A 144,179-nucleotide genomic window follows, 5' to 3' on the forward strand; every position below is an offset into this window, starting at 1 on the left:
ATTCAGGGTTTATTCCTAGCTCCGCATTCAGGATTTCTGGTGGTGGTTGGGGAACCATATAAATGCTGAGGATTGAACTGGGTAAGCCACATGCAAGGCAGGTGCCCTACCCACTGTACTCTCTCTCCAGTGCCTTAGCACATGTTAAACTGTATCATGATAGCACAATAGCACGGTCCTTCTATTGTTCATCAATTTGCTCGAGCGGGCCCAGTAACGTTTCCATCATGAGACTTGTTACTGTTTGGCATATTGAACATGTCATGGATACCTTGCCAGGCTTTCCCGCACAGGTGAGATACTCTTGGTAGCTTGCTGGGCTCTCCAAGAGGGGTGGAGGAATTGAACCCAGCTTGGCCAGGCTGGCTGTGCGCAAGGCAAACACCCTACTGCTGTGCTATCGCTCCAGTCCAAACTGTATCGTAACTGTATAAGTCATAGGTATGTTAATAATGGGATCTGACTAGATCTGATTCCTAATTAACTTTGTTGACACCTGGTTTTGATCTTAGCATCTGTCTTTTGTATTATGTTTGGCCTTTTACCTTGTGTTGCTCAGGAGCTGTTCCTAGCTCTGTGTTCAAGGATTGCTCCTGGCAATGCACAGTAGACCATGTGGTGCTGGGGATTGAATTGGGTCTCCTCTGTGCAAAATAAGCTCTCAACTCATTGTACCATGCCTCTGGCCCAAATACTTTGTTTTTTTTTTTTTTGGTGAGGGTCACACCTGGTAATGCAAAATTTTCAAGATTTTGGCCAATACCCAGTGGTTCTCAGAGCTTATTCCTAGCTTTGCACTCAGCAATCAGATCATTCCTGGCAGGGCTCAGTGGACCCTTTGGCATTCCGGGGATTGAACCCAGATCAGCTGTGTGCAAGGTAAGTGCCCTTCCTGCTGTACTCTCTCTGCCCACAACTCATCTTTCAACCCTCTGAAGTTAGGGAGAAAAACAAACAAATACACTATACTGATCTAATTTTATTAATTGTGGGAACATAATATACTGGTCTTTCATCCTAAACAATCCAACAAGCAATCATAATTTTAGTTTATATACACTTTTAGCTAACAAATGAGGTACATGTAAAATACAAATAAAAAAAACATTTTGCAGACTTGGAAAGATGTAGCTATGTGTCTTGATTATAAAGAGGGGAAGATAGGTTATATGAGGATTTTTCCCTATTTTACAAAGGGCATTTCAAATTTACAATCAATTAAGTTCTTGCTGAGATAATTGCATTTTAATTTCATTCATCTGAAGTCTTAAGTACAGCAGCTTTCTTCTTATACTTGTCTCCTATCTCTGTTATATTTTCTAAGAGATCTTCAGACATGCTTTCTTCATATTCTCCATCATTTTTAGCAATATGCTCTTCAAAATATTTCTAGAGAAAATGAGAAATCATTAATGCAAAGCCATAATTCAAAGTTACAAAATTTACAAAAACAATACATGATTTATAAGAATCAAAAACAAAGGAATATTATAGTATCAACTATAGACCTTGATTTTGTCTTTTTCAAATCATATTCCTTCCTCTACTCCCCTAGAGATAGCTACATTTCTACATGGTTGTTTAACTTTTACCAGTGTCTTATACATAGACACACACACACACACACACACACACACACGCACACGCACAGATATGTATGTAAGTCTTAACAAAATATATTAGTGGTGGGGCTGGACAGCTAGTATAGTGGGCCTGGTTTGCATGCAAAGCAAGAGTTTAGTCTGTTGAGCTACTCTCAGGCCCACCAACATGTATCGTTAGCATATTAAATGTTCATGTGAAAAGATTAATTTATAAAAGGCACAACTGTCTGCCATACCATTAAATAGGATTCTTCTGATAAATCTGTACTGTATGGGGGTAGGTCCTTTGAACACTGCTGAAACAACTTATGACTACCAAGCTAGGAGTAGCTGCTGAGTACTGCTGAGTTTGGTATAAAAACAAACCTTTTCTGGATAATATTTCCCACAGAAACAAAAGTTATCAGTTAATTTCTGTATAAACAAAACAAAAACATATCATTTTAAAAAATCTTTTTTAGAATGTAGGAACGATCTTCACACACTCACCTCCACAGACCCAACATGTGTGGCAACCACCTCTAAAAGACGTTGCAAGTTATTTCCCACTTTTCGTCTTTCTTCAGTTGTGGTCTGCACAACTAGTTGGTGTCTATAGAAAAAAACTCTTGTTTTAACTTGTCCAGGTGGGAAAAATCCCGAATAAATAAATCTCATCAGCTCACTTTTTTTCATTTTCTAAAACCAGTCTGCAATATGTAAATGTTCTGTTGCTGTACATACAATACAGTACTACATCTCTGTCTTGTTCTCAATTATCAATTTAGATTAAAAACATTTCCAAAGATTCTTTGCAAATAATAAAACAAAAAAGCACAAATTCATACTTTAGCATAGAAACTTTTAGGAGCAAATACTCTTATCCAAGTCTTTAAATGTCTTTAATGCCTTTAGGCATTAAAATTCAAAACAAGTCCTGAGAGATAGTTCAGCAGGCTGGAGCTCTTGCCTTGATTGCAATAGGCCTGGGGTAGATTCCCAGTATCACAGGTCTCTGAATTAAATCACAGGAGCAACCAGCCTGGAGGAGTCCATGAGAATTGCCAGGTATGGCCCAGAAACCAAAATTAAAAACAAAAACAAAAACTTTAAAAACCGCATGTCTAGAAAGAAGCCTTCAATGGAGTGCCTATCCCTAGGCTACAAATAAGGAAAAAACAAAAATAAAAAAAAAACCCAACAACAATTTTCTTAACTCCTAAATGATAAAATTTTTATAACTATTTGAGGGTCATTTAATTGAAACCTGAATTTTTTTACTGTAAATCTACATAAAAATTATACCATTAAAAAAATTGATTTTAAGTTTCAGGGCCTTCTCTTTAAATGGTTTTCACTATTTGCAGTAAGTTACTACCTAGTGGGGCTGAATTTTTTCATATGCAAGTAAAAAACTTCTAAGGAAAACTAATGGGTATTTCGCCCGCACAGCAAAGTCTGGCAAGCTACCTGTGACGTGTTCAATATGCCAAACACAGTAACAGCAAGTCTCAAAATAAATAAATAAATAAAAATTAAAAAAAAAGAGACATTACTGGGCCCGCTCAAGCAAAATCAATGAACAATGGGAGGACAGTGTGTGTGTGTGTGATGTATAATTTGATAATGATGAACTTCCAAGAAATATAAAATAGGACAAAGAAGCTAGCTCAGAGGGCTGAAGTGCATGCTTTGCATCCAGGAAGCCCAGGTTTGAGACCTGGCTTAAACCCTGGCACCATCTAGGTTTCCTGAGTACTGCTGGGAGTGACCCTTGAGGAACTCACTGAAAACAGTACCTGAGCACCACCAGATGCAGTCCCCAAACAACCAAAAAAAGAAACAGGCAATTCTTCAATAATGCTTTCTATACATTAGAGTGATATATTGGACAGTAATTAGGTGAATGCAGAAAACAGTTCTCATTTATATTTGATGCAAAAAATTCTAAAAAAACAAAGCACCTCAAATATCCCCCAACTTTCTCAATTCTTGACATGTGAATAGTCATATGTATCCATATCGTCGAGAACAACTTCCTGTGATTTCAGATAAAACCTTTGTTCACCTCTTTTTATTAAACTCACAAGTTGGAATTGGAATCTTGGAATATACATTTCTCCAGGCAAACCTCAGGTCTTTTTAGGGTGTGCTGTCTTAGCATAACATTATGCATTTAAAAAAAAATCTATTGTGCTAACAGTTTTTATTAGGCTCCACTCAGTAAGTTTATATGTCACTTATGGAGTTCAAAAATTAATGACTGAGGGGCTGGAGAGATAGCACAGTGCGTAGGGCATTGGTCTTGCATGCAGCTGACCTGGGTTTGATCCCCAGCATCCCATACGGTTCCCAAGCACCGGCAGGAGTTATTCCTGAGTGCAGAGCCAGGAGTAACCCCTGTGCATTGCCGGGTGTGACCCAAAAAGAAAAGAAAAGAAAAAAAAAAAGAATGACATGCAAAAATCTTATACAAGTTTAAAGTGAGAATGAATTTGTATTTGTAAACGCAAACTGTTATTCAACTCCAAGACAAATGACAGGCCAAAACATTTCAAGAAAACACCAGGTAAGAAAGGAAACTGGATTTACAGAACTCATCAGACATAAATGAATTCTTGCCAGGGTTAGAGAGATAGCAAAGCAGGCAAGGTACTTGTATGCAACTGATTTAGGATCGATCCCTGGTACCCAATATGGCTGCTGAGCACAGTGATCCTGGAGTGGTCCTGAGCACAGAGGCAGGAGTAAGCGCTGAGCACTCCTCGGTGTGGCACAAAGTCAAAACAAAAGGTCTTGCCAGCCTCAAAAAAAAATCCTGGCAAGATCAGCTCTTCCACACTCATACCACACAAATCAAGAATTGGTGGTTCTGGATCCAGAGCAAAAGTATAGTAATTAGGGTGCTTGCCTTGGAATGACTGATTATTTACGTAATACTGAGGACTGAACCAGTGCTTCATGCATGCAAAGCAACTGCACTACCATTGAGTAACATTCTTGGTCTGTGCTTAGATTTTTTTGTTGTTTGTTGTTGAGCCACACCTAGATGTGCTCAAGGGACTACTTGGTACCAGAGACTGAATTTGGACCTCCTATATCTCTAGCACCTCTGCCAGGAGTTTTCTTTTTCTTTTTGGGTCATACCTGGCGATGCACAGGGGTCATTCCTGGTTCTGCACTCAGGAATTACTCCTGGCGGTGCTCAGGGGACCATATGGAATGCTGGGAATCGAACCCGGGTTGGCTGTGTGCATGGCAAATGCCCTACCCACCGTGCTATCGCTCCAGCCCCTCTGCCAGGAGTTTTAAGTCTTGTGCCTCAATCCAATTTCCAAAAAATCTTAATTTTATTGCATAGTTTTATAGTTTGATTGCTCTAGCAACTTTTATCTTTATAGCAGTACAAATTACTTGTGTAATATATGGACTGACTTATTAATTGGTTAATGAATATAGTGCCGAGGATCAAAGAGAGGCCTTCATACTCTATACAAGACTACATCCCTGGCTCTTCTGAGAGTAATGTTTTAACTTACTACATAATTTTGGCCACACCTATTGTGTTTAGAGGCTATTCCTACCTCTGGGCTCAGGAGTGATCCTAGTGGTTCTCACAGAACCACATGCAGGGCCAGGAATTGAACTAGGATTGGGTGACAAGCAAGGCAAGCACCTTATCCTCTATACTCTCTGGCCCTAGAAGTCATTTATTAATTAAATCTAAAAATGATTCCTTAGGAAAATAACACATTGGGAAAAAAACAGAAGGATTTGTCAGGGAAAGAATCTCAAATGATACTTAAGATCTATTCACCATTCCTCTTTCCCAAATAGTTAATATGAGCTAAAGAGATTAAACACTGAAAACAAACGTAATTTTAGTGGGACGCAGGATGAACTTACTCTCGCTGAATAACCTCTAATTCATTCATAGCTTCACTGAGGCCCTCATTAACAGCATTCTCCAGCAGATGCTTATGTTTCTCTAAGGACTCCAGTTCATTAGCACATTTTTGGTCCTCTTCTTCAAATTCCTGTCAGGATAAAATCATGCCATGATCTTTTTGGTAATCAGTCACATCCTATATACTCTTAGGTGGATTAAAACATTTTATGTAAAGTATTAAATTCAATTAAGGTACATCACCATCTGTATTCTCAAGGTACTATTTAATACTGTAAACATATATGTGACCTTTTCAACAGGTCTGGAGAGAATTCATTCAGCAGTATTTTCAAGTATGTGATAGATGAAATTTTATGACATTTTATCCTTTCCCCTGAGAATTGGAGAAATATTAAATAGGACAAAATGTGTTAACTCTTATAACGCTGTATTTACATATGATATATTAATAGGCAAAGTAGCACAAATCTATCGATTCTTAGGTTACTAAAGATGAAAAATGATGAAGTGAAAAGTGCTCCAGAATCATCATGGAAGACATTTGAAGAAACAAACTATAAAGGACTGGGGATGTGTGAGGCCCAAGCTCAATTCCTAGTACCACCAAACAAAACAAAAAACATTGTCAAAAGCCTCTTATTTGACATGTGGATCACAGTACGATAGTATATCTTCTAAAAATTCTAGTCCTAGAGCCAGAGACGTAGCTCAACAGTTGAGAACATGCTTTGCATGGAGGAGCTTGGGTTTGCGCTGACACCACCAGTGTTCAAGTCTCTGAACACTGAGTCAGAATAGCCTCTGAGAATCACTGGGTCTGCTCCCAGCCCCAATTTTTAAAAACGTGTACATTATATAAGTAACAACGAACAGAGTCAGTATCTGAAAGCTTTCCTAAAGAAAATACTAGTTAGAAGGTGCCCAGTCTTTGGAATCTGGGCAAAAAACGCAGTCTGCAGTAACTAGTAAATCACATATCAAAAGGTCTCACTGGGGTTCAAGTTTTAGTAATTAACACTAAATACCTATTAAAAATGGACAAAGAAATTATGGTTAAAACATATCTTCTCAGGGTCAGAGTAATATAGTAGAGCAGGTAGGGTATATAGTATAATAACATAGTAGGTACACTATATGCACATGGCTGACTGGGGTTCGACCCCTGGCACCATATACGGTCCCTTAAATACCACTAGTACTGATTCCTGTGTGTGGACAGGAGTAAACCCTGATCACTGCCAGGTGTGTGCCTCCTCGCCACCCCCCCACCCCCCCCCAGTCTTCTCCTGCAAGAATACTGAATCTCATACAAAGTATAATTATTAACAGAACAGTAAATTCTTCTGTTTAATGGCTCTAATTGAGAACAGTCATTCAAAAAATAAAACAAGGGCCTGGGAGTCAGCTCAAAGGACTGGGCACACACTTGTATTCTGAAGATTCCCCCTGGCACTGCAGAGTCCCCCTGAGCACCCCTAAGATTGCAGTATCTTGAGCACTGAGCTGGATGTAGCTACTGAGTATCTCTGGGTGTGGCCTAAAAATTAAAACCAAAACAAACAAAAAAGAATGAAATAAAATAACCCCTTACAATGAATTTTGAGGACTAAAACATAAACTGGGGTATATAGTTTAAAGAGATATAGCTTAAAGAGTTATGTTTGATGTCAGACAGGTACCTAAATCAACCCCATCTATATAAACTGTGGCAAAATTTTTACCTTTACTTTTTGTTGGTAGAGATCATCCAGTTTTTGTACTTCTTCTTTCTGAGTTCTTACACTTCTGTTGCTGTCTGTTATCATTGTATTTAACTTGAGGAATAAAACTTTGGTTGAGAAATCATAACTATAATACATCAGGGACATTTAAAGTTATACAGTTTTTCAACTGCTAATCAAGAAACTGAATCATGCTGCTTGTTCTAAACCTCTTCTTTTAATTTTTTTTTATTGAATCACCGTGAGATGGTTACAAAATTGTTCATGATTGAGTTTCAGTCATACAATATTCCATCACCCATCCCTTCACCTGTATACATTTCGACCACCAATGTTTCCAGTTTCCTTCCCGCCTGCCTTCCCCAGCTCCAACACCATCCCATAGCCTGCCTCTAGGCAGGCATCTCTCTCTCTCTCTCTCTCTCTCTCTCTCTCTCTCATTTTCCTTTTAGGCACTGTGGTTTGCAATACTTTATTGAAAGAATATCAAGCATACCACTTTAGTTCCTTTCAGTACTCAGTTTTTGTCCAGAGCGATCATTTCCAACAATCACTGTCACGGTGGTCCCTTCTCTGTCCTAACTGCAGACCTCCTTCCGCTTTGTGGCAGGCTTCCTACCATGGACCAGACCTCCTAGCCCTTGTTTCAGCATGTCTGGGTGTTATTCACATACTAGACTTTTTTCTTTTTCTTTTTTTTCATATCTCACAAATAAATGCAATCATTCTTTTTGTTCCTCTCCCTCTGACTGATTTCACTCAAACCTTTTGAACTTTCTCCTATAATTTAAAATTCATTATTCTTCCCTCCCCCAGGAGTTAATTTCAAGGAAATAAGTTTTTGAATGTGTAATATTTTACAGCAGTCAGGTGTGGCTCCCCTGAAACCAAACCAAAACAAACAAAAAAAAGAATGCCATCTCTTCAGGATCATGAAGCTAGCATAACCCCAGAACTCAAAATTAGGTGTTCTAACTCCAAAGACATGTTCTCTTCCCCATACCATTAAAATTAGTTTGAAGAACAATTTCTGAAGCTATACATTTTGCTTATAGTTTAAAAGTAGGTGCTGGAGCGATAGCACAGCGGTAGGGCGTTTGCCTTACAAGCGGCCAACATGGCCGACCCGAGTTCGATTCCTCCACCCCTCTCGGAGAGCCCGGCAAGCTACCGAGAGTATTCGATATGCCAAACATAGTAACAACAAAGTCTCCAATGGAGATGTTACTGGGCCCGCTCGAGCAAATCGGCGAACAACGGGAGGGCCTTTACCTTTACCTTTTAAAAGTACGTTACCTCTGAATAACCAGTAAATTGTTTTGATAAATTAATCTTCAACAATAACAATGGACGCAAGTAACCAGAAGTTTCACTATACTCTCCATGGTCAGACACAATCATATTTTCTTATCTCTCTGAGTTGTATCTATATTCCATGTCCACTCCACTAAATTTCATCAATTAATTAAGGATTGCCCCAATTCCCCATTTTATAAAAACATATATTTTCACTATGGCAAATTGAGAAAATAAAAAATAACAATTACAATGAATCTGCTACTGAAAGAATCACTATCAATAAATGGTTTACTATCTCAGTATTTCATTCATCCATCCATTAGTTGTCACTTAAGTAGATAACTTTTAAAATCTATTAAAACAGGAGCTACTTGAGTAAAACTCTACTTCTTATCTCTAACCTACACAATTCTAGGTAACTTCCTGCCTCACTAAAGGATACACAAGACTCCTTTCATATTAAAAATATATTTCTTGATTATTGTATAATCGAAACCCAAGCACAAAAAATTGTAAATCTACAACTGTACCTCATGGTGTTTCACTAATAAAAAGAAAAAATGTGAAAAAAAATACATATATATTTCTTAGTAATCAAAACCCACAAATCATATTCTAAGTAATCAAAATCTCATTTTTTCCCTTGTAATAAATGGTTCATTACTTACTTGTTCTAATGTTTCCTCTAACCCCATTTTTTTATTTTGAGCTTTATTAATTTCTTCTTCAGTTTGGTTCAAGAGTTCCTTGAGGGGTACCTGTAAAATACAGAAGAATGGAGTTACATATGAACCATTACAAGATTTCTTTCTTGAGGCATCTCTATATTGTGATAGGAGAAATGATTTAAGAAGAGAAAAAAGTGAAACCAAGATATATATATATATATATATATAATATATATAAATTAAAAAAAAATATATTGTTTTCTGGGTCACATCTGACGATGCTCAGGGGTTATTCTATTTTTTTTTTTTTTTTTGCTTTTTGAGTCACACCTGGCCATGCACAGGGGTTACTCCTGGCTCTGCACTCAGGAATTATCCCTGGCGGTGCTCAGGGGACCATATGGGATGCTGGGAATTGAACCAGGGTCGGCTGCATGCAAGGCAGACACCCTACCCGCTGTGCTATTGCTCCAGCCCCTCAGGGGTTATTCTAGCTCTGCACTCAGGTATTACTCCTGGTGGTGCTTGGTGGACCATATGGGATACCAAGGACTGAACTCAGCTGACCACGTGCAAGGCAAATGACCTACCCACTGTACTATCACTCCGGATCCAGAAGCCAAGATATTTTTTTAATATAAACTAATATACCATCAAAAAGTACATAAACCTATTTTAATGTTATTTCTAAAACTAGGAAAAGTGATTTGCTTTTGGTTTGAAAACTTGCAAAGTTCTAGATTTGCTTCTCTTGAAAACTTAACACTCTAAATGATGCTTTTTTGGGTATGCTCTGTATATGAGTTTCCTTTAGTCTTTTCTTTCGTTCTGATTCTCTCTCTGGAGTGCTTCTATTCCTCTCTCTGGAGCTCTTCGCTCTGGATTCTGACTCTGCCCCCCTCCGCTCTTACAGTCTTAGTTTATATAGCAATCACATAGGGCGGTGACACAAAGGTGGGCTGAACATTAACAAATCAACAAAGAGGGGTAAGACTACTCCTCCAGGAGATTAACTCAAAGATAAAATCTCATCTAAAGAGATTACTCTGGTTTACTAGGTGATACGCTTAAGGGTGGACCCCATTCAGGGTGTGTTGCTTTCTTTCCTCAGCTAGTAATCCACTTCAACAGTTGTAGTAAATCTACTTCTAATATTTCTAGCAATGTCATTCTGTATGAGACAGTAATAGACATATCAACTTAAAATTTGGTTCTTCCTGGGAATGTCTTACTGTATATTCCAGACCACAGTCCCCAGGTTAGGTTAGTCTTCCTAACCCCAGCAGGGTCCTAGTCTCATCATTACTTTTGAATCGTGACAGCATTTATCCATGATCATGCTCTCAACTTAGAGTTGAGTATTGTGGCGCTTTGGCTTGGCCCATTTCGATGCCAGAGTAGCTCACAGCTTGCCCTGGGTCCATTCAGTCCCTCATTGGGACCCTGCTTTTGGGGTGCTAGAAACTAAGCGTAACTGAGTTGAGAGAGCAGATGCCCAGGAGTAAATATTATTGGAATCAATCAATTCCCAAGTTATAAAGCATAGTATTAACTGTCTTCCTGTGTCTATACAGAAAGGACATTGCTTCAGAGTAAACTAAGTTCCTTGTGGCAAGGCTGAAAGGACAAACCCAATGTTATCCTATGGTGGTGAACAACCTTTTCTACGCGCTTTGGTTCAGGCAACTGTTTTTTAGCCCCAGGTTTGTGAAACCAGTCAAGTAGTAGAAGGTAAGCTCTATCTGCTTATCTGCCTGTTAAGATACTTAAAACTGAGCTATTGCCAGAGAAATGATTTAATGAAACACTCCTTAATGACATTCTTTGCAAAGACTAAACATTTTGAAAACTGACATTTTGAGTGTGGGGGCACCAAAAATCTGTGAATCACTGAGAAGTCAGAAAAGAGCAAAATATTTTCTTTCTCCAATTACATCCTTTGTCATACTTCAAAATGAGGTTCTTGCCTCACTGACTGATTATTCTACTACGCTGCTCACTGGTGATCTCAAATCATGCCTTCATGTGCATCTTTCTGTGTGAGACTTTCCCATGGACTACCCCCATAAATTTTACACCTCTTAAGATTTGGTGGCAGGTTAACCATCTCTCTAGACTTTTCTGTTACATGGGAAGTGTGATCTTGGTATCACATCTTCAAACATGATACATATACCATTAATGTTTTTTTGTGTTTTTCCTCTAAGGGGACTAACCTGAGAAAATAAATCAGGTCATTTCATCATTATGATCCTGGTATTTTACGTGTAATAAAATTTCTAATTGGATAGTTGAAAAAATAAGTAGAGCAGAAGATTTTATAATCCAGAGTAAAAAATATAATAGAGAGATTTCTATCAACAAGGAGATGAACACTTCAGTGTTTTTTCTGTTTAGTCCTGAGTAAAATATAAAGCTTAAAAGTCTTATATGAATCAGTCATCAATTTAAACACATTTTGAAGTACTCGTAACTACTTACATAAATTTGTGCTCTATATTTCACAAGGCAGTTGGCACCAGCTTCAGGATTAAACTTAATTTCAAAGTCATAACCTTTGGAATTTTCAGCACCCTTAGGTATGAGTTTTAATTTTCTAGCCAGTTTGTGATACTCTGCTAAGAGGGTTTCAATCTGTAAGAAAAAAAACACAGTAAGAAACATTAAAAAGCAAACAACACCATTCCATATGGCTTGTAATGGGTTATTCTGTAAGTTTACATAAACTATAGCTATCCTTTAGTAGTTCTTTAAGTTGGTATTTTTTTTTTTGGAACAAGTATAGTTCTAAAATATACAAAGTACTAAAGATTTTATTCCCACCATATCTGTAGAAAAAAAAGACAATAATTGATCATAAATTATTACACTACTGATCGTGCATATGACTAAAAAATAGCAACAATATACTTTGGTAACTAAGATTCACACTTTGGAATGATGGAGAAATTAGCAACAAAAAGTTTTGTCAATGTAAATAATAAAACATGCTGGGTAAAAGAGATACCTCAACAGGCTGGGAGTAATCCCATGAGCACAGATTTGGAAGCAGTCCCTGAGTATTACTGGGAGTGGTCCCCAAATGAAAACAAAACACATTTTGGGTCAGAGAGTTTTCAATGAGCAGAAGCTCATACTTTCTAAGTAGGAGGTTCAGGCTTGATTCCCAGTACTGTGATCCTCTGAGTACTACAGAGTTATGCTACAGATATTCTACAGAGATACTTTACATTAGAGCATTAATGTAGCAAATTTCATCGTCTTATTTTATAAAATCATCCAAGCTACTTCAATTTAAGCCACTGTGATCAGTCAGCTTCTATCAACATCAAGGCAAGACTTTTCACCAGCAGAAAGATTATAACTTGATAAAGGCTCTGCTGATTAGCTATATTAAAAAATAAAGTGTGCACCTTATCTTTTTTTTTTTTTAAATATTTTTGGGTTGGGCTGGAGGAACAGCACAGCAGGTAGGGCTTTTGCCTTGCATGCGGCAGACACGGTGGACCGGCGTTCGATAGCTCTGCGCCTCTCGGAGAGCCCGGCAAGCTACCGAGAGTCTCTCGCCTGCACGTCAAAGCCTGGCAAGCTATCCATGACGTATTCGATATCCCGAACAGAGTAACAAGTCTCACAATGTTACTGGGCCTGCTCAAGCAAATTGATGAACAATAGGAGGACAGTGTCAGTGACAGTGACTTTTGGGTCACATCTAGTGATGCTCAGGGGTTACTCCTAGTTATGCAATCAAGAATTATTCCTGGCAGTGCTAGGGGGTCCATGTGGAATGCCAAGGACTGAACATGGGTTGGCTGATTTCAAGAGAAATGCCTGACCCACTGCACTACTGCTTCAGCCCTGCACATTCTTTTTAAGACAAATGCACACTGAATAGACTATGGTGGTATAATATAAACTTCTATATAGTTTCTATAATATAAACTTTTCTATAATATAAACTTCTATAACTAGAACCCTTATCCCTCAAAAAAAAAAACTGACTCATTATTGTAGTATTCATATTATTGTGATGGTCTGGAATAGCACCAACATATACAAGATTGCTTGCATGTGAAAAATATTGTACTAAGGAAAGTGTTGAAAGTCAGAGAATTAACAAAACTCATTACTTTTGGAGCAAAAGAGATAAAATTTTTCTCAGTATTCTGTGCAAACATTATTTAGAGGTCTGATCCTAGAGTAGAAATATCTTTTAATTCTTATTTTATTTCATCTATGCTCAACATGACAAACAGTATATAGCAATGTCTGAGTATTAAAATGGAAAATTAAGAGGTGACTCATATATTCTCCTAGAATACAAAATAGGGCTTTAATGAAAATATTTTCATGGTCTTAAGAGACTTATTTGCTTTTTTTTTTTCCTTTTTGGGTCACACCTGGTGATGCATAGGGGTTATTCCTGGCTCTGCACTCAGGAGTTATCCTTGGCAGTGCTCAGGGGACCATATGGGATGCTGGGAATCAAACCCGGGTTGGCTGCGTGCAAGGCAAACGCCCTACCCGCTGTGTTATCTCTCCAGCCCCATTATTTGCTTATTTATTGGTTTACTAATTAGGCAGTATAGGCCACTGTAAATCTGACTGAGAGAAACTTGAATTAAAAGATGAATATATTTATTTTTATTATTATTTTAAGATTCTAATTTATTTTGGGGGGGAGTTCTGGGACCATGTGTGATGCTGGGGATTCAAATCAGAGTCACTTGCATGGTAGACAAGTTCTTTACCTCTTATGCTAGATCTCTGACCCAAGATAAGTAAGCTTTAACAAAATACCAATGCTAAAATGTTAAAAATGCTTTATCTCTTCAGCAAATTAATTTTACACGGAGTTTTTCTTAAGTTTGAAAAATCTTTATAAATGTGGGCTATGATTTGCAGCCACTCTGTAAATGGTAGGACTTACTGCCTCTTTGCCTCTGGCATATTTTAGTTCCTCATTCCACAACTGCTGTTGTTCGGCTTCTAGGTCCTTGGTTAATTTATTGATGGTCTGCTGCAATTCATTTCTTTCATGATTTATTCTCTCAATGTCTGCAACTGAATACTTCTGGTTGTCAATAATATTCTGTAGTCGAGTATTCTCCTGTTTTATTGTTTCATATTCTAGTTCTGCATAGGAAAAAAATTAAATTTGAAATTTCAGTGATTAATAGTATTGGTCAAGATATTTAACTTCCAAGTTATATACCTGGATTTTATTTTGGGGAAAAAATTGGATCCCATTTTTAATAAATGCTTGAAAGATGATAAAGTTTTATTGGCTTGTTATGGTTTACAGAAAGCTTTATATGAAAAAAATAAATGGTACTACATTTAATGATTAAAATAGACTTAAAAGCAAGTCTGTCAATAATCCAAATTATTTTAACATTCTAGCATGATATCTGTAATAAGTCAGAAAACCTATAGATTTCTCACAAACATAAAAATATGGTTTATTCTTTTGACAAATCCCCTCCCCAACCTTTCTCTTTGTTTTTGCAATGACAGAGAACTGCACTCCTACCTGGCTGTGGCATATACCTATTTTCAGTGGTGGTGTTTGCATACCAGGTTGTGTTGTGTGCAGAATTTGCCATACCACCAAGGTACTTGCATGCTCATCATGATTTGAACTCTTAGTCAAGGCAAACAAATTTTGGTTTTATTGTTTGCAAGGGGTCATTTAGGTTCTCACATTTATATTTGACAGGGGCTGTACTTCTGGGTCACTGCTCCCACACGTTTTCAGTGCAGCATTCACCAGTCCTTTTTGTGGTGCTTAAGCTTACCTGACTGTGGTGTGTTCAGAAACTGATTATGGGACCAAGTCGCAGACAATAGAGCCACCAGGATTGTGCTTGGCATATACAGACTTTTTTTGCTTTTTTGAGCCACGATACTACTCCTGACTCATTGCTCAGGGGTTGCTCTTGGTAGTGCTTGGAGACCAGCTGATCCCAGGTATTGAACCTGGACCACACAAACTACACATAGGCTTAGCCTATTAACTATTCCTCTAGTCTCCCAATTTATTCTTACTTCGCTTACACTTCAAAGGTGATATTAGGTACTAAACAACCACAGCTTTGTCTCTTTGTTAAAATACGCAATCAAGAATATTGTATATTGTATACCAAGAAAAGAAAAATAAGATACACACAAATAGCATGTACCATGTAAATCTGCAGAGATGAAGAAAAGTAATCAAATTAAAACATTTGGGGTAAAGGGATTAGTCTTTTCTCACATCTTGTGACTCATGCTTTTCACATAAAGAATGTGACAAGTTGTAGCAGGTCACAGAAAAAGAATGAGGATGCTTATGGTCAAAGAGGACAGTAAAATTATTCTGAGGGCTATAGGGATTAAAATCTTGGCTTTGTTATAACTGATATGGGGCACTGTTTGGGAAGCTCTATCCCTAAATCAAAATAAAGTGATGGCTGGATTAAATAAAATTTCATACATAATAGGAATCAGCACAAAACATCCATAATATACACTATCTAGAGTTTAAATGTCTCTTTTACTTGTGACCATAAATGACCATGATATAATATACAACATACATATATAAGTACACACATATATATTTTGGAGCTTCTATAAACTAATATAGCGTTAAAAACAGCACCCTTTTACCATTAAAGAAAAAAAATACAAATAAGCTGTTTCTAGAATAAATCTCATAGAAAGTCTGAGTGACTTCTTTTTTTTTTCCTTTGGGTCACACCGGTGATGCACAGGGGTAACTCCTGGCTCTGCACCCATGAATTACTCCTGGTGGTACTCAGAGGACCACATAGGATACTGGGAATCGAACCTGGGTCCACCACGTGCAAGGCAAATGCCCTACCCACTGTGTTATCGCTCCAGCCCCCTGAGCGACTTCTTTAGCATGAGTCGTACTTACCTATTCTAGAAATTTCTTCGTCAAGACCATTCACTTTCTGGTCAAGAATAGCTGAATGAGATTCCAAATTGCTTATGTATGCCAGATATTTTTGAACATCTGCTTCTAAGGAAGCTTTTAACTTTCTTAATGACTCTAGACGATTCTTAAAAAGAAAAAAAGACATTAGTTATTTTCATTAAGCATTCTGTACTTTATTTGAAAGTGAAGCATTATTTAATTTCAGAGAAAGGCAAGTTAGTTTTTCTTTTTTTATTAAAAACATTTTTGTTTTTGTTTCTTTGGCACCATATTCAGTGGCCCAAATTCAGGGGTACTCTTGGCAGTGCTCAGGGGACCATATGTGGTGCTATGAATCAAATCAGGTTTGGCTGTATGTAACACAAAGTGCCTTAATTCCTGTACTATCTTTCTGTCCCTTCCTTTCAATTTAATTTTATTTTTCCAGTGATGTAAATACTGTTAATGACATTTTCAAGCATATATTGTTCCAACACCACATCCACCTCCAATATCCTGAGGTCCCCACCCATCCACCTCTTTCCCTCTCCAGGTAAGGCCATTTTGGTCTATCAACTTTCCAGTTCTGCTGCCTTTGGCCATCTGTTGTTCCTTTACTATGTTATCTCCTTTTACTTTTAAAGGGAGTCAATTAAACAAAAAGGGGACTTTACTGCTATTATCTACTTAAGATGCACTTTTCCTTTTTCAACACATTTCTCAAGTAATGCTGAGGGAGGACCTGGGTGACAACTAAATGGTGTGGTACCTAGACAGCTGAGACGGATGGTTCAATATTTGGCCTGGTGACATGACATTGCTTGGGCCCAGGGGTACTGCACACCAGCCAGGCGAACCTGAGGATGCTCAGGAGCCAAGAGAGTTACACCCTGAGGTGCTGGGTGGTAGGAGCATGAGACTTTTAGGAATGAACATGGGGTCTCAAGAATGCCTCCAGCCTTTTGAGCTGTCTCCCTGGCCCCTTAAAATCTATTTTTCAAGGAGTCATTTTGGGACAGAAAAAGTCAAAGGTCAAATTGAAAAAGGGTCAAAACATCACAAATACTTAAATTGTGTCAATTTACAGAGAACCTAGGCACTTCAGTTAGAACACATGAAATGAAATAAAATATTCTTGATATTATCATTTAACTTCTGGTAAGCTCTAAATATACTCTGTATTATAAATCATTTATTATCATCATCTTTCCACTAATTACAAAATTCAGGTCTTTAATAGTGTTGCCTTGAGGGAAGTAACATGAGACCTTGCTCTAAAGATTCTTTGGTCTTATGTAAATAGGTAAGATTCTTTCATCATATTCTCAGCACCATTAGTCCAAGGTCACAGGGGAAAACAAACCTTCAGAGAAATCATATGTAAAATGAGTTTAACATTTAAGAATATATATTTTAAAATCTATTTTTACATTTTTGGTAAAGAAATAATTGGTATTTGAGTTCCAAGACTAAAATGGAACCAGGTAAGTATGTTTACTAACCGGCTCTTTTTCTCTCTCTTGTTCCAGTCTTGCAATTTGTTCATTCAAAGCTTTGTTTTTTGCTGCTAAGGATTCCAGCTTGGAAGCATCTACATTAAATAAATCCTCTGGAGACAAAAGCCAAAAACACAGTAAGATCTCAAATCTGCCTAGAACATTCTTCCTCAGGGTTTCACTTTTGATTTCTGTTCAAAAAAGTATTAGTGAAGGGGATCCTACACTCTGTAAAACAGTAAACCTATCCTGCTTTATTATTTTCACTAGCGTTTATCACCATTTGACTTGAGTTGTTCAATTCGATTACTCTAATACAACATAAGCTCATAAAAGAATAGGGCTTTGTTTTCTGCTTTTTGGGCCACACCTGGAGTACTCTGACTCTACTTAGGAATCAGTCATGGGATCAAACGCAGGCCTGGGGATCAAACCCAGGTCAGCTTGAGGGCTCAAGGCAAGTGCCTTACCCACTGTACTATCACTTCAGCTAAAGGAAGCAATTTTTATTTCTTATTAAATACTAACTGTGGTCATTTAGCAGTGGCTTACACCTTGAAGTGGCTTTCTCCATTGTCTTTGTAGAAAGAGCTTTATGTATCTTAGATTCTTAAATATTCCCTACTACTTATGTATTTTATTTATTCAGGACTATTTCACAGAAGGAACAACATTATAAAATACTTCAAGCATTTTAGAGTTAGCCAGTAAATAGAGTAACTAGATTACAGCCCACTGAAATAATAAATAACAATTCTTTGGAAATATTATGCACATTAATTTTCTACCACAGCATTTGAAAATAATCTTACAACATTTTTAGAATAACTAATACTCGCTTGCACGGCAGAGCCTGGCAAGCTCCCCGTGAGGTATTCGATATGCCAAACACAGTAACAACAAAGTCTCCAATGGAGACGTTACTGGGCCCGCTCGAGCAAATAGGCGAACAACGGGAGGGCCTTTACCTTTACCTTTTACCAAATCACATAATAGTACCCAAGTGGGTACTATAATACCCAATATTTGCTCATGAAATGCTATGTTTTAGCCAGAGTGTTTGGTACTCCAAGTACTCTGCATCTATTCTTGCAAAAGTATTAGAGTAAGTATTTTGTTAAAGGTCACATAGTATCTAAGAAGTTATGCCTCAATGCTGATTCTAATATGAATATTCTTCCTGCTTAGTGTTTAGTACTATCAAAGAAATGATGAGCATAATATGAATAGCATCTACATCCTTTTTTTTTTTTTAAATTTCTTTTTCTTTTTTTGTTTTTCTTTTTGGCTCATACCCGGCGATGCACAGGGGTTACTCCTGGCTCTACACCCAGGAATTACTCCTGGTGGTGCTTGGGGACCATATGGGATGTGGGAATCAAACTTGTGTCAGCCGCGTGCAAGGCAAATGCCCTACATCCTTTTGATGTAGTAGTTCACATATATACAGGGAAGCAAAATATTCTACAATTCCATGAACAATGTTAACTAAGTACCCAAAGAAACCACACATGGAAAAAAACACAACAAAAACAAAACAAAATAAAGAAACCACACAAAGAATCGGAGTACTTACTCAGTTTTGACTGCAATTCTGCATTCATCTCTTCAAAGCTGTCAGCACCGGTCATGAAACTCTCATAGCATTTTATGGTGTAATCCAAAAATATCTGATTAGGTTAAACAGATTTAGAAGCAAAGTATTTTGTTAAAGGTCACACAGCATCTAAGAAGTTATGCCTCAATGCTGATTTAGTTTGCTTCATTCTACACAACAACCTCAACTGATACCTCTAAGGTTAAGGATGAAAAGAGCTACTGGGCAAATGTACTGAGCAAATTATAGCAAAACCATACTTTCAGAATGTTGAGGTTGATCAAGAAAAGCCGCTTTTTTTTTTGGGTTTTGTTGTTTTTATTGTCTACATCTGGTGGTGTTCAGAGATCACTCCTGGTGGGCTCAGGGGACTAGACAGGGTGCTGGAAATCAAAACCCAAGTCAGACACTTGTAAGGCAAGCATCCTACTCATTGTACTATTGCCCCAGCCCCCAAATAAGGAAGCTTTTTAGAAAATAATTCAACATTGGGCTGGAGCGATAGCCCAGTGGATAAGGTGTTTGCCTTGCATGCGACTGACCCGGCCGACTCGGGTTCGATTCCTCTGCCCCTCTTGGAGAGCCTGGCAAGCTACCGAGGGTATCTTGCCCGCACAGCAAAGCCTGACAGCTACCCGTGAAGTATTCGATATGCCAAACACAGTAATAAGTCTCACAATGGAGACCTTACTGGGCCCGTTTGAGCAAATCGATGAATAATGGGAGGACAGTGCTACAGTGCAATTCAACATTAAATTACAAAAACAAATTATCTTCAGAGACATAGATGTTATGAAAAATTTAAATGAACTCCTGATTATCTAGGTCTAATTAAACTGGCAAAGTCTAGAGACGCAGCAATGAATCCAGGAAGACAACAGCCTGCCAGATATTTCTCCGGACCCATTCCTAGCCAATTTCACCAGGGCAGCTCAGCTGGAGCAGGTGCTCCTTCTCTGCCTACTCCAAATAAATCCTTGGTGTCCACAAACTTCCAGAAGAAAAACCCAGGTACACAGGACCAGGAACTGAAGACTCCAGACCACATGGCAGCAAGGATGGCCATTCCTTCCAGTCTCCCCACCCCTTCCGGGTCCTGGTTGCCATGCCCACAAACTGCCTCTGGATGCCTTACAAGCGTGTCAACGGCCTTGGTCTAGAGAACCACAAATGAATCTCAGAATCGATTAGCCCCCTAAAGGATGTCTATGGACCCAAATCATTTACAATTTTAAAATTCCAGGAGCGCATGGCCGATTTTGCAGCCGCATGATCCTTCATGATATTCATAATAGAAAATAAATTACCTAGTGGGCAGTCAGGCTTGAGGGGTGGTAGGAAAATTTGAAATAATGGTGGTGGGAAAGTGTAATGGTGGTGGGATTGGTGTTGAAATATTCAATGTAATCAATGTGAGCAACCTTATAAAGTTAAAAAAAACTGACAAAGTATAATTATGAGGCCAAACGGCAACTAATAAACACTACAATTATATTGTAATTTAGATTACTAGAATTCTTAATATTTATCCAAGAAATAGCAATGCTATATCTTGCATTTATAAGGTGCTGTGGTCACTGAATCTACAAAATGTGTTAGTTAGGAGGTAAGGATGGCTGTTTAGAATTTTCCAGAGAAGAAGTAAATATCACTCAGGACAAACCAATTCTGTCTGGGCTAATACTATGCTTTCTAAGCAACCTTCTAATTATTTGGTTGGTATGGAAGGGGTACTTGAAATAAGTAGCATGAGTGTTCCTGTAACTGAAAAGGTCAACTTTGTCAATTTTGGTTTTACAGATTAAAAAGGAAATGAGGGCTGTGGCTGACTCAGGTTTGATTCCTGGCATCCCAAAAGGTCCCCCTGGACTGCCAGAAATGATTACCTGAGTACAGAGCCAGGAATAAGCCCTATGCATAGCTGCTAAAAATCCCCAAAACACATTAATAAAAAAAAAAACCCAGAATGACTTTCTGGGTTCACAGAGCTGAAGATCAGAGTCTAATGAAGCTGGATCTCTTTTGTTAAATATAGCACTTAATAATTTCTGATGTTTATAAATTATTATTTGAAACTACAGTTAAAATAGCAGGAATCACTACTGATTTAACAGTAAGGATGAATATAAAGAAATTTAATAATTAGTAGGCATTGTCATTGTATTTGGGCGAGAAGTGAGGTAAAATGAATCTAGTCCAGTACATATACTGCACCATGAGAGGATGAGAAAACAATTCTCTCAGGAGTAGTATCAAAGGTTTTCAAGCTGCTTCTCCAACAAGATCATTCCTACTAAATCAAGGGGGAAGGACATTCTTTGGAAGAATAGGAAAAAAGAAAAAAAAAAGACAATGACATCCATCTTTGAATTATGTCCTAGGCAATAATAAAAAATGAGAGTGAAAATTAGAGTTAGAGCAAGGCGAATAGAATTTTCTTCTAAGGGTCTATGTGGTGACTAGTCTTTTACATATGATGGGGTAATTAATATGTAATTTCAACGTTCTGTATTTATTCCTTATACTCAGTCATAATCTATTGAGTGTGTCTTTATGTGTGTATTAGTCTCTTTGTGTGTGTAATGTATAATTATTTTTTTAAGGAAATAGGGTAGGGTTAGTTACAAGGTTTAGCTCTAATGAAGTAGTGTTGGGACCAATTCAGACCATCAATTTATTTTTATCATAATGACATCTAAAAAAGTAACTCTGATCTGAGTGGCAATATAACCAAAAAGGCTAAAATGGGGCAGGAAAGAGTTCCAATGGAGTGCATTTGAACGCATGTGGGATTTGATCCCTGGCACTGCATAACTTGTAGCATCATGAGAAGTGATTCCTGAGCACTACCAGGTATGAACAAAATACCTAAAAGTAAAAAAAAAAAGTAAAATTTCACATGCAACATAAAGACTCACACTAGAGATTTATAAAGACAAAGGATTATATTAAATAACTGACATTATTAGCATGCTCATTCTAGAAATGTCCTACTAGTAACATTTAATACTAATTTCTTATGTAGTTTTTTCTTTTTTCTGGGGAGGGGATGAGGTGTGGATGGGGGTGTGGGGACACACCCATCTGTGCTCAGGGCTTATTGTGGGCTCTGTGCACTCCTGGTAGGCTCAGGGGACAACATGGGGAGCTGGGGATAGAGCTTTGGTAAGTGCCCTACCGGTTATACTTTTACTCTGGTCCTTCATGTAGTTTTAAAAAGTTATCTTTAGTATTTTTAGGCCATACCCAGAGATGTTTGGGGATTTTATCTGGCTCAGTGCTTGGGGTTGCTCATAGTAATGTTGCTCCAGACTCCTACAGTGCTAACATCTGAGCTAGGGGCTCCCACATGCAAAAGCACAGGACCTAGTTCTTTGAGTTATCTCTCCCCTCCACTGCATTTTTTGTTTTGTTCTTTTTTTTGGTTTGCACCTGGCAATGCTCAAGGGGTTACTCCTGGCTCTGCACTCAATAATTGTTCCTGGAGGTACTTGGGGGACCAGATGGAATGCTGGGGATTGAACCTGGGTAAGCTGAGTGCAAGGCACTCGCTGGACTATATCCCCAGCCACTCTGTTGCATTAAAAAAAAAATTCAAATTTCTGGGTCATGTTCATTTTAGAAAATTAGAACATGACTCCAAGAGTATTTCATTGACTACCTTTAAAAAAAAAATAAAAAGTATACAGGTGAGTAAGGATCTACAAAGAATTTTAGTTTAAATAGTGACATGTTTAGCTAAATATCAAGATGCAAGGTACCTTATTATGCATAATTCCATCTTCAGTTTCGTCTCCTCCAGGAAATCCATCATCAAATAATGGTGAGCTTTCTTTCATGGCATTATATAACTAAGTAGTACACAAAAATATAGTAGCTGATATTAAAAAATACATATTTCATATTCTACCAAATTATTTTAAAATCATTTTACATAACTACTTAACTTTTTCAGATTATTTCATAGTCTTGGAATATAGTTCTTTTGATATTTTAGTAACTAAAACTCTGGGCTCCCTATTAAGCACTGTCTACACAGGGAAAAATACTGGTCATTGACTATGATCATTAGCCAGGATCTAAATGTTAAACCATGATCTAAGGATAAACCATGATTTATCACGGGGATGGAAATAAACATATCATATTCATCCAGTTATCAATACTAGAAAGAAAAAAAATTCAAATTATTTCTAAAAGATGCAGAAAAGGCACATGACAATCTTCAACAATTTGTTTCTGAAAATACTCTCAACGAATTGGATATAGAAGAAATGTATCTTAATATAGTAAGGGCAATAATTGATAAGCCCACAGCTAATATCTTATTAAGAAAAATATAGTACTTATTAAGAAAAAAATAATAGGGGCTGAAGACATAGTACATCAGGTAAGGCGCTTGCCTTGTATGTAGCTGGCCTAGATATACTCCCAACCCCGTATGTCCCCTGAATACTGCCAGGAGTAATTTCTGAGCAGAGTCAGCAGTCCCTGAGGATTTCTGGTTGTGGCCCCACAAGCGAAAAAAGAAAAAAAAAACACCCACCGAAACCAAAAAACCCCATTTACAAAAAACCAAATAACCCCATTTACAATAGGATCAAAACCAGTTAACATTCTCAGGATTTTTTTTTTTTTTTGACTTTTGGGCCACACCCAGCAGTGCTCAGGGCTAATTCATGGCTCTGTGCTTAGAGATCAGTCCTGATAGGCTCAGGGGACCATATATAAGGTAACATAGTACCCACTGTACTCTTTGGCCCCTCAGGAATAATTTTAACACAGGAAATGAATGAAATTACAATTAAAATGACAAGACATTATACTTCAAAAGCTATAGCAACTACTCCAGAAGTTTTGATATCATTGTAAAAATATCTTTGAACTACATAACAATGGCATAAAGTGCTTAGGCAAACAGTAAAGTATTGTAGTGACAATGGAGGCAGTTGATGATTAGAGCTGACAGTTTAACTCATTGTCTATGGGTACACAGAGAGACAAACTGCATAAATGTTACATGTAAAGTTCAGTAAACTTGAGTTATATTCCAGGACTATCATAGATATAAAACAGAAGTTGTTCCTGAAGTTATTTGGTCTACTACACCCTTTTCAGGAAAAAAAAAAAATTCGCTCAGCACCCTCTGGAAATCTACCTTAAGTGAACAAACCAAAGGTAACCCCTACCCTACCAACCAAACTGCACCCAAGCCTACAAACATTCCTTCCACCTTCCATCATTCTAGCCCAATCAGGGGTGGTAGTGCTCACTCCTGGAAGCACTGAACAGTAGTAAGGATTTTCTTTTCTGGACCAAACCCAGCAGTGTCCAGAGCTTAATCCTGGCATGGTACTCTGGGATCACCTGTGGCAGTGCTCAAAGAATTATATGGGATGCTGGGGATCAAACAGTCATACCACTGTACTATCTCTCCAGTCTCCTCAATACCATGGCTTTTGTAATTAAAAATGCATAAAACGAAATTTACTCAATAATTTCTTTTTTTTGTTTTGTTTTTCTGGGTCATACCTGGTGATACACAGGGGTTACTCCTGGCTCATACACTCAGAAATTACTCCTGGCAGTGCTCAGGGGACCACATGGGATGCTGGGAATCAAACCCGGGTTGGCCACGTGCAAGGCAAATGCCCTACCCACCATGCTATCGCTCCAGCCCCTACTCGATAATTTTTTATTGAACCAAACAATATCCTTGAGAATGTGATAATTTCATCCTCTCACCTCTGAAATTATGTATTAACACCACGAAATGTTGGGGGTCTCAGCAGGCAGTCTGAGACTTTGATCAACGTCCCTGTCCCTGATAACAAGAGCCCTCCCTGTTTGGGGACGGGGGGGGGGGGGGGGGGGGGGGAAAGGGAGGGGTGTGGGGGGGGGAGGGAGGGGCTTGCCCCAGCATTCTGGTTGAGGAGAAAATGGGATGAGGGGTGTGACAGTTAGCATTTGCCTGAGCTGATTAACCCAGCCCTGAGATTGGGCAATACTAATCATTAACTAGCATCTCTATAGAGCTCGACGAGATAAAACATGATACATGCATGGAATGTCCCCTGATTGTGTGTGCATTAAAAACCCTGTATAAGGGTCAATAAACAGAGAACTGCTTGACCACCAGTCTCCCCCATTCTGCTCGGTTTCTTTCTCGACGACGGTGGCAGGAATCCTGCGGTGAGCAAAGGGCCAGGGCAGAGGCTTCTCCCCTTCCCATTCCCTCTCCCATAGGGAGTAAGTCCGGTGACTTCGGGGGATCACACTGCAGTGTGTTGGGGTCGACTGGCCAAGACCCTGACAACAAAATGTTTAAAACCAAATATGCTCTGAAAAATGAAAATTGCTGTAGGCTTTGATACAATCAGTGAAAGCAAGATTGACAGATAAAGTATTGTGAAAAAAAATCTTTCTTATGTATATATTTCAAGATAAATCAAATACCTTGATGCAGTCTATAAGCCAAACCAACGCTGCCACAATGTGAGGCCAAGTATGTGGGGCTCCCACTGTATACATGGAACTTTTGGATAATGCAAAGGGATACCTAAAAAAAAAAAAAGAACAAATATGCTAAGGAAGTAAAAATAAAGATTACATTAAGCAATAAGTTATGATATAAAAACAGATTCCCTAGCAATCTCATTTTCCTGTGACTGAATTTTGATTCTCTGCAGATTATACTTCCTAAACTGCAAAATTTGTCTTCATTGAAAGAACTTTTGTTCCATCCCATTCATTGTGTCCTAATAAACCACACGCAGGCTAGTCCATCCCCTAATCCATTCTTGTGTTTATTCTACACAGGTCCTTTCAACTTATCTCACCGCATTTCTACCAGGCCTCCAATCCTCACTTGGCCTTTACGATATCCATGTCAAATATTCAGCCCATTCTATCTACTCTTCATCACTGCTGTATTTCAGGTTCTTAAAACATATCATCTGTAGCTCTAAACTGAACTTTGCAATTTCAATTTATCCTATATGTTGCCCAATGAGCATCTTAAAACATTTTATTTTCCTAAAGTCTACGAAGTATGTACAAATTTATTGAGCTTGCGTCTTCTAGTACGTTTTAACAATATCTGTAGCACTGTAGCACTGTCTTCCCGTTGTTCATCGATTTGCTCGAGCGGGCCCAGTAACGTCTCCATTGTGAGACTTGTTGTTATGGTGTTTGGTATATCGAATACGTCATGGGGAGCTTGCCAGGCTCTCCGAGAGGAGTGGAGGAATCGAACTTGGCTTGGCTGGGCCACCACATGCAAGGCAAACGCCCTACCACTGTGCTATCACTCCAGCCTAAAGGCTAATAAAAACAAAATATTAACAATATTAAAAAATATTAACAATATTAACAATATCATAGGCTAATAACAAACAAAATATACTAACCCAAGCTCTTTGAAGATTCTTGGAACCTCTTCTTCAAATTTTGTGTCAGGAAGTTCATATGATGAGCACAGGAAGCCATAAAGAAAACTGAAGATCTTTAGAAAATCTTTTATAGATGGAGCTTGTAAAGATTTCATGGAAACACTGTATGCATATCCATTTTCTGTAAGAAACTACAATATTTTTGGAAATGTTTAATGATAGAGAACATTTAACATTTAATGATAGAGAAATTACTGGAAAATACTTAAGAAAACACTCACAAATTAAATTGTATGATAAAAAAATACCTCACAGAGTTGCCGAATACACTGCTGAATGAATGCTTTGTCATTAAGTGGTCTTGGGTCTTTGATTTTTTCTGAAGTAGAAAATATGCCAAATTGACTATTCCGGGATCCAGTTCCACTCGTTCTGGAAATATAGTTTTAAAAAATCAGTTAAGCTTATTTCCTTCCATGGTCAAATCTAAATTATTTCAAGGTCAGATTATATTTTAACATCAGTATCAAACACTGAAGTTTAATTCTTTGCTTCCCGTTATCACTGAGATCAAATCTGGATATCACACACATATATAAGGTAAGTGCTTTAACTGTTGATCCACATCATCAGCCTGTTTAAATCTTTAAAATGCTTCCATGGGGTTGGAGTGATAGCACAGCGGGTAGGGCGTTTGCCATGCACGCGGCCTGACCCTGGTTCGATCCCCAGCATCCCATATGGTCCCCTGAGCACGGCCAGGAGTAGTTCCTGAGTGCATGAACCAGGAGTAACCCCTGAGCATCGCCGGGTGTGACCCCCCACCGCCAAAAAAAGCAAAAAAAAAAAAGCTTCCTTGTGCCCATTTTTGAGTCCCAATTTAGCTAACCATTATAGCTTATTACCTATTCCTAAAAAAAGTAGTTTTCTTTACTGGAAGCTACCATAAAACTTGAGTTACCAAATATTGCTGTAATATCTGAACTCTATCTAAATTTCCTTCCTTCCTTCCTTCCTTCCAGCATTGCTCAGGGTACCATGCAGTGCTGCAATGCTGGGGACCAAACCTGGGCCTCAGCATTGAACTATCAGTCTTTAAAAATTCCATTCCTATTTGCAAGTTTGCTTGTTGCTTTCTAGTTCTTTCCTGTTACATTCTAAAAATTATATTTTTTGTTTTGTTTTTGGGCCACACTTGGTGATGTTCAGAGTTACTACTCCTGGCTCTGCACTCAGAAATTACTCCTGGCAGTGCTGGGGAGGGGCAAATGGGATTATGGACCTCTGGGGATTGAACCCAGGTCAGCTGTAGTCAAGGCAAAGGCCCTATTGGCTTGTACTATTAAATCAGCCCCTCTAAAAAATCTTTAACTTGGGCACTCTGATCCATTTTTAAAACTGGGTAATTAGCTAATTTATAGCACAGCGGTAGGGCGTTTGCCTTACAAGCGGCCAACATGGCCGACCCGAGTTCGATTCCTTTGCCCCTCTTGGAGAGCCCGGCAAGCTACCGAGAGTATTCGATATGCCAGACACAGTAACAACAAAGTCTCCAATGGAGACGTTACTGGGCCCGCTCGAGCAAATCGACGATCAACGGGAGGGCCTTTACCTTTACCTTTACCTTTGAGAATTTGCTAATTTGAGAACCCTGCCCTACAAATTACTATTACAGTAATTTTTTTTTTTTTACAAAAAATATATTATTCTACCTAGGTACACATAACTGCTACATTTGGAGATGTTTATTCCGTTGAAAGCAAATGGAACATCAGGAACTAGTCTGTTTTTCATAAACATTGTCTTCGTGAGATTCAGCTGCAGTCCGATCTTTCCACACTCACTGTCGAAGTTGGCCAGCATTTGTGCCGCTTGGCTGATGTTTGGTGTTATTAGAACGATGTTATTAGTGAAGTGAAGGTGATGTAGCTGTCGACCGTCTATCTTCACTCACATTCCAGTTGTCACATGACATTCTTGAGGGTGGCACTCAAGTTTTTGTGAAATGGTATTGCTCTGCCGCACCCCTCTGTTTACGTCGATGCTCACTCGCTGTAGAATGGTGAGATCCTGGAAGTGAATCTGTAACGGATCCTGATGTATTGAGTTTGAACGCTAGGGCTTCGATGACCACTTCAGTCTCAACAGAATCAAAGGCCTTCTTTAAATCAATGAACGTTAGACAGCAGCATCTTGAGCTCCCAAGAAACCTCAATGAGCTTGGTTGCCGTGTCGATATGGTTGATCACGCTGAATCCTTTTCGGAACCTGGCTTGCTCACATGGTTGTCCTTCATCAAGTGTTCTGCTAGTCCTATTAAGGATGACTCAAGTGAACAGCTTGTAGACGACGAACAACAGGCAGATTGGCCGATAGTTGCCAATGTCGTGGATTGTACATCTCCCTTCTTGTACAGTAGAATGGTCTTGCTGGTTTTCCATTGGGATGGAACCTTGCATTCCAAAAGGTAGCATATGAAGAGCCGAGTTAGTGTACTGATGAGTACTGGCGGCAGATTCTTCAGGTGTTCAGATTCTTCGGGTCTGACCTTGTCTGGGCCGGGTGCTGTTCGCTTCTTTACCGACGAAATGGCGTGTCGGATTTCGGAAGGGAGAACTTTGTGAATAACATATCCATCCTTCGGAATTCGGTATGTGGACAGGTGGACGTGGCTATTGGAGAGATCCGAGTAGAAGTCATGGATAATCTTCTCCATTGCCCTTCTGGAAGATGTGATAGATCCATCAGGACATTGGAGGGCAGTCATCTTGGTCTTGTAGTTGATGAAGGCAGGTGGGTATTGTGAATGCTTTTCCTGCTTTTTGCCGCATTGGCCAGCATTGCTGCTCTTCTCTCTTTGAGGTCTTCCTTTATCGCTTCTCTGTACTGCTTTGTTCAGGACACATCTCTTCAACTTCATCGTTCTCCTTGCACTAAAATACGCCTCAGAGACCTGGGCCCTATTATAACGCTACTGATTCTCCCAAAGAGGAATTGAAAGAGCTATGCTTGGAGTATCACGCGTCACTCGTGAGAGAAGGAATCTGGAGTTCTGAGCTCCGTTGATGATCAAGAATCAGGGACGCTGTCTTGCTTGCCAAGGCGTTGAAAATCAGATGGGCTGAACATGTAATGCGATTTGAAGATGACCACTGGACTAGAGCTGTTACTGACTGGATTCCACATGATGTCAAAAGAACGCGTGGCCGTCCACCTATGAGATGGTCAGACTTCTTCATCAAGACCCTGAACAAATGGTTTGAGGCTTTTCGTGTTCCTGTAGCGAGCAGATGCCATCAGGCTACACTAACACGCAACAGGAACAAATGGAGATGTTACTGGCGTTCGCTCGAGCAAATCGATGAACAACGAGATATCAAGTGATATCATTCTACATAATACTATACTAATAGATATCTTTTTTTTTTCTTTTTGGGTCACACCCAGCAATGCTCAGGGGTTACTCCTGGATCTGCACTCAGGAATTACTCCTGGCAGTGCTTGGGGGACCATATGGGATGCTACGTATTGAACCTGGGTCAGCCGCATGCATGGCGAATGCTACTAGTAACCCCTGAGCATCGCTGGTATAAACTATTTCAACTATTTAAAATAGATGAGAATTAGATGATAACTTTCTGTTATAAGGGATCATGCCTTCTAATATTTTGTTCATTGAAAGAATAAAAAATGTATATCATTACCTTTTACCAAACGCAGAGGCTTTTCTTTCAGATGTGGGTCTGTTTACATTCAACTTTCCAAAGGATGGTTTCTCTTTGCTTTATGAAAACGAAAAAAAGAACAAAACTCTTTTAAATAAATGTTATACATAGAATAAGAACTGTATATAAATGCCAAAATGCTATGTAGAACAAAACCTTATCTACATTATGGTTTCATGTGCCTTTCAGGTATGAGGAACAACTATAAAGTGAAAGAAAAAAATTTTTAAAAAAAGGTTTCCTGAGTCCCACCAGAAGTGATTCCTAAGCACAGAGCCAGGATTATGTCCTGAACACTGCTGGGTTTGACCTTTTTTTGTGACCTCTCAAGAAATGGTCAGGGGTCAAGGGGGTGAGGGGACAACTCCCACATGACTGCTGGGCAGTGTGGGCCTGACGGTTCAATGCCAAGACCAGCCATTTAGGGTTGTTTGGTCAAAGTGGCGCAGAGGGTTACAGTTCTATCCTCATAGGTATTTGTGGGGCCATGTTGTACTGAGAGGAGCTAGCAATAGAAAGCATGTGATGTGACCCTTTGAGATACTCCTGGATTTCAAATGGATATTTGTTCATAGGGTGAGAGACAATTTTAGGGGCTGGAGTGATAGTACAGCAGGTAGGGCATTTGTCTTGCACAGTCACCGACCCATGTTCGATCTCTGGCATCCCATATGGTTCCCTGAGCACTGACAAAAGTAATTTCTGTGTTCAGAGCATCACTAGGTATGGCCCAAAAAACAAATGAGCAACAACAAAGCCCTCCCCCAAACCACACACAATTTTATTGATTTTTTTTTGTTATGTGGGCCACACTGTCTATACTTATAGCTTATTCCTGGCTATGTGTTCAGCAGACCTAGCTGGGGATCAAACGAGGGCAGGACCCATGCAAGCCTCATAACTGTTGTACTATCTCTCCTGCCATAATTTAAGTTATAGACAAAAGACATTAACCAGTATAACCTTTTAGCTCCTAATAAAAATAAGACCTAAATCTTTTGACGTAAGCACTATGCACCAGTAAGCTGATTTTTTTAAAAAAATTTTTACTAGTGAAACACCATGAGGTACAGTTGTAGATTTATAAATTTTTGTGCTTGGGTTTCAGTTATACAATGATCGAGTACCCATCCCGCTACCAGTGCCCATTCTCCACCACCACTAATCCCAGTATCCCTCCCACCCCCCATTTCCCCCCCATCCCACCCTGCCTCTGTAGCAGGGCACTCCCTTTTGTTCTCTCTCTCCTTTTGGGTGCTGTGGTTTGCAAAAGAGGAACTGAGTTGCAGTCATGTTCATTCTATAGTCTACTTTCAGCATGCATCTCCCATCCTGGGAGGATCGATAAGCTGATTTTTGAAGAAAAATATTTAAAGTATTTCAAATTCCAAAAGGGCTCACAGTATACAAATATAAGTGATTTATGAACAGTAACTTGTATCACAGAATTAGAGAAGAGACTGAAATGCTTTACATTAATTTTCACAAATATCTTTTCCTAATTCAAAGAAATGTACTCATAGAAAAGAGCTAGTTTATGAGGCCAAGCAGGTGTCTTTTATCTTTTCCCAGTGAGTCTTGAGGCTATGGTAGTTTGAGAAGCCCCTTGTAGGCTGGTATTAAAACACAGCTTTATCGTCAGCACTAACAGGCCTTCCACAGAGAATTCTAGCTGGCTACACCTCAGTAAATGAAAAGATTAACACAGAGTCTGCTCAGATAAGCAGCTCTACAACATGGGAGGAAAATAGAAAGATGAAGGGGAAGCAAGAGTATTTTTAAGGGTTGCTTGGAAAAGGATGTGGCTTTGGGAATCTATAGAGCAAATGTGATATGAAACATCAAAACAACACGCCCAACTTTCGTCTCCACTGACCTCAGGTAAGGTACCACTGGGAAGAGATAAAGCCTATTATATCATTGTATGAACTATCTTTATAAATATCTTTGCACAAGATGATAAATATGAAATACATACGTTTGAGGGGTATAAAGGCCTTGTTTATTCAAGTCCTGGGACCTCAACTCCTGCATGGAGAGTCGGCCAGCACCACCCGTGGAAACTGAACTGCGCTTCATGCTTGTGTGACCTACATGCATTAAGAAAAACAAACAAACAAAGAAACTCTCCAGACACATTAAGCACCCAACTAGTGCTTCTCTCCTTAAAGAAAAAGGCAGTCAGGTTTTATTGATTCTTCTGGATAATCTACCCCGGCTATCTGACAGTGCCACAAAAAGTGAAGCCCTCACCTGCGACAGACACCGATTTAACTCCGTGAAATACATATACGTTCAGCACATGATAATTGACTATGTACGAGCCAGGAAGCATTCAATTAAGCAATAGAAGGATGAATAAGGTACAATTCCTGCTTCGAATCCTGACCCAGACCACATCACTGGAGCTGGCTGTGCCTCTATTTCCATGAGAAGACAAAGTCGACCCCACCAGAAGGATCTCAAGGGGTCCTTTTCCTTTGACCTCAGAAAATCGAGCTGTTCTTTTTCCTTACGCCCACCCCCCAAACCTTGCCAGACGTCACCAATTCGGACGCTCACACTTCACTCTGCCCACAACAAAGCTCCATCATCCAGTCCACAAAAGCCTCCCTCGGCTGGCTCGGACCCCGGTGAGGCGCCCTCCAAAGGCCCCGCTCGGCCCCTCCTCTGGCTCCCCGAGGCGCCCGGACTCTGAAGCCACTGGCATTCTCCCTGGCGTCGCGCGGCTCATCCCCTCGCAACCTGCTCAGCTTTTCCCCACGCTCACGCATCTGTCCGCTCCCAACGGGCAGGACGGGGCGCTCACGGCCCTCAGGGAACGTCTCGCGTCGCGCCGCCGCCCAGCCCCGCCGCTCCCCCCCCCCCCAACCGAGCCGGGCCGCCCGCCCTTCTCCTTCCCGGGGAAGTCAGGGCCGGCGCGCAGGCCGGTCGCCACAGCTGACTGGGGCTTCAACGGCTTCTCCGGCGCCTCACTGTTTTCCAGAACCGAACCGCGGACCCAAACGCACCCAAAAGGAACAGTCACCTTTCTCCCGGCGTCCCGACACGACCCAAGGAACGAATTTCAGGACACCATGCAACGGCTCGCAGTCAGCAGGGCGCCGCCGCCGCCGCCGCCGAAACCACCACCCGCGCTGCTGTCGCCGACGCTGCTGCTGCCTTTCAAATTTTTAAACTCTCCGCCTGTCGTGACGTCATCACGCCCCAGCGCGCGCGCCCGAGCGCACGACTCTCCGCGACGCTCCGCCCCGGGCGCTGGGCGGGCACGCTGGCCCCGCCCCCGACGACGAAGTCACTTCTGGTCCTTAAAGTGTAGCTCTGAGGACCCGAGCCGTTCCTTGTGCGGGCAGAACCTTCCCAGTTGCCCTGGAAACGCCTTTTCCGTACAACATGGCCGCGCCCGCTGACTCGCGTTTCTCCCGCCAGCCCACACAGTTGCTCCCAGAGGGAAGGCGTCCGGGACCCCAGTCCAGATAGGTGCCGTTCTCCGGAAGCAAGTTTGGAAGGTGGCGTGCACGTCTGTGACGGGGACCAGGTGGGGCAGCAGCTCGTCGCCGCTGGGCGTGCAGGCCGGGAGTGGCCGACTGACGAGTACCACGCGGGCCGGGTTACCCTGCTGCAGGAGGGACTCTCCTTCTTGGGTTTGTTTAGTTTTTGAGCCGTAGGTGGTGGTGGTCCTAGGATGGGGACATCCCTGCAGTACGGGGAACAAGCACCTGCGTGTGAAGCCTGCACTGCAGCTCTTTGAGCTGTATCTCCCCCGACATTTGGACTCTGGAGCATGAGCTGCCTAACCCGGAGAGCGGTGATGAGTTGCACTCTCAGCTACTAAAGACTGGATCCTTCGATCCTGTGATCCTGTAATAACTGAGCCATTAACTAGAATTGGAATTTCAGCAAGCCAGGGCAGATCCGCGCGCAGCCTTTAAATTTGTGGCTAGGGCTTCGTGCTTCTGACGAATTGCTCTAAAAAGTGCACTTTGTCCTCTTTAGACCAAACTTTGCTTTTATCCTTTTTGGACTTCATTGATGACCCTTTATTAATAAAGTTGAACAATGATTCTGGAGGACGCATTGTCTCACTATGGCCAAAACCCAGAGATAGACTTAAAAACAACTCCTTTAGAAATTTAGTGACCTTCTCTAGGCTTATTTCTTTAAAATGGTAAATTTGTCTCGTAAAGTATCTAATGACTAGAACTGTTCTGGAGCCTGTAAATGATCTAAGCACTGAGATTTATGAACCAAGGAGGTTGTGTGGAGAATCCAAGGAGATAGGAGCATATGTGATTTCAGAACTAAGATCAAGTTTTAACCCACTTCAGCTAACAAGCTGAAAACTGAATTTTCAGGATTAAATGATGAACTCTTAAGTTGGAAGTTTATAGGAAAAGATTGCAGATTTTGTTTTTTTATATATCTGTTATCTAAATGATCACGGCCATCCTGTTGTTCGTTGATTGCCTGGAGCAGGCCCCAGCAACGTCTCTTTCTTCCTAGCCCTGAGATTTTTTTTAGAAAGTGCCATATTCAAGGCTCTTTTAGGGTTAGGAGAATGAGACTCATTGTTGTTACTGGTATTTGGCGTATTGGGTATGCCACAGGGAGTTTGCCAGACTCTGCCATGTGGGCAGGTTACATTCGGTAGCCTGCCAATTGGTCCAAAGTAGGAATGAGATAATAAGATGTCACGGCCGTGTGCGCCTCCGGGAGCTGGGTTTTATAGTCTCTGGGTCTTGGCCATTGATGGGATTACATGGCGCCAGGGGGCCAGTTGGTGGGTGTGACCCCTGCCTACTGGAATATGGAGGATCTGGGTGGAGGATGCTCAGCCCCAATCCGAGCAGGCTTGGAGATCTCAGCCCTGGGACCCGCATGCCTATGTTCCTCTGCCGGTACCTTCATGCGTGTGGAGAGTGGTCTCAGCATGGTGGTGGCTGGTTCTGGAGGTCTTCGGCTGCCGGAGCCCTGGTCGGGGTGGGGAGGGAAACTCAACCTGATCCCCTCCAAGGGGCCCCGGCATGAACAACCAGGCGCGGGGGCAGGAGACTCTGCTATCTAAACATGAATTTTAAATTAATTTGTGTCAAGTTTATGTGTTTGCACATTGAGTCTGTGTGCCTAATATATTTTTCCTCAAATACAGGTTGTTGAAGAACTTAATATGAAAAACTGAGTTTGATTTCTAGTCTGTGATTCTTAGAGTTTTTAAATTTTTTTTTAACCTTTCTTTTTTATTTAAAGGAAAGAAATGTCTGTGGTGCTGCAGTTGTCACCTGGATGGTTATTGGATCATCTTTCTTTCATTAACAAGATTAACTATCAACTTTATCGACATCCCACACCTTGTTGCAGTAAAAATGAACCAGCTTCTAGTTTCCTTGACTCTCCTCATGTGAATTCTGTGCCCTCTTGTGGGTCCTCTTCTAAGTTTATTGCTATTGACTCTACCACTAAGCAAGAGAATGAGGATGGAGGAAATTGTGAAATGCCCAAACAAAAATATGTTTTTCGAGCTGAACTGTTTGATGTCCCCAAACCTTATATTACATCCACAGTTGACAAAGAATCCCAACAAAGTATTGAAAAGGAAGAGCTAATGAATAGTGTTAAAAAAGAAATGTCCACTTCCAGTATACGAAAGGTAGAAAGCTTTAAGATATTTTAATTCTTCTATAGAAATATTAATGTATTACTGTGATTGCTTCAAAATATGTTGCTGTTTACTAGGCATGAAAGAATAATGGTTAAGAATTTTTTTTTGGTGCAATAAAGAAATTTTATTATAAGGTGGTAAAAGAAAATGTGATCAAGAGAGAACCTTAGGTTCTCTAGAGGAGGAGAGCCCTGTGAAGTCAAAAGGACTACATTCCCTAAGTTGTGATGCAGGCATTGCCAGGGTAGAACATGCCTGGATTATTTTATGGCGGTGGGGGACACACCTTGTGGTGCTCAGGATTTGCTCCTGGCCCTGTGCTCAGGGATCACTGCTGGTAGGACTTGGGTGACTATATAAAATGCTGGGGACCAAACCTGGGTTGACTGTGTACAAGGCAAGTGCCCAGTACTCTGCACTATCTCTCTAGCCCTGATTTTTGCATCGGTAAATAAATAATCGGTAAAGGCCCTCCCGTTGATCGTCCATTTGCTCGAGCGGGCCCAGTAACGTCTCCATTGGAGACTTTGTTGTTACTGTGTCTGGCATATCGAATACTCTCGGTAGCTTGCCGGGCTCTCCGAGAGGGGCGGAGGAATCGAACTCGGGTTGGCCATGTTGACCGCGTGTAAGGCGAACGCCCTACCCGCTGTGCTATAGCTCCAGCCCGGCAAGCTACCGAGAGTATTTGATATGCCAGACACAGTAACAACAAAGTCTCCAATGGAGACATTACTGGGCTCGCTCGAGCAAATCGACGATAAACGGGAGGGCCTTTACCTTTACCTGATTTTTGCATATGTTTTTTAATTAATTTTTTTGTTGTTGATCTTGGGACCAGTCATGGCATTGCTGGGGGGCTATGCTGTGTTGGGGTAGAATCCAGGCCCTCCTATATGCTAGGCATGTGCTCTGTTATTTGAGCTGTCTTGCCTCCACAGAGCGATTTTTAACACCCTCCTAACATTTGGCCATTCTTTTTTTTTTTCCCTCGCTTTTTGGGTCGCACCTGGTGATGCACAGGAGTTACACTCCTGGCGGTGCTCGGGGGACTATATGGGATGCTGGGAATCGAACCTGGGCTGGCCGTGTGCAAGGCAAACGCCCTACCAGCTGTGCTATCGCTCTAGCCCCACATTTGGTCATTCTTAAAAGACTAGGTTAGTGTATTTAAAAGGCAGGTAAAGATTAGAAGCGCTATAAATTAATCAGAATCTAATAATAGCATAATTCGTTTATGCTTTGTTTTTGCATCAATCATATATCCTTACACCTATTTTATTTTTTCTCTTTTGGGGTGACACCTGGTGATAATTGGGTTACCCCTGGCTCTGCACTCAGAAATTGCTCCTGGCAGTGCTCAGGGGAGTATATGGGATGCTGAGTTTAGGCAAATGCCCTACCCTCTGTACTATCTCTTCTGCCCCATTACACCTATTTATTTGTCACTGTCCTCCTATTGTTCATCGATTAGCTCGAGCGGGTCCAGTAACATCTCTATCATGAGACTTCTCGTTACTGTGTTTGGCATATTAAATACGTCACAGGTGGCTTGCAAGGCTTTGCCGTGCGGGCGAGATACTCTCGGTAGCTTGCCGGGCTCTCCGAGAGGGGCGGAGGAATCGAACTCGGGTCGGCCATGTTGGCTGTGTGCAAGGCAAACGCCCTACCCGCTGTGCTATCGCTCCAGCCCAGCCCCACCTATTTATTTATTTATTTATTTAATTTTTGTTGGTGCCAAAAAATGTTTCTCTACGACATTCTGAAGCGCTATAGCCATACCCAGCGATGCTCATGGCTTACTCTTGGGTCTGCACTCAGGAATCACTCCTGATGGTGTTCTGGGAACCATGTGGAATTTCAGCAGTAAAAGTACATAGTCCTTGCTCTAGATTGCACCGTCTTCCTTGCTCTTTTCTCTGGAGATACTAGTTATGTATCTGATTTTTACGTGATACTCAGGTTAATCATATAGAGCTATTAAAAGTATATAGGATTTTGGGCTGGAGCGATAGCACGGTGGGTAGGGCATTTGCCTTGCATGTGGCCAACCTGGATTTGATTCCCAGCATCCCGTATGGTCCCCCAGCACTGCCAGGAGTAATTCCTGAGTGTATGAGCCAGGAGTAATCCCTGTGTGACCCAACAATAAAAAATAAATAGCTTAATGAATACAAGTATATAGGATTTTTGGAGGCATGGGGGGGTCTTACCAATCAGAGCTCAGGGGACTCCCCTGAGAGCTCCTTGTGATGATTTTTTGTTTTTGGTGGTAGCGGTGGTTGGGGATGGGGTTGTGGTGTGTGGGCATATCTGGTGGTGCTAGTGCTTTAGTGTTTTCTCCTGACTCTACTCAGGTATTAGTCCTAGCAGTGCTCAGGGACCATATTGAAACTGGGTCATCTATGCCAGGCAAGTGCGCTATCTATCTCTTTACCCCTCTCCCATTTGTATCCCCGCTCCCCATGGCAATTCTTGGCAAGTCAGGGTGTTGGGTTCCATTTGAGGGCCCTGGGATGCAGTGCTGCTTGGTTCCTAAACTGCTGGGGACTGCCAGAGGGTATTCAGGGATTCCAGGCTTTACTTGACTATGCTCAGGGTGCTGAGGTCACACTGGGGTCAACCACAAATAAGACATCTTAACCCCTTAGTGTCTCTCCAGCCCTTGGTTATCTGATGTCCTGGTTACATGGACAAGTTCCTCTCTTCAGAAATGAAGGATGTTGAGTATAATTATATCAAATATCCTAATTGATAGTTGAAACTGATAGCTATTTATGCACAGTTTTCTTTTGTTCTACAGATGTCAATGCTGTGTTTCATTTTCTGGTATTTTTTAATAATAATAGTAAATAAGGCTAAAGCAACTTTTTATCACCTGTTAAGTTTGCAGTAATAGTTATTGCTTGGGGAGTAATAATTTAATTATGTATAATAATTTTTTTTTGTGAAGTAAATAGATATTATTTGAAGGGTATTTGAAGGTGTGGATGGGGAGAGAGAGAAAGAGAGAGAGAGAGAGAGAGAGAAAGAGAGATATGCACTGAGGAGAGAACATGGGCTTCTCCAAGGCTGGAGAGAGCTCCTTCACACATCCCAGCATGAAAGCATGATAGTGCACATCTAAAGAGGGGAAGTGTGGGTGACACATATGCTCAAGGCACCACATGTGCTCGGCCACGTGGGCATGAGCAGCACATGGACTCCTTGGGCAGCATATGCACCATAATAATTCTTTTCTCTTAAGGACATGCAGCATGGAAAATGTTTTGTAGAAAGAAAATTATGTATTTCAAAACATCCATATTATAAAAATGGAAACAGAATTTTCTTCTTTTTGTTTACTCTTTAGAAACGTAAAAGATGTATTGATTTCAATCAAGGTGAACTGGATGCGATGGAATACCATACCAAGGTAAGTGTGACTTGTTTATCAGTGACACTAATGAAGCAGTGAAATAAATGGATGTTATAAAAGATATTCTTTGTTTTTTAAAATTTTACTTATTTAGTTTTTGGGCCACACCTGGCGGTGCTTAGGACTTACACCTGGCTTTTTGCTCAGGGGTCATTCCTGGTAGGGATTGGGGGAACATATCGGATGACAAGGATTGAACCTGGGTCAGCCATGTACAAGGCAAGCGTCTTATCCATTGTACTATTGCTCCAGCCCCAAAAAATGTTCTTGAAAGTCATACAACCATTTAATCAAGGTTGGAATTGGAATAATTTGTTGTTAGTTAAATAATACTTTAAAGCAGTTTTAATTAAAATTTTATGTGTTTTAGTTTCATGTATGTAACAATAAAATTATGCTGCACATTAAGTTTAGACATTTTATGTTACGAACCTAATTGTCTAGGTAAAGCAACTTAGAAGACTACTGAACTGTGACTGGGTCTCCTGTCTGTGACATTGTTTGGAGACTTTCTAAATGCAGTAAAACGAAAAAGTGACTTTTCTTTTTCCTCAAGGGACTAGTGTCCATACTGCTTAACATCTGTTTAACAACCAAGAATCTTTTTCTTGGAAAATATTTATTTGCTTATTTTTGATACAGGCTACACCTAGCAGTGCCATCTTTAGGAAGTGGGGCCACTTCTGGAGTTGCTCTGGAAATGATTTGTCCTTGGTCAGTAGTGCTGGAGGAGAGGTACCACTAAGTGGTCCTGGTGGCTAGTCACCATGGTCATTTCCCTCATTACTGAGGGAACTGAGGGATTAATACACTGCCAGGGATGATACTGACTGCCCTTCCCAGGTACCCTAACATATTCTTAACTTTTCATTATAGTATAAAATGGTTTTATTGTTGATATTAATAATTTTTTTTTTCTTTTTGGGTCACACCCGGCGATGCACAGGTTCCTCCTGGCATGCTCTCAGGAATTACTCCTGGTGGTGCTCAGGGGACCATATGGGATGCTGGGAATTGAACTCGGGTCAGCCGCGTGCAAGGCAAACGCCTTACCCACTGTGCTATAACTCCAGCCCCGATATTAATAATTTAATCTATGTATAAATTCAAATATTGAAAGAGTAGTAAAAATCTCCTTATTCAGTAAACTGTTTAAATACTTACAATTCTTACAATGCTTAAATTTTTTTCTTACAGGTCAGGGAAGTGATTATGGATGGGTCATCACAGTTAATTCAAGAAGGTCTCAAAAGTGGCTTCCTTCATCCATTTTCTGAAAAAGAAGACAAATGTAAAAAACCCATTACTTTACCACTCGATACGTGCAGTTTGTCAGATTTATGTGAAATGGCAAAACATTTGCCTTCCCTGAATGAAATGGAACTTCAGACATTACAATTGATGGAAAATAATACTTCGTTCACAGAGCAGGATTTATTTTCACGGGTTGTTGAAAATAATTCTACCTTTACAAAAATGATTACTTTAATGGGACAGCAGTACTTGTTGCCACCAAGAAGCAGTTTTCTTTTGTCTGACATTTCTTGTATGCATCCACTTTTGAACTGTAAGTAATTTTTATGTTTATTTTTAGAACAAATTTTCTAAAAATTGCCGGCATTCTCAAAAATTGAGTTAGGCTGATGTTAAAGTAGGATAAATATTTTAGGATAGGCAACAATTTTCTTAATGTAGTTTCCTTTGAAATTCAGTTTTAGCATGTTAACTTTTCCTTGTTGAAAAATTGAGACTTTTTTGTAATGAACAAGGATAAAAACTACTTCCCAAGACCACAGATAGTTAATGCTTTGTACTTTGTATTCAGTGTACTATTAATTTTGACCAAATTAACTTTATTGAACTCTTCTTCAAGGTAGATACACTTTAGATGTGAATATTTCTAAACCATTCCTAGATTTTTAGGTTACATTTTAAGTTAATTATTTATTTAGGTTATTTATTTAGGTTAAATATTCAAATTTATTTTCTTAAAATTTCTTGAAATATTTTCCTGGATAAAATGAATAGTTTAAAGATTTAAGTCTGCAACCATACAGAGCTGAATTTGAATTTAAATTCTGAAACTTAATTGTGAATCTTTGGACTATGCACCTTACAAAATTAATCCTCAGTTCTCTCATCTATAAAATGGATAGGAAAAACCTACTTTTGAGATAATTTTAGCATTAATGAGATAACCTGCGAAGGTTATCTCTTTTTAAAAATTAATTTTATTAATTTTAATCTACTTGAAAATAGTTTTAAAACCATTGCTTCCTTGTTTTATTTGCATTCTTTTTTGCCTAGTAATTTGTACTTCTAAGTAAATTAAAACTTATATGCTTAAGGATGAGAAGATATGAGATTTCTCCACCTCTTGAGGTGAAACTTAAGAGGTTTATCAAATTCACTTTATCTACTGTTTGTGCATTTTATGGTAGTGTTTTAAGTCATTAAAATAATATAGCACATAGGGCCGGAGTGAATACAGCAAGTAGGGTGTTAGCCGAGTTTGCGGCTGACCCAAGTTCAATTCATGGCATCCTATATGGTTTCCTCAGCCCCACCAGCAAAGATCTCTGAGCACAGAGCCGGGAGTAAGCTCTGAACACCCCAGTGTGGCCCTCAAACAACTCATATATATATATGATTATATTAGTATATAATGTAAACAATATATATTAGCATATGATAAAAACCATTTTTTAGTATCAGCTATTTTATACATGTTGGTAATTCATATTACAATATCATACATTATTCAGGGTAAATGACAGGATAACAAATTAGTGAGAAAATTGTGCTACTTTTTGAATATTTTTCCCTTTATTTTTGTTTTAGATTTTGTTTTTGGGTCACACTCAGTGGTGCTCAGGTGTCACACCTGGGTCTGTGCATAGAGGTCACTTTTTTTTTTTTTTTTGGTTTTTGGGTCACACCTGGCGACGCTCAGGTGTTACTCCTTGCTCTGCACTCAGGAATTACCCCTGCTGGTGCTCAGGGGGCCATAAGGGATGCTGGGAATCGAACCCAGGTCGGCCGTGTGCAAGGCAAATGCCCTATCCACTGTGCTATCACTCCAACCCTAGAGGTCACTTCTGACAGTGCTCAGGGAACCATTATATGGTGCCAGGATTTGAACCTGAGTTGTGGTCACAGAACATTTTATTATATTTTACAGTTGATTCCAAGACAGATTATTTTAAAAAAAAGGCCCTCCCGTTGATCGTCGATTTGCTCGAGCGGGCCCAGTAACGTCTCCATTGGAGACTTTGTTGTTACTGTGTCTGGCATATCGAATACTCTCGGTAGCTTGCCGGGCTCTCCGAGAGGGGCGGAGGAATCGAACTTGGGTCGGCCATGTTGGCCGCGTGTAAGGCGAACGCCCTACCCGCTATGCTATCGCTCCAGCCCTAGATTATTTTAAAATAAAGAGTTAAAAAAGGCAAAACAAAATGAAATCCAAACAACCACATTAATTTGAAAGGATAGGATTAATGTGGCTGCCAACATTTTTTGACACATATATATCATAAGTGTCCAGTTCAGTGAGCTGTATACAATTGTAGCTGTATTAAAAGGTGAAATCCTGTTAAAATCTCTAAATTATAGTTTTCTAGTTAAATTATTCTCTTGGGCTGGAGCGATAGCACAGCGGGTAGGGCGTTCGCCTTACAAGCGGCCAACATGGCCGACCCGAGTTCGATTCCTCCGCCCCTCTCGGAGAGCCCGGCAAGCTACCGAGAGTATTGGATATGCCAGACACAGTAACAACAAAGTCTCCAATGGAGACGTTACTGGGCCCGCTCGAGCAAATCGACGATCAACGGGAGGGCCTTTTTATTCTCTGTGAATAAATTCTACAAATCTTTTTGTTGTATTCCTGTGACTATACTGAATGCTTCAGATTTGAAGATTATTATTATTATTGAGTTGTTTAACAGTACTGCTACCTCTTTATTTAAAAAAAATTATGAGGGGGCTGGAGCGATAGCACAGTGGGTAGGGCGTTTGCCTTGCACACGGTGGACCTAGGTTCGATTCCCAGCATCCCATATGGTCTCCTGAGCACTGCCAGGAGTAATTCCTGAGTGCATGAGCCAGGGGTGACCCCTTTGCATCGCCGGGTGTTACTCAAAATTATGAAAGCACCATGACTGGAAAATTTATTCATAGTTGGGTTTTAGACATTCTGTGTTCCAGCACCAGTCCCAGCACCAGTGTTTTTTCTGCACCAGGGTTACCGGGCTTCTTCCCAACCACTCCCCCCTCCCCAGCCTGCCACCTTAACAGGCACATTTTAAGTTTGATGTTTCAGTTAACCTCTTACCTTCAGTGTTATTAACTCTGTGGTTTGAATATTTAGCGACTGCTCCTTTACACCACTGATGGACTCAATTCCTCTTGACCCCTACTCCCCATTGCTTACCACTGATCTCCTTCCCCCATCACCCGCAGCGTCCCCATGTCTTTCCTTCTGTCTTTCTCCTCCCTATACTCTGTATTATTTTAAGTGTTAAGTGGTCGTGTAGAAAAACAGTGAACATTCTGTAGAAACTTTGATAGGTAATCGTGATGCTGGGCAATGGCACAGCTCCCAGTAGTCAAATAGTCACAAATACAGATGATTTTTGAAATTGTGTTTTTGCTTTCAGGTAGGAAAACATATGATGTCATTGTGATAGACCCACCATGGCAAAACAAGTCAGTTAAAAGAAGTAATAGGTAAGTTTAAATGAATGATCGATGTTTACTATGCCAATTAGCTACACTTTTTTTGGGTGGGGTTGGGGGATCACACCTGGCAATGCTCAGGGGCTACTCCTGGCTCTGCACTCAGAAATTACTCCTTGTAGTGCTTGGGAGGACCATATGGAATGCTGGGGATTGAACTTGGGTCGAATTTTTCTTACCCACTGTACCCCTAGATATACTTTTTTAAAGCTATTTCCCTTTATATGTTTGGATACAAATAATAAAATTAATTAATTCGTAATATAAATTGTGTGAAATCTCTATAACATTGCAACATTTATAGTGACCTTAATTGGTTAATTCTTTTAGCTAGAATATAGATGTAAAAATATCAAGATTAATTTATTAACAACTACAATTACTGACTGAACTAGTTCAGGGTCTTTTTTGTAATACTAAAGCTAACTTTCTTTTTTCTTTTCTTTTCTTTTTTTTTTTTTTGCCTTCTATGGGCTGGAGCGATAGAACAGTGGGTAGGGCGTTTGCCTTGGCAGATGGCCGACCTGGGTTTCATTCCTCCGTCCCTCTCAGAGAGCCCGGAAAACTACCTAGAGAATCTTGCCCACACGGCAGAGCCTGGCAAGCTACCTGTGATGTATTTGATATTCCAAAAACATTAACAACAAGTCTCACAATTTGTTGTGAGACGTTACTGGTGCCCGTGCGAGCAAATCGATGAACAACAGAAGGACAGTGCTACAGTGCTACAGTGCCTTCTATGATACCACATTCTAAACTTTAAAAATATTTTCATTATTTGGGTTGTAGTGATAATACAGCAGATAAGGATGCTTATCTTGCCCGGATTTGATACCTGCATCTCATATGGTCCCATGAACCTATCAGGAGTAATTCCTGAGTGCAGAACCAGAAGTAATACTGAGCAATTATTTATTTATTTTGAAAGGGTTGGGGGCACACTGGCAGTACTCAGGGCTTACACCTGGCTCTGCACTGAGGGATCAGCACATGTGGGATTTGGGGGACTTTATGCCAGGGATTGAACCTGGGTTAGCTGCATGCAAGGCAAGTGCCCTATCTACTATATTATCACTCTGGCCCCCTTTCTAATTTATCCCTTTCTTTCTTTCTTTCTTTCTTTCTTTCTTTCTTTCTTCTTTCTTTCTTTCTTTCTTCCCTTCCTTCCTTTCCTTTCTTTCCTTTCCCCTTCCTCTCTTCCTCCCTCCCTCCCTTCCTTCCTTCCTTCCTTCCTTCCTTCCTTCCTTCCTTCCTTCTTTCCTTTCCCTTCCTTCCTTCCTTCCTTCCTTCCTTCCTTCCTTCCTTCCTTCCTTCCTTCCCCTTCCTTCCTTCCTTCCTTCCTTCCTTCCTTCCTTCCTTCCTTCCTTCCTTCCCTCCCTCCCTCCCTCCCTCCTTTCTTTCCTTCCTTCTTTCTTTCTTTCTTTCTTTCTTTCTTTCTCTCTCTCTCTCTCTTTCTTTCCTCCCTTCCTTCCTTTCCTTTCTTTCCTTTCCCCTTCCTCCCTCCCTCCCTTCCTTCCTTCCTTCCTTCCTTACTTCCTTCCTTCTTTCCTTTCCCTTCCTTCCTTCCTTCCTTCCTTCCTTCCTTCCTTCCCTCCTTCCTTCCTTCCCTCCCTTCTTTCTTTCTTTCTTTCTTTCTTTCTTTCTTTCTTTCTTTCTTTCTTTCTTTCTTTCTTTCTTTCTTTCTTTCTTTCTTTCTTTCTTTCTTTCTTTCTTTCTTTCTTTCTTTCTTTCTCTCTTTCTCTCTTTCTCTCTTTCTCTCTTTCTTTCTCCTTCCTTCCTTCCTTCCTTCCTTCCTTCCTTCCTTCCTTCCTTCCTTTTTTCTTTCTTTTTCTTTTTTTTTGCTTTTTGGGTCACACCCGGCGATGCACAGGGTTTACTCCTGGCTCTGCACGCAGGAATTACCTCTGGTGGTCCTCAGGGGGCCATATGGGATGCTGGGAATCGAAACCCGTGGGCTGCGTGCAAGGAGAACGCCCTACCCGCTGTGCTATTGCTCCAGCCCTCTTTCTTTCTTTCTTTCTTTCTTTCTTTCTTTCTTTCTTTCTTTCTTTCTTTCTTTCTTTCCTTTCTTTTCTTTCTCTCTTTCTTCCTTTCTTTCCTTTCTTTCTCCTTCCTTCCTTCCTTCCCTCCCTCCCTCCCTCTCTCCTTCTCTCCTTCCTTCCTCCCTTCCTTCCTTCCTTCCTTCCTTCCTTCCTTCCTTCCTTCCTTCCTTCCTTTCTCCTTCCTTCCTTCCTTCCTTCATTCCTTCCTTCCTTCCCTCCCTCCCTCCCTCTTTCTTTCTTTCTTTCTTTCTTTCTTTCTTTCTTTCTTTTCTTTTCTTTTCTTTTTTTATTGAATCATTATGAGATAGACTATCACAAAGCTATTCACAATTGGGTTTCAGTCATACAGTATTCCAACACCCATTCCTCTACCAGTCTACATTTCCCACCACCAATTTCCCTAGTATCCCTACCTCCCTTTACCCCCCTCCTCCACCCTCTGGTCTGCCTCTATGCCAGGCACCTTTCTTCTTGCTCTCTCTCTCCTTTTGTGCATCATGGTTTGAAACTGGGTGGTGGCTTTGGGTTGTGGATGTGACTACTGGGGCTTCCAGAAGTACAGGGAGGTGGAGAGCCATAGTCCATCTCGACCAAGAAAGCCTGGAGATTTCAGTCACAAAACCCACATACCCCAATTTTTCAGCAGGTTAATATTTTAGTGAGGTTTGTCCTGAGATGGTGGAATCCGGCCAAGGGCATGGTGGCAATTTTGGATTGTGAGAGTGGGTGGCTACTGGGTGGTCACTTCCCTCTGATGTACTCTATCAGATGTACAGCCTTTCGTGGGTCTGAGATAAACTGTGCCTTCTGATCTATTTTGAGATTTACTTTTGGGTCTCTGAAGAAGGCCAGTGGAAGAGCTTCCATCGTGGCTCTGGAGTTGGTTCGTGGGGTTGACTGCTGGAGCTTTCAGGAGTATAGGGAACTTGGGGAAGGCAGCCCATTCTGACTAAAGAAAGCTTGGGGATTTCAGTCACAAAACCCTGCATACCCGAATTTTCAGTGGTTAATGTCTTGGTGAGGTCCATTTTGAAAAGGTGGAGTCTGGCCTGGGTCATGACATAATTTTGGATTGTGGGTGTAAGTGGCTGCTGAAGACTCTGCTTGGGTGGGCACTGGCAAACCCACTGCCTTCTGATGTACCTTAATTGTATACTGCCTTGTGCAGGTGTGAGATTAACTGCAGCTTTTGATCTTTCCGAAGTTTATTTATGGGTCTCTGAAGCAAGGCCTATAAATGAGCTTGTATAGCCAAGCTGGAGGTGGTTTGTGGGTGTAGCTCTCACATACCTAACTTTTGGCCCTTTAATTTCTTGCAAAACGGTCCTAAGTTGTTGGAGTCTGGCCAGAGGCACAGCGGTGATTTTGCGGTGTCAGGAAACCTGAGGGCACCATCAGGCTGCTCATGGGCTCTCTCCGGGTGTCCAGGTTGACATGCTGACAGTGCTGTGCCCCCTGAGCCTCAGGCAGCAGCAGAAGTGGAGTAGGCAGGGATCAGAACTGGGTCCAGGGCTGCTACAGTATGCAGCCTGGGTACGCTGAGCAGGCTGCAACCACAAGTCCAGCAGAACCTGACCAGGGGAAACACGCCCTCATCTTTTGATCTTCAGACAGTTGGCACTCAGGGAGGATTTCCTCTATAATATGCCGTGGGGCTGGTCCAGGGAGGAAAGGGTGGCAGCCCTGGTCCCCCTGTTCCCTCAGTGTTGAATCACCGGGTACCCACGGTGGGTGCTGGAGACCCTCCTCGACTTTGGGACCTCAACACCCGTGCCCAGCACCACACCCAGCAGTGGTTCCGAGTTGGACTCAGAGAGCCCTATTCAGACACATCCAAACTCTGCCACCGCCTGCTGCAGCGAGAGCTGTGGGAGCGCCACCATCCTCACGCATTCCCCGTGGTCCAGCGCTCTCCCTGAGTGCCAGTAGCCAAGGGTCACCCGCACTCACTCATGCAGCTGAGAGCTGCCATCCTAACTGGAATTCCTTACGTTTCTTTTCAATTCATGTCATTATTTTAGTTTTGTGAAACAAGATAGTTTTCACTGAACTAAAATTCCTTAGAAAGATGTGAGGGGAGAGAAAGAGAGGAAATAAGTACTCAAGAGAGAACATGGGCTTCTCCGGAGTAGAAGAAACAAGAAAGGAAACATGAGGGATGTGTAAACACAAAAAGGGGCAGCAACAGCGCTCAATCTCTCCCACCACCCACATTCGGTAGTCTAGGGCCACTTTCCCCCACCTAGGGGAGGTCGATGACCTTGGGCAGATGATGGAAGGAAACAAGGGCCAAGTTGGTTGGTGTCAGTTACAGTTTATTCCATTCCCATCTCCATTCTCCTCTGATTCTCCTCCTGCTTCTTCTTCCCCCATGCCACTTTATTCTCTTTCTCGATACCCAGTCATTCTCCTTCTCCTCCTGGTGCTGGACTCTGGATCTTGATCCCCCAGCCAACTCTTACAATCTAGTTAAATCCCAAAGCCTTGAGGGGTTGGGGCTTACACATAGGTGTGGTCACAATCACGACCATCCTGTTATTCATCGATTGCCTCGAGCAGGCCCCAGTAACATCTTCGTCCTAACCCTGAGATTTTTAAAAAAATGCCATATTCAAGGCTCTTTCAGAGTTAGGAGAATGAGATCCATCATTGTTACTGGTATTTGGCATATTGGGTATGCCACGGGGAGTTTGCCAGACTCTGCCGTGTGGGCAGGTTACATTTGGTAGCCTGCCAGGTGGTCACAATCAATAGGGGTAAAGTTCTTTCCCTCAGGGGATGCTACTAGGACAGATTCTCAATTAACAGGAAGACCCACCCAAGGGTGGAATCCCATGGGTGTGTTTCTCCTCTCCTTGTCCAACAAACATATAAGCATTCATAATATTAATCATTTTGTATGGACACAGCACTGCACTGCACTGTCCTTCCATTGTTAATTTATTTGCTTGAGTGGGCCCAGTAACATCACGGGTAGCTTGCCAGGCTCTTCGAGAGGGGTGGAGGAATCAAACTCAGGTCGGCCGCGTTGGCTGCGTGCAAAGTAAACACCCTACTACTCTGCTATCGCTCCAGCTGCCCCTCTCGGAGAGCCTGGCAAGCTACAGAGAGTATCTCGCCCACATGGCAGAGCCTGGAAAGCTACCTGTGATGTATTCGATATGCCAAACACAGTACGAATTGTTACAGTGGAGACGTTACTGGGCCTGCTCGAGCAAATTGTTGAACAACGGGAGGACAGTGACATTGATAGTGACAGTGACAGTATAGACACAGTAAGAGATAAGCTTGTAGAATTGCTTGTAGAATTAAGCTTATAGAATTGCTCTCCTAGGGCCATCTTGATCTCAGACTACAGTGCTCAGGCCAGATTAGTCTTTCGTATCCCTAGTAGGGTCCTAGTCTCATCATTACTTTTGGATCATGACAGTATTTGTCTATGATCATGCTCTCAACTTATAGTTGAGTATTGTGGCACTTTGGCCTGGCCCATTTCGATGCTTGGGTAGCTCACAACTTGCCCTGGGTCCATTCAGTCCCTCATTGGGACCCTGCTTTTGGGGTGCTAGGAACTAAGGGCAACTGAGGCTTCGAGAAAGCAGATGCCTGGGAGTGAATAATTTTCGAAGCCAATTAAATTCCAAGTTACAAAAGCGTAATATTAGCTGTCTTCCTGTATCTATACAAAAAGGACATTGCTTTAAAGTAAACTATTCAAAAGTCATAAGGAGAGGAGGAAGGCAATATTTCACTCATACATATAAAATCATAGATCTCTGAGGAATCTGACCTTACAAGTTAACTGAGTCTGATTGGGGGAAAAACTGATTAGCTGGTTTGGGAAGAGAGCATAGAGAAGTGGTTACAGATAAAGGAATGGGAGTGACTCGGGAGCACTGTGAAAGTTAAAGTTCTTTCCCTCAGAGGATGCTGCTTCTAGGACAGATTCTCTTTCAGCAGGACCACCAACCCAACGGTGGAATCTCATGGGTGTGTTTTTCCTCTCCTTGTCCAACAAATATATAAGCATTCATAATATTAATCATTTTGTATGGGCACAGTACGAGAAGCATTAAGCTTATGGAATTGCTCTCCTGGGGTCATCTCAATCTCAGACTACAGTGCTCAGGCCAGATTAGTCTTTCCTATCCCTAGCAGAGTCCTAGTCTCGTTACTTTTGGATCATGAAAGCATTTGTCATGATCAAGCACTTAACTTATAGTTAAGAATTGTGGTGCTTTGGCCAAGCCCATTTCGATGCCAGGGTAGCACATAGCTTACCACTTGCCCTGGTTCCATCCAGTCCCTCATCGGGACCCTGCTTTGGGGGTGCTAGAAAGTGAGGGCAACTGAGGTATGAGAAAGCAGATGCCTGGGAATGAAAAATATTCAAGCCAGTTAAATCCCTAGTTATAAAAGCATAATATTAATTGTCTTGTGTCAATACAAAAGGACATTGCTTTAAAGTAAACTATTCAAAAGACATACCCACCAACTTGCTTTAAAGTAAACTATTCAAAAGTCACACCCACCAACTGGCCCCCTGGCGCTGTGTAATCCCATCAGCGGCCAAGACTCAGAGACTATAAAAACCAGCTCCCGGAAGACAACAGTGCAGTCTCCTGCCCCCGTGCCTGGCTATTCCTCGCCGGGGCCCCTTGGAGGGGAGCGGGTTGAGCTTTCCTCCCCGGCCTGACCAGGGCCCCGGCAGCCGAAGACCTCCAGGACCAGCCACCACCATGCTGAGACCACTCTCCGCACACCTGAAGGCACAGGCAGCGGGATAAAGCCACGGGGGTTCCGGGGCCAAGATCTCCAAGCCTACTCGGATTGGAGTTGAGCATCCTCCACCCAGATCCTCCACATTCCAGTAGGCGGGGGTCACACCCACCAACTGGCCCCCTGGCACCGTGTAATCCCATCAGCGGCCAAGACTCAGAGACTATAAAAACCAGCTCCCGGAAGACAACAGTGCAGTCTCCTGCCCCCGCGCCTGGCTATTCCTCGCCGGGGCCCCTTGGAGGGGAGCGGGTTGAGCTTTCCTCCCCGGCTTGACCAGGGCCCCGGCAGCCAAAGACCTCCAGGACCAGCCACCACCATGCTGAGACCACTCTCCGCACACCTGAAGGCACAGGCAGAGGGATAAAGCCACGGGGGTTCCGGGGCCAAGATCTCCAAGCCTACTCGGATTGGAGTTGAGCATCCTCCACCCAGATCCTCCACATCCCAGTAGGCGTGGGTCACATCCACCAACTGGCCCCCTGGCACCGTGTAATCCTATCAGCGGCCAAGACTCAGAGACTATAAAAACCAGCTCCTGGAAGACAACAGTGCAGTCTCCTGCCCCCGCGCCTGGCTATTCCTCGCCGGGGCCCCTTGGAGGGGAGCGGGTTGAGCTTTCCTCCCCGGCCTGACCAGGGCCCCGGCAGCCGAAGACCTCCAGGACCAGCCACCACCATGCTGAGACCACTCTCCGCACACCTGAAGGTATAGGCAGAGGGACAAAGCCACGTGGGTTCCGGGGCCAAGATCTCCAAGCCTACTTGGATTGAAGTCGAGCATCCTCCACCCAGATCCTCCACATTCCAGTAGGCGGGGGTCACACCCACCAACTGGCCCCCTGGCGCCATGTAATCCCATCAGCGGCCAAGACTCAGAGACTATAAAAACCAGGTCCCGGAACTGCGTGGCCGCATTTGCGGCCGCGCGACATCTTATTATGACATCTCATTCCTACTTTGACAAACTGCCAGGCTACCGAATGTAGCCTGCCCACACGGTAGAGTCTGGCAAACTCCCCGTGGCGTACCCAATATGCCAAATACCAGTAACAATGATGGGTCTCATTCTCCCAAAGAGCCTTGAATATAATCTCAGGGCTAGGATGAAGGAGACGTTACTGGGGCCTGCTCGAGGCAATCAACGAATAACAGGATGATTTGTGATTGTGATTGTGATTCAAAAGACATAAGGAGAGGAGAAAGGCAATATTAACTTACAATATAAGTTCAGTGTCCTAGAAAGATCTTACCTTACAAATTAACAGAAACTGATTAGGGGAATAAGCTGATTAACTGTTTGGGGAAGAGAGCATAGAGAAGTAGTTGCAGATAAAAGAATGGGAGCACTGGGTTGGGTGTGACCAGATAAACCTAAGCTGCCTGAGGAAGGACAAAACAGTGTTATCCTACACCTCTTGATTAGATTCAGACCATGTTTTTTTGATATCATAATATCACAAAGCACTAGTATCTTCTATGATTTCTCTTTTTTTCTCAGAAACCATATATATACATATATAATTTTTTTCTATTGTTATTTGTGTTAGTTTTGATGACAGTTTTGGTTGATTTACTGTAAAGTTACTATTTCTCCATGATTAAGAGGTATTGTATAAGGTGATGTAAATATTTTGTTGTTAACTTGTGCATCCATGGAAGACAAGATTTTGGTTCCCTAAAGATGTCCCATACCTCACATACCCCAATCCTGGACTTTCTGAATGTTAGGTTTCTTGGCAAAGGGAAATGAAAATTAAAGCTGGAATTAAGTTTGCTAAGGAAAGAAGATTTAGTAATCACAAGGGTGATTACTCTGAAAGTTGAAGAGGGAGTAGAGAAAATCAGTGTGGCAAAGACTCAGCATGTTTTTTCTGGCTTTGGAGATTGAGGCAAAGTGGAGCATGAGCTAAAGAAAGTTATGGCCATTTAGAATAGAGGGTCCCAAACTTACCTATTACCCTCTTTTCAAGAAAAGAAACCACTCAGTGCTCTCTGGAAATCTACCCTCTTTAAGTTACCAATTAGAAGATGCTCCCCAGTAGCGCCTGAGGTTTATACTGCAGTTTATACTGCCGGCATCCCTGGATTATTCCAGCATGCCCCTGGGGGTGGTATCAGTCACTTTAGAAATAGTTCTCTAGAAGCTAGAAAAGACAAGATAGATTTTTTTATATAGCCTTCATAACGAATGCCCATGCCCCTGATTTTAGCTAGTGAGATCCCTGTCAGATATCTTATGGAGCTTTAAGATAGCACGTTTGTTATGTAAGACTTCAGTTATGAGGTAACTTGTTTTGTCAGCTACTCCTTTTGTTTCCCCCCATTTTCTTCTTTTTTTTTTTGTTCTGGGGCCACACCCGGTGATGCTAGTGTTTATGCTGTGTGCAAGGCAAGTACCTGACCTCTGCTATTTCTCAGGCCCCTCTTCTATACTTTCTACTTTAGATAAGAGTAATAATAGGAATTTTTTGAACTGTATTTGTGGATTATTTGAATGTCTTAGCATTATTGACTACTTTCTTCTTCAACTGTGAAAAATAAGTAAATGAAGAGACTGAGTAGCAAGAAGATTTGGGAGTGTGTAGGCATGCAGAAGTTAAGGGATATCTATATCAATATATAATGTATGAAGTTAAAAGGCTATATATATGCATATATACACATATGTCCATGTATACATACATATGCATAAATATATGTCCATATATCCATATATATGCATGCATATATATCTACATAGTGGAAAGTTATTTATCCACCCCCCAAAAAAGAAATTTTTATACATGCAATAACACAGAAAACTGTAGTTAATCTCATAACTATGGAGGCCCCAGGAATGAGAAGACAGTCTGTTGGTCTAGGGCAGCAGGTGCTCAGAGACCATATAACTGAGACAAAGTCACCCCCTGTGCCATAGCTCCTAGTCACATGACAGAGTTTATTAGGAATTGTAGTGGTTAAATAGAAACTGAGGTAATGTTCCTACAGACATTAACAAGCAGGTGGTGAAAGGAGGTATATTATTATTATGACGAGGAGGAAGCTGCTGAAGCACTGTCCTTGAAGCTCTAAGCCAGAGAAAGTTGATGTATTGTTGACACTCAGAGATGTCTGTTTCCCACATCTTAAGGCACCAGCCGCTGGTAGATCAAGGCCAGTTAATCTATGTTATTCTAGAAGAATGTCAGGTTTCCCTGGCAACAGCTGGATTCCCAGAGAAGTTGGGATCTGGGTGCTCTCTACAGTCCCAGCGACCTCTAGTGGTCATAGGATTTTCCCAGGAAGAACTAGAATGATAACCTTAAAAATATATGCCAAATTAATTAAGACAGATTCGAAGGTCGCATGTTGTATGATTACATTTATATGAACTATTTAAGGATAGTGGTAGAAAGATCTTAGAGCTTAAATCCTCATTGAGTATGGAATGGCAGGATAGCATGGGTTTGAAAGAAACTTTTGATGCTAGCTTAGTGGGATGCCTTAGTTTTTGTGGAGAAGGGAGTTCTGTGTACAGGTGGTTGGGGTATCGCTTGAAAGCAGCAACAGGGTAGCTAGATGAATACTGACTTCTTCTCTCCCGATTGTGTCTGAGTTGGGTTTGTAGAAAGGACCTCATTCATTTGATTGTTGTAGTATTCTAACAAGAGAAACAACTTCCTGTGATCAATCACCAGAAGATGTAAAACTGTAGAATTGTGTGTGTGTGTGTGTGTGTGTGTGTGTGTGTGTGTGTGTAATGAAAGGAGGGAGTCTGTGGAGTTGATTGGGAAAGAAGAAAGAAGCAGCTTGAGAGGTTAAAATATAGTGGGATATTGAGACTTGTTGTTTTGGGCCTCACTCAACTGTTTTAAGGGCTTACTACCAGCTTTGTGCTCAAGGATTATACAGGTATAATTATATATATATATATATATATATATAGTATATATGTAGTATATGGTCCTCAGAGCCCCACTATATATATATATACACACAGGTATAATTATATATATATAATTATATATTATATATAAATATATTATATATATTGTATAATTATATATTATATATAATTATATATAATTATATATATATAGTATATATGTAGTATATGGTCCTCAGAGCCCCACTATATATATATATATATATATATATATATATAAAACGTCTCCAATGGAGACGTTACTGGGTCCGCTCGAGCAAATCGACGATCAATGGGAGGGCCTTTACCTTGACAATTTTAAATATCCAAAAATTTTAGTTATTTCTGACTTGTGTCTAATATGTCCACCAGATGTCACTGTGGCTCCATAGTTAGTTGTAGAAATAAATAGTTCTATGAGCCTTTTTTGGTTTGGACCATTGTTTAAGGTGTCCTTACTTCATTTTTTTTGGTTCTGTGGATTGAACCCAGGATCTCACACATGCAATGCATTCACTCTCCTACTACCAATGAATCCTTATCACTTTTTTCCTTTTTTTATTGTGAATCTTTCTAATTTTTTTCTGTTTATATTTAGATACAGTTATTTATCTTATCTGCAAATTAAACAACTCCCCATCTCTAAGCTGGCTGCTCCAAATTGTCTGGTTATCACTTGGGTCACCAATAGACAGAAGATCCTCCGCTTTGTAAAGGAAGAACTTTATCCTTGTTGGTCTGTGGCCGTAGTTGCAGAATGGCACTGGGTAAAAGTAAGTCCAGAAATTAAAGTTATTTGTTGAAAATAGCATGCAGGAAAGCTAATAGCAGTTTTTGATATGGTAATCACTTCAGTATATCCTTCAACATAGTCTTTTACTTTGCTGCTAAATACTTTTATTCTTTTAAGCAGGCACAAAAATAATTAATTTTATATTGCTTGTTACAACTAAATGGCTAGTGGAATGATTAAAAATGCTTCAGTTGGGGCTGGAGTGATAGCACAGCGTGTAGGGCGTTTGTCTTGCACGTAGCCAACCCAGGTTTGATTCCCAGCATCCCATATGGTCCCGTGAGCACCTCCAGGAGTAATTCCTGAGTGCAAAGCCAGGAGTAATCCCTGAGCATCGCCAGGTGTGATTCCCCCCCCCAAAAAAAAACCCAAAAATACTTAGTAAATGAAAATTTGTGAAAATTGTTATATCTCACTATGGGGTAGTTAAATTCTTATCTGAGGATTTACTAAGCTCTTTGTTGTTAATTAAGCCTTCTGTGATACTGTTTTAGTTTGTTGAACTTAGCTGGCTTCTATGTTACTTTCTACTGGGATATCAGTATTGTGGAATTTGGAAGTGTCGCCGTGGTCCAGAAACTTTAAGATCTGTAGAACTGGGCTGATAAGTTTGCGTGGTGGTAGTTGTGGGATGTGGGTGTGACTTCCGCAAATACGGGGATGGGGGAGGCCTCCCGTCCCCAATCTGAGAAGACCCCAGAGTTCTAAGCCTGAAAACTGTAATACTTGAAAGTTTTGCCTTTTGATGTCTCTGTGGAGATTAGTCACGAAGCCGTGAAGTTGGGCTGTGGCACATGGGTGTAGCTTCCAGGGCTTTGGCAGGGCTGGGACTTGAACTGTTCTCCTTCCTGGGGACCCCAGATTTTTCAGTATGGACACAATACCCATACATTTTTGCTGCTTGGTTTGCCTCTCTTTCGAGAATTAGTCATGAATCTGTAAAGTACTGACAGTGGCTTAGTTGACTTGGCAGCAACTGTGGGATGTGGACTTGGCTTCCGGGGCTCCAGAAATACTAAGGACTGGGGGAGGGTGCTCACTCCTACTCTGAGAAGATCCAATTCTCATCCGCATTTTTTTTAAACCTCTATGTTCTGTGTCTTTCTTTTTGTAGTAGAGTTCAAAACTTTGAAACTGTTAATCTTAGAAAATTAATCGAGGAGATAAAGGATGCCATTTAATTAATTCATTACTTTTGTTTGTTTTTAGGCCACACTTGGTGGTGCTCAGGGGTTACTGCTGGTCCTATACTCAGAATTTACCTCTGGTGGTGCTTGGGGGACCATATGGGAAGCTGGGTAAAAACTGGGGCAGCCAAGTGAAAGGCAAGTGCCCCACCCACTGTACTTTTACTCTGGTCCCATTTTATTTATTTAAAAAATTATTTATTTTTTGTTTTTTGGGTTAAATCCTATAGTGCTCTGTAGACCATGTGGTACTTATGATAAAACCTGTGCCTCCCACATGCAGATCTTGTGCTGTCCAGCTGTCTCTTCAATCTAAGGATAACTTTTTTTAGCAGGGTTGGACTGCACTTGGTGTTAGGCATGGGGGTCTATTTCTGGCTTAGTGCTCCGGCAAGCCTTTAACTTTGTGGATCCAATTGGGATTGGCCTTGTACAAGCAGGTCTTAGCTTTGTTTACTTTTATAAACGACCATGACAGAAATATATCCCATTTCGCCTGTCCATTATGAGGCATGTTTATTTTATAACCAGAGACCAGGGACAAAGTGAGGAAGAGATCCCCCTCTATAAAGAAAATAAGGTGTTAATACATAAAAGCCAAGACCATTAATCTGTAGTAATTATTTCTAAGAGATAGTATAAGACAGTATGTCACTATAATATAATATCATGAGAATTCTTATATAATTATCCCTTTTGGCAATTGTTAGAACAGAAGGCATAATGTGCTGAGTATAAAGTATCTCCAAAGAATAAAAATTAGCTTTTTGACAACGTTTTTGGTCAAAAGATATAAACTTCTAGATATAAGTCTTGGGAACATAATATTTAGCATAATAGTCATAGGTAATAGTACTATTTTGAATGTTTGGAAGTTGCTAAGAATATATCTTTACATTTATAGCAAAAAATGTAACTATATGAAGTGGTAAATGTTAATGTAATGTATTATGATAATCAGTCAAAATACATATCCAATAATTATTTTATACATCTTGGACTGTTACATGTGAATTACATAGCAACCAAATTGGGGAAAAAGAGAACGAGAATTAGCTTATGTTTATATAGCACTCTGTAGGAGAGATACTTTCTCTCTAGAGAGGTGAGAAAAAGGCACTTATTGTCAGTTTCAAGTAATTTTATTTTGGGAAGCCACACCCAAAGATATTCTTGAGTTTCAGCTATGCAGTGTTTTAATACCAGTCCCCTCACCAGTGTGTCTCCAGTTTCCCTCCTGCTCTCCAGCCTGCCTCTAAGCTATCTATGGCAGGCCTTTTACCCTCCACCATTGTCTTAATAGTCTCTTATCATCCCGTCCCCACCCCCTATGGCAAGCTTGATACTAAAGTTCATCTATTGCCTTTTTTAAAAATTAATTAAAAAATTTACTTATCTTAACTTCAAGACTCATGATTTATAGTATGATTAACGATAGGGTTTTATGCATACAATGTTAAAACAGCACCCATTCCACCAGCGTCTCCACCCTTGTATTACTCCATGGTAATCCATTCTTTTTTTTTTTTTTAATACTTTGAGTTCTGGTAATTCCCACAAGAACTGACATAAAAAGTATTACACAGATAAAAGAAATCATGGGCGTTTTGTTATTCATCTATTGCCTTTGGGTATGTGATATTTCCCTCTGAAGTTTCTTTATTCTGTATCTGAGAAAGATCATACTGTGCCTGTCCCTCTCATGTTGAACTTCACTCAACATGATACTCTCCACATGGCAGCAAATTGTATGATTTCATCATTTTTTTTATGGTTAAGTAATATTTCCAGGTGTGTATGTACTGTAGTTTCTTTGTCCAGTCATCTGTTCTTGGGTTGTTTCCATATTTTGGCTATTTTAAATAAAACCTCAGTGAATATAGGAGTGCAAATAATGTCTTTTCTGCATTGTGCTTTTGGGCCGTTGGGGCATATTCCCAGGAGTGGAATTGCTGCTCTGCTGTGAGCTGAGCTGTGGCCCTGGATGTCTGCATTTTTTTTTTTTTTTTTTTGCTTTTTGGGTCACAGCCAGTGATGCACAGGGGTTACTCCTGGTTCATGCACTCAGGAATTACTCCTGGCCATGCTCAGGGGACCATATGGGATGCTGGGAATTGAACCCGTGTTGGGCTGCGTGCAAGGCAAACACCCTCTGTGCTATCACTCCAGCCCCCTGTCTGTCTGCATTTTTTTATTGAACCGTTCTAACCTAGGGAGTTAATAACTTGTTCTTCTTTGGTAGAAACTATATATATTGATGGGGAAACAAACCTTTTCTCGAATATTTAGAGATAAGTTTTTTTTTCCTTTTTTATGTCTTTCTATCAGATTACCAATTCAGGAGAATTTGTGTTCCCGTTAGATTCTCTGCACAAAAAGCCTTATGAAGGGCTTATAATTGGGAGAGTTCAAGACAAATCTGCTTCACCAGAAAGGTAAGAAACATAATTTTTTCCCCCAGAATTATGTAGTTTTATTAAGTTTTAGGATTTAAAAATTATCAACAGTATGATCATTGGTCTTTCTTAATTTTTACCTTGTTTTGAAAATCTGAAAGTGGTTGAGAGTAGAAAAATAGGAATGATATAGTACATGAAATATTGTTTTGTCTTTTGTTTTGTCTAATGTCTAATAATTAGTGTGATAGAAAATGTCTTAATACTTGATTTATTTCCTTTAATTTTCTGTTATTAAATTTCTATAAATTCAAATATATGTTGAAAGATAAAAAATATCAAGGTAGCTGTGGTGTGTGTGTGTGTTCATGTGTTCATGCATAGTTCGCCTTTACCATTCTGTTTGCTTTATTGTTATGTTTTAATTAGGAATGCAGATGAAAAAGTGCTTCCTGTTCCAGACCACAAGTTAATTGTCAGTGTGCCCTGTACTCTTCATTCACATAAGCCACCTCTTGCTGGTATGTTTTTTATAAAATAGAATTGATATTTATGTGAATTTGGTAAAAGGATGGAATTTTTGTGTTTCAATGCCCCAGATATCTGTAAATTTAATCTGAGTTGTGCTATTTTAATTAAAATTAAAATTAATTTAAAATTCTACAGCAGAAATTACTAAATAGAGACAAGTTCAGGTTTTAACTGCTTCTACCTTTCTCTTGTGCCGTTTATCTTCAGTGTTCCCTCCCTGTCACTGGTCTTGATTGAATGAAGACTACAGTTTAGCTTGGGTTTTTATTTTACTACTCCATCTCTTGCCTGTTCTACAACCAGGAGTTCAGGAGAGCAATTAAGAGTTTGGATTCATTCTTTCTTTCTTTCTTTCTTTCTTTCTTTCTTTCTTTCTTTCTTTCTTTCTTTCTTTCCTTCCTTCCTTCCTTCCTTCCTTCCTTCCTTCCTTCCTTTCTTCCTTTCTTTCTTTCCTTTCTTTCCCTTCCTTCTTTCCTTCCTTCCTTCCTTCCTTCCTTCCTTCCTTCCTTCCTTCCTTCCTTCCTTCCTTTTTTCTTTGTTTTTCTTTTTTTTTGCTTTTTGGGTCACACCCGGCGATGCACAGGGTTTACTCCTGGCTCTGCACTCAGGAATTACCTCTGGTGGTCCTCAGGGGGCCATATGGGATGCTGGGAATCGAACCTGGGATAGCCGTGTGCAAGGCAAACACCCTACCCTTTGTGCTTTTACTCCAGCCCCAACAGTTTGAATTCTTTGGAGATTTGGTAGAGAGACTCAGTTTGTTAAGAGAAGAGTTGCTTTACTGAACCACTGGGAAGGTAATTGTAGCAGTCGGAAGTTTTCCTACTTCATTGTAATGTTCCCCACTCAGTTACCCAGGCAGCAAGGAATAGTGAAGAATTTGGGGTTTAGAGAAAGTCTAACAAGAGGATGAATCCTGATGCCATTGATTCCCTGTGTCACTTTGATCATTCTTCACCTCAGTGTGCTTATATAAATAAAATGATATTAATTTGGTAAAGTTTTGTGGATTGTTTTTAAATATTTGAGATTTGGTAGCACAGAGTAGAAAAATGATAGAGTGTTTAAAGTGAAGTTTAAAAATGAGAATGCAAATCCTTGAGAGATATTAAATTTGATATTCCAGTTAGCTATTTAAAGTCTTCAGAAATGCATACTTTATTGATTTTGTGACCCACCCCTCCAGTTAAAAGACTCCAAACTTTCAAGCTACCTGGCCAATTATAGGCGGCCTGTCATACCATTTTGTAGAATGTGGCGTTGTTTATGAGTTAGAAAGTGAATAAAAATGTCTAGGAATTTTTATTGATAAAATCTAGAAGGATTTCACTTGTCTTAAGGAGGGGAGGTGAGGGGAGAGAGAGAAAAGAGGAGAGGAGAGAGAAAAAATTTATCAGGGAAAAAATTGATTCTCTAGAAGAATTTTGATATAGTTCTAGAAAAGGTAAAATGTCTACATCTTGATCTTTTTTTTTTTTTTGACTCAGGGGTCTTCAGTGAATAAACTTTGAGTGTTACACCGGGCAATACACAGGGGTTACTCTTGACACTCAGGAATTACTCCTGGTGGTGCTTGGGGGACCATAAGGGATGCTGAGAATCGAACCAGGGTCAGCTGCATGTAAGGCAAATGCTCTACCTCCTGTACTATTGTTCCAGCCCCTTAGAGTCTTAAATGTATTACTTAGATGAAAAATGAGATTGTACTATTCTTTAAGAAGAAAATGTCTGACACTAGTTATACTTGATGGAGGAAATCTAACTTAATCTTCTAGCTTGAATTTTCTTTACTATTCAGGGTGCATCAAAGTTTAGTTTGTCTTAGTACTTTAAAAAAATTATTAGTGAGACACCATGAGGTACAGTTGTAGACTTAGAAATTTTGTTCTTGGGTTTCAATTATACAATGATCAAATACCCATCCCTCCACCAGTGCCCATTTCCCACCACCATGGATCCCAGTATCCCTCCCACCCCCCGCCCCCCCCATCCAACCCTGCCTTTATGGCAGGGCATTCCCCTTTGTTCTCTCTCTCCTTTTGGGTGTTGTGGTTTGCAAAAGAGTCAAGCCTGATTTTCAGGGAGAATTGTTGGATGATTTACTTTCCATTGATCATTTTGCCTATAAGGAAATGTCATGCAACTGTGTAAGTGGACTGGGAAAAATGTCCTGGTACCCGCATGCCAGAGCCATGCTTGTAGAAGCTCATGGTCACCGGGATTCCATCTGGAGAAGGCGGGACAGCAGCTCCTACCCCATCTGGGACCTCCTGGTGATATCGGTTCTGTTTGGGGCCCGGAGCATTCTCCGGGAGCTGTGGGGCCTCCAGTCGGTTTTCTTCTTTGTTGCTGTGTCTTAGTACTTTTTTTTTTTCACTTAGAAGTCCAAGTGAGGGGCCAGAAAGATGACTTAAAAGACTAGAGCAAACACTTTGTGTGTGGGAGGTTTTTTTTTTTTTTTGCTTTTGGGGTTACACCAGGCAATGCACAGGGGTTATTCCTGGCTCATGCACTCAGGAATTACTCTTGGCAGTGCTTGGGGGACCATATGGGATGTTGGAAATCGAACCCGGGTCAGCCGCGTGCAAGGCAAACACCCTACCCACTGTGCTATTGCTCCAGCCCCCTGCTCCGCCTTTTTTTTTAACAGCTTGTGTAGACTTTCTTTTTTAAAAAAAAAAAAATTTTTTTATGTATCCTCGTGAGTTACAGTTACATACTTACAAACTTTCATGCTTACCTTTCAGTCATGGAATGATTGAGTACCTATCCCTCCACCAGTCACCAGTGCCCATTCTCCTCCATCAATGATCTCAGTATCCTTCCCACCAACCCTCCATTAACACCCCCCCCCCCCCCCCCCGCCTCTGTGGCAGGCACATTCCCTTTTACTTTGTCTCTTCTTTTGGGAGTTGTGGTTTGCAATACAGGTATTGAGTGGCCACCATGTTCAGTTTGTAGTCTGCTTTCAGCACACATCTCCCATCTTGAGTGGACCCTCCAAGTACCCTTTACTTGGTAGTCTGTTCTGTATCTGAGCTGCCTCTCTCCCTCCCTTACCCCTCCCCCCCATGTGAGGCTGGCTTCCAAGCTGTGGAGTAATCCTCCTGGCCCTTATCTCTTACTGTCCTTGGGTATTTTGTGTGTGGGAGTTTCTGAACTTCATGGTTGTCTCCCTCCCAGCCCTCAGCACTGCCCCCCACCCCACATTAAAAATTCAAGCATAGCTCAAAGACAAACACCTTACCTGCTGTCCTATCACTCCAACCTAAAGACTTAACATTTAAAAATAATTAGCTAGTTATAATTCTAGCTAGTAGAATTAAAATTTAAAGATTAAAAAAAGAATCTTAAGAGTAACCTATTATCTGTGAAATGTAGTTCTGCCATATTTCCAGTAGAGAGCAGCACATACTTATTTTTAGAATTGAGAACATTTGACAATAAAAGTTTAATTTGGAGAAAAATGTCAGCATGACTCCATATATGCAATTCGTTTGTCTTGACTATATTCTGGTTAAAGAACCTTTTTGAGCATGAAGAAATATGTGTAATTATTTTTAAGCTCTTATATAGCGTCATCAGAATTTTAAGTCAAGGACTATAAACATAAAATCACCAGAAAGCAGCTTTCAGATTTCTGTGGTATATTTGATGCTGAAATCATAACAAGGAATGGTACATGTTCTGTTAAGAATACCCAGAGATTTTATATGTAAATGTTCTTAAACTTTTTAATGCAAATTTATAAAATTAAACATCCTCTGATTTCTGGAAAGACCCAAACAAAAAGTTGAATGTTATCTAGTTTTACCAAATAGACAACAAATTCCCTTTCAAAATGATACATTTACTCTATTTTTAAATTTTAACTTTCTATAGATTAAAAGATGCCATCAGTAGCAAGGCTTACAAAACCTCAGAATTTATATTGTTTTAAGATTATAAATAGGAAAATCGTGCACAAAGTAGTTGAATAAAATTTTTATTTATTTTTAATTATATATAGAAACATAGGCATTTGCATATATATGAACATATGTATACTAGGTGCTACTCTCGGAGATGCTTCCCCTCTAGCGTGGGCCTGTATTGCTTTCTTGGGCATCAGGACCACCTAAGTGGTGATCAGGGGAAACTTTTAATTTTTATAACTTCTCTTTGAGGAATTTCTGTACCTTTTTGCTACTTTACATACTAATACTTGAAGAGTAAAACATAATTTAATGAAAATCAAATCAATCACTAATGTTTAAGCTGTTTATTCTCTAGACTTCACTCTTTGCTCCCAGAGGAAAGGGGGAATGGTGGGCTGTTGAATGGATTGCTTCTTTTCTGTTGATTAAAACAATGTTTTGCTAAAGCCACGTTATCTAATTATATAAGTGGGCTGGAGCAATGGCACAGTGGTAGGTGTTTGCCTTGCAAACGGCTGGCCCGGCTGAGCCAGGTTCAATACCTCCGCCCCTCTCAGAGAGCCTGGCAAGCTACCGAGTATCTCGCCCGCATGGCAAAGCCTGGCAAGCTACCCGTGACGTATTCGATATGCCAAACACAGTAGCGAGTATCACAATGGAGACGTTATTGGGCCCGCTCGAACAAATTGATGAATAACCAGAGAACAGTGCTACAGTGCTATATATATAATCCTTACTTAAATTTATAATTTTCCATTTATAAATTTCCATTTTAAGTTGAGACTTACATATAAAATTCTATTTTAAGTATAACAAACTAATGGTTGACTAAGAATATATTGTGATCATCATAGTAAGGTAAAGGTAAAGGCCCTCCCGTTGATCGTCGATTTGCTCGAGCGGGCCCAGTAATGTCTCCATTGGAGACTTTGTTGTTACTGTGTCTGGCATATCCAATACTCTCGGTAGCTTGCCGGGCTCTCCGAGAGGGGCGGAGGAATCGAACTCGGGTCGGCCATCTTGGCCGCTTGTAAGGCGAACGCCCTACCTATCACTATATAGAAGTACATATTTTAAAAATTATGGAAATTTTAACCTGTGTATTGCAGTGAGACAGTAGGGGGTAGAGAATGAATTTAGATTATAGATATTATTCCATTCCAAGTTCCTGTTAGATTGTGAACTATTAGAAAGCATGATAGTTTCTGTCTTAAGTCCCATAGCACTAATTATAGTGGATGCTCAGGATAGTAAACAGTTTGGTGCTGACTCCAGCTTCAGGTTCCAAAATAGAGTTTTTTCTAAGATCTTTGTTCAGAAAACTGAGCAAACAAGCCAAAAAAGCCCATTACATCCTTGCTTCAGTACAGTCTTAGCCTGCATTAGAAGTGAATTGGGTAAGGCATTGAATTTATGGGGGCAAAGTAGAAAAGTGATGTTGGGCTGTTGGCATGTAAGGCCCAACGGAAATCTTTCTCTTTCAAGTTTAGTGGCATCTAATTATATGACAGACTAATCATGTCAGGATCTTCTAGAAACTAGCAAGGTCTAAATTTGAGTTCTAGTTGGGTTAAACAATATATATATATTTTTTTTTATTGTGATAAATAGGGCTATTGCTTTCAGAAGAAAATTATTTTGTTGTTAGAGCAATGCGGAATATTATAAATACTATTATGAAACCTAAACATTTTGATTTGTTATCTTTTTGCTTTTTTTAAATTTCTTTTTTTTTTTTTTGAATCACTGTGAGCTACAGTTAGAAAACTTTCATGTTTGAGTTTCAATCATACAATGATCGAACACCCATCCCTCCACCAGTGTACATTTTCTACCACCAATGTCCCGAGTTTTTCTAACCATTTTTATTGTGCTACTGGGGTTTACAGTACTGGTGATTATGGTTTTCATGGAGACATCATTCCAACCCCTTCCCGTGTCCCAAGGATCCTTCCCAGTCACTCCCAACTCCCATGTAAGCTCTGTTGTAATGACTTTGGACATTTTCATTTCTTGTTCCCTTACTAGGTTTCTTCATATACCATATATGAGAGATGTTTTTATAAAAATTTATTATCTTTTAAAACATTATTAAAAATGTTACCTTAGGCATGATTTCCGATACTGTTCATGATTGAGTTTCCTGCATATAATATTCCAGTACCATACCCTCCATCAGAGTGTCTGCTTCCCTTTACCATTTTCCCAGTATTCTCCCTTCCCTTACCCCTCGAGAACCATCGAGCCCCCTGGATAATGGTAAGTTTAGTTCTGTGGAGTACCCAAAAGAAGAGAGAGAACAAAAGGGAGTGCCCTGCCACAGAGGAAGGGTGGGATGGGGGGTGGGGGGTGGGGATACTGGGATTGGTGGGGGTGGAGAATGGGTACTGGTGGTGGGATGGGTACTTGGTAATTGTTTAACTGAAACCCAAGCACAAAAACTTGTAAGTCTACAACTCTACCTCATGGTGTTTCACTAATCAAGTATCACTGTCCTCCCGTTGTTCATCGATTTGCTCGAGTGGGCCCAGTAACATTGTGAGACTTGTTACTGTGTTTAGCATGTCAAATACATTACAGGGGAGCTTGCCAGGCTTTGCCGTGCAGGTGAGATACTCTCGGTAGCTTGCCGGGCTCTCCGAGAGGGGCAGAGGAATTGAACTTGGGTCAGTCATGTTGACTATGCGCAAGGCAATGCAGCCCTACCTGCTGTGCTATGACTCCAGCCCGTTTCACTAATTAAAAAAAAAAGATCTGTGGAGAAGTTCTTATATACCTTTGTCTTGAGCCTTTGGACCATTAATCTATTTTTTGGAGGCGGGGTGCTTTCCTAGCAATGCTTACCCAGTTCCTCAGTGACATTAGGGCTACATCCAGCGTGTGCAAGGGCCACCAGGGCTACATTTGGTGGTTCTTAAGGACCAGCAGGGCTTTACCCAGTGGTGCTTGTGAGGGAGGTGGCACATGTAGTTTTGGTCATTAAATTTGGAGTCTTCAACATTCAAGCCCTTTGAGTTAACTTCTAGCTCTGATATGTATTATCTTGTAAACCTTGCCTGTATATTTTGGTTGTTTTGTTTTGAGTCTCAGCTTGGGTTGCTCTGGGGCTAATCCCTAGATCTGTGCAGAGGGTTTCTCCTAGCAGTGCTTGGGGTACTATGTTGTGCCAGGGATTGAAGTTGGATACTCTGCATGTAAAAGCATGTGCTCAGCCTATTAAGCCATATCTATGGCCCTAAACCTTGTCCCTTTTAAGTATTCCTAAGGTGCTTTTGTCATTTTTTCAGGGAATTTTATTTTTATTTTATTTTACTTTATTTGGTATCACTCCTTTCAGGCCCAGGGGCTATATGGTATGTTGGATATTGCATCCGGGTTGTCTTCATGCAAGGCAAATACCCTATCCACTGTACTATCACTCCATGCCCTCTTTCGGGGAATTTTAAAGATTCCCCTTGTGCCTCAAGCTTAATATTGTGAAACAATTAACAACTGTATTTTAGGGCTGGAGCAATAGCACAGCGGGTAGGGCATTTACCTTGCACGCGGCTGACCCGGGTTCGATTCCCAGCATCCCATATGGTTCCCCAAGCACCACCAGGAGTAATTCCTGAGTGCATGAGCCAGGAGTAATCCCTGTGCATCGCTGGGTACGACCCAAAACTATATTTTACTAGTTCTTGTGACTTCTTATTCCTGATCGTTATTTTCATACCTAATCCTGTGATGTGATGAATAAAAAACAGCAACATGATCAAGGTTAAATTGATTTAAATTTTATCATTCAAATGATCATACTCTTTAAGAAGTACTTTTTGTCAGTGCAGATTACAGTCAACATATATACACTATACACATAAATACGTATGTATATGAGGTAACTTTTCTCCAACAAAATATAGTTTTCAGTAAAAAATTTGAATAGGAAATACTTAACTTTAGAAATAACATGTTGAAATTTTTGGTATAGAAGAATTTGTAATCTGAAAGTGAAGGAATGTTTTTAATATCGCTAAATTTATAACTAGGGACTTGAGTTATTTGTTATTTGTTCTGGACATTTCTGTGTCTTAATTCTTTATGCTTCGAGAGACTGAGACTTTATAAAGTATGTTGTCTTCATATTGTTTCTAAGAATTTTCTTTCTCTGCATAGATTATTAAAAAAACACAGGAAGTGATACTCAGGAGATAGGTCATCAGTATTGGAAAATGAAAAAGTCACATCAGTGGGTGTTAAAATCTTCATTTCTCACCTACAAATGAAATCCAATAAATCAGGACTACTGAAAATTCTGACAATATTGTTCTCAGTCTCAAAGGTGCTTATTTCAAATGACTTTTGAACTATTAATAGAAAGCCAGAGGGGAAATCAGAAATTAACCTGCCTTTTCTTTTTAAAGGAAACATCAGTGCTTTTCTATTCTTAACCCTAAAAGGAATTTGATTCATTTCTTTGAAATAATTTTTGTGTTTTTGTTTTATATTTGTGTTTTGTTTTGAACAGAGGTTCTGAAAGATTATATGAAGCCAAATGGGCAGTGTTTGGAATTGTTTGCTCGAAATTTACAGCCGGGTTGGACTAGCTGGGGCAATGAAGTTCTCAAATTTCAACATGTGGATTATTTTGTTGCTCTGGAATCTGGAAGCTGACTGTGGTCTTGAACTAGTGATTTTCTCTAGGTTTTCCTTATCTTTTCCTACTTCATTATAATTGATGTTACCCATTGTTATAAACGAACACACTTAAACATGTCAATAGGACTTGGAATTTTAGCAAAATGGTTAGAAATGACTAAGCTTTTTATAATTTGGAGATTCATTTTACTTTGGTTGTACTAGTATTGGACATTTATTGTTTTAGACACTACAAATAAGGACAAAGGTGGCAAGTGTACATTACTGGAAAAGTTGAGAGCATGTCACTGGGGATCCCAGGTCATCATCTATCTGCCTATTATGAAGTGTCCTATCCATTTGCCCTCCCTCCCTAAAAGAGGATCAAAAACAACTTGAACTATTATTTGAAGAAATCAGAAACTTTCACAGAAAGTTGAGGTTTCTGCTTTTCTCTAAATAGTAGAGCTTGCCTACGCAATAACAATGTATTTTTCCTGCAGCAAACTGCAGGATTTAGCAGTGGTGGCATCTTGTTTGGGAAGGATCATGTGCTCTTTATTTCACCATGGAGTCACTGGTTTGTCCCATACCACTTACTAATAGTATATTTGGCCCTTTGCAACAAGAGTTTGTGAACTCTGGACATCGCATTATGGAAAAAATATTCAAAGATCTACCAAGTACTGCAGCATTGTACCAACTGAATGAAACCATTTTTGAAGGTTTAAGTTACAGTCAAGGTAACTTTTAAAATACTTCTTAGTTTTGGTTGTTTTTCTAGAGGAAAATTTTAAAAATACATCTTATGAAAGGGTCAGAAAGCAATCACTGTTTAAAATGGTGAAAAGACTGTATTTTAAGACATTTTCTACAAATAAATGTTTACTAAATAAACAATTTTGACTGAATGATTTTTTGAAAGTATGTTGATTTATTATATAATAACATTTTAATAAAATTTGATCATTTTAACATGAAATTTTTTAATTTGTGGTGTAGAGTTTAATAAATTTTGCAAATGTTTGTAAAGTTGTCTATGTTTATAATCATTCCTAGAACTTCTCTCTGCCCCTTTGCAGTCAGTTCTTTCTTTTCTTTTATGGGGACCACACCTGACAGTGCTCAGGGCTCACTCCCAGTTCTGTGCTCAGGGATCATTCCTGGCAGTGCATGATGGACCATATGGAGTGCCTGGGATTGACCCTGGTTGTCCTTGTGCAAGGCAAGTGCCCTACCTGCTATACTATTGCTCCAGCCCCTGCAGTCAGTTCTTTCTCTTCTCATCTCTGCCCATGGCAAATGAAGGATTCCCTTCTTTCATGAGGTTTTCTTTTTAAGAATTTCATATAAATGAATTCATATAGTATGTAATGTATACCTAGCTTCTTTTGTTTAATTCATACTTTTCACTACCAAGGGTTGAGCGCAGAGGTGTTTCATATGAAATATGAATATGAGCCATATTCTCAGTACTTACTTAACATTGTTTTCTCCCTTTTCTATTTTTTTTTTTCCTCACCCATTCGTCCTGGGCTTGCTACAGGCTATGTGTGTGAGGTTTGTTCCTCATAGTCCTTGGTGGACTCTGTGGTTTTGGGGGACATGTACTCAGCCTGTTGAGTGATTTGTGTGGCCCCTCATTAGACATTTTGAAAAAAACTATAGTTTATAATTTTCTACAAGTAAATGTCTGCTAAGTAAAATATTAGACTGGAATGATATTTTGAGAGACTTACCAGTGTATTTGTAGATTTCCCAAAGAATTTATTATTTTACATCTTTGTTCATTCTTTGAATATTTGAATCTAGTATTAGAGGCTTAACTTTATTCTTTATGGAGGTATTCTAACATTTTATTTTGGCAACAAAATTAACTTCCTTTATTTTTTATATTTTTATTATTTTTTACAGTAACAAAGCTTTCATGTTTGAGCTTTGATCATGCAATCATCAAACACCCATCCCTTCACCAGTGCACAGTTTTCCACCATCAAAATCCCCAGTATTCCCCCCCCCCCCCCACCAGCCCCCATTCCACAACTATCCCTGCCTGTGTGTGTGACAGAGAATTTGCACAATACTCTCTTTCTCTACTTTTGTTACCTTTGGTATTTCGGGTATTTCGAAATCAGTCCTACCACCACCACTCACATCTGACTAAAAGGCAATGCTGGACAATTTGTTTTGTATTGTTTGTTATGGATACAATATAACATATTGTATCCTCTTGCAGCTGTATTCTAACTTCTTATTGCAAAGAAAAAAGTTAGTTATTGAGGGAAACTTCTCAACTTGTGATATTTATGGATTATTTTATGTAGTTTTTAGGAATGTTTTAATCCACAGTTTTTTGACTTTATTTTTATAACATATTTTATCATATTTTACTTAAGATAGAAAAACAGAACTTTTACTTTATTTGAACCTCTTTTCAACTCACAGGTTTTTGCCTGGCTTGTAAGCTGTTCAACCTCTGAACCCTTTTTTGTAATACCTATTTAATTTTGGGGGGTCTCTGAAAAATAAAAACAACACCATGTCTTGGGAGATAAAAGTGCTGCACTACTAGCATAGAATGTTGACTTTCTTAGTACCAGGTTTTAGTCAACTGATCTGATAGTTTATTCAATTTATTTACTACTATGAAATATTTTTATTTATAGATTTTTATGTTATCCTTATGACTTAAACTTTTCCCTCCTTTCTTCGTATTCTTTTTAATTTATTTTGGTTTTTGGGCTATACCTGGCTTATTCCTGCCACTGTGCTGAGTGCTGTTACTGGTGGGACTTGAGGGACCATATATGATGTCAGAGATCAAACTTGGGTCAGTTGCATGCAAGGTAAGTGTCTTACTACTGTGCTCTCTCTGGCTTTATCATATTCTTTTTAGAACCACCATGAATCACAAAGTTATTCACAGTTATTTGCAGCTGGGTTTTTGACATATAATATTCCATTACCAATTTTGCCACCACAGTGTCAACTTCCCTCTACCAGTGTTCCCAGATTCTCTCTCCCCCAGTCCTGCCAAACCCCCAGCCCCAGCCTGCCATCCATATAGGCACCTTTTAAATTTGGTTATTTAAGTTCGGATCTTGCGGTTTTGGTGTTATTGCCTTTATAGTTTGTATATTTAGCTCTGTCATTCCTTAACTCACCAGTGTACCTTGGTCCCCTTGACCCCTACCCTTGTTGTGATGCATAGCTCTTTTAATACTCATGGGGATATTCAGGCAAAGGGATGTAACTTAAATTTGTTGAATAATGTGTTTGACTTTTGCTGAGTATAATATATTTTATTGCACTTAATTCTTGCACAGTCCTGAGAGTATTCTCTTCATTTAATAGTTTAGAAAAAAGTGACCAAGATTGTTGTCCGTGTACTAAATGATTGAAGCTAGGTTAGAATACATACTTTTGATTCTATATTCCATATTGTAGTTTATATAAGACCATGGAAAACCACACAATGATTAAGAATTTTTATCATTGCGCTTCTGGCCAATTTCTGCTAGACCTAGAGTTTGGATGACTTGGATGTACCGAGAGTTCTTGCATTCTCAGTGGGCATCTTGGGCAAGCCCCAGAAGAAACCTCCCAACCACTTTATCTCCATGTGACTATTTTCTCAAGAAACTTTGGGGGATCTTAGAATTGGAATTCACAGTTTTTTTTGTTGATATGCTTTACCCATCCACACAAGGTTCTTGAAGGTTAAATTACAAAATATTTCATTACTTTTTGGAGGCATTATCCTTAACTTGACTCATTGTGTTGCCTTTTTATTTTATCCATCCTTTATAAGAACCGTCTAGTCAGTTTGCCAGCTTCTTTTAATACTTTCATCCACTGTAGGTGTTTCTGAACATACGTTGACAAGTTTAATTAGTAATCAGTACATTCTCAGTTCCAGTTACTTAGGATAACTTCACCCAAAGTTTATCATCACTTGCAGCATTTGACTTCAGGCAAGTTAAGTTTTTATGCCTTTTTAGCCACAAATACTAACAATAATACTACTTATCTCATAGAGTTATCAGGTTAATTCATATAAGGCACTTGCATAAATATCAACAATTGATATTATTTATCTCAGAGTTATAGGATTAATAAGTGAATATATATATATATATATATATATATCATCAACTTTAGGAAAAAAGGTTCTCTCTTATCTGTACTCTAATACAGGGGACTTTCTTGAATGCTGTTTATATTTTGCTATCTAAACATCCTCCTTAAAAGTCTGTTTCTTGGGTCTGGAGTGATAGTACAGGGGGTAGGGCGTTTGCTTTCCACACAGTGACCTGAGTTCAATCCCCAGCATCTCATATGTTACCCTGAGCACACCAGGAGTAATTCCTGAGTGCAGAGACAGGATGTGATCTCAAAACAAAACAAAAGGAGCCTGTTTCTAGAAGTTAAATTTCTTATCCTGCACCTAATTTCATACATAAAGAGTCTTTGAAATATTTTTGTTCCCATAGTGGTACACCTAAGAACAAATAATTAAAAATGAATTAAAGGCCACACATGGCTTGGACTTGATGCATACTGCTTTGCTAACTCTATAGTCATGCAGTGATTCCACATTATTTTTTGATGACTTTCATAAGTAGTTAATTGGCAGACTATGATGTCCCTTCAATATTCAGAGATATTTGGCTCATGTCACATTAATTTGGTTCAAAATAGATCTGTTACATTTTTCTGCATCTGTCAAGAACTTGACCTTTATGTGACACAGTGATGAACTGAATATTTGTTCAATAATGGAATAACTTTGGAGGGTAGCTCAGACAAATATTGTTTAAAGTTTTAAAACCATTTTTGGCCAATATGCTTAATGGAAAACATATGGTGTTCGGCTTGATTTTTAGCTGCTTCTCCCAGTACTACCCACATTACCCAATATATTAGTCAGTCGGGACTCTGCTTTTAGCAGAATTTAAACTTGTCTGCTTTTGTGCAGAGATCGCCCTTGCCAGGTAAAACTAGTATTTGAGATCAGCTGTATGTGTACATATAATCTTAATAGCTCTTGTGTGACTTATTATTTAAATTATATTATCCTGGTTTCTTTTTGTATTTTTTAAATTGAATCACTGAAATACACAGTTACAAAGCTGTTCATGTTTGGGTTTAGTCATACAGTGTTCCAACACCGATCCCTTCACCAGTGTACATTTCCCACTACCAATGTTTCAATGTTTCCATTTCCCTCCAGCCCTCCCCCTTCCCTATTATGTCAAGCCTGTCTCTATAGCAGATACTTCTCTCTCTCTCTCTCTCTCTCTCTCTCTCCTGCACCCCTCTTTTGGGCATTATGGTTTGTGATACAGATTCTGAGAGGTTATCATGTTCCTTTGCCTACTTGCAGCATGCAGTTCTTCAGAGTGATTATTCTCTATTATCTTTGTCATAGTGGGACTCCTCATCCAGCCCTTGAGCCAGACTTCCAACTGTGGCCCTTGTTTCTACTGTCCTTGGGTATTAGTCTCATACTTTATTTTTTCATATTCCACAAATAAGTGCAGTCATTCTGTTTGTCCCTCTCCTGACTCATTTCACACAGCATGATTATTTTCTTTCTTTCTTTCTTTCTTTCTTTCTTTCTTTCTTTCTTTCTTTTTTTTTTTATTGAATCACTATGAGATACAGTTACAAAGCTGTCATACTTGAGTTTCAGTCACACAATGACTGAACATCCAAACCTCCACCAGTGCACATTTTCCACCACCAATGTCCCCAGTATCCCCCACCACATCCCAGCCCACACCCCCTGCCTCTGTGGCAGACAATTTTCCCCATACTCTCTCTTTACTTGGGGCATTATGGCTTGCAATATAGATACTGAGAGGCTATCACGTTTGCTTTTTTATCTACTTTCAGGACAGATCTCCCATTCCAAATGAGCCCTCCAACCATCATTGACTTAGTGATCCCTTCTATATTCCAGCTGCATTCTCCCCCAGCTCATGAGGCAGCCTTCCAACTATGGAGCTATATTCCTGTCCCTTGTGTCTATTGTCCTTGGGTGTCAGTCTCATATTATGTTAATTTATATTCCATAAATGAGTGCATCATTCTATGTCTGTCCCTCTCTCTGACTCATTTCATTTAGCATGATACTCTCCATGACCATCCACTTATAAGCAAATTTCATGACTTCATCTTTCCTAACAGCTGCATAGTCCATTGTGTAGATGTACCAAAGTTTCTTTAACCAGTTGTCTGTTCTCGGGCACTGGGGTTGTTTCCAGATCGTAGCTATTGTGAACAGTGCTGCAATGAACATACAGGTACAGATGTCATTTCTACTGTGCTTATTTTGCACTCTAGGGATATATTCCCAGAAGTGGTATTGTAGGCCCAGATGGAAGCTCAATTTCTAGCTTTTGAAGGAATGCCTGTATTGTTTTCCAAAAAGACGACCAGTTGACATTCCCTCCAACAGTGAAAGAGCGTCCCTTTTTTCCCACATCCACGCCAGCACTGGTTATTCTTGCTCTTTTTGATGTGTGTTAGTCTCTGTAGTGTGAGATGATATCTCATTGTTGTTTTGATTTGCATCTCCCTAATGATTAGTGATGTAGAGCTTTTTTTCATGTGCCTTTTGGCCATTTATATTTCTTTTTTTGAGAAGCTTCTGTTCATTTCTTCTCTCTCTTCATTTTTGGATGGGGTTGGAGGTTTTTTCCTTATACAGCTCTACTAGTGTCTTATATATCCTGAATATTAACCCCTTATCAGATGGGTATTGGGTAAATATTCTTTCCCATTCTGTGAGATTTCTCTGTATTTTGGTCACTGTTTCTTTTGAGAGGCAGAAGCTTCTTAGTTTAATGTAGTCCCATTTGTTTATGTTTGTTTCCACTTGCTTTGTCAGTGATGTTTCATCCTTAAAGATGCTTTTAGCTTCAATGTCATGGAGGGTTCTGCCTACATTTCCCTCTATGTACCGTATGGATTCAGATCTGATATGGAGGTCTTTAATCCATGTCGATCTAACTTTTATGCCTGGCATTATCCAGAGTTCAGAGTTCATTCTTTTGCAGGTAGCTTTCCAGTTTTCCCAGAACCACTGTTGAAGAGGCTTTCCTTGTTTCACTTCACATTTCTTGCTCCTTTATCAAAGATTAAGTGATCATATATTTGAGAATTTGTGACAGAATATTCAACTCTATTCCATTGGTGTGTGAGTCTGTTTCTAGTCCAATACCATGCTGTTTGAATTACCACTCCTTTGTAGTACAGTTTGAAGTTGGAGAAGGTGATGCCACCCATCTTCTTTTTCCCAAGGATTGCTTTAGCTAGTTGTGGGGGCTTATTGTTCCATATGAATTTCAGGAGTGTTTTGTTCATTTCTTTCAAAAATGTCACAGATATCCTGGTAGGGACTGCATTAAATCTGTATAATATTTTGGGGAATATTGCCATTTTATTAATGTTAATCCTCCTTATCCATGAGCAGGGGATGTGTCTCCATTTCCTAATGTCCTCTTTTATTTCTTGAAGTAGTATTTTGTAATTTTCCTTGTATAGGCCCTTCACCTCTTCAGTTAAGCTCATTCCAAGATACTTGATTTTCTGAGGTGCTATTTTGAACAGGATTTTTTAAAATGTCTCTTTCTTCTCTTTCATTATTTGTATATACGAAGGCCATGGACTTTTGGGTGTTCATTTTATATCCTGCCATTTTACTATACAAACTTATTGTTTCTAGGAGTTCTTTTTGTAGAATCTTTAGGATTTTCTAAGCATAGTATCATATTGTCCGCAAATAGATCAAATAGCTATTTGACTTCTTCTTGCCTATCTGTATACCCTTGATGTCTTTTTCTTGCTTATGTGTAATGACCAGAAATTCCAGTCCTGTATTGAGTAGGAGTGACGAGAGTGGGCAACCTTGTCTTGGCCCTGATCTTAGAGTGAAAGCATTTAGTTTCTCCCCATTGAGAATGAAGCTTATTGTGGGTTTGTGGTAGATGGCTTTGGCTATATTGAAAGTTCCTTCAATGCCCAGTTTGCTGAGAGTTTTCATCATAAATGACTGCTGAATCTTGTCAAATGCTTTCTTTGCATCTATTGATATGTTCATATGGTTTTTATCTTTTATTTATATGATGGATTATGTTGATTGACTTGCCAATGTTAAGCCATCCTTTCCTCCCTTGGATGAATCCTATTTGCTCATTGTGTATGATCTTTTTGATGAGTTGTTGAATTCTGTTTGCTAGGATTTTTGTTGAGGATCTTTGCATCTGTGTTCATCAGATTTATCTGTAATTCTCTTTGTGATATCTCTATCTGCTTTTGTATCAAGGTGACATTTGCTTCATAGAACTGTTTGGAAGTGTTTCTGATTCTTCAATTTCCTGGAAAAGCTTCAAAAGTATTGGGAGTAAGTCCTCTTTAAAGATTTGGAAGAATTCACTAGTGAATCCGTGTGGGCCAGGACTTTTGTTTTTGGGGGAGACTTTTTATTACCATTTCAATATCCTTGATGGTTGTAGGTCTGTTCAGGTGCTCCAGATTTTCTTGGTTCAGCCTTGGAAGGCTATAGGAATCCAGGAATTTATCCATTTCCTTGAGGTTTTCTTATTTTGTGGCATAAAGATTCTCAAAAGTAATCTCTGAGGATCCTTTGAATTTCTGTAGTTTCTGTTGTGATGTCTCTCTTTTCATTTCTGATTCAGTTTATTAGGGTTTTCTCTCTCCCTTTCTTTGTGAGTCTTGAAAAAGGCTTATCAATATTGTTTATTTTCTCAAAGAACCAGCTCTTGGTTTCATTGATCTTTTGGATTTTTTTGGGGCTTCCATCTTGTTAATTTCTTCTCTAAGTTTCATTATTTCCTTTCTCCTGCCTAGGTTGGACTCCTTTCGTTGGTCATTCTCCAAGCTCTTAAGCTGTGAGTTTAGGTTACTTATAAGGGTTTGCTCTTCCTTCCTGAAGAATTCTTGTAGAGCTATAAACTTTCCCCTTAACATAGCTTTTGCTGTGCCCCATAAGTTCTGGTAACTCATGTCTTCATTTTCATTTGTTTTCAGGAATATTTTCATTTCCTTTTTGATTTCCTTTCTAAGCCACTTGTTCAGTAGTGAGCTGTTTAATTTCCAGGTGTTTGATTTGATTTTCTGTTTGTGTGTATGATTCACTTCTATTTTCAGCACATCATGGTCTGAGAAGATCATTGATACAATCTCTATCTTCTTAATTTTATGGAGGTATATTTTGTGACCCAGCATGTGATCTATCTTGGAGAATTCCCATGCACACTTGAGAACAATGTGTGTTCAGTTTTTTGAGGATGAAGTGTCCTATATATATCAACTAAGCCCCTTTCTTCCATTTCTTCCTTCAGATAAAGTATGTGCTTGCTAAGCTTGAGTCTGGTTAATCTATTGAGAGACGATAAAGTGGTATTGAAATCTCCTAGTATTTTGTTGCTATTGATGTCTTTCTTCAAGTCTATGAATAGTTGTTTTAAGTATTTTGCTGGTCCCTCATTAGGTGCATATACACTTAGGAATGTGTGTTCTTCCTGATGTACAGATCCCTTGATCAATAAGACATGACCTTCACTGTCTCTTGTGATCTTCTTTAGTTTGAAATCAATGTTGTCTGATACCAGAATGGCTACCCCAGCTTTTTTGAGGAGGTTGTTTGCCTGTAGAATTGTTTTCCAGCCTTTGAATCTGTATTGTTCCGACTGTTCAGATGTGTTTCTTGCAGGCAGCAGAATAGGCTCAATTTTATGATCCGTTCTGCCACTCTGTGTCTTTTAATTGGTGTGTTTAGCCCATTAATATTGAGAGAGATTAATGTTATGGTGTTTTGTTCCATCTTCTGCTAAAGTTTGGTGGCCACCGAGCCTCCTAGGGGGAGCAGGTGGAGGCACAGCACCCTTTCTCCCCTGGAATGGCCCGGCGACAGTAACCTACTACAGGGTCCGGGAGCATTTCTGCCAAAAGCCACTGGGTTCTGAGATTTGTTTCTGAGTCTCTGGGATCATGGCTGTTAAGCAGCTTCATCAGGAGCTAGAGAGGCAGTTTGTGGGTGATGACTTGGGGTCTCATTGGGACGGGGAGGAAAGGGCCAGCTCCATCCCCATCTCATGAGGCCCCACATGTCTCGTCACTGCGGTTCCAAACCTGACTATCCAATGGCCTATGGCGAATGGCGGCCACTTAGCCACCAAGAGGGAGCAGGCGAGGGATGGCACCTTTTCCCCCTGGGGTGGCCCGGCGACAGTAACCTACTGCACAGTCCAGGCACATTTCTGCCAAAAGCCGCTGGGTTTTAAGATTTGTTTCTGGGTCTCTAGGATCATGGCCATGATGCAGCTTGATCAGGAGCTAGAGAGGCCGTTTGTGGGCGGTGACTTGGGGTCTTGTTGGGACGGGTAGGAAAGGGCCGGCTCCACCCCCTTCCCATGAGGTCCCGCATGTCTCATCACTGCGGGCCCAAACCTGACTGTCTAGAGGCCTCTGGAGTATGGCGGCCACTGGGTCACCAGGGGGAACAGGCCAAGGCACAAAACCTATTCCCACCTGGGGTGGCCCAGCGCCTATAACATACTGCAGGGACTGGACGTTTTTCTTCCAGAAGCCGTTGGACTTTGAGATTTCTTTCTGAGTCTCTGGGATCATGGCCGTTAAGCAGTTCAATCAGGAACAAGAGAGGCCATGCCTCCAATTATATAGCTAAGCTGGAGGTGGTTTGTGGGTGTCTTCCACATACCTAACTTTTGGCTTTTTACTTTCTTGGTAAACTTTGCCCCAGGTTTTTGGGGTCTGGCCAAAGGCACAGTAGCAATTTTGGGATATCAGGAAGTCTGAAGGTGCCATCAGGCTGCTGATGCACTCACCTCACAGGTATAGATTGACCTGCTGGTGGCACCATACCCCCTTTACCAGGTTTTTAGATATGTCATTACTGTGTGTAATTTTGTTTACATTTTCCACATTTCTGCTCTCAAATCCTCTTCTGTTTTATTGGTGGTGCGTTCCATTGTTTCTTTTAGCTCCCTATGCATCCTCAGTAGCGCCCTTCTAAATTCCTTGTCAGAGAGGTTTTCTAGCACTTCATTACTGGTTGGGTTTTCTGGGCTAGTTTCTTCACTAAATAAGCTTGGTGGGCTTCTGTGTTGAATTTGTTTGCCACTCCATGTCTCTTAATTGGTGAATTTAAACCATTGACACCGAGAGAGATTATTGTTTGGGGTTTTGTGCCATCTTTCTGTAAGGGTCTGCTGTGCTTGTTGTGTTTGTCTTGTCTTATAGTAGCTCCTTTAGCCCTTCTTTTAGGTTTGCTTTTGAGTCTTGAAGTTCCTGAGCTGCTGTTTATCCACAAAATAGTGTACCGTTCCTTCGAGTTTGAGTGAGAGTTTAGCCAGATAGAGTATTCTTGGTGAAGCGTTCATTTCAGTGAGTTTTTTCACTATATCCCACCATTGCTTTTGGACTTGGAGAGTTTCTTCTGATAGGTCTGCTGTGAATCTAGAGGGTGCTTCTTTGTATGTGATTTCCTTCTTTGACCTTGCTGCTTGCAGTATTGTGTCTCTGTCCACAGCATCTGTCATTCTAACTATGATATGTCTTGGAGTGTCTTTGTTAGGATGTCTTTTAGCTGGCACCCTTTGGGCTCCTTGAATCTCAATGGCTGCATTGTCCAGCTCTGGGAACTTTTCAGAAATGATTTGTTTAATCGTGGCATTTTTATTTGGATTATTTCCCTGACCTTCTGGTACTCCGATGATTCTAATGTTGTTCCTCTTGGAATCATTTCTTAGGACTCTGATTCGCTCTAGAGCTATTTTGAGGTCTCTTGCCATTGTTTGTTGTTACCTGTAGGCTTCCTGCAGCTGATCTTCCAGCTTCCTGATTCTGTCTTCATCTGTGGCCATTCTACTGTTGAGGATACAGAATGAGTTTTTTATTTCATCTATGGAATCTTTTATTTGTGACATTTCTGTGTGTAGCTTTCCAATTTCTGCTCTCATTTCTTCCTCTATTTTCTTGATTGTTTCTCTCATGTCCTCCTTTAATTTACTGGATATCTGTCTCACTGTTTCATTGAGTTCATTCAACATCTTCAGTACTTCATATCTGAATTCTTTCTCAGGGCCCTTAAGTGAGTAGCATCTAATGAAACTTGTGGACTCTTTTCATCGTCCTCCCCTCGTTGTGGGGATTTGCATTTTTTTCTTCATGTTGGTGTGGAGGTATGAAGAGTGAGATATTACACGAGATTGCTGGGTACTATTAAATCACCTGCGGCCCAAAATTAGGCCACTCCCACTTCTGAAGAGGTCACGCTCATTACGGGTACCTGGAGTGTGTGGGGGGTACAACCCGGGGGAGGAAAACGACCCGGAACAATGTTGGGGATGAACAGGAGCATCAGGATTGGTGAGCATCCCAGTATCTTAGAGGGCGCCTGGTGCGCATATGCAGAGAACGCCAAGTCCCGGGGTCGAATAATGACTGACTGGGGGAGGAAGAAGACTGGGCACACCTGTATTGCATTTTTTCATATGACTTTTGGAAGAATAAGAAGATTAATCTTTGGATTTTTGTAAGCTTATGAGGATGAAGTAAACAGCATAAGTGAAGGCGCTTACCATATGACTTATTACCCGGAAGTGAGAAGTTATTTAATAAATATGCTCTTTCATCTTCATATAGTCTTCCTGCCAGTACATCCTATTTGTGATTCACCATTTTTTCCCCTTCAGTAAACATTTTCTTGCTTTTATAGCCACTTTTCATCTATTTGGGCTATCCATGTAAGTTTTTCCTCATATTTATCACGTAAGCAAGAAGTGATTTGTTTTGTTGAAGACTCACTTTTAAAAACATAAACTTTATATTTTTCTCTCAATAGATTATGGGAGTGAAGAAAAAATTTTATGTATGCTTCTCCAACTAACATGTCTGGAGCTGCCATTATTTAAAGAATAAATGAACTGAATCTTGGCCTTCAAGGTTACCAAAGAAACTATTAAAGTATAATGTTTTTAAATAGAGTTTATAGAGTATAGACTCAAACACCAAGAACAGTGAAAATGATGGAAAGTGATATTGAAGTTTAGAGAAACTTAGAGATCATTATCAATGTTAGTAATGGAGAGCAGGAAGCAGGGCCTGATTAGATTTTGGGTTATTTTATAACTCAAGGTACTGTCTATAATCATACTAGGGAAGGCAGCCAAACTGTGGGTTCAGAAGCATTACCAAAAAGAGAGAAGAAAAGTGTTTGCCTTAGAGGCAGGCTGCAGGGGTGGGGCTGGAGGAAAGCTAAAGATATTGGTGGCAAGAAATGTACACTGATTAAGGGATGGGTGTTGGAACATTGTATGACTGACACTAACTCATGAACAACCTTTTAACTGGTATCTCACGGTGACTCAATTAAAAATAATAAAAAGAAAGTTACAAAGAAGACTCTAGATTGCAAAGTCTAAAGTCTTTTTCTAGAGATAGATATTAGTGCGTGGACATTTAAAAAAATTTACTAGAATTTAACCAAGAATTGAAAAAAGCCTGCTTTTTTGCTTTCTCTACCTTTTTCAAAGAAACTATTATTTGAACATCTTCTTTGCATTTTTTTCTGGGAAACTTATTATTCTTATAGCTAATTGAGGCATAATTGATATGAATAAATAGTACATATTTATAAGATAAAATTTAATGAGCTTTGACTTATGTGTTTACCTGCAAAGCCACTATCACAAAAAAGATAATACACATGATGATTATCTCAAGATCTTTTATGGCCTTATATATTCTACCTTACCCAACCACACCTTTCAGTCCTATCCCAGCAATTTTCGATCTGCTTTCTGCATTATAGAGAGGTAGAGTTGTGTGGCTTTTGTGAGCCCATCACACCATGCACCTTGGTACATACTATACACAATATCACCACTATCACAATATATATGATGCATAAAATTCATTCTGTACTGTATCATTATATCTTCTTTTCTTCTAAACCTTACCTTTAGAAAACACCAATCTGTTCTCCATCTCTTCAATTTTGATACTTCAAGAAAAAGTTGAAAGTGGGTGACTAGGGAGCTACTCAAAAGACCTGTGTACATGCTTTTCATGGATACCCAAATTTAATTTCTAGTCTCCAGAATTCTTCCAAGAACAGTCTCCCAGCAATGTAGCAGGAGTAGCCTGTGGCACCACAGGATATGCCCCCCAAACAAATGTAAAACATAAAAACAAAGGTATAAGTAGGCTACCATATAATCCATCAATTCCACTCCTAGGTATTTGTCCATAAAACATAAATCACTAACTGAAAAAGATCCAGGTATATCTATGTTCATTGCAGTGTGGGAAAAGTACTCTGTTGTTGGGACAGGTGTTAGGACATTATATGACTGAAATCCAATCATGAACATCTTTGTAAATATGTTTGTCACCGTGATTCAATAAAAAATTAAAATAATTAAAATAGTCAAGATCTGGAAATGCCCATAGGCCCCAAAAGAGTTGAATGGATAAAGATAAAGTGGTAGACAGAGGCCATATAGTCCTCTACATAGATGCAGGAGAAGCATCTGACAAGAATCAAATCAGTTCAATATGAAAATACTCAGCACAAGGGAATGGAAGGGACTTACCTCAATATTGTAATGGTCATATACAATAAACTCAGATAACATTATACTTATTACTGTATCACTGTCATCCTGTTGTCATTGATTTACTCAAGCAGGCACCAGTAACGTCTCCATTCATCCCAGCCCTGAGATTTTAGCAGCCTCTCCTTACTTGTCTTTCCCAGTGCTGCAGTACTGAGTCTATTTCAGGGTCAGGGGAATGAGATCCATTATTAGTTTATTATTACTGTTTTTGGCATATTGAATTCACGCCACAGGTAGCTTGCCAGGCTCTGCCGTGCAACATTATACTTGATGAGAAACTTAAAGGCTGTCCTCTAAGATAAGACAGAAGACAAGGATTTCCACTTTCACCTCTACAATATAGCATTAGAAGTCCTTGCCACAGCAATTAGGTAAGAAAGAGAAAAGGAATTCAGGTTGGTAAAGAAGTCAATCTATCAGTATTTACAGTTGATAATATATTGTACATAGAAAACCCTAAATACTACTAGCAAACTCCTTGAAACAAACATATAATGTAAAGTATCAAGCTACAGGATCAGTGCACAGCATTATGTTGTATTCATATATATCAATGATGTAGAAGAGAAAGAAAAATTTTTAAAAAGCTCTCTTGTTTATAATTATGTCAAGGCTGGAGCAATAGCACAGCGGGTAGGGCATCATTGGGTGTGACCCAAAAAGCAAAAAAAAACTTTTTTAAAATGTATAAGTCAACAAAGGTAAAAAAAAAAAACCTTTTTTAGTGAAAATTATAAATCATTTATGAAAGTCCCAAAGACACAAGGATATGGACAAAGAATATGTTCCTTGTAAATTGATTGGAAGAAATAACATTTTAAAAAAAACTAAGTAAGGTAATTTGCCAAGGCAATACAATTCTCACCAAAATGCCCATGATATTTTTCAAGGTCACAGAACAAATTCTCAACAACAACAACAACAAGCCGTTTATACAGAACTATAAAACTCCCAGTATAGTCAAAGTAAACCTGAAAAAAAAAAGATGGGAGACTTGCTTTCCCCGATTTTGATCTTTACCACAAAACTCTAGTAATTATATATTTAAGCTACTAGAAAAGACAAAATCTAACCAATAGAATAGAATTGAGAGTCCAGAGGTATTAAAGGAATAAGACGCTTGCCTTACATGCAGTGGACCCCAGTGTGATCCCCAGCACTGCAATTGGTTCCCCAAGAACTTCCAGGGGTGAACCTTGAGCACAGAGCTAGGAATAAGCCTTGGACAGGCCACATGTGTTCCCCCAACCCCCAAAATAAAATAAAAAGAAATGGATTAAATATCTTGATATCAAACTCATTTCCAAAAAAATAGATTGAAGTAGATACAGACGGGACTAGGTCTCAGAGGAATCTTTAGTTATATGACTGATAGGCTTCATTGGCAAAGAAAACCGAAGCAGAAATAAACAAATAGGACTATATAAAACTAAAGCTTCTGCACTGTGAAAGGAATGAGGCCTAAAATGAAGACACCCCACTATTGGGAAAAAACATTCATACATCAGGCATTATAGAAAAGACATCACTGTCACTGTCATCACTGTCATCCCATTGTTCATCGATTTACTCCAGCAGGCACCAGTAATGTCTCCATTTGTCCCAGCCCTGAGATTTTAGCAGCCTCTCCTTACTCGTCTTTCCAAACGTTGTCGTATTGGAGGCTCTTTCAGGATCAGGGGAATGAGACCCATTATTGTTACTGTTTTTGGCATATTGAATACATGCCATGGGTAGCTTGCCAGGCTCTGCTGTGCGGGTGGGATACTCTTGCAGGGCCCTCTCTGAGAGGCATATATATATATACATATATATATTTTTCCTCTATGATTTGTTGCCTACTGTCTGAACCCCATCAAATATGGTGTGGTAATTATGGAAAATGGGTAGGGAGTGTCTTATGATGTATTGTGGCTGCACAGTTCAGGAATATGTTCACTCATATGTGAGACTCTACCCAAGCATGTAGAAAGAGGCTTGGAGCGTGGCAGTGTTTGGGTAGTGGAGGTCGGCTGCCGGGGCTGGTTCCCTGGGGTGGGAAGGGCTCTCACCTGCCCCCCTCTGGGGCACCCCGAGTGAAAACAGCCTGGTGCGGAGTCTTAGTTATGGGGCATAGTTATGGGGGGCCTCATTTTATGCTCCCTTCCGGGAGAAGCAGCTGTGAGTTCTGGAAGGTGTCCAGTGAGATTATCTGGTGCCTGCAGGAGGTGGCTTATGGATATGACCTCTGGGTCTCTGGAGATTGGGGGAAGCAGGCAGAGGATCTCTGCTTCCGGGTTCCATTGAACCCAGAATCCAAGGTCACAAAATTATGCATTACCTGGGTTCTGTCGGACTTCACTCGTGTGAGTTTCAGCCTGAGCATGTGGAAAAAAAGCCGAGAGTGTGGCGGTGGTTAGGTAGTGGAGATTGGCTGCCATGTCTGGGTCCCTTGGGGCGGGGAGGGCTGTCACCCGCCCCCCTCTGGGGCACCCGATTGATAACAACCTGATGCATACTCTGGAGGCATGGTTATGGGGGCCTCATTTTATGCTTCCTTCTGAGAAGCAGTCGTCAGTTCTGGAGGGTGGCTGAAAAGATATATAAAGCACTATCAAAGTTCAACAACTACCACCACAAAACCACAAATAACTCCATCAAGACATGGGGAAAAGAGATGAATAATTTCTCAAAGATGACTTAAAGATGTCCAATAAGCATCTTAAAATGTTCATTTCACTGATTATCAGGGAAATACAAATAAAAATGACAATCAGCACCTCACGATATCAAGAATGGTTTATATAAAAAGTCTAAGAACATGAATGCTGGTGGGAATGTGGCAAAAAGGGAACTCATTCACTGCTAGTGGGATTGTTGCTTGGTTTGGGAAATGGTTTGGAGACTTCTGAAAAACCTGAGTTTTTATTTATTCTGTTATTCCACTACTTACCATCTACCCAAGAACACAAAATATGAAAGACATGCAATTCTGTATTTCTCACAGCATTATTTATAATAGCCAAGATCTGGAAACAACCCAAGTGCCCAACAACAGATGAGTTGATAAGAAGTTGTGTATTTTATGCACAATGGAGTACCAGTCAGCTGTGATGAAAGAGGATATCTTGTAGTTTGCTGCAGTATGGATAAAATTGGAGTAAGTCATGCTAATGATGTGAGTCAGAAAGAAAAAGATGATTTCACTCATTTATAAAATATAAAGAAACAAATCTCTGGAATAAATAATCCCCAGTGGATATGAACACTGGGATTGAACTGTGATCTGAGGTACTGGAGTGGGGAGAGGGACTTGGAGTACTAGTGGCAGAATCCTGCACTCTGCACTCTGGTGGTGAGCACAGTCTAGCATCACTGCATCTATAAAACAATAAAGGTAAAGGTAAAGGTAAAGGCCCTCCCGTTGATCGTCGATTTGCTCGAGCGGGCCCAGTAATGTCTCCATTGGAGACTTTGTTGTTACTGTGTCTGGCATATCGAATACTCTTGGTAGCTTGCCGGGCTCTCCGAGAGGTATTGTACTATTTAAATTTTTTTTTTTTGCTTTTTGGGTCACACCTGGCGATGCACAGGGATTACTCCTGGGTTTGCACTCAGGAATCACCCCTGGCGGTGCTCAGGGGACCATATGGGATGCTGGGAATCGAACCCAGGTTGGCCGCGTGCAAGGCAAACGCTCTACCCGCTGTGCTATTGCTCCATCCCCCTTTAAAAATATTTTTAAAGATTACATACACACACATATATACAAGCATTCCAGGAGCATATATATATATGTGTATATATATCACGGCACTTATTATACTTCTATATATATATATACTATATACATATATACTATACATATATATACTATATACATATATACTATATACTATATACATATATACTATATACTATATGCTATATACATATACTATATACTATGTATATTATATATATATATCACGGTCATGGTCCTCCTGTTGTTCATCGATTTGCTCGAGCGGGCCCAGTAACGTCTCCATCATGAGACTTGTTGTTACTGTGTTTGGCATATCGAGTATGTCACGGGTAGCTTTCCAGGCTCTGCCGTGTGGGCGAGATACTCTCGGTAACTTGCTGGGCTCTCTGAGAGGGGCGGAGGAAAAGAACTCGAGTCGGCCATGTTGGCTGCGTGCAAGGAAAACGCCCTACCTCTGTGCTATATATATACACACACATATTTGTGTGTGTGTGTTTGTGTGTGTACACATATATACACACAATGGGATGCTTCTTTATTTCTTTGCTTTTTGGGTCACACCCAGCAATGCACAGGGGTTACTCCTGGCCTCTGCACTCAGAAATTACTCCTGGCTGTGCCACATATGGGATGTGGGAATTGAACCTGGGTCGGCTGCATGCAAGGCAAACGCCCTACCCGCTGTGCTTCAGCCCCTGGAGTACTTTTTATCTCTAAGAAAAGATAATCTTTCTCTGCTTTGCTGCAGCATAGATGGAATTGAAGTAATCGTGGTCAGTGAAATAAGTCATAAAGAGAAAAATACCAGATGACCTCTCTTATGTGAAGTATACTAAGAAACAAGCAAGGGAAATGTCCTAATAAAACCCTCTGTTTCTGACTATAGATCTGAGTTACCAAAGAGGTAGAGAATGAACTAAAAGTTTCTTTAGACTTTGCTAGAATGTTATTGACCAATATGCTGTTGGGAATGTGGCAAAAAAAAAGAAAAGGAATATATTCACTGCTGGTGGGATTGTTGCTTGGTTTGAGAAATGGTTTGGAGACTTCTAAAATAACTTGAGTTTTTATTTATCCTGCTATTACACTACTTACCATCTACCCAAGAACACAAAATCTGGAAGGACATGCAATTCTATATTTCTCAGAACATTAATTGTAATAGTCAAGATGATGGGTGTGATGTGATAACATAGCACTGTAGCACTGTCCTCCCATTGTTCATCGATTTGCTCAAGCAGTAATGTCTCCATTGTAAGACTTGTTACTGTTTTTGGCATATTGAATATGCCACAGGGAGCTTGCCAGGCTCTGCCATGTGGACGGGATACTCTCGGTAGCTTGCTGGGCTCTCTGAGAGGGATGGGGAATCGAACCTGCATCGGCCATGTGCATGGCAAATGCCCTACCCACTGTGCTATCTCTCCAGCCACTGATTTTAGTAAAAAATAGGTGCAATAACATAGTACCCATAAATCCTGTAAACATTTAAGCACTTTCAAAATAAAGTTACCTTAAGGTCAATGAAAAAATAAATGTAAAAAAGTCTGTAAGTGTAATCAAAACTGTATGGAACCATTTGGAAATTATTATTATTATTGTTATTATTATTTTACCCAGTATAATTTTCTTGAGATTGATCCAATGTCCAAATATCAAGAGTTCACCTTTATTTATTGTTTCACAGTATTTCGTGGTGTGGGTGTAATACAGTTTGCTAGATGACTCACCCAGGGAAGGATGTATGAGTTATTTCCAATTTTTGGCTATTACAAGTAAGACTGCTATAAACATTTGTATAGACTTTAGCATAAACATAAGTTTTCATTTCTGTGGGATAATTGTTCAAGAGCAAAGGTGTTGGGTCATATAGTAAATGCATATTTAGTTTTATAAGAATGCGAAACTATTTTTCAGAGTGACTATACTATTTAGCATTATTATATGTATATAATTATTTCTAACTCTCACAATCCTGGAAAGTAGCAATTATTTTTGCTTTCTTACTGACAATCTAAGGATGTTAAGGAATGAAAATCCTACTTAAAATCCAAGGATGGTATTATGGTTCTATTAGAATTTGTCTAGCAGGTTTTCTGGTTGCTACCAGAAAACTATACCCCTCACACTCCCCCTCCCCACAAAAAAAGGAAAATCAGGGATGTTAAGGACTCATCCAAGGTCATATGGCTAGTAAGGAACAGAACTAAGATTTAAAGTTATATAGGCAATATCCAAAGTCTTTTAGGTTCATTTATACCAGGTATTGTGCCCTGCTGTCAGTAATGTCCAAGCATACTTCTTTTAGCATAAAGATTAGTGTTTTCTTGTTACAAATATGAAAATATAACAGCTTGTACAATTTTTTTTCCTGGTTTCTAGAGTAAGGTAGCATTGCTCTTACTAAACAACCTGTAACTAAACAATCTGTAACTATTTAACTCAAGGTGACACTCTTCTATGGAATTCCAACATGGAGATTTCATCTATAATCTTGAGAAATATAGTATCATTTTTAGACTGAGAACAAGAAGTATCACTTATCTTTTGGAGACAAATTGATCAAATTATCTGTTTATTTATCTATTGCAAGAAATATTATATTTAAGGATCAATAAAACTACAACCAAATAGGTTACATGTAGAATCTAACTCTTGTTGAAACGTAAACTTAACTACAGTGGATTATTTTATATATATATGATATCTATAAATTTTAACTTTTATTTTATCATTTTCTGTTTTTTTATCTATCACTTTATTTTTTTTATTTTTTAATTTTTTTGGTAAGAGTACTGCTATTTATTCAGCCACTGATCAGCTGATTGAATTGTGCATGAACTCCACCTTACTTTTTTTTTCCATCTTTTATAATTTTATTTATTGCATCCCCGTGAGAGCAGTTACAAAGCTTTTGGTCTAAGTCTCAGTCATACAATGAAACACCTGTACCTTCACCAGTGCCCATTCTCCACCACCGAAAATCCCAGTATACCCACATCCCGGGCTGGAGCAATAGCACAGCGGGTAGGGCGTTCGCCTTACAAGTGGCCAACATGGCCGACCTGAATTCGATTCCTCCGCCCCTCTCGGAGAGCCCGGCAAGCTACCGAGAGTATTCGATATGCCAAACACAGTAACAACAAAGTCTCCAATGGAGACGTTACTGGGCCCGCTCGAGCAAATCGACGATCAACGGGAGGGCCTTTTACCTTTACCCACATCCCACACCCTCCCCCTGCCTGTGGGACATTATCTATCACTTTAACAGTTGCTAATTGTTATTTTCATTTGCCATATAATTTGAATGTTAGCTTCCAAATCTTCTTCCTTCCTTCCTTCCTTCTTTCCTTCCTTCCTTCCTTCCTTCCTTCCTTCCTTCCTTCCTTCCTTTCTTCCTTCCTTCTTTCTCTTCTTCCTCCCTTCCTCCTTCCCTTCCTACCTTCCCCTTTACTTCTTTTTTAACATAAAATATACAGAAATATTAAAGATAATGTATTTTAACTTGAAAAATTTTAGTTCACAATTTTTAGTTCAGTTACAAAATTTGTAGTCAAAAATTGTACCAGTAATGTGCACCTAGGAACCTTCAGTGCTGAGAATGAGAAGCCCTAATTCTCAAGTGGATTAGATTGCTTTTGCATTATTTTCAGTGACACAGAATTAGCCTTGACATTGGTGATAGATCTATGATGATTCTAGTGGTTTAGTATTTTCTTGGTTGAAATCAAGTAAACAATGACTATATATTTATTTATTTGAAGATGTTTCTTTTGCATCATCTGATAAGCAGTTTTAATATACTCAGGGAGGTGTTTTGTCTACTCCAGATTAAGGATAATAGCAACACCTACCAATTAAGTATCATGGTATCAGTTGTTCAGTAAGAGTTTTTATTCAATGACTAATTTGCTAGTGTCACTTGACAGTCACTTCTGACTTTGGCTGTAGCTTTAGAGACAGTAGGGCCTCAGCTCATGTCCGCTCTCTGGGGTAAGGAAGTCTAGGTTCCCACATGCTGCAGCAGGGGAACCCAATCCTGCCCAAGACATCTGACCTTGGACTGCTCTTCTGTTGGCAGGTTGCACCAAATTTGCTGCCTGACCATAATGGGAGGGAGCATGACTTTCCCCTGCTTTCCATACTTTATTAATTAAATCAAAAACAAAGACATATTAAAGATTGGACAGCTAGCTCAACACATCCCCATTAGATCCCTGGGACCACATAGTCTCCACCCCCTCCTACAGGCCTTGACTCCCAGCACAGGAGAAAGAAGTAGCCACTCGGACCAGTCCAGAGCCTGCCCAAACAGAGCCCCAGCAGCTGCTCACTCCCACACTGCAAAATTGTCACCATGCCTCCAGCCCCACTCAATTGGCTCAGGACCCACCCTCATCCAGAAATTTTCAGGTATGGAGGTCTTTGTAGCTGAAATCTTAAGGCTTTCTCAGAATCAGGATTGGCTACCTCCCCCTCAACTCCGGTATGTCCGGAAACCCTGGTAGTTATGTCCACACCCCAAAGCCAGGGCCTAATTACAAATTTAACTGCAGCTATACCGCTCTCTTAACATTTCTGGACTTTCCTGCAATTTCTTTGTTGCTTGTAATTTCTAACTTGCCACAATGTTCTGTGGAAAGTTCAGTGCTCTGAAGGACTGGAAGTTTTTAATTGAATAAAATTTATGTTCTCTAATAGTAGTCTGAAATTTAGCAAGTAGATGATTATAAAGAGGAAAATAAGAAAAAAGCTAAGGTAAAAATGTTATGTGTTTTGATTACGCTTTTACACATGTTCAAGGCTGTTCTTTTCTGATAAACACAGTGGTACAGCTGAACTCTTATAATTTCTCCTTTCTCCTTCATCATTACCTTTTGGATCTCTAGCTTCTAGCATAGTGCTTTATGCATAGAAGAAACTTGATAAATACATGTTTAATGCTGAATTGGAAATGCTTGCATTAAAATTGAAGATGGTTGTAGAAAAAGATCTTTGACAGTGTGCTGAAATTTTAGCTGCCAAATGTAATGCATCAATGTATCTATAAAACTTCATCCATCTACTTAAGACTGCTACTTACAGTGATTTATTTTTCCTCACAGTAATCTTGCAAGGTAAAGAGAGCATTATTCCTCTTATTTATGCACCCAGTGAAGGGACTTACCTACTATCTTACATATAAAGTCATGTCTCAAACCCATTTCTTCTTTATAAAAAAAAATGAGAGAAAAATTTCCAAAAGGAAGCACTTAACAGAAGATCTAGAGCTGTAGAAGTAGGAAAGATATACTTTTGTAATAATATAATTTTCTTGAGAAAGTCTTCACTGGAACAGAAATATTGGAAAATACTTTAAGATAAGCAGATTATGAAAGAATAGTTTCTAGTACTTTCTTCAGGGTGAGAAAATTTTCAGTAAAATTATGTTCTTCCACATAAGTTACCTGGAAAAAGTAAATGGTTTGATAACTTTATAAGCTGTTCTGTAATATTAACTGTAAATATATAGTTTCTAAATCATTTAAATCATAGAATGTACAAATTTGGAACATGTTAGTCAATTTTTTTGTACTTATAGTTTGCAAAATGTTCAAGGCTTACATATATTTGCCCATTTCTGTAAGGAATTTACAAGTGTATGCTAACACATGTAAGAATTATGTAAAATAATTTTACCAAATTTTTTCTGTCAACTTTTTTTTTTTTTGGCTATAACCCAGCAGTGCTCTGGGGCGATAGTGGGTTGTTCCTGGTGGTGTATGGGGACAATAAGGTGCTGAGGATTTAACCTGTGCTTTCACATGCAAAATGGGAGCATGTTTGCATGCACTTTGCCTTTTGTGTTTATCTCTTGGGCTCTGTTACCAAATTCCTAAAGCCATTTGTCTCAATATTCTATCACTTCTTTTGAAATATGCATGGAAATTAATATTGTAGAAAATTTCTTGCAACATTGTAAAGAATTATGCTACTATTATTTTTTACATTTAATTTTGCAAATAAATATTTAGTCACTGGAAAAATATTAAGCAATGAATTGTGATATTGTTCTAGGATTAATTATATATAATTTAGGTATGAATATATATTCTTTTTTTAATAGTTTATTTCTTTATTGAATCACTGTGGGAAAAGTTACAGAGCTTTCGGGTTTAGGTCTCAGTCATGTAAGTATCAAACACATTTCCCTTTACCAATACTTATTTTAAACCGTGAACCCCAATAGAACCCCACCTCCCACCCCTCCCAATTCCTGTGAGGCAGATGAGTTCTAGTTAATACTCTATCTACTTTGACTAGATACATTGTTTCGATAGAAGATGCACAATTATTGTTTAGAGTTTACTACCCCCCCCCCAATCAGATATGCTGAAACAGTGTTGCAAAATGATTTGCTTTCTATAGCATGGTTTAAGAATAAAATGATGTCGCGTGGCCGCAATAGCGGCCGCGCGGTTTTGGATTTCTGCTGTTTTACTTATTAACCCTGGAAGTATTTCTATTAAAAGTTAGATAGTTAAGAGATTGGTTTCTGTGTTCTGGAGTCGTGGCCGTGCCGGAGAGCCGCTCGTGGGGGGCAGCTGGTGACCTCGGTTGGGCGTGAAGGACGGCCCAGAACGCCCCCCTTCCCATGAGGCCCCTGCCGCCCCCTGCCCCCGGCTCAATCCTGCTGTCCACAAGGCTCCCGTGCAGCCGCTATCTTTCTTTCCAGAGAGGAGCAGGCGAGCGGGACAACACCCTTTCCCCTCCGGGCAGGCTTGGTGGCGCGGTTTAACACATAGTCCATTTGCTTTTCTGCTCCAAGCGGCTGGCTCTCTGTGCTAAGTCCTTGTGCCTCCGGGGCTGTGGCCGTGCCGGAGAGCCGCTCGTGGGGGGCAGCTGGTGACCTCGGTCGGGCGTGAAGGACGGCCCAGAACGCCCCCCATCCCATGAGGCCCCTGCCGCCCCCCGCCCCCGACTCAAACCTGCTGTCCACAAGGCTCCGGTGCGGCCGCCATCTTTCTTTCCAGAGAGGAGCAGGCGAGTGGGTCAACACCCTTTCCCCTCCAGGCAGGCTTGGTGGCGTGGTTTAACACATAGTCCATTTGCTTTTCTGCTCCAAGCGGCTGGCTCTCTGTGCTAAGTCCTTGTGCCTCCGGGGCTGTGGCCGTGCCGGAGAGCGGCTCGTGGGGGGCAGCTGGTGACCTCGGTCGGGCGTGAAGCTGAATATATATTCTTACAATATTAAATATTCCTACGTAGGAACATAGAACAACTCCATTTACTTGTCTTTAATAAAAATAATAACATTTTAGAAAATCTTTTGCCAGGATTCATTATGTCTTTTAAATTCATTTTATTTAAAAATTTTATTTTAGAAGAGAAGGGCCACATGGAGGGCGGGACCCACAGCTCCCGGAGAAAAAGTAAAAAACAGGTTCCAAAAAGAGCCGAGATCATCGGGAAGTTCCAGATGGGGTAGGTACCGCATCCCGCCTCCCCCAGATGGAACCCTGGTGACCAGAAGCCTCTACTAGCACGGCTCGAGTATGCGAGAACTAGGACTTTTTTATCAAATCTGCCAGGACTACAGCTCCCAGGTAACCTCTGATTCCGGAAGTCAAGCCCACAGCCCTCCCCCCAGCACCATCTTTACAGCATACAGCCGGAAGAGAAGGGCCACATGGAGGGCGGGACCCACAGCTCCCGGAGAAAAAGAAAAAAACAGGTTCCAAAAAGAGCCGAGATCATCGGGAAGTTCCAGATGGGGTAGGTACCGCATCCCGCCTCCCCCAGATGGAACCCCGGTGACCAGAAGCCTCTACAAGCACAGGTCGAGTATGCGGGAACTAGGACTTTTCCTCAAAACCGCGCAGCCGCTTACGTGGCCGCGCGAAATCTCTCTGTATACAAAGTGATCAATGGGAAGTAAACCACCCAACATTTCTCCCTGAAAATCAGAGTTAAGTTTGGAGCACGGCCACAGCCCCAGAAACACAAGGACTTAATGCAGAACCCAGCAGCTCGGACTATGCGTTAATCCAGGCCATCATGTCTGCCCGGAGGGGAAAGGGTGTTGCCCCATTCACCCTCTCTTCTCTGGAAAGAAGGATGGCGGCCGCATGGGAGCCTTGTGGACAGCAGGTATGAGCCGGGGGTGTGGGGGCGACTAAAACCTCATGGGAAGGGGGGCGTTCCGGTCCATCCTTCACGCCCTACCGAGGTCACCAGTTGCCCCCCACGAGCGGCTCTCCAGCACGGCCACAGCCCCAGAAGCACAAGGACTTAATGCAGAACCCAGCAGCTTGGAGCAGAAAGTGAATGGACTATGCGTTAATCCAGGCCATCATGTCTGCCCGGAGGGGAAAGGGTGTTGCTCCCTTCCGCCCTCCTCCCTCTGGAAAGAAAGATGGCGGCCGCTCGGGAGCCTTGTGGACAACAGGTATGAGCCGGGGATGTGGGGGCGACTAAAACCTCATGGGAAGGGGGGCGTTCCGGTCCATCCTTCATGCCCTACCGAGGTCACCAGTTGCCCCCCGCGAGAGGCTCTCCAGCACAGCCACGGCCCCATAAGCACAAGGACTTAATACAGAACCCGGCAGCTTGGAGCAGAAAAGTGAACGGACTATGCGTTAATCCAGGCCATCATGTCTGTCCGGAGGGGAAAGGGTGTTGCCCCATTCGCCCTTTCCTCCCTGGAAAGAAAGATGGCAGCTGCATGGGAGCCTTGTGGACAGCAGGTATGAGCCGGGGGTGTGGGGGCGACTAAAATCTCATGGCAAGGGGGGCGTTTCGGTCCGCCCTTCACGCCCTACCGAGGCCACCAGTTGCCCCCCACGAGCGGCTCTCCAGCACGGCCATGACTCCAGAGCACAGAAACCAATTTCTTAACTATCTGACTTTCAGTAGAAATACTTCCAGGGTCAATAAGTAAAATAGCAGAAATCCAAAACCAACATTTAATTCTTGAACCCAGCTGTAGAAAGCAAATCACTTCACAATGCTTTTTCAGCATGTCTGATTTTGGTGGGGGGGGGGGGTAAACTCTAAATAATAGTGGTGAATGTTTTAATGAAACAATGAATCTAATCAAAGGAGATAGAGTGTTAACTAGAATTCATCTGCTTCACAGGGACTGGGAGGGGTGGGGGGTGGGGTTTTATTGGGGTTCTTCATGGTAAAAAATAAGTATTGGTAAAGGGAAATGTGTTGGATATTTGTATGACTGAGACCTGAACCTGAAAGCTTTGTAACCTTTCCCACAGTGATTCAATAAATAAATAAATTAAAAAAAATTTTTATTTTAGCTTCTTGATTTATAATATTTTTAATGGTAATGTTTTTCATAGATTTGCTCTTGAATTTTTCAGTGTATTTTGGTAGGGGTGAGTTATGATGAAAGAATTCTTGGTACTTGAATTAAGAAGTTTAATTCACTAGTCCAGATTTTTATTATATACATACTTATCAGATACCACAATATGTGTTGGTATTATATGAGCCAGACAGATGCAATCCTTGGCCTTCTGGATTGGCAGTTTCTCATTGCCAGATGTGAAGAATAGAAATTAGAGGCTTACTGCTAAAAATTGGTGTAAAGATAAAAGTAAAATGGGAGTCATAGAGTCTGAATGTAAGGACTTAGGGATCATCTTGCTTCTGGTTTGCTCTGCTGCCTTAAATGGCCCATGAGCATGTCCTCCTTCCTTTTGGATACAGACTTCACTCTCACTGCCAAGTCAGTCACTTGTTACCATGTTTTTCTAAAGCATTAAACATAAAAATATTTTAAAACATTTTTATAGAGGAACTGGAATTTACAATACTATTAATTGTACTTTTCATAATATGTACCTTTTCATAATGGTACTTTTCATAATACTTTTCATAATAACTTTTCCAATAATGATAGTGGGTATGGAGCCACTGCCAGAGAGTTTGCTTCTCTTCACCAGTGTCCCAAGAGCCCCTCCCACAGTCATCCCTTCTCATATAATCTCAATTAGATAGACAAAATCTCCTGTTCTGATGACTTTGGCCTTTTGTTGTTCCCTTACTCTGTTTATTTATACCCTACATCTGAGAGAGACTTAAAAAAGAAAGTATTGTAGAGATGGTGATACATACACACATGTAGATGATTGAAGCTAAGCTTCTGAAATTCTGCAAAATAAAAAATTAACAGTATGAATAGATCTATGTTAATACATTTAAAAATTTACATACAATAGGTAAATCGTATAAATATACAAATTAGTGGGAATAAGGAGAGGACAATTAAGAAAGATTTAAGGGAAAATCTGAGTAGACTTATAATAGTACAAAGCATGTTTTATCCTAAAGAGGGAGTATGTTATGTTATAAAATATTATAATATAGAGAATGCTTAAGTATATGCGTTACTAAGTAAAAGATTACAGTAACAAGCCTCTATAGATGTAGAGATAGTAGTAGACATAGAATAAAGTAGACTTTAGTAGACATAGAATTTAAAAAGTCATGAGCAGTTTGGTTCCTTTCATTCTGATATGGATCTCATTCTCATTGGCAACTCAGTCACTTGCTGCCATATTTTGCTAAAATGTAAAACTTTTAGAATTTAAACCAAGGTTCTGTGGGACAGAACAATGGTTCAGCTTTTAGGGCATTTGCATGTGGTTGACCCGGTTCAATCCCAGGCACCCTATCTGCTCCCCAGAAGATGACCAGCAGTGAATCCTGAGAACATGCCAGGAATGCAGAGCCAGGAGTAAGCCCTGAGCACCACTGGGATGGCCTAAAAATAAGCAACAGCAGCAACAACAAAATAAAGCAGGGTTCTTGCAGAGCCCAAATCATTTATCTGTGGATTAGAGATTTCTGCCTGGAGTGTGGTAACACAGGCAACACTCAATACTTCATCTTGGCATGTTAAACTGTGACTACTTCATCTCACTTTGCCTCCAACTCTGTCATCTTTCTCACCCTTGAAATGTCATCGCTCTTAGGCCTGTGCCCTTTCAATGTGGTTATTCCAGCCTGACTTTATCCTTTCCTTGCAATTCTTTCAAGCCTTCCCTCTACTGTTCTCTTTGCCAGATTTTCCACTATGTGTTTTGGACCTCCAGGATACAGGACTCCTCCAGATTGAGAATGCTGCTCCTGGTGGAAAATGATTCTACAGTTTTGAAATTGAGCTAGCTTATGGGAGTTTGGTGTGTTATCAAAATCAGGCATATGTAAATTGCCTGCTACTTAGAGAGACATTGAGTCCAAGATGCAGAAACAAAAATAATTTTCTATAGACTACCTTAGGACAGTTTCCTGACACCTAAGGTAAATTTTTCTTTTCTTAGGAAGCAATCTACTGAGACTCTGACCCTACTCTGTGTAAGTGAGACGTTCAAGGTCTTTGTGCCCCTACCCAGAGATGAGTTTTATAATCAACATAAGAAAGCATAGAAAGGATTCTGTTCATTACCTGCTAAAACCCCTTTCACTTAGAAATCCTGGTTGTTTTCTTTATATATGTTTAGTTTGGTGGCCTATGTGAAGCAAACAAAACAATAGATAGATATCTAGTGTAACTTCTTGCCTGAATGAAACAAACCAATGGGAACATTATCCTACCTTTGTCACCACTCTTTGCCCTGCCTTGGTAAAAGTGTTCAACATATTAATCGAATGGTAACCTAATCAAATTCCATGATCATTCTTTTTCCATTTATCCAGGAATCTCTTCACCAAGGGAGTTGGCACCATTTTTTAAACCCAGGGATAGGCACATTTTCAGGCATAGGGAAGATGTTGTACAGGCAGTATGGCCAGTCTCTACATAACTTGGTAAAAAAAAGTATCCTAATCAGTAGTCCCAAGTAGGGGACCTGGGGGTCACTCAACTGATAGTCCAGCTGTATAGACCTTAAGGTTGAGTTCTCAGGTCCAGAAATGTGGAGCTGTTCAGGTTATTGGTGCAGAGGTCCACCAGAACAACACTTGGTAGTGCTTGGGAGGCTCCTTATGCCTCCAAAGAGTTGAACTCAGGGCCTATCACATATTGGGCATGTGCTTCAGGTCTTTGAGCTATCTCCCAGTCCTAGACTAAAATCTTTGGAAGAGTTTGTCTCATATAATTTTTTTCTCATTGGGATAAAAACAACCAACACATGGTTTCGGTTAGAGAAAGAAAATATTCCTGATTTAAAACAGCTGAAGGAAGAACAGATGGATTTCTTTCTTTTTTTTAGTCATACTTGGTGGTACTCAGAGATTACCATTCTCATGATGCTTGGGGGACCATCTGGTGCTAGGGATCAAATCTTGGCCTCCTGTATACAAAGCATGCACTCGGCCCGTTGAGCTATCTTTCTGACTCCTGATTTTTTTATGCACTATTTAGTAAAGTTTTATTTTATTATTTTATTTTATTACAAAATTTTCTCCTTTGAACTTTTGCTTTTATGTTTAGAAATGAGGGAAACATTTTTATTCATCTTTATCTAGCATTTTTGTTTTTTAACTTTTTAAATAATTTTTATTTAACTAAAGAACCGTGATTTAAAAAGTTATCCATAGCTGAGTTTTAGATATATAATGTTTCACCACAAATCCCACCACCAGGGTCAACTTCCCTTCACCTGTGTTCCCATATTTCGTCCCCACTTTCCCTGTTCCCCCCATCTCCACCCCCACCTACCACTTGTCACCTTGACAGGCACATTACAGAGTTCTGGTGGTTGCAGCATAGACATCATGTTTTCAGTGTTGTTGAGTGTGGTTTGGATATACAGTTATACTATTCTCCCACATTACCAGTATAACTGAAGTCCTGACTTCTGTTCACCCATTACTTCCCTTTAACTTCTTCTTCCTTCCTCTCTTCTTCTGTCCTTGTCCTCTCTAAATTATTGGGTCAAGTGTCATCTAGATATCCCCCCATTACTAGAAGACATTTCCTCATCCAGTTATTCTTTATACTACAGATAAGTGAGATCATCCTGTGATTTGTCATTCTTCCGGCTTACTTCTCGTCTCATGATATCTTCCAGTTCCAACTGGGTTGTGGCAAATTCATGATTTCATTGTTCCTTTTACCTGCTTAGTATTCTATTGTGTATATGTACCTTTCATCTCTCATTAGATACCTAGGTTTATTCCATATCTTACCTATTGTCCTAAGTGCATCAATGAATAATAGCACTGTCCTGTAGCACTGTCCTCCAGCTGTTCATCAATTTGCTCAAGCGGGCACCAGTAATGTCTCTATTGTGAGACTTATTGTTACTGTTTTTAGCATATTGAATACGTCACGGGTAGCTTTCCAGGTTTGGTGTGTGGGTGAGATACTCTTGGTAGCTTGCCAGGCCCTCCGAGAGGGGCAGAGGAATTGAACCCGGGTTGACCGTGTGCAAGGCAAATGCCCTAGTGTGCATAATCTTTTTCAATGAATTTTTAAAAATATTTATTTATTGAATCATTGTGGGAGAAGTTACAAAGCTTTCAGGTTTAAGTCTCAGTCATGCAATGATCAAATGCTTTTCCCTTCACAAGTACTTATTTTTCACCACCAAGAACCCCAATATACCCCCCTCCCACCTCTCCCAATGCCTGTAAGGCAGATGAATTCTACTTAACTCTCTATGTACTTTGATTACATTCATTATTTCAACAAAAGATGCACCATTATTGTTTAGAGTTTACACGCAAAAATCAGAACTGCTGAAAAGGCATTGTGAAATAATTTGTTTTCTACAGCTGGTTATGAGAACATATGATGTCACGGCCATGTGATTTTGGATTTCTGATATTTTACTTATTAAGCCTGGAGGTATTTCTGCCAAGAACCAGATAATTACGAGATTGGTTTCTGTGGCTCTGGAGCCATGGCCGTGCCAGGGAGCTGCTCGTGGGGGCAACTTGTGACCTCGGTAGGGCATAAAGGACGAGCCAGAAATGCCCCCCTTCCCATGAGGTTGCAGTTGCCCCATGACAGGCGGTTCATACCTGGCTTTCCAAAAAGCTCCAAGGTAGCCTCCATCTTGCTGCCCAGTGGGAAAAAGGCAGAAAGGAGTGACACCCCTTCCCTCCCGGGGAGGCATGGTACCGTGGATTAACACATAGGCCATTTACTTTTCTGCCGCAAGCTACTGGGCTCTGCATTAAGTCCTTGTGCCTCTGGAGCCAGGCCATGCTCGTGGGGAGGCAACCAGAATGAATGTTTTTTAAGCCCTGGGGTAAAACCCTAAAGTGGAATTACTTGGTCATATGGAAGTTCAATTCTAAGTTTACTGAGGACTTTTCATACTGTTTTCCATAGGAATTGAACCAGAAAACTTACCCACCAGCAGTGAACGAGACTTCTTTTTTCACTGCATCCCTGCCAACACAGATTGTTCCTACTACTTTAGATGTGTGCCATTCTCATTGGTGTGAGATGGTATCTTGTCACCTTGATTTAGATTTCTTAATGGTAAGTGATGCTGAGCATTTTTTTCACGCACCTACTGGCCACCCATTTGTCTTCCTCTGAGAAGTGTCTGTTCATTTCCTCACCCAATTTGTTAAATAAGATTTTGAATTTTTTAAATTGATTTTTGGGTGTATTTTATATATCATGAATATCAACCCTTTATCCGATGTGTTGAATGAGAATATTTTTTCCCATCCACTTAGCTGTCTTTTAGTTTTAGCCTATGTTTCTAATGCCATGCAGAAGTTTCTTAATTTTATGTAGTCCCAAAATGTGAGAAACTTCTTTTTTTATATTTAATTTTATTGATTCACCATGAAATATAGTTACAAGTTTTCATGTTTGAGTTGCAATCATACAGTGATCAAACACACATCCCTCCACCAGTGCACATTCCCCACCACCAATATCCCCAGTATACCCCCACCTTTCCCACCCCACCACTGTCTCCATGGCAGACAATATTCCCCATACTCTGTCTCTACTTTTGGGAATTATGGTTTGCAATGCAGATACTGAGAGGTTATCATGTTTGGTCCTTTATTTACTTTATGCACACATCTCCCATCCTGGCTGATTCCTCCAACCATCATTTTCTTAGTGATACCTTCTCTATTCCAGCTGTCCTCACCCTGCCCGCTCATGAGGCAGGCTTCCAACTATGCAGCAATCTTCCTGACCCTTATATCTACTGTCCTTGGGTGTTGGTATCATGTTATGTTATTTTATTCTCCACAAATGTGTGCAGTCCTTCTATATCTGTCCCTCTATTTCTGACTCATTTCGTATAGCATGATACTCTCCATGTCTATCCACTTATAAGAAAATTTCATGGCTTTATCTCTCCTAACAGCTGCAGAGTATTCCATTGTGTAGATGTACCAAAGTTTCTTTAACCAGTCGTCTGTTCTTGGGCACTTGGGTTGTTTCCAGATTTTGGCTATTGTGAACAGTGCTGCAATTAACATATAGGTACTGATGTCATTTCTACTGTGCTTTTTTGCACCCTCAGGATATATTCTGAGAAGTGGTATTGCAGGGTCATATGGAATACCAGTTTTTGAAGCACTGTCCCTATTGTTTTCCAGAAAGGCTGGACTGGTCGGCATTGTGGGAACCTTCTAACTATTATAGTTTAGAAATCTTAAAAGAGCTTGGAACTATAGCATACATCCATTTCACCTCTGAAATGTATGCTATGTCTATAGCATGCATCCGTTATACCTTTCATCCATTTCACTTTTTACTTACAGCTGATAGCATTCTTGGTTCCATAGAACCAGAATTAATTTTGGTTAAGTAGAGAGAGGAATTTTTTGAAATATATCCAATAATGGGATGACTTTTGAACCAGGGTAAGAAAACAGCAGGAAGTTAGGGAGACTGGGCAGCTGCAACTGGAATCAGAGCAGGTGTAACCTAGGGTCGGTCTATTTAGAGGTACAATCTATTTCACTACTGACAAAAGACTCTCGGCCAGCTGTGACCTCTTGTTTCCTAATAAAGCATACATAGAAATCAATATTTTAGAATAAAAAACAAGGTATTTTAAGTTACATTGATCCCAGCTGCACTTTTTTTCAAAGTTGATATACCCCTCTATACCTTGTGCTGCTCTTCCAAATTGTCCAATTAGGACAGATGAATCAATACTTGATAGAAAATGGTGTATTTAGGTGAAAAGGATTGGGTGTTCTTTTCTATCCATTGGTGATTAGAGGATTTCTGATGTTGGAATACTTCACTATATCACTGTCATGCCGTTGTTCAATGATTTCCTAGAGCAGGCACCAGTAATGTCTCCATTCATCCTAGCTCTGAGATTTTCACAAGTGCCACATTGGAGGCTCTTTTAGGGTCAGGGAATGAGACCCATCATTGTTACTGGGTTTTGACATATTGAATATGCCACAGGGAGCTTGCCAGACTCTACCTGCGGGCAGGATACTCTCCGTAGCCAGCCAGGTTCTCCGAGAGCGAGAACTAGACAATAAGAGATTCTGAGAGCTTGGTTTTGTAGTCTCTGGATCTTGGCCATTGATAGGATTACACAGCACCAGGGGCAGTTGGTGGGTGTAACTGTCTAGCTACTGGAAGATGAGGGATTTGGGTGGAGGAGGCCCAGTCCCGATCAGAGAAGGCTTGGAGATCTCAGCCCCGGGTCTCGCACACCTAGGTTCCTCTGCCAGTTCCTTCATGCATGAGGCTCATGCGAGCATGTGGAGAGTGATCTTAAGCAGGCCTGTGGCTGGGTACCGGAGGTCTTCAGGTGCTGGTGGGTGGGGATGGGGAGAAAAACTCAACCCGCTCCCCTCCAAGGAGCCCGGGTGAGGACAGCCAGGTGCGGTGACAGTTGGAATACTTAATGTTTACAATATGCCTAACACAGACAAGGTATGTGCTTTGGCAAGAATTTCTCAGATATGCTGTATTCTCAGGTGAGTGCCTCATGTGATTGGGAGTTGCCAAACCAAGACCAAGGGTTTTTTTTTTTGCCCTTTTTTTTTTTGGAAAAAAAAAAGAGGACAGGGAGGAAGGAGAGTCTGTTCTTTCACCTTCCATGACCCTCCCAACATCAAATTCTGCTCCCTGCTGAGTGTTTGTGCACTAGAGAACAAAGAGAGAGAAATCTTCACTTGAAAACATGCTTTCCTCCACAAAGTTCCAACTTTGGCATTCTCATCAAGTTACTTCTTAGGCACCTGTTTGAATTAGGGAAGTGTGAGCTCAACACCGTGTTCGATCCCACTTCTACTTCCTAACTTTCACTGCTCTTTCTCTTTGGCACTCTTTTGGGCTCATGACAGTAATACTCTTTGAACTGTTCAAATTGGGGTTACTTATTAACTTGCCTCCCCTTCACCTTTATTGGGAATACCATGTGAAACAACATACTGCTCACTGCTCCTAGCTCTTTTTGTTTCCTCCCTTCAGTTTTCTTCCTTCCTTTTCTTTTCCTTCCTTCCTTCCTTCCTTCCTTCCTTCCTTCCTTCCTTCCTTCCTTCCTTCCTTTTTTGGGGTTTTCTTATTTATTTATTTATTTATTAGTGAAACACCATGAGGTAAAGTTATAGACTTACAAATTTTTGTGCTTGGGTTTCAGTTACACAATGATCAAGTACCCATCCCTCCACCAGCGCCCATCCTCCACCACCAGAGGTCCCAGCATCCCTCCAACCCCCCATCCCCCCCATCCCACCCTGCCTCTGTGGCAGAGCATTCTCTTTTGTTCTCTCTCTCCTTTTGGGTCCTGTGGTTTGCAAGAGAGGCATTGAGTGGCAGTCATGTTTGGTGTATAGTCTACTTTCAGCGTGCTTCTCCCACCCTGGGGGGATCCTCCCAACACCCCTTATTTGGTGCTCTCTTCTCTATCTGAGCTTTCTTTTCCCCTAGCATGTGTGGCTGGCCTCCAAGTCATGGAGCAAAATTTCTGGTACTAATCTTGGCCACTCCTGGGTGTTAGTCTCCCATTTTGTTGCTTTATGTTCCCCAGATGAATGCAATCTTTCTGTGTCTATCTCACTCTTTCTGACTCATTTCACTTAACATGATACTTTCCACGTAGTACCACTTGTATGTAAATTTCATGACTTCATCTTTTCTAACAGCTACATAGTACTCCATTGTGTAAATGTACCAAAGTTTCTTTAGCCAGTTATCTGTTCTCGGGCACTCAGGTTTTTTCCAGATTCTGGCTATTGTAAAGAGTGCTGCAATGAACAAACAAGTGCAGATGTCACTTTGATTATACATTTTTGCCTCTCTGGGATATATTCCCAGGAGTGGTATTGCTGGGTCAAATGGGAGATCAAATTCTAATTTTTTGAGAAACGTCCATACTGTTTTCCAAAAGGGTTGGACCAGTCGGCATTCCCACCATCAGTGAAGGAGAGTCCCTTTCTCACCACATCCGCACCAGCATCGGTTGCTTTTGTTCTTTTGGATGTGGGCCAGTCTCTGAGGTGTGAAATGATATCTCATTGTCGGTTTGATCTGCCTCTCCCTGATTATTAGTGATGTAGAGCATTTTCTCATGTGCCTTTTTGCCATTCGGATTTCTTCTTTGGGAAAGTTTCTGTTCATTTCCTTGCCCCATTTTTTGATAAGGTTGGGTGTTTTCTTCTTGTGGAGTTCAACCAGTACCTTGTATATCCTTGATATCAGCCCCTTGTTGGATGTGTATTTGGCGAGTATCCTTTCCCATTCTGTAGACTGTCTTTGTATTTTGGTCACTGTTTCTTTGGAGGTGCAGAAGCTTCTTAGTTTAAGATAGTCCCATTTGTCTATCTCTGTTTTCACTTGCTTGGTCAGTGGCGTGACATCTTTGAAGATACCAGTAGCGCCAATGTCATGGAGGGTTTTTCCAACTTTGTCTTCAATGTACCTTATGGATTCTGGTCTGATGTTTGAGGTGTTTGATCCATTTTGATCTTACTTTTGTACATGGTTTTAGGCAGAGATCTAAGCCCAGTTTTTTGCATGTAATCATCCAGTTTTGCAGCACCATTTGTTAAAAAGGCTTTCTTTACTCCACTTCACATTTCCTGCCCCTTTATCAAAGATCAGATGATCATATGATTGAGGGGAGATGTCAGTATATTCAACCCTGTTCCATTGGTCTGCAGCTCTGCCTTTGTTCCAGTACCATGCTGTTTTAATTATTACTGCCCTGTAGTAGAGCTTGAAGTTAGGGAGGTTGATTCCTCCCATTTTCTTTTTCCAAAGAATTGCTTTAGCTATTCGTGGGGGCTTATTGTTCCATATAAATTTCAGGAGTGTTTGCTCCATTTCTTTGAAGAGTGTCATGGGTAACCTTATAGGGATTGCATTCAATTTGTACAATGCTTTGGGAAGTATTGCCATTTTGACAATGTTAAGTCTCCCGACCCATGAGCAGGGGATATTTTTCCATTTCCTCTGTCCTCTTTTATTTTCTGAAGTAGCATTTTGTAGTTTTCTTTGTACAGGTCCTTTGCTTCCTTAGTTAAGCTGATTCCCAGGTACTTGATTTTCTGGGGCACAATTTTGAATGAGATTGTTTTCTTCATGTCACTTTCTTCTCTTTCACTATATGCATATAAGAAAGCCATGGATTTTTGGGTATTGATTTTATGGCCTGCCACTTTACTATACAAGTCTGTTGTTTCTAGCAGCTTCTTGGTAGAGGTTTTAGGGTTCTCTAAGTATAGTATCATATCATCTGCAAATAGTGAGAGCTTGATTTCTTCCTTCCCTACCTGGATGCTCTTAATATCTTTTTCTTGTCTAATCGCTATTGCAAGTACTTCCAGTACTATATAGAACAGTAGTGGAGAGAGTGGGAATCCTTGTCTCGTCCCTGATCTTAGGGGTAAGGCTCTCAGTTTTTCCCCATTGAGGATGATGTTTGCTGTAGGTTTGTGGTAGATGGCTTTAACTATATTGAGGAAAGTCCCCTGTATCCCCATTTTGGCTAGGGTTTTCATCATAAATGGGTGTTGGCTCTTTTCAAATGCTTTCTCTGCATCTATTGATATGATCATATAATTTTTATCTTTTCTTTTATTGATATGATGGGTTATGTTGATTGATTTCCGAATGTTGAACCATCCTTGCATCTCCAGGATAATTCCCACTTGGTCATGGTGTATGATCTTTTTGATGATTTGTTGAATTCTATTTGCTAGTATTTTGCTGAGAATCTTCACATCCATGTTCATCATGAATATCAGCCTGTAGTTTTCTTTTCTTGTGGTGTCTTTGTTTCCTTTTGGTATTAGAGAGATATGGGCTTCATAGAAACTGTTTAGGAGAGTTTCTGTTTCTTCAATTTCCTGGAAAAGCTTGAGAAGAACTGGCAATAGGTCCTCTTTAAATGTTCGGAAAAATTTTCTAGTGAATCCATCTGGACTGTTTTTGGGAAGACTTTTGATTACAGTTTCAATTTCCTTGATGTTAATGGGTCTATTCAGGTACTCTATATCTTCTTGATTCAGCTTTGGGAGATGATAGGAATCCAGGAATTTATCCATTTCTTCTAGGTTCTCTTGTTTCGTGGCATACAGGCTTTCTAAGTAGTGTCTAATGATCTTTTGAATTTCTTTGGTTTCTGTTGTGATATCCCCATTTTTATTTCTGATTCGATTTATTAGGGCTCTCTCTCTCTGTTTCATTTTGAGTGTTGCTAGTTGTTTATCTATCTTATTTATTTTTCTTGGAGCGATAGCACAGTGGTAGGGCGTTTGCCTTGCATGCAGCCAACATGGCCGACCCGAGTTTGATTCCTCCGCCCCTCTCGGAGAGCCCAGCAAGCTACCGAGAGTATCTCGCCCGCACGGCAGAGCCTGGCAAGCTCCCCGTGATGTATTCGATATGCCAAACACAGTAACAACAAAGTCGCCAATGAAGACGTTACTGGGCCCGCTCGAGCAAATCGATGATCAACGGGAGGACCTTTACCTTTACCTTATTTATTTTTCTCGAAGAACCAGCTCTTGGTTTCATTGATCTTTCGGATTGTTTTTTTGGTTTCCATGTCATTGATTTCTGCTCTAAGTTTTATGATCTCTTTCCTTCTGCCCAATTTGGGCTCTTTCTGTTGATCCTTTTCTAAGATCTTGAGCTGTGAAGTCAAGTTGTTTATGTGCATCCTTTCTTCTGTCCTGAGATATGCTTGCAGAGCTATAAATTTTCCCCTTAAAACGGCTTTCGCTGCATCCCATAAGTTCTGGTAGCTCGTGTCTTCATTCTCATTTGTTTCCAAGTATCTTTTGATTTCGTCCTTGACTTCCTTCCTGATCCACTCATTGTTAAGCATTGAGTTGTTTAATTTCCAGGTGTTTGATTTGGTTCTCCGTGTCTGTGTGTGATTCACTTTTATTCTCTGTGCATCATGGTCTGAAAAGATTGTTGATACTATTTCTATCTCTCTGATTCTATTGAGTATGTTTTGTGGCCTAGGACATGGTCTATTTTGAAAAATGTTCTGTGTGCACTGGAGAAGAATGTGTATTCTTTCTTTTTGGGGTGTAAAGCCCTATATAGGTCTATAAGCCCTTTCTCTTCTATTTCTTCTTTCAAAGACAATGTTTCCTTGCTGAGTTTTGTTCTTGTTGATCTGTCCAGAGGTGATAAGGGGATGTTGAAATCTCCAGCTACTATTGTGTTGCTAGCAATGTCTTCCTTAAAATCTGTTAGCAGTTGTTTTAAATATTTAGCTGTTCCCTCATTAGGTGAATATACATTTAAGAGTGTGATTTCTTCCTCTTGTACGTATCCATTGATGAAGAGAAAATAGTCTTCGCTGTCCCTTCTAATCTTTTTCAATGCGAAATTAATTCTGTTGGATACTAGTGGCTTGGAACGCCTTCAAGAGCGTCGAAGAAATAGCTAAGAGGACGAAGAACCTCTGGCTCCGGGCACATCTCTTTGATTCCACCGTTCTTCCTGCATTAACATATGCCTCGGAGACCTGGGCCCTATGTAAACAGGATGAGAACGCTATTCGGGTCTCCCAAAGAGGAATTGAGAGAGCTATGCTTGGAATATCACGTTTCACTCAAATGAGAGAAAGAATTCGGAGTTCTGACATCCATCAACGATCAAGAATCAGGGATGCTGTCTCGTTTGCCAAGGTGTCAAAAATCATTTGGGCCTTTTCACGTAATGAGATTTAAAGATGACCGCTGGACTAGAGCTGTTACTGACTGGATTCCATGGGATGTCAAAATGATCAGGTTGCTGGGAAGTCAAATGATCAGGTGATCAAGTGGATACTAGTATGGCCACCCTAGCTTTTTTGAGGGAGCTGTTTGCTTGCAGAATTGTTTTCCATCCTTTGACTTTGAGTCTGTGTTTGCTCTGACTGTTGAGATGAATTTCTTGTAGGCAGCAGAATGTTGGGTTCTGTCTCTGAATCCATTTTCCCACTCTGTGTCTCTTAATTGGTGAAGTTAGACCGTTGACATTGAGAGAGATTATTGTTATGGGGTTTTGTGTCATCTTTCTGTAAGGGTGTGTTGTGGTTGTAGGGTTTGTCTTGTCTTATAGTAGCCCCTTTAGCCCTTGTTTTAGGTTTGGTTTTGAGTCTATGAAGTTCCTGGGCTGCTGTTTGTCTAGAAAATAGTGTACCATTCCTTCGATTTTGAGTGAGAGTTTAGCCGGATAGAGTACTCTTGGGGAATCATTCATTTCAGTGAGTTTTTTCACTATATCTCGTCACTGCCCTCAGGCTTGTAGGGTTTCCTCTGATAGATCTATTGTGAATCTAAGGGGTGCTCCTTTGTATGTGATTTTCTTCTTTGACCTTGCTGCTTGCAGTATTGTATCTCTATTGGCAGCATCCATCATTCTAACTATGATATGTCTTGGAGTGTTTTTGTTAGGGTCTCTTTTAGCTGGCACCCTTTGGACTCCTTGAACCTGAATGGCTGCATTGTGGAGCTCTGGGAATTTTTAAGCAATGATTTGTTTCACCGTGTTTTTTTCGTTGGGATTGTTTCCCTGAGCTTCTGGTATTCCAATGATTCTAATGTTGTTCCTCTTGGAATCATCTGCTAGGACTCTGATTCTCTGTAGAGCTATTTTGAGGTCCTTGCCACAGTTTGTTGTTGCCTGTTGGCTTGGTTCAGCTGATCTTCCAGCTCACTGATTCTCTCTTCAGCTGCAGTCATTCTATTGTTGAGATAAGAGACTGAGTTTTTCATTTCATCTACGGAATCTTTTAATCGTGACATTTCTGCTCTCATTTCTTCGCGTAATTTGTCGATTTTTTCTGTCATGTTACTGGATGTCTGTCTGACTGTTTCATTGAGTTGATTGAACATCTTCATGACTTTGTATTTGAATTCTATGTCAGAGAGGTCCCTTAGCTGAGCAATATCGACTGAGTCTTCTAGATTCTTTTCATTGTCCTCCCCTTGTGGTGGGGATTTGCATTGTTTCTTCTTATTGCTGTGTAGCTTGGGGACTAGGTTTCTTGGGGACTAGGTTCCTTAGTATGGCTAAACTACCTGCGGCCATGTGTGCATTGGCCTGCCAAAAATTGGCCACGCCCACGTCTACAGAAGCCATACCCACTTTTGAAGAGGCCATGCCCCCATGGAAACCTGGGTTTGGGACGAGATCAGAGCAGCGTGAGGATTGAAGAGGGGAAGGCAGGCGCTCAGAACTGCTTTTCTCCAGGTGTCTGGGAGGACGCCTGGGGTCTTTCTGGGAGAGATCCAAGTCCCGGGTTCAAGAGCCGGCAGATGAACTGACCTGCTGTATGGTCTCCGTGTTCCCGCGGCCATCCAGTCAGGTCCAGTCAGAGGTGTTGAGCAGGACGAGGTCGGCTATCTTCCTGCCCCACCCTTCACCCGGGCTCAGCACCACATCTGCTCCACACACGGGGCCTCTTCCTTCCTTCCTTCCTTCCTTCCTTCCTTCCTTCCTTCCTTCCTTCCTTCCTTCCTTCCTTTTTTCCTATTCAATCACTGTGAGCTGCAGTTAGAGAACTTTCATATTTGAGTTTCAGTCATATGATGATCGAACACCTATCCCTCCAGCAATGTACATTTTCCAACACCAGTGTCCCTTGTCTCCCTCTCACATCCCCCTTCATCTCCTCCCTTCCCCCTGTCTCTATGGCAGACAATTTTCCTCCTACTCTCTATACTTATGGGTTGCAATACAGATAATGAGAGACCATCATGTTTGGTCCTTTATCTACTTTCAGCACACATCTCTCATCCCGAACAATTCCTCCAACCATCACTGACTTAATGATCCTTCCTCTATCCCAGCTGCCTTTTCCCCTAGCTCAGGAGGCAGGATTCCAAGTATGAAGCAATATCCCTGGCCCTTCTGTCTACTGTCCTTGGGTGTCAGACTCCTATTATGTTATTTTATATTCCACAAATGAGTGTAGTCATTCTATGTCTGTTCCTTTCTTTCTGACTTGTTTCACTTAGTATGATACTCTCCATGACCATCCACTTATAAGCAAATTTCATGACTCTATATTTCCTAATAGCTGCATAGTATTCCATTGTATAGGTGTACCAAAGTTTCTTTAACCAGTCGTCTGTTCTCGGGAACTGGAGTTGTTTCCAGATTCTGGCTATTAGGAACAGAGTTCCTAGATCTTTTGACCTGAGTCTATTTATGCACTAATAATCAAATACCAATACTATAATGAAAGTTCATCTTGAAGCAAGCAGATGGTACATGGAGGTGGGAGATTTCCCTGGTGATAATCACTAGGTGGCTAGGAAATCCCGAGGCTCTTTCTCGCTGCCTGCATTCAGTGGTCTCGTGCTACTTCCCCACCTGGTTAGCCAATTCTGTGGGCGGACAAAGGAGAAAAAAAGGGCCAAGCAGGTTGTTGATTAATTGTCATTTACTCCATTCTCCCCATGTGCCTGTTCCAGTTTCACTATGGCCCTCATTCTAGTTTCACATTGCCCCTCATTCCCATCTCCTCCTGTCTCTCTCCCTCATCTCTCCACACTAGGACTTGCCACCCTGGTCTCTCCTCTAGTCTCTCCCCAACTCCCCACTTTGTGTGGATACAAAATAACTAATATTAAGAAGTAGAATTAAGATGTTAATTAAGATGTTAAGTTATTGGGCTAAGGAAAGGAGAAACACCCCTACTTGGTAGTTTGCCATTAAGTGGGAGAAGGGCTTTCATATGTTTGTGCTACTGGAGGAGGTAAGATTTAGGACTGACTTTCCTTTCCTACAAAGAGCAATTTCTTGCTCCAGTCTGAGCCTACAGCTCCTCAAGAAATTGGGTGACAGGGATCATCCACCATGTCGTGCAGAACAAATGGGTTTTCAGGAACAGTTTAGCAGCTTTCTGTGGGGCCAGTGAGATGTGAGATCAGTACCGTGCAGATGCTCATTGCTGACTTTCATTGGTCCTAGGTTTCCCCAGCCACTTCCTGGGTCACCATGTTGGCTAGGAAAGAAGTGCCCCCACTTCACATATCACCTGCAACAATCTTTTAAAGACTTTACATGAGTTAATAGCCGTTTAGCCCATATATAACTTTAGTTTCATATGTGCAATTAAATTTGCAATCTGTCCTTCCAAACTGCCTTTGTTCTTGAATTCTTAGTTAAGAGCATCACTACCCTCCAAGCCAGAGACCCATGAGTCATCATGGAAATGCTAAGCTATTTATCTGTAATCTAGTTATTATAGATATTGTTGCCTTCAAATCTCTTGAGACTGTTTCATGTTCTTATTTGTTTTATTATTTGCCTTAGTACAAATTTGGAATTCTTTTCATGTGGTTAACTGCAGTATACTTCTAACTTATTTCTATTTTTAAAATACATCCTTTTCAATCTGTCCCCACATGTCAAAGTAATCTTCCTAAAACAAATCTGATCATCTCATTCCGCTGCAAAAATCCTTTTGTGGCCCTTTTAGCTCTCAGAAATAAAAATAAAATCTATCCTTTTAGGATAAGAGGCTGTCCTTTATCTGACCTTTGACTATTTCTGTATTCAACCCATCTCTTGTAAGATGTATTTTGCTCCAGGCATACAGTTCTCTAGATTGGTCTTCTGTCCTCTCTAATTCTTTCCCATGTTCATCACCATTAGTAATTTAAAACTCCATTTGATTGGTGAGTGATAGATTTGTAAGTAGAAAATATCCTGAGATTTAAAAAATCGACTTGTGCTTCTAGATTGGGCAATCAGTCTCTGCCTGGGACTTTATTAACTTTTCATATTCTGCTGCTGCAATGTGAACCTGGTTGGGGGGGGGTAGGGTGAAGACTGCTCCACTTGGAGGCTACTCATTAATGGGATAGTGAGAGAATATCTGAAAAGGAGAAGATATTCTCTCTAAGGAATGTCAGTAAGGGAATTTGAGAGAGTGAGAAAGCAGGTGTAAGTGACATTGTTTGGGCCCTTATTTTTTATTCAGAATGTTAATTTTATTTTATTATTATTTTGTATTTTTTAAAAATCACTGTGAGATAAAGTTACAAAACCTTTCTGTTTGAGTTTTAGTCATACAATGAATGATCACCCAACCCTCCTCCAGTGCACATCTTCCGCCACCAAGAACCCCAGTATCCCTCCCATCCCAACCCTCCCCCTTCTCTATGGCAGACAATCTCTCCCATACTCTCTTTTGTATTACTTATTATGAATAACATAAGGTGTCTCATGGCTGCGAGAGTGGCCATGTGCTCCTGGAACTCCAAAATTACAGATAATTAGGGTCTGGAGAAATCTCTGCAGTGAGCTACTGGGTTCGGAGACTCTTTTGTGTGTCTTTGGATCATGGCCACCAAGGAGCTTAAGTAGCAGCCAGAGGCAGTTTGTGGGTTTGACCTCCAGAGTCCCATGGGGACAGAGGGATGAGAAGGACTGGCTCATACCCTATCTCTTGAAGCCTGGAATTTGCAGTCACTGAACATGTGTACCTGTACTTCTCATTGGGTTCTGGGTGTTGGCGAGCACTGGGGATTTTAGGGGGCAGGTGGAAGGACAGTGCCTGACCCCCATCTGAGGCACCCCAGTGAAGTCAACCTGGCTTAAAGTTCAGAGGCATCTCTTCAGTGAACTGCTCGGTTCGGAGATTCTTTTGTATGTCTCTGGATCATGACCCTTGTTTCCATCTTTTTAAGAGAAATAAATATTGGCATATGCCCTGCAGGGCACACCCAGTCGTCCGCAGCACACCACACCGCTGGCCCTAACTGTGGTTTTTGATCTATTTTGAGATTTATGGGTTTCTGAAATAAGGGCAATAAATGAGCTCTTAGAGCTGAGCTGGAGCTGGTTTGTGGGTGTGACTCCCACACACCTAACTTTTGGACATTTAATTTCTTTTTTTATTTTTAATTTTTTTATATGTTATAAAGTAGTTCACTATATTTCATTACATTTAATATTCAAATACCAATCCCAAAATCATTACACCTTCCCACCAACATATTTTGGATGTTTCCATCCTGATCCCCAATTCCTGCCTTAAAGCAGAACCAAAAAATATATTTTGTATTGTTTGTTATGATAGGCAGGGAGAAAGGGCTGCAAAGTTTAAAAAGATAACTCCCAGAACGACCACCAACTGGGAGCTCTTTGTCACTATTGCTGCAACGTGGGAAGATGTCATCGTTAACAACATTGACAAGGAATATGATCAACTGGTTCAGCACCTCCATGATTGTGCGATGGAATGCTGAGAGAGAGATAGCCACAAAAAGACGATTGTCTTTGAAAACTCTCAAGCTCATTTGCTAATGTGGCTTGGCGCAAGCCTCAGGCAACCGCAAGCAAATGTCTGAGCTCGCAAAGCAGTGCAGAGAAGCGACCAAGGAAGACCTCAAAGAGAGAAGAGCAGCAGTGCTGGCAGATGCGACAGAAGCTGGAAAAAGCATTCACAATGCCTGCCTGTCCTTCGCCAACTACAAGACCAAGATGACTGCCCTCTGACGTCCTGATATCACATCTTCCAGAAGGGCAATGGAGAAGATTATCCATGACTTCTACTCGGATCTCTTTGATAGACACATCCACCTGCCCACATAAAGAAGCAAACAGCACCTGACCCAGACAAGGTAAGACCCGAACACCTGAAGAACCTGCCATCAGTACTCATCAAAACACTGACTTGGCTCTTCACATGCTACCTGTCTGAAAGCAAGGTTCTGTCCCAGTGGAAAACCAGCAGGACTGTGCAAGACTGTACAAGAAGGGACACATCCACGACATTGGCAACTATCACCCAATCTGCCTATTGTCTGTCATCTACAAGCTGTTCACTCAAGTCATCCTGAACAGGATTGGCAGAACACTAGATGAAGGACAACCATGTGAGCAAGCCGGGTTTTGAAAAGGATTCAGCATGATCGACCATATCCACACGATAACCAAGCTCATTGAGGTTTCTCGGGAGTTCAAGATGCCGCACTGTCTAACATTCATTGATTTAAAGAAGGCCTTTGATTCTGTTGAGACTGAAGTGGTCATCGAGGCCCTAGCCAAACAGGGAGTTCAAACTCAATACATCAGGATCCTCCATGAGCTGTATTGCAGATTCACTACCAGGATCTCACCATTCTACAGGGAGTTGACCATTAACGTCTCAAGAGAGGGGTTCGGCAGGGTGATACCATTTCACCGAAACTCTTTAGTGCCACCCTCGAGAACATCATGCGATGACTGGAATGGGAAGGAATGGGAGTGAAGACAGATGGTTGACAACTACACCACCTCTGCTTCACTGATGGCATCATTCTAATAACACCAAACATCAGCTAAGTGGCACAAATGCTGGCCGACTTCGACCATGAGTGTGGAAAGGTAGGACTACAGCTGAATCTAACAAAGACACTGTTTATGAGAAATGGTCTTGTTCCTGACGTTCCATTCACTCTCAACGGGACGAACATCTCTGAATGCAATAGTTATTTGTACTTAGGTCTAGAAGTCAACATGACGAATGACCTGGCACCTAAGTTGTACAGGAGGAAGAGAGTGACTTGGAACACCCTCAAGAGCATCGAAGAAATAGCTAAGAGGACAAAGAAGCTCCGGCTCCAGGCACATCTCTTCGATTCCACTGTTCTTCCTGCATTACCATACTCCTCGGGGACCTGGGCCCTACGAAAACAGGATGAGAACACTATTTGGGTCTCCCAAAGAGGAATCAAACGAGCTAGGCTTGGAGTATCATGCTTCACTCAAATGAGAGAAAGAATCTGGAGTTCTGACCTCCATCGACAGTCAAGAATCAGGGATGCTGTCTCGTTCGCCAATGTGTCGAAAATCAGATGGATGGGACACGTAATGAGATTTGGAGACAACCGCTGGACTAGAGCCATTACCGACTGGATTCCACAGGACGTCAAAAGCTCACGTGGCTGCCCACCTATGAGATGGTCAGACTTCTTCATCAAGACCCTGAACGATCAGTTTGAGGCTCTTTGTGTTCCTAGAATGAGCAGATGCCATTGGGCTGCATTAGCACGCGACAGGGATGAATGGAAACGTTATTGGCACCCCACCCACTCGAGCAAATCCACGAATAACAGGATGTCAAGTGATCAAGTGATCAAGTTAGGAAAAACTGCTGAAAATGCTACAAAAAGTATCCTTAGAGGAGCGTGGAGGTGGTTGTATTTCACTCAGGTGCCATTAAGCCCTTCTATAAGAGATCACTAACATATTGTTAAAGGTTGAGCCTTGTGTGCTTTATATATATATATATATAAAGCATATATTAAAAATGTGTATTTCCCTCTAAGATTGATTGCCTCCTTCTTTGAACCCTATCAAATGTGGTGTGGTAATATTAGAATATGTATAGGGTGTGTGGTTTGAAGTATAGTGCAGCTGCAAAAGCAGCCACGAGGTCCAGTGTAAAATACTAAACACGCTGAAGGTTGTGTGTTCACGGGCTCTCTTGGACGGCTCTGTCTCACCGCCCGCATTCAGTGCTCTTGATAAACTGTGTGTGCCCTGGATCAGGATGGCTGTTGGCCAAGGGCAGACAAAGGAAGAGACGAGGGCCAGGCTGGTTGATCTTAGTAGCAGTTTATTATAAGGAAGTTTATCCCATAGAAGAAATTTATGTTATGAAAGGCCCAGGTTCTCTCAAGCACGTGTTCCCCCTTGCTAGCCTCTCCATGGTCCATCTTGCTGCCCTTCTCTCTTTCTCTTTTCTCTCTTGTCTCCAACTCCCCTGCACTCTGGGCTGACACTACACCCAGTCAGGTAGCAAAATCAACATAAGAAAGCCCTTCCTGAGGGCCCACCTAATAGATATTCTAATAGGGCTGCAGTCAGGCAGCCCTTCCTGACTACCCCAGGCAAAATACCTCCTTAAGGTGTTTTTCTCTTTTCCTCAGTCCAATAAACTATCAACATATCAATACCAGCTATTTTTGTATGGACACATTGAGACTTGTAGGGCAGCTCTCCTGAGAACATCTTGCCACAGACTCAGACTACAGTGCTCAGGCCAGACTAATCATTCCTAACCCTAGCAGGGTCCAAATCTAGTTACTACTTTTTGGAACATGACAGCATTTGTCCACGACCAAGCTCTTAACTTATAGTTAAGCATTATGGTGCTTTGGCTAGGCCCATCTCGATATTAGGGTAGCACATAGCTTACTGCTTGCCCTGGTCCATCCAGTCCCTTGTTGGGACCCTGCTTTTGGGGGTGGTAGGAAGAAAGGGCAGCTGAGGCTTAGGTGAGAGAACAGATGCCCAGGAGGGAAATATCACTGAGAGTCACATTACAAAAGCATGTCTTCTTGTGTCCATACAAAAAAGGAGATTTCTCTGAATAAATTATGCAAAGGACTTAGGGGGAAGAGAAAAACAATATTCACAAGTCAACAGAGCACAAAGAAAGAAATTACAAATAAACACAGAGGAATGGGAGCACTGTGATGGGAGCAACCCAATAAACCTAAACTACCTGAGGCTATGTAGGAAAGACAAAACAGTGTTATCCTACAGTCCCGGAGTATATTCACTCGTGGATGATGCTTGGCCTGATTGTGTGGAGAGTGGCTGTGCACATGGTGGCGACTGGGTTCCAGAGGTTTTCAGCTGCTGAGGCTGGGTCCCTTGGGGTGGGGAAAGGTCTCATCTGCCACCCCCCCCCCGGCCCCAGGGGGCCCCGAGTGAAACAGCCTGGCATGGTGTCAGGTTGGCCATTTAATTTCTTGGTAAACTTGGCTCTAAGTTTTTGGGGTCTGGCCAAAGGCATAATGGCAATTTTGGGGTATCAGGAAGTCTGAAGTCACCATCAGACTACTGATGCACTCATCCCATAGGTACAGGTTGACCTGCTGGTGGCACCATACTCCCTGTTTGGTCGCCTAACTGAATGTGCTTAGTACCTGATCTGTTGCCATCCTTTCTAGTTTTTAGAATCTCCTTCCTGTTTTTCACTTAAAATGGACTGGTGATTTTTATCATTTGAAATTAAACAAATACATGGAGTTGCAAAAAAAATCAAGGAGTTAACACTAATTATTGACTTAGTCTTTATAATAAAAATTTCCAAATTATAGTCTGATAACATAGTTACAATAGTGGTAATGTTTATGGTATTGATGTACCAATTTACTGCACTCCATCCCCTCCCCCCTCAAAGTTCCCAAGTGTATACATCACTATCCCTAAATCCTATTTAGTCTGTCTCTTATCCTTTTCATCCCTCCTAACTCTGCTATTTGGTAATTTGAGTTTTGTAGTCTAAGGTTTAAAGATTTGTTATTGTTCTTGTCTCTCAGTGCACCATAGGAATATGGTCTTTTCTGGCATCTGACTTTTTCAAACTTCTTATAAAATCTTGACAAATGGTTTTTCCGGGAAAGCTACAGGTTTCTGTTTATTGTGTGTTAATATTTAAAAATTAACTTTTATTAAAAACACTGTAATTTACAAAGTTGTTCATTTTACAGTTGTTTCAAACATTTAAGTGTTTCAACACCTTGAGTATGACCTTCCATCCATGAATATCTTCAGTTTTCCTCTTAATCCCAATCTTCCTCCTTTGGCACATAACAAATTTACTTTATATTGCTACCAATAAAAGTTTAAGATCTGGTAAATAGAATGATCAGAAAAGAAAACAGTAGGAGCCAATTAGTGATTGGTATTGATATTGACCTATGTAAGTAAGAACATTAAAACCATTTAATAAAATATGATAAAATGCCTATTTTCATTTATATCTATGTTTTAAACTCTGGAATCTAAAGTATGTTACATTTAAATTTTACTTTATACTTGTATCTTGTTTTGGTAATAATCACGTCTCACCTGTCTCACCTGTTATTAATAATATTTTTAAAGCAATTCTGAGTTAATATATTTTGAAGTTTACATGAAATAGGTAAGGCCTTAATATATAAAATTTCCCCCTACATTTGATATAAAAAGGGTTTACAAAGTTGTTCATAATGATTTGTTACAGGCATTCAATATTCCAACACCAGTTTCACCACCATTACGCCTTCCCTCAACCATTGTCTTAATTTTTTCCAACACCCCTAAGCCTGCCCCTAATAATTTGCTAGGCCTTCAATAATTTATTTTACACTGCTTGTTATCAATGATTTGCTAACAGAATGATCAAAAATGTTTCCTTAGAAGAAAGTGAAAATTGTATATTACCATGGAGCCATTAAGTCCTTTTATAAAAGATTACTAAGACATTGTTACACGTTAAAGTTTTCTGTGTTTATGATTTGTTAATCGAGATTGATTGCCTTGTATGTTACATCCCATTCATTCTGGTGTGCTACTACTGGTTTATCAGTGCTATAGAGTTTGAGATGTTGCTCCTGAAAGTCTTGAAGTTTTAATAGAGTGACACAGCTGGAGTTAAATGTTTAACTAGGTGGCAGCATTGGGTTGCTTGAGTGACTGCCGGGGCTTCTGAAAGTACATGGAGATGGGAGGAAGTAGTCCATCTCAACTCCTTGAAAGCCTCGAGATTTCAGTCACAAAACCCTCACACCTGAATTTTTCGACAGGTTAATTTCTGAACGAGGCTCATCCTGATGCAATGGAATCTGACCAGAGACATGGTGTCATTTGTGGAGTGTGGGATCAATCGGCGGTGGGGGTTTTGTTTGGGCAGGCACCGGCTTGACCTTTGTCTCTCCAGGGTGCCACGGATGATTCAGCCATGCACAGGTGTCCAGGAGAATCTTCTGCAACTTGTTGATTTCTTTCCAGATTTATTTATAAGTCTCTGGATTATGACTAGTAAATGAGTTTACATGGCGTGAGGTAGTTCTGGACATGACTTTAATCTTTAAATCTACATGAAATAGACTGCACTATTTAATCAAAAGGTTAATTCAAGCTTTACCTGAATTAGCATTTGAAGTAAAACTGAATTACTAAGGTTTTCTTTTCTTTTCTTTTTTTTTTTGTTGTTGGATTTTGGGCTACAACCCATGGTTCTCAGTTCTTATTCTTAAGTCTGGGCTCAGGGATCACTCCTGACAGGATTCATGAGGTGTCAGGGTTGGAAATTCAGTTGGCTGTGTGCCAGGCAAGCAGCTTACTTATATTATTGCTATGACCACAGTTTATTGAGGAATTTGGATTTCCTACATATGGATTTTTGTTGATCACTTTTTGTGTGGTAATTTTCCCTGTATTATGCTTACCATTAGAAATCAATTTTCTGGTTTTTGTGTTGGTTTCTAGGTTAGGATTGCTGCAAAATTTATTAGGGACACTGTATGCCTTTCATTTTTATTTTTAATTTTAATAAAATTAGGCTGTCTCATTTGCCAAGGCATCGAAAATCAGATGGGCTAGACACATAATGAGATTTGGAGATGACTGCTGGACTAGAGCCATTACCAACTGGATTCCACAGGACGTCAAAAGATCACGTGGCTGCCCACATACGAGATGGTCAAACTTCTTCATCAAGACCCTGAATGATTGGTTTGAGGCTCTTTGTGTTCCTAGAACGAGCAGATGCCATTGGGCTATGCTAGAATGCAACAGGGATGAATGGAGACATTACTGGTGCCCACTCGAGCAAATCGATGAGTAACGGGATATAAAGTGATCAATAAAAAAAATCTCTGTAAATAATGTAACTGAGTTGTCTTACTTATATTTATATTTACTCAGATTTTCTTAATGAAAGTTTTTTTGTTTTTAATTTTTGTTTTTTCCCCCCAGCATTTTTAGTTGTCCTAGTTTTTGCCGTTTCCCTTCATGTTGTTTTATGGTGCTGGGGATGGTACATGGGATCTCACACCTGGAAGGTGTGTACTTCACTAGGCACTCCTGACTCCTCCTCTTAGCTTTGTTGTGGTGGAGATGACAAGGGGTCATACACATGCTTGTTATAGTGAGCACACACGATATTGTTTTCCTGCTCACTGTGGGGTCCCATTCCTTTTTCAGCTGCCTGCTCATGCTCACCTTGGTGTGCGAGGGGGTGGTCCCCTAATCATGGTGCCCATGCATCTCTAATTATTATTATTATTCAGTCACAGTCACAGTCCTCCCGTTGTTCATTGATTTGCTCGAGCGGGCCCAGTAACATCTCCATTTTGAGACTTGTTGTTACTGTGTTTGGCATATCGAATATGTCATGGGTTTGTTCCTGAGTCCTTGGATCATGTCCGTTAAGCAGCTTGATCAGGAGCCAAAAAGGCCGTTCATTGGCGGCGACTAGAGGTCTCATTGGGACAGGGAAGAAAGGGCCGGCTCCAACCCCATCCCGTGAGTCCCTGCATGTCTCATCACTGAGGGCCCAAAGCTGACTGTCCAATGGCCTTGGAGGTTGGCAGCCACCAAGCCTCCTAGGAGGAGCAGGTGGAGGGACAGCACCCTTTCTCCCCTGGAATGGCCTGGTGACAGTAACCTACTGCAGGGTCTGGACGCATTTCTCCCAAAAGCCACTGAGTTCTGAGATTTATTTCTGAGTCTCTGGGATCATGGCTGTTAAGCAGCTTGATCAGGAGCCAGAGAGGCAGTTCGTGGGCAGCAACTTGGGGTCTTGTTGGGACGGGGAGGAAAGGGCCAGCTCCATCCCTATCCCATGAGGCCCCAGGTGTCTTGTCACTGCGGGCCCCAAACCTGACTGTCCAATGGCCTTGGAGGTTGGCAGCCACCAAGCTGCCAAGAGGGAGCAGGCGGAGGGACAGCACCCTTTCCCCCTGGGATGGCCCGGCGACAGTAACCTACTGCATGGTCCGGACACATTCCTGCCAAAAGCCGCTGGGTTTCAAGATTTGTTTCTGAGTCTCTGGGATCATGGGTGTTAAACAGCTTGATCAGGTGCCAGAGAGGCTGTTTGTGGGCGGCGACTCGGGTTCCTATTGGGATGGGGAGGAAAGGGCCGGCTCCACCCCCATCCTGTGAGGCCCCATGTGTCTCATCACTGTGGGCCCAAACCTGACTGTCCAGTGGCCTCTGGAGGATGGTGGCCACTGGGCCGCCAGGGGGAACAAGCCAAGGCACGAAATCTTTCCCACCTGGGGTGGCCTAGTGCCTGTAACCTGCTGCAGGGACTGGATGCATTTCTGCCAAATGCCGTTGGGTTTTGAGATTTGTTTCTGAGTCTCTGAGATGATGTCCATTAAGCAGTTCAATCAGGAACCAGAGAGGCCATGCCTCCAATATATAGCTGAGCCAGAGGTGGTTGGTGGGTGTGTCTCCCACATAGCTAACTTTTGACCATTTACTTTCTTGGTAAACTTTGCCCCAAGTTTTTGGGGTCTGACCAAAGGCACAACAGCAATTTTGGGGTATCTGGAAGTCTGAAGGCGACATCAGGCTTCTGATGCACTCGCCTCACAGGTACAGATTGACCTGCTGGCAGCACCATACCCCCAAGAATGTGTATTTTTTGGGGGAGGGTGTAAAGCCCTCTCTCTTCTATTTCTTCCTTCAAAGCCAGTGTTTCCCTGCTGAGTTTTGTTCTTGTTGATCTGTCCATAAGTGATAACACGATGTTGAAGTCTCCGACTACTATTGTATTGCTGGCAATGTCCTCCTTAAAATCTGTTAGCAGTTGTTTTAAATATTTAGCTGGTCCCTCATTAGGTGCATATACATTAAAAAGTGGGATTTCTTCCTGTTGTACATACATTTTGATAAATAGAAAATGGGCTTCGCTGTCTCATCTAATCTTTTTCAACCTGAAATCTATGTTGTCAGATAGTAGTATGGCCACTCCAGCTTTTTTGAGGGAGTTGTTTGCTTGCAGGTTTGTTTTCCATCCTTTAACTCTGAGTCTGTTTTTTTTTCTGACTGTTCAGATAAATTTCTTTTAGGCAGCAGAATGTTGGTTTCAGTTTCTGGATCCATTTTGCCAGTCTGTATCTCTTGATTGGTGCATTTAGACCATTGACATTGAGAGAGATTATTGTCACGGTGTTTTGTGCCATCTTTCTGTAAGGGTTTGTTGTGCTTGTGGGTGTTTTTATTCTTGAATTACAGGAGCCCTTTTAGTCTTTCCTTTAGGTTTTGTTTTGAGTCTATGAAGTTCCTGAGCTGTTGTTTATCTATAATACGGTGTATCGATCGATCGAGTTTGAGTGAGAGTTTAACTGGATCAAGTATTCTTGTGAAGCATCATTTCATTGAGTTTTTTCACTATATCCCATAATTGCCTTTGGGATCGGAGGGTTTCCTCTGATAGATCTGCTGTGAATCTAAGGGGTGCTCCCTTGTATGTGATTTCCTTCTTTGACCTTGCTGCACTGGAGCAGTGCTGGAGTGATAGCACAGTGGGTAGGGCATTTGCCTTTCACACGGCCAACCTGGTCAACCCAGGTTTGATTCTTCCGCCCCTCTCGGAGAGCCTGGCAAGCTACCGAGGATATCTCACCCGCATGGCAAAGCCTGGCAAGCTACCCAGGACGTATTCAATATGCCAAACACAGTAACAAGTGTCACAATGGAGATGTTACTGGGCCTGCTCAAGAAAATTGATGAACAACAGGAGAACAGTGACAGTGACAAACCTTGATGCTTGCAGTTTGTGTCTCTAACCATGGCATCCATCATTCTGACTATTATATGCCTGGGAGTGTTTTTATTAGGGTCTATTTTAGCTGGTACACTTCTGGCTCCTTGGATCTGGATTTCTGCATTCTTTAACTCTGGAAACTTTCAAGCAAATATTTATTTCACTGTGGCTTTTTCATTTGGATTGTCTCCCTGTCCTTCTGGTACTTCTGATGATTCTAATGTTATTCCTCTTGGTGTCATCCCCTAGTTCTCTGAGTCACCTTTAGAGCTTATTTGAGGTCATTTCCCATTGTTTGTTGTTGTCTGTACGATTTCTGTTGCTCATCTTCAAGATCACTAATTCTGTCTTCAGCTGTAGACATTCTACTGCTGAGGGCACCCACTGAGTTTTTAATTTCATCTATCGAATCTTTATTTGGGACATTTCTTTTTGTAGCTTTCTTATTTCTGCTCTCATTTCTTCCTGTATTTTTCTCGACTATCCATTCCACTGTTTCTTTCATTTCTTCCTTTAATTTTGTGGATGTCTGCTCCATTGATTCTTTGAGTAGTTCCTTGAACACCTTCAGCATTTCATCTTGGAATTCTTTATCAGAGAAATCGTATTTGTGGGTAACCCCTGTTGAGGGTTCAGGACTCTTTTCTTCGCCCTCTCCTCCTGGAGATTTGCGCTGTTTCTTCATGCTGTTTTGGTTGTATGGAGGTAAAAGTTTGAGGTTCACTAGCAGTATTTCCTCTTATTATGGGAAAGGATTCTGAATAAGGTTGCTTGATGATGCTCAACTTACTCCCTTCTAGTATATGTTCTTTCTCTCAGACATTAATCTGTGGCTTATGATAGGCATCTAGTAAAGCTTTGGAGGAGATGCTGTTTTATATTGGGCGTGAAGAGCTTCTTGTGTACTGGCCTTTTGATAGAATTGGAGTAGACCACTGGAATATTGTCGTATTGTGTTTGAGGTGGCCAGGACTTTTTTCAAAGAATTAGGTGATACAGGTTGGGATGTGGGATGTGAGTCTAGAGTGCTGGGAGTTGAAAATATAACTGCGGCTGCTCCCGCCTCAGAGAAGGCCACACCCACTTTGAGGAGACCACGTCCCCTATGTGGAGGCCATGACCCCAGCTGGTCCTAATGCTAGTTCACAGACCTGAGCACAAGGGCCTGTGTGGAGGAAGGCGGGGGCTGAGTGGGCACGTGCGCCGAACTCCGAGGAGTGCCTCTTTAATTAATTAATTAATTAATTATTTTGCCACAACTGGTGTTGTTTAGGGTTTACTCCTGGCTCTGTGCTCAGAGGTCACATTCTGAGATTCAGGGGACTATGTGGGGTGTTGGGGATTGAATCCATGTTGGTCGCGTGCAGGGCAAACACCTTACCTATCACTCTGACCTCAGTGCTCATACAACTTTAGTTGCTTTAGTGTTTGCCTGGCATAGAGCATGCATACACCTAGCTGAGCATCACAGAGCACATATGGTTGTGGTGTTATGGGCCCCCAAGAACAGAGCCATGGGGACCACACTTTATGTTCATAGAAGGCATCAGGGACTGAACTCATGTCTTCCCACTTGCAATGTAGGTGCTTTTGCCATTGAACTGTCATTGACTCCTGCTTTTCTATTTTTGACTGAATCCAAGTCAGACTGGTTTCCTGGTGACCAGTGTTTTTTTTTTTTAGTCTATATTTTATAGAGCATTGTTTAGAAAATTCTGTACAGCGGGAAGAGGGTGAACTAACGTATTTTCAAAAGATTTCCAAAAATTGATACGCAAAGTTTGCATTTTTAAAAATTTGGATGGCCTTTTGTTTAGTATGATATTCTACATTCAAAATAGAAAGTAATATGAAGTTAGAACTTTCTTAGCTTCTGGTATAAAAGGTTGGTAGCCAGTTACCTTGCTTAGCTCCAGAGTATCTTGGATTATACTCTGAATTTCTTTTTACCTGTGGATTCATATGTTTTTTATAGATCAGTAGTCATATATATTTGCCTTTCCTAGGAACTTTTCTAATTTGCTTCTTCTAGGCAAAGTAGCTGAGGTCTCTACTTCATGATGTGTTTTCCAAGTAATGAATAAAGACCTTTCCTTACACATTAGAGTATTTAGCACATAGCGATGGGCTAGCCACATATTACAATTCTAAAGTTGAAGAACAAGGATGAAAGGTAGTGGGAAAATTGCCATACCTAACTTCTTAGATTTTTTTGTGCTCTTGGGAGCCATGTAAGAAATGGAAGCATATTTGTCTTGTGTTTCTTTTTGGGAAAAAGGGTACAGAACAATTTCTTTAGTATAAAGACAGAGCTGTTTTTCTCTGGTCTCATCTTATTGCAAAAGAAAGTTGTTTTATTCTTCTTTCCTTTAGACTGTGTCTCAAAACCACTTCTTGGTGGCTGATCAAAATTGCTTTTCTTTCAGCCACTTGAAAGCTAATTCAGTTAGCCCCTTTCTCCTCAGGGCACCTAGTCCTAAATTTAAAAATCACCTAAACTGTTCTTGATGTTTATCACCACTCAGTTCTCAGACTCCCTTCTGTTTTTCTCTGAAGTTCTCTGGCTTCCTTTACAAGTTACCTCTTTTTTCCCCCCTCTTTCTCCCTGGCCTTTTATTTTGGTTTCCCATTTAAGAATCAACTTCTGGTCCATGGTTGATAATAAAATGTGAGTGTATCTACCATATAATTATATTTCAATCCCTCCAGGCTCTGGGAGTTTGGGATTTCCCAAATCTGTTTTGATTTGGGAAAATGATTTTAAAAAAATGTTTCCACTGCAATTATTTAGTGATTCAACATACTTAGAAGCTTCAACTTTAGAGAAGCAAATAGTTTCAACATAAGTCTAATTAAGCTTCCTATTCCTCTGGTGAAGCAATGAGAATAAATAAGCATGAGAGGCCACAATCATTTCCTCTGAAGCCCGCATAAAACAAAATTTAAAAATGCTAATCTGATACTAATCTGCATGACTACTTCAAGTTTTATTTGAGAAAGAATCTTGTTGCTAATATTATCACTAAAATATGTGAATCTATCTCCATAATCAACCCTGTGGGATGGAGCATAGACTTAATATGACTTTGATGCTCACATGTTTCTAGTACATTGATTAATACTGTTCTCTCAAGTGGAACTCAGTCAGGATAATCTGTCAGAGGACTATGTTCTGCAAATTTCAAGTGAACCGATAAGTGTAGAAATCTTATGACTAAGGAAGAGTTGATGAATGTACCACAATTAAACTTGTCTTGTGAATTGAAGAATGGGGCAAAGGATAATGAACATATTGAAATGATTCCACATGTTTTATGCATGAGATATCTGTAATTAAAGTAGATCCTGAAGGTAAGTTTGTATGTACTAATATAATGGTTTCAAAAAAGCAGAATGTTATTAAATATCTACAAGGTATATTTCCCAAGAGGAGAATATGAAAGTTTGACTTGTTTTGTTTCCATAGAAGTTGTTTATCAGAAATTAGAGATTGAGTGTACCACAAGCCATACTTGTAAGGAAATTAATTTATATTGAACAAATATAACATATACATTTATAAGTCCATCTTCAATATTAAATTTGTTATGGAATCACTGTGAGATAAGTTACAAGCTTTCATATTTAGTCTCAATCATACAATGATCAAACACACATCCCTCCACTAGAGCCCATTCTTCACCACCAATGTCCCCAGTATACCTCCCTTTCCAACCCTCCCCTTGCCTCCATGGAAGACAATATCTTCTATACACTCTCTTTACTTTTGGGCATTATGGTTTGGAAAACAGATGCTGAGAGGTTATCATGTTTGGCCCTTTATCTACTTTCAGCACTCATCTCCCATTCTGAATGATTCCTCCAACCATGATTGTCTTAGTGATCCCTTCTCTATTCCAGCTGGCTTCTACCCCAGTTCATGAGACAAGCTTCCAACTATGGGGCAATAGTCTTGGCCCTGTGTCTACTGTCCTTGTGTGTCAATGTCTTTTTAATGTTAATTTTATAGTGTCTGGTCAAAATAAATAAAGATCTTTATTTACTTATGTAAATAAAGATCTTGTTCTTCTGCCATAGATTGTCTCAGTGTGCTTGATTAAGTGAGTACCTATTATAACAGATTTACATTTTGCTGATAGTTAATCCTTCTGTGTTACTGTTTTTGCTTATTGAGCTTACTGGGCTTCTATGCTCCATTCTTGCATAATTTGCAACTGGACTGTTAGTATTGTTGGATTTGCACTTGAGGAGCTCTAGGATGCAGAGAACTGGGATGTTTCTCAGCTTCCTCCTTGCTCCCCACTACCACTCCAGGAGGTCCAAGTTTTCAGCCCTAAAACCAGTGTGTCAAGTGAATTTCATCAGCTTTTGAGATTAATCATGAAGCCGGACTGTTTACATGGCACAGTCTGTGAGATATGAATGTGGCTACCAGGGCTTCTGGCGGTAGGGGTCAGTGGGGGGGAGGCTGCCTGCCCCCACTCCAAGATGACCTCAGCACTTTCAGCCCAAAGACTGGTGTACCTGGAAGTTTCATTGGCTTGGTATCTCTTCCAAGATTAGTTATGAAACAGTGAAGCTGAGTCATTTGTATGGTGAAGGCTGCGGAGCGTGAGTGCAGCTGTTTGGATTTCTGGGAAGTGGGGACTTGTCCAGCCCCCTCTCCGGAGGGGTTCCCATAGTTTTCAGCCTAAAGACTTCTATACCTGTGAATTTCATTGGATTGGAAACTCTTCTGAGATTAGTTGTGATGCTGTGAAACTGGGCCGTTCACACAGCAGAGGCTGTGGGATGTCTAAATTACTTTGTCTTAAAAGAATCTTTTGAGATTTAATATTTCAGCAGTCATTCAGCCATGCTGATTTGTATGTGGTGGAAAAGGAACCTTCACTCGCAGTGGAATTGTAATTGGTTCAGCCTTTGTAGAAAACAATATGAAGACTTCTTAATCAATCTCAGTATCCAACAAGTGAATGAATAAAGAAATTATCTTCTCTTTCTCTCTCTCTCTCTCTCTCTCTTCTCTCTCTCTCTCTCTCTCTCTCTTATACACTGAGTAAAATTACTCTGCTTTAAGGAAAAGATCAAATCTTGCCTTTTTCTACAACGTGGATGGAATTAGAGGGCTGTAATGTTAAATATACTAACTCAGAAGGAAAAAGACAGCTACTGTAGGGTCTTAATCATGTGGTATATGAAGAAACAAAGCAAGAGAATAGAAAATGTCCAAAGACAATCAACCTGTAGATTATGGTCACAGAATTTGGGCTACCAAGTGGGGGCAGTAGTGGATGTGAAGGGTTATATGGACATTGTGGGTGGCAACATCGTACCCCTAAAACATAAGCATTTGCACTCTTGTACTATTATTACCTCAATAACAAAATAAAGTGAAACCGACCAAATAAAAAGATTATAGCAAAACAAACCAAAGAAACAAACAAACATAAAAACTCAACAATTACTGTCAACAACAACTCAAGTCATTGCAGTTGGGTCTATCTTAAAAATTAACTCGTAATAATTTACTTCTGAAAGATATAAAAGTTTATAAAATATTATTATTCTGTCAACCGGTTTAAAAATAGCTTGAGCTATCTCAAAATAATTACGAGATAAGAATAAAGGCTGGAGCGATAGCACAGCGGCAGCGCATTTGCCTTGCACGCAGCCAACATGGCCAACCCGAGTTCGATTCCTCCGCCCCTCTCGGCAAGCTACTGAGAGTATCTCGCCGGCACGGCAGAGCCTGGCAAGCTCCCCGTGACGTATTTGATATGCCAGACACAGTAACAACAAAGTCTCCAATGGAGACGTTACTGGGTCCGCTCGAGCAAATCGAACAACGGGAGGACAGTGACAATGACAGTGACAGTGACTATTTTACAAATGAGTAAAAAAGGCAAATGATATTTTTTTTATTTGTAGATTTTATTTGTAAGGGCTGGTTTCCAGTTATCTACTAAATGAATCATTGACTAAATTTTAGTTTTCACAAGGCAAACTTACAGGTAAGAGTTCTCTAATTCACCTTATTAATGGCTACTACTATCTAGTTCCTGGCAAAACTGTTCCTGCATTTGTTCCTGTGAGAACAGATTGCAACTGCTACAGCATCAAGGAGAAATACTTAGCTGTATCCCTAAATCATCCTTGGTTTCTTGATTACTGTTCTGTTTTAAGCTGGCACTTTCTCCACTTTGTAATTATAAATTAACGTTAGAGTACTGTGAATTGTTTGGCTAACTTGATGGTATGGACCGTTGAATATTGGCAACAACTGAATTATTTATTCTTACTTTTCATGGTAAAAAGACTTAAGGTGACTTCTCAAGAAATATCACAATTTTGTAGGGCAGAGTCACCATTAAGTCCACTATGTGAAATGCATAATAGCAATACTCTACTTTCTCCACTGAAGTTGTGATTTGTTACACATGCCTCACAGTCGACACTTCTAAAAGATCTTAGAGATTTCCCAAACCAATTTCCTTATAATTATTATTTCTGAGAGAAAAATGAGCCACAGAAAAGTGAAGTGATTTGTTTCAGGCCACAAAGGCTGGAAGAAAAACAAACAATAGTGATTCAAGGTTCCCAATGCTCAGCTTAGGGCACTGTAGCACTGTAGCACTGTCCTCCTGTTGTTCATGGATTTGCTCCAGCGGGCCCAAAAACATCTCCATTGTGAGACTTGTTACTGTGTTTGGCAAATTGAATATGTCACCGGTAGCTTGCCAGGCTTTGCTGCGCGGGGGAGATACTCTCGGTAGCTTGCCCGGCTCTCTAAAAGGGCAACTTTGTTATATTAATCTATATTTATTTATGTTGTAACTACATTGTTCAAACTTTAAAAGTTGCAAAAGGCTTACAGTGAAAATCTCCTTTCCATTTTTTTCCCTTAGGCTTCAACCTCCCCTCTTTGGGAACAAACAATACCATTTTGTAAACAGTCTCCCAGAAGTATTGTATACAGATGCAAATAAATCGATGTGGATAGGTCTCTTACCAGCTACGCTCTGCACAGTTTTGTATCTTGTCTGTTTATGTGTGTTTTAGCCTCAGCATTTAGAATGTCTTCATTTGTTACCAAAAAGCACCCTCAGTTTGTTACTTTAGAGATTTTCATTCATGGGTCACTGTCACTGTCCTCCTGTTGTTCATCCATTTGCTCGAGTGTGCACCAGTAACATCTCACAACAAATTGTGAGACTTGTTTTTACTGTTTTTGGCATATTGAATACATCATGGGGAGCTTGCCAGGCTTTGCTGTGCGGGTGAGATACTCTGTCTATTGTTCCAGCCCATTCATGGGTATATTATAATTTATTTAACTAGTTATCTGTTGATGGGCTAATAGGTTGTTTCCAGTTTTCTTTTTCTTTATCGAGTTATAGTGAATTGCCTGTACATATGTTATTTTTCATGTTTAAATATATGTAAAGAATAAATAGAAAGGGAATTTTCTTTGTTTATTAGCAAATTGCCTAATGTAATTATAAAATCAAACTTAATGGAGGCTGAGTCAGTTTATATTTTCACTAGAAATATATATTGTCTGTTTCTCAGATATTTATCAACACAACATCTTGAACTTCTTAATCATCACCTACCTAATAGATAAAAAATGGTTGCTGAGTATTGTTTTAATGTGTATTTTTCTCATTTTGAGTGAGGTTGTATATAATTTCATTTGTTCCAGAGCCATTTTGTCTGTATGTAAATTGTCATGTAGTTGGTCATTTTCTCAATGCTTTGTGGGTCTTAGCATAATTTGAAATTCTTTATAAATGAGTAGATTTGATACACTATCTGATGTTTTCTTATTAGCTCTTATTATGTGCCCAGCATTTGACTAGAATATTCTATTTACCTTTGAGGAAGACACTAGAAATTAACTTTGAATATGTACATGTATTGAGGTTTAGAATCTTTCTTCCTTGGATCCATCTGAAACAATTGAGAAATCATCACAAGAAAATCTATATAAAGCACAATATAGTAAGAGTCTCTTTCTGGTGATACTGCTGTGGCCCATGTCAGGAGAAGCTTTAAGTTATATTCCACAAAGGGGGACACATTATTGCTGAAAAATATGCAGATATCTAGAAAAAAAATTATTTTTCTAAGCAAATTGTTTATGTTTTTATTCCTTTGCTCAAATTTTTTGCTTTTTTTTGACTGTACCTGGCTGTACTCAGGGTTTACTCCTGGCTAAGCATTCAGGGATTACTCCTGCCAAGTTCAGGGGACCACATTAGGTGCCCAGGATTGAACCCAGGTCAGTTGTGTGCAAGGCAAGAACCCTACCTGCTATTCTGCCACTCCAGCACCTAAGAAATTAATTTTTATACTATAGTTTTATTTAGAATATGCTACATAGAAACAAAATGTTTATTGTTTAGAGATTTTAATAAAAAAATCTTCAACGGCTATCCACACATGATACAAGATATGATAAGGAAAATCACATAAATAAATAAAATTGACAGTAATAAATGATTCTAACATCTGATTATCTTACTAAAGTAGTACATAGACCCATAGGTAATAACCTGTAGCATTTTGTCAACTAGCTGATGGTTTCTATAGAAAAAGCTGGACTTCTTTAACTAACATCAGTTAAAGATTTACCAATAGGTTTTCAAAAAGGGGACGTGAGTCTCTCTTGATGACAACTGGACAACTATCAAATATTACTGACGGATTCTACTAATAGCATTAGTGCATCAGAGACATTAATGCATCTCTTATAGTGCATGAGTGTCATGAGAGATATAATATATTGATGGTACTAGTACTAAAAGACCAACACATTAGTGATACAATATATTAATGACTTCAGTGTACCCATGCATGAGAACATCAGTAGTGCATGCATCTCATCAGGGGAGAAGATATAGCACATAGAAAAACTTTAATTTATTCAAGTAAATCTATTCTCTGGGCCTGGAGTCATAGTACAACAGGTAGGGTGTTTGCACGTGGCCAACCTGCGTTAGTTTCCCAGCATTCCATGTGGTCCCCTGAGCACTGCCAAGAGTAATTCCTGAGTGCAGAGTTAGGAATATCCCCTGTACATTACCTGGTGTTACCCAAAAAGAAAAAAAAAAACAAAAAACTATTTTCTTTAAGGAATGCTTTAAATTTTTTTAATAATATGGCCATGTGAAACCTACTCCAGTCCTTCAAAGAATGTAACTGTGTTCCGTATTTTACAAATCTCAGCTTGTCTCTTCTCTGGAAAGTTTCTTTGACCCTTATAAATTGTTAACTCCCCTGGTAGGCACTACCAAAGCAGACTGTACTTCCCTGCTATCACACGGTTTACTTTGTATTTAATTGGATCTTAGTTTTCTGTTTTTCTGTGTATACTTATATATCCAAAGGCTGGGACAATTTCAATTTTGTGTATTATTTTCCTCCAGCATTTACTTTTTAAGTGCTATGTATAAATGAATGAGTCCATTTAACTTATAATTATTATATTATGTTATTAGTTGGTACAAAAATAAATCATAATTTAAATTATAGTTACAATCACTTTTCAAGTTTAAATTTTATTTTTTAAAATTTGTTTATTTATTTAAAATTACTTTATTTATTGAATCACTGTGAGAAAAAGTTACAAAGCTTTCAGGTTTAAGTCTTGGTCATACAATGATCAAACACCCATCCCTTCACTGGTGCATATTTTTCACCACCAAGGACCTCAATTTACCCCCATCCCACCTCTCCCGATGCCTGTGAGGCAGATGATTTACACTTAACTCTCTCTCTACTTTGATTACATTCATTATTTCAACAAAAGATGCACCATTATTATTTGGAATTTTACCCCAACAATCAGACCTGCTAAAAAGGCATTGTGGAATAATTTGTTTTCTGTTGCTGGTTATGAAGACCATAGGATGTGTGGGATTTTAGATTTCTGATATTTTACTAATTAAGTCTGGAGGGATTTCTGCCAAAAGCCACATAGCATGAGATTGGTTTGTGTGCCTTTGGGGCCATGGCCATGCTGGAGAGCCGCTCGTGGGGGGCAACTCATGGTCTTGGCAGGGCAAGAAGGATGTGCCGGTTCTGCCCTCCATCCCATGAGGCTGCAGTTGCCCGTCACTGCCAGCTCATACCTAGCTGTCCAATAAGCCCTGAGGTGGCAGCCACTGTGCTCCCGGGGTCGGGGGGGGGGGGGGGGGGGTGGGGGGAGGCAGAAGTGACAGACACCCTTTCCCTCCCGGGCGACATGGCGCCATAGTCCATTCAATGCATAGTCCATTCACATTTTCACATTTCTGCCGGAAGCTGCTGGGCTCCTAATTAGGTCCATGGGCCTCTGGGGCCATGACTGTGCCAGAGAGCTGCTCCTGGGGAGGCAACTCTTGGCCTCGGTAGGGCAGGAAGTGAGTTTATAATTTTAAATGAAGGTGGTGTGTGTTCCATCAGAGCTCCTGCAATGATGACCTTCTATAATATGAACTAGTTGAACAGTGAAATCTCCAACTAATATTTATAATATTTGTAGGTGTGGACTTACTAATTCTTGAGTCACTTTTACTTATTGGATTTTCTCTTATCCTGATTCCTTACAATGATCTTTGACTTATTTTATTTTGGGACCACACCTGATGGAGCTCAGGGGCTCTTCCCAGCTCCGTGCTTAGGGGTCACTCTCTGTGATGCTCAGAGGATTGTCCAAACTGGAGGACTGAACTCCGGGCTCCTGAATGTAAGGAATATGCTCAGCCCCTTGAACCACTTACCTTCCCAGCTCACAGGACTCTATTTTTTATAATATAATATTAAAGAATACCCCGTGGCATATTCGATATGCCAAAAACAGTAACAAGTCTCACAATGGAGATATTACCGCTCGAGCAAATCAATGAACAATTAAAGGACAGTGCTATAGTGCTAATATTAAAGTACAGTGTTATAAATTTGATGATGAAAATGAAAATATATTTTGATATTTATGTTGTGGCAAAATATTTAGAAATATAGAAAAAGTCTGATATTGGTAATTGGATCCTGTTGCACTTTTTTGATTTTTATTGAAATTTGCCATCTTATTTCATGGACAGGACTCAAGTTGAAGGTCAATCTGTCTGTTCAGTTTGCTATTTTATGTAGTCTCCCTGTTCAATATGCTGCTTAAAGAGTTTATTAAATAACTATGCCAATGAATGAAAGATATGAGAAAGAGTATTATCTCAGGAAAACAAAGTACAAAACTGCAACATAATATAAATAAAAATATATATTTTATAGTTATCAGAATGTGGTTTTTAGTTAGCCGAGAATCCAATTGCTTTTTAATATTTCAAAGTGATGTTTTGGGAGTATTTTATTTCCCTTGAATTTGTTTTTCATTATTGGTAAAATCATGAATTTTGCTCTTTTCCTTATTCGAAGCCTGAGTCATGAACACTTTTTTTTTCCAGTAACATTATTATAGGATCAAGATGAAATGAATGTCAGGAAAAACAGGACTTCAGTAAATAGAATTTCTAGAATCTCATATCAAGGAGTAACCACATGGGGTTTAAAGAAAATATAAGTTTATGGTATTATGGAGAGGGGTAGGTACATGGGGAGAGGGTATTCTGAAAGGAAAGAAAGATGGAATGACTCTAAAATTCTTTTTTTGTTTTACTTTTCTGTACTATCATTGTAATTTGATCTTCACTATTCTTCAGGTGATTGAATCTTGCTTGGAGGGGAGGAGAGTTTGGGTGAGACAGAGCCTCACAAAATGCTTATCTGAAGGTGTGCTTTTGTCTCAGCCTGAGGGCAGAGTCTGAGAAAAGAATGTGTGTGCAAGTTGGAAAAGGGAAAAGCCAATTCAGGCATCCAGTATTGGGCTATTTGGATAATGGATATAATGGATAAGTAAAAAATAGCTTTTCTACTGGATTCTCCAGGGAGCCACATGGAATGAATTTATGACTCGTGTTTGCCTAAATGGCAGAGGAAAGTGGCGTTTATTCATAGACTCCTGTCCTACATGGCTCCATGGAGGTTGCACTGAGTATAAGTTACTCAGGTGTCTAGATTGCACAGTCATGGATGCTACAGGGTCAGAGAATCTGTAGGGACAGGAAGGGAGAGATAGTGGGGTAGTGGAGAGGAGCAGTAGTAAGACTGGCTCTGTGGCTATATAATCTGTACTAGTGCAAAGGGTTTTTTGTGACTGGTTTAATTCACTGTGTCACTGTCTTGAAATTCTTAGTAAGTTTTGAAGAGACTTTAAAATTTTGTACAGATTTCACAAATTATGTGACTTTTGTTTGTTTGGGGTCAAACCAGGTAGTGTTCAGGGCTTACTCTTAGCTTTGAACTGAGGAACTGCTCCTATCAATGCTCAGGAACCATATGGGACGTTGGCTATATTTGAGGCAATGCCACAGCCACTGTACTATTGCTCTGGTCTTCACCTTTTCCCATATTTTAACACTGAAAACTTTATATGTGTTCCTGGGTAGATGTGGGAACTCTGCGAACATCTTAAATTTTTTGTTATTTCTTTTTTTTAGTTGAGTGAAGGGAGAAGACATAGAAGTCAGAGGTCAGGCTGGAGAGATGCTAAAAGATTTTAGGCACTGGCATTGCTCTATAGCTCACCCTGGTCCCATCCGCAGCACCATAGATGGTCCCCAAGCCCTGCCAGGAATGAACCTTAAGCACAGAGATAGGAGGAAAACCTGAGTACTGCTGACTATGTCCCTCAAACAAGTTAGATGTGCCCTAGGAAAGAGATATTTGTTGAAGATATCTTCAACAAGAGATAAAAGTTGAAGCTAGGGCCAGAGCAGTAGTACGGTGGGTAGGGTATTTGCCTGGCATGTTGTTGACCCAGTTTCGATCCTCGGCATGTTGTTGATCCAGTTTTGATCCTCGGCATCTCATATGGTCCCCTGAGCACTTCCAGGAGTAATTCCTGAGTGCAGAGACAGGAGTAACCACTGAGCATTGCTGGGTATGACCCAAAAAGACAAAAAACAAAAAAACAAAAACAAAAACAACCAAAAAACAACCCAAAAAACCCCCAAAACTTGAAGTATTTATTTATTTACAGTTTTCAAAGTGAGAGCAGATAGAGTCCTTCTGGTCTCTTAGAAGGCAGAGAGAAAGGTGAGGCATCGTATAATCAACTGTTCTGCTTTTCTGTTGTTTGGTACCCAAAAGCCAGACTTAGAGCCAGATTGCAGGCATGATAGGCTGCAGCTAACATTAAGTTTTGATTAGACCTAAGTTTCTGTTTTCCAGAAACTGAACTTGTAATTTCTGGTAAGGAACTACTAAAACATCTGACTTGTCATGAGGGGTCACTATGTCCATTTTCTGGAACAACCACAAACTGGCTCAGTGTTATCAAATGTTGACTAATAGCTGATGACTGTTGTTTGATCATAGTGTTTGTTCAACCTTGGAACCTATATAAAATGCTTGCATTTGGAGGTCGGGGTAGCCATCAAGAGACCACTTTGTGGGTGAGATAGTTGGCCCCAGTTAACTGGAATAAAACTCCTTTGCACTTGCATTGCTGTCTCTGACTCTACATCCGTTCACGCCGAGACCCGAAAATGCGGGTACAACACTGTTTGATTGGTAGATTCAAAACCCTATGCAAAGAGAACTCTCTACCCAGTCTCCCACTTAGTTACTATGATCAGCTGCCAGTTCTCTCCCCACTGGGGCAGTGCTGTGACAGTTGTTGGAAGGCAGATAAAAGTCTACTCTGAAGCATTCTCCATCTAAAACAGCATTTTTTTTCTTATTTAAAAATTTTCCTCTCAAAAATCTCATACAAGCCATCCAGGTGTGGCTGGTTTCAAGGAATAAAGATCATGAGGATAAGGATATGCTTGTGGTACCTTAATCTGATTTGTCTGTGTCAGCCCTGATTTATACCTGTGAACACTATGTGATTATTAATAGCCAGTTTGAGGCCATAAATGATTTGGCTTCTGCAGTTATATTATAACTTAAGGCAAAAGATAACTTACTGAATTAAATATTCTGTTTCTTCCTCAAAAAAAAAAGTCCCATGAGGCAACATGGCTCCAATTTGTATGTACATCATGTATATGGACATTCTGAGAAATATGTGTACATGCATATGTGTGCATGGAGCTCTCCCTTGTGTCTTTTACTTTGTTTATCCATGTCTCTGCTGTCGCGAATTCTTGTTCCTTTTATGCTCAGGTCAACTCCTACCTCTAAACTGAGGCCTTAGATTTACCCCAGCTATCCACAGGACCAGTGATGGGGGTATCTGTCTGGCACATCTATTTCTGAGTGTTCCCTTGTCGCGAATTCTTGTTCCTTTTATGCTCAGGTCAACTCCTACCTCTAAACTGAGGCCTTAGATTTACCCCAGCTATCCACAGGACCAGTGATGGGGGTATCTGTCTGGCACATCTATTTCTGAGTGTTCCCTCGAGATAATCTTTTGATTCCCTCACAGCCCCCATCCCCCGCCACTCTGCAATCCCCAACTCTATCCCTATCCCAAGAAACACAAGCCACAAATGTACAGACCCAAATCATTAGATCGTTCAGAAATTTAGATATGGAATCTTAAGCTTTATCTTATGATGGAAGGAACAAGTTAGACTAGTGTGATACCTAACTATGCTATTGTTCTTAATGTGTTATCACTGTGAAATGCATATTTACAAATGATGCGTATGACAATGGATTGTTCGCAAATGAAAGAAATTCTGTCTTAAAAATAATGGAAAATAAAAAATGGAAAATCTATTTCGACTAATAAATATGATCCTAAACCATAACATGTAAATTAAATAATTTAAAAATTCAGAAAAACCAAAAGAATGTGTTTTCCAAGTTGATCTTACTGTGAAGACATTGGTAAAGTAAATAGGATACTTCAACTAGTACATGTCATAGTAGTTTCTTTTGTTGTCCTTATTACTTGGTTTCAACTATTAGGAGAGTTTTGACAGATGAAGAAATTCTACACTTTTTAATGTGTTTGTTTTTGAGCCACATGTGGTGGTACTTGATGGTCATTTCTGGTAATGCTCAGGGGACACACAACAGTGGGGCCTCAAACACGAGTCACCTGCATGAAAAATGTGAGATGCTTTTATATCACTCTGGACAAGGAGAGAAATTTTAAAGTGATTTTTTATTTTTGAGATAAGAAAAAAGTCCTTGAGATAGTTTTTTTAGTCTAAGAATTGTTTAATGTTTGCCAGAGTTTTAAATAAGCAATAGTGATCCTTTAGGTCACCTACACCGAGGATTATAGAAAAAAGCCATGTTATGGGCAGTGGAATAATGGCCACAATAGTAGAAATATTTATGAATCTCAACTTTGGACCACTTCAGTTAGAGAAATTTCAACTTTGGAGAAAGAAGGCAACCTTTGCAGTTAGAACATGGTTCTGTATGGCTGTAAAAGAGAATCAGTGAATTATTAGTGGACAACAAAAAGAGAAGATCTGTACGAAGTCAAAGAAGCCTGGTTCTCTTGCCTGTTCTTGGCTGATATTTCTTACCAAAATCTCAATAGGGAGGTACTGGTGTCAACATTCATTGGGTTAATTCTAAACTTCTTTCCCTTTGTGGTATGGGGCTTCCTGTGTGCATGTCTTTGTATTTCAGTATTTTTTGTAACACACTCCATTCTGTGTGCTAAGTCGTTCTCAGTATTATTTTTAGTTGTAATTCTAAGATGCCAAAGCAAACCAACCAATCAAATTAAAAAAAGAAAACCAAAAAATATTCCAAACCTTTGAATATTTAGTAGAAGTACTTGAACTGGATTAATTTACTGGATGACATTTGTGGTTTCTGGGTGAGCAGAACCAGCATGCAGCTGCCTTGGGGCTCTGCTTAGCCCTATTTCTGTCTTGTATGCCCTGTGGTTTTACTTGGCTTAGCATGTATTTCTATAACAAGTCTGAGCAACTAGGATACAAATTTGCTTTAACTGCTGAGAAGACTATTTCAGGTATCACATGTGTTTAAAAACTCCTCTTAACAACCACCACTTGAATGCCTGGTAGAGAGTGACGAGCTTCTCTGAAGAAATCATCTCCTTGAAAGGGATAAGAAAAGATGAGCCTGGGAGTGATTACCTCCTTAAAATGTATCTAAGGGCATCCAAACAGTTTCCTTCTTGTTCTCAGTAGAGAAAAGAAAAAGCTCTTATTTCTGCTTTTATTTTGGATGTTATCCTTCTGGATGGACATATAACAAGGCATGGAAAGACTTTTTTTCCTTTGGTGGTGGGGTCACACCTGGTGATGCTTGGGCTTGGCTCCTGGTGATCTTTAGGTTCACTCTGACTTAAGGGACCATGGATATTGGGAATCCAGCCTGAGCCTTTTGCATGTAAGATGTGTTCATCCCTTTGAACTGTTTGCCCAAGATGGTCTTGTTTTGGTAGAGGGTTATAGGGAACATGGTACCATGTGAGCCTTTTCCCAGTACAGTTGGTCTTTGACCTGAAGTGTTTCAGGATGCCTGTTGCTTGATGGTGCAACATGAGGAGGGGGTGAGTTCTTGGGCACTTGCACCGTGGCTTGTCAGAGCATTTGTGGGCTATGAGGCAGGACCTTTGGGCACTGTGCTGACTTTGCAAGATGGGAGAGAATGTATGTAATTGAATAGCTGAAATAAAGTGTGCCAGACCTCCCTAGGCTCTCCCGGTTCTCTTTTGAGCTGGACACAATCCCAGATGCAGACAAATGTAACCAACAAAGTTCCCCACACAGACATTACAGGATAGCTTCATGGTGTCTTTCCTTCCCTCCCATCAATGAAATCACAGCAGTGAACATGGTTCCTCTACTAAGAAATGAAATCTAACTTGTGAACTTCCTTTTCTAGAAGCCCTAACTGACTTATTCTTCCCTTTCTGGGGAGTATGTTGTTGGGTAGTTCTTTCTAAACAAAAGTTAATGCCCTGTGATATGTTGCATAAGTAGCTAGAAGTTGAAGGATTGCTTTTGAATGAAAATTACAATTATGTTATCTGTAAATCCCACCATTTAAAAATAAATATCACTTGGTTTTTCTTTTCATATTTAGTTGCCTAAACTAACATCACTTTCTATTTTAAGATCAGAACAAGAAACAAGCTCTTATTGTCAGAATCAGTAATTTAGATGAAGCCTAATAGATTTGATTTCATATCATATATGAGAAATTTGTTACTATCAAAATAGTTTTTATCAGTTCATATTTTCTTTAATTGCCAAAAAATTCCAAGAAAGGATTCTTGTTCTTTATGTGTGTTTTGTGTCTTTAGTATTTTTAAAAAATATTTGTGTGCACAGTTGCAGAAGTATATGTAATGAAAATATATAGCAGAAATTGCATCATATTATCATTTAACATGATGATTAATATACAGTTTCGTTATTGCATTTAAGATAAAACCCTGAAGGATAAATAGGCTCCTAAGAAAGATAAATGTTGTTGCAATTAAATGCTTGAGGAAGGTGATGAGTGCAATCTTCCCCAAAGTCTACCAAAAGTCATCAAATGCTGAAATTTTCTTCCCTAAGATACTCATGAGGTTGCATGTGATAGAAAAAACAAATCTTCTAGCTCTAACATATTAGAATTCCTGCCTTATTTTTTGGACTGTTTTATTTAACTAAGCCCTCCACCATTATTTTCAAGAATCTGTACTAGCACATTTTGTTATAAACAGCTAATGTATATTATTATATTTCCACCATATTTCATCCAAAACCTAGTTATATTTCTCAACAGAATCTGCACTTTTCAAATGGGCTAACGAAAGCTAAATATTCACTGTACCCCTGAAACTTTTGGAAATTCTACTTCACATATTTCATAATTTAATTGATAAATTCAGTTAAATTCTTATTTAACTCAAATTAGGTGTACAAATCATATTAAGCAACCCATCCTTCACTCCCACCATTCTCTGCTTCCCCCAGTTGTTCTTGGCAACTACTTTACTGTTAAAATGGGGGGTATGTCTGAGAGGGCTGGAGATTTGAAAGAAGAAATAACATTTTTTTGAATTATATTCAATGTTATTAGAAGAGAAATTTTGGAAAATGTTGATTAATATAGCTCCAGCCTGGGGCATAATTCTTCCTCTGAAAATTTAATATGAATACTTGAAGATGTCAGAATCATGTTTAAGGAGATTTCTTTCTGCTTTCAGAAAATGAGGCAATGACATTTCCTCAATTACTCTGATTATGTTGGATTAAATATGACCATAAATTATTTTGCAGCCTCTTTTTGTCAATTGATAGATTGTCTTTCTCTATACTTTAATCTGGGTTGACTTTTCTACTTGTTTTGGACAATAGAATACAGTGGATGAGATGAGTGACTTCCCTGCAAAAATCTTATGTGCTATTGAGGTTTTGCTTGTTCCCCCTTGGAATACTTTACTGTAATACTAGAAATTGGAGCCACTTTCAATTTCAATTGACCTGCCAGGTCACATAATCACTTAAGTAACCTTAGAAGAGCAGTTGCCCATCTAAATCTAGCCTAAGTAACAGAATAATGAATGATTGCATATGTATCTATGTAGAAAGGGAAAATAGATGATACAAGACAGAGCAGAACAATTGCAGGTAATATATTGTGACCAACAGAGGTAAGATGACAGGAAAGGACAAAGCCATTAGGGACTAGGAAAATTTTGTCTAGCTAGTACGTGAAAATTTTGTCTAGCTTGGGAGCAATTTTGTACTCCAGTCTATAGATTGGTAGCACTGTTGTTAACTGGTACTACAAATTTTTGAGAATTGGCAATTTTTTTTGAAGTATGTTTTTGATTGTTTTTCATGGTTACAGTAAATTGGGGAGAAAGAGAAAGCTCTGTGTTCTTGGAAGAAAATGTGGAAGCAATCATTAATTACATAAGACAATGTATGCTGCTCAGCATGATAATTTCAGGGAACGATTTGGTGTCTTATAATGTTACAGTTACTATGGTAACAATGCATTTTTAATGGTCCCATTAAATGGTAGTATAACTACTTGTAACTAAGGAGTATGAACATTCACAGCGGTGTCGTTCTGTGTTGACATGTCTTTTCTCCAGGAGAAATGGCTTCAAACTTTTTAATGACTTCAAAGCAAAAGTGTTATATAACAGCATTATGTAATATTTTAGTATATTGTATTTTTACTTTTTTCAAACTATAAAGGACTTTAGGATATGTTATTTATCCACTTTACCTTATAAACACCACACATACACACACGGAGTAATGAGCACACACATGTGCAACCTTTATTGATGATCTGGGGACACAGAGTAAGTAGTTTTTCCTAGTTCATTTGACTAGTAATAAGATTAAGAGAGGAGCATAGATTTTGCAACCCCTAATAGTTTCTTCCATCCATTCATATTGCTTCTCCCAAATACAGTAATATATAGTATGTACTTTGCAGTTCCCCTTTTTATTAGTGGTCTGATTGACAGACAACATATTTTAGTCTCAGTGTACAGTATTTAATATTTTTATATTTGTGCATTTAACATTTAAATTCAATATTATAGCTCATAAAATGACCATCACATAAACCTAGTTAACATTTTTTACCATACACAATTTAAAAGTTTTTGAATTAAATTTTACTTATTTATATATTTATTTATGGGATTCTCAAGCTGGAGATCTGGGTGTGATTTTTGGTCAACAGGATAGGTGATTCAATGATGCTTAGGGGAACATGTGATACTGGAAATTGAACCCAGGTTTACCATATATCTTAACTGCTGTACTACTCATAGCACCTTTAGGACTTTACATGCATATATATAATATACACATATATATTTTACTGAATCACCTTGAGATTTAGTTACAAAGCTTTCACGTTTGAGTTTTGGCCATACAATGATTGAACACCCATCCCTCCAGCAGTGCATATTTTCCACCACCAGTGTCCCCAGTATTCCGCAACCCCACTCCCCCGCCTGCCTTCCCAACCTTTCTCCTGCCTCTATGGCAGACAATTTCCACCATATCTACTTTGGGGCATTATGATTTGCAATATAGATATTGAGAGGCTATCACATTTGGTCCTTTATCGACTTTCAGCACACATCTCCCAGTCTGAACGATTCCTCCAACCATCATATTCTTAGTGATCCCTTTTTATTCTAGCTGCCTTGTCTGCCAGTTCATGAGGCAGGCTTCCAACTATGGAACAATATTGCTGGTCCTTATGTCTATTGTCCTTGGGTGCCAGTCTCATATCATGTTATTTTATATTTCACAAATGAGTGCAGGACATTACTTAAAAAACTTAAAAATAAATTTTAAAAAATTTAAATAATTTTTTAAGCAAATTATTTATTTATTTGGTGTTTTGGGCCACACCTGCCACTGCTCAGGACTTACTCCTGTCTCTGCACTCAGGAATTACTCTTGGTGATGCTGGGAATTGAACCTCGGCCCTACCATTTGTAAGGCAAGTGCCTTATCCACCATACTATTGTTCCCGCCCCCAATTTAAAAAATAATTTTTTTTATAATTTATTTATTTATTGAATCACTATGGGAAAAGTTACAGAGATTTCGGGTTTAGGTCTCAGTCATGTAAATATCAA

General features: G+C 40.3%; 2 protein-coding genes and 1 non-coding gene across 4 annotated transcripts; 2 read left to right on the forward strand and 1 right to left on the reverse strand.

Annotated features, from left to right (window-relative positions):
• Nucleotides 1–1,108: 1,108 nt before the first annotated feature.
• Nucleotides 1,109–33,425, reverse strand: NDC80 (NDC80 kinetochore complex component). Its single transcript, XM_056138270.1, has 17 exons — nt 33,324–33,425; nt 32,291–32,402; nt 30,292–30,369; nt 26,896–27,019; nt 26,606–26,778; nt 25,653–25,755; nt 22,958–23,047; nt 19,176–19,269; nt 17,606–17,712; nt 16,104–16,248; nt 14,112–14,317; nt 11,663–11,815; nt 9,182–9,271; nt 7,215–7,307; nt 5,490–5,620; nt 2,094–2,196; nt 1,109–1,389 (listed from the first exon to the last, which is right to left on the reverse strand). The coding sequence occupies exons 2-17, from the start codon at nt 32,389–32,391 to the stop codon at nt 1,252–1,254; spliced, it is 1,929 nt and encodes a 642-aa protein (XP_055994245.1). The 5' UTR covers nt 32,392–32,402; nt 33,324–33,425; the 3' UTR covers nt 1,109–1,251.
• A 224-nt stretch (nt 33,426–33,649) lies between these two features.
• Nucleotides 33,650–68,599, forward strand: METTL4 (methyltransferase 4, N6-adenosine). Of its 2 annotated transcripts, XM_056138148.1 has the most exons (9): nt 33,650–33,850; nt 35,560–35,959; nt 39,324–39,386; nt 40,587–40,956; nt 44,045–44,114; nt 55,449–55,623; nt 59,159–59,265; nt 59,656–59,747; nt 68,182–68,599. In XM_056138148.1, exons 2-9 carry the CDS (start codon nt 35,567–35,569, stop codon nt 68,325–68,327), a joined length of 1,416 nt encoding a protein of 471 aa, XP_055994123.1. In that variant the 5' UTR covers nt 33,650–33,850; nt 35,560–35,566; the 3' UTR covers nt 68,328–68,599. The 2 variants fall into 2 exon arrangements, with proteins under 2 accessions (XP_055994123.1, XP_055994124.1); XM_056138149.1 differs by lacking the exon at nt 59,656–59,747 and having other exon boundaries at nt 68,182–68,394.
• A 20,145-nt stretch (nt 68,600–88,744) lies between these two features.
• Nucleotides 88,745–88,806, forward strand: LOC130045580 (U7 small nuclear RNA). Its single transcript, XR_008795566.1, has one exon. It is a non-coding gene; the product is annotated as a U7 small nuclear RNA (small nuclear RNA).
• Nucleotides 88,807–144,179: the final 55,373 nt, after the last annotated feature.

Source organism: Sorex fumeus, unplaced genomic scaffold (genome assembly GCF_029834395.1).
Source record: "Sorex fumeus unplaced genomic scaffold, SorFum_2.1 ptg000128l, whole genome shotgun sequence".
In the NCBI taxonomy this organism is placed as follows: domain Eukaryota; kingdom Metazoa; phylum Chordata; class Mammalia; order Eulipotyphla; family Soricidae; genus Sorex; species Sorex fumeus.

Bases quoted from the DNA above. Each gene is read 5' to 3' on its own strand.
- NDC80 (XM_056138270.1), bottom strand. From the start codon at position 32,391: ATGAAGCGCAGTTCAGTTTCCACGGGTGGTGCTGGCCGACTCTCCATG. The intron at 26,779-26,895 runs GTATTTTTTTAT...AAAATATTGTAG, and splicing joins GTATTCGGCAACTCTGTGAG to TTTCTTACAGAAAATGGATA. The intron at 14,318-16,103 runs GTAAGTACGACT...TTTCCTATGCAG, and splicing joins CGAAGAAATTTCTAGAATAG to AACTAGAATATGAAACAATA.
- METTL4 (XM_056138148.1), top strand. From the start codon at position 35,567: ATGTCTGTGGTGCTGCAGTTGTCACCTGGATGGTTATTGGATCATCTT. The intron at 55,624-59,158 runs GTAAGTCCAGAA...TCTTTCTATCAG, and splicing joins CAGAATGGCACTGGGTAAAA to ATTACCAATTCAGGAGAATT. The intron at 59,748-68,181 runs GTATGTTTTTTA...TGTTTTGAACAG, and splicing joins ACATAAGCCACCTCTTGCTG to AGGTTCTGAAAGATTATATG.